General features: G+C 45.0%; 1 protein-coding gene across 2 annotated transcripts; it reads left to right on the plus strand.

Annotated features, from left to right (window-relative positions):
• Nucleotides 1-6,556: 6,556 nt before the first annotated feature.
• NCALD (neurocalcin delta) lies at nucleotides 6,557-119,278 on the plus strand. Of its 2 annotated transcripts, XR_012644369.1 has the most exons (5): nucleotides 6,557-6,760; nucleotides 85,652-86,048; nucleotides 105,012-105,117; nucleotides 114,725-115,215; nucleotides 115,730-119,278. XR_012644369.1 is itself a non-coding variant. In XM_074986833.1 (4 exons), the coding sequence occupies exons 2-4, from the start codon at nucleotides 85,671-85,673 to the stop codon at nucleotides 114,820-114,822; spliced, it is 582 nt and encodes a 193-aa protein (XP_074842934.1). In that variant the 5' UTR covers nucleotides 6,557-6,760; nucleotides 85,652-85,670; the 3' UTR covers nucleotides 114,823-119,278. The 2 variants fall into 2 exon arrangements, 1 of the variants encoding a protein (XP_074842934.1); XM_074986833.1 differs by having other exon boundaries at nucleotides 114,725-119,278.
• Nucleotides 119,279-132,329: the final 13,051 nt, after the last annotated feature.

Raw genomic sequence — 132,329 nt, forward strand, 5'->3', positions numbered from 1 at the left:
CCAGAAGCAGAGCAGATGGGGTGGCCAGTGTCCTGGAAGCCCTGTTTGTCAACAGAGGGCCCCCCCACCCACACCGAATGTCTGGACCAGATTCTGTCAACGAGACATTCTGCCTCATGAGGGAGCAGCAGCATGCTGCTAACAGAAGTGCAGTGTTCTGTCAATTTACTGTTGACAGAATGCCTTGGGAATTTGAATGCTCCGTGGGCTTTGTCAACAGAACTCTCTTGTGTAAACACAGCCTGGGTGTGCAACTGAATAGCCTTCTGTGTACATTTATCAAGATTTTGGTTACAAAATTGCTCTGGAAGGGGCATTTATTCAAATTCCCCTTCAGATTCAGGACCAGTGATCTCCTCAATAAATTCAGATGCATATAAATGACCTAAAACTTTATCCGGCATGCAGGCATTCCTACCTTCTCTTTAGGTAGCCCCAGTGTAAAAGTCTGACAGATAATATAGCTAGCAAGCCAAGGGAGGCAAAGTTATCCCAATTCTGTCAGGATTAGAAGCTTTGTGCCTGTGGAATGGATTCATTCCAAACCAATTCACACTGGTGGTTCTGCAGCACCTTCCCAGCCTTCAGAACAACTTGTCAGATTGAGTTAGCAGGCAGCTCGCCAATTCATATCATTCTTACTATTCATTTGCAAGTCCATTTTTAACTAGGGTTACCATATTTGACCTTTCAAAAAAAAGAGGACACCCCTGAGAGGGAGGGAGTGTTTTGGTATCCATATCTACCAACTCACATTGTTTTAATGTACTATGTATATTATAACAAATTAGTACAATATGAGTTGATAGATACTGATGCCCATACACCTTTTTTTCCTTATGGTAACTGCACTACTTTAACATGCCTCATCGACAAAGGTTCCTTTCTTGCTGTGCATGTACCCCATGCACACAAGGTCGGCTGCAGTGTTGGTTGGAGTCACGCCTGCCTCATAAATTTCCTCTTGCTTCCCCCACTGGAGGGCATAAGGCTGTGGCGGCCCCAACCCAGCCTAGTCCAACCATCCATCAGTTCCTTTGGTGATATAGCACCTCAGTGGAGTAGGACTCCAGAGTAGTGAGGAACAAGGGATGGCTGTGGAATTTGTGTAGCCATCACATCTCAAAGTGCCACAGTTACTGGAGGGTAAGTAGCTTTTTTTGTGTTGCAAGTTTGTCAGGGCACTCTTTACAATGAAGACACGCCCATAGTCCTACTATATTCCAAGTGTCATGAGTTGAGTTGGTATGATGCTCATGAAATCTGAAAGGCCTATAAAACCTTATCTACAATCCAGGTTTTAGGGAATTCTCTCACTCTTGTTCTAGAAGCAGTATAAATATTGGGACCACAAGTGCAGAGGGTGGTGCTGGAAAGTAGAGAGATTCCACATGAATATTGTTGTGCCCCTTTACGCAGCATCGGTGACTTTCTTGTTTTCCTCAACCAATAGCTAATAGTAGTGTTACAAGAGCTCCTCGTGCCCGAGTCATGGTCCCATTGTGCTGGATCCTGTACAAATAAGGAATAGGTTGTCATCATTCTTTGCTATTAAGAATTCACAATGTAGGCTTATGATAAGATGCAAGAAGTGACTGAAGTAGTGGTCATTGGTGAGGAGTAGGAAAAAGTAGTAGTAGTAGGCATCCTTCAGTCTGCATAGACTATGGATTGCGCCCTTTAAAGTTTCAATTGAGGACTTTGTTTTCTATAGCAGGCAGTAGTCTACTCAATGCCCATCTGATCAATGTGAGCTGACATTGGTTGAAAGGCAGCATGCAGAGGTAAGTCCTGAGGAATTTGAGGAGTGGTGGATTTGAGGAGCTTGACAGGGTGTTTACTCCTCATGTAATTGGTATCATGGAGATGCTTGTTGGAGAAGCAAGATAATCGAGGCTGGCATTGTTGACGGAGCAAATCCTAGGGTTTGGAGAAGAGTGTAAAGTATTCAACACCATGTGAACCCTAAGGGCTCCAAGAGGAAGAGAATATGTATTCACTTTATTAATAGATTTTATGTGCTTTCATTGGGTATCCAGTCCAAACTTTTTGTTGAAATCAACAATTGAAAAGGTTCATTTAACAAAATGTGCATATTTTTACTGAAGCTAGTAAAACTTCTATAATTTTGAAATGTATAAAATAAAGAAATTGATAAAATGTCACTGAAATATTTGCAAAGGAAATTTGATGTTGTTCCCAGTATTTCATGAAAAACCTTTAAAATTGCCATTTGTTAAAACTTAAAAAAATTATTTAAAAAAAAAAAAAAGAAAGAAAACGAAAGCTGGTCAATGCTACCAGTTAGTAAGTACCAGATGTTATGATGTTGGTAAGGTTTGTATCAAAACTGTAACTGCAAGATGCATGTGGTGCAAGGGAGTATTCAAAGATGCAGACCAAATACCAATAGCACAGTTTACATGTCCAGTTCTGAGACTTCATTTTTCTGGGTATGACAAGTTGCTATATGTGTGTTACATGATGCATACTATGCTTTTTCAAAACATCCTGTTCTATTTGTGCTGTTAGTGTAATTGGATTTCCAATTATAGGTATTCTGTTTGAGAAGTGTTTGATATGATACTAGGCCATTTTAATGATCTTTCATTTACGTATCTAAACTCTTCATTGCTGCTTAAGGGCTGGTGAGATCAATAGGATGGCAGGGACATATTTCCAGATGAGAGATACAGAACGTTGCTCTTAGCTTCCATGTCTGGTTTGTTTGGATCTGTGTGTCTGCCTTGGTTACTAATCACCAATACATCTTACATTTTATATGGGATTTATCATAGTAAACTAGCCCAAAGTTCCATGCAATCAAATATCCTAATTATCTGGATTTAATAGGTACTTGCATGGCATACATTTTTGTAGTATCTGAACACCTCAGACTGTTTGTATTGCTCCTCACAATACTCCCCTGAAGTAGGGAAGTATTCTTTTCTCATTGCACAAATGAGGAGCTGAGGAGACTAAATTATGAGCGTAATATCATGCAAGAAAAGAACTCGGGGAGAAAAAAATGAACTTTGGTCCCCTAAATGCCAGACAGCCCATAATATTCAATCAGCCGTTATTTCCTGGGGCTGGTAATGCCTAACAGTAGCTGCTGAAAAGGAAGGCAGTATCTCTTGGAGAAGGCACCTAGCATGTTATTCTTGGCAAGAGATTCTTCTGACCCCTTCAAGCAACAATCGTATGCCCCTGAAGCATGAAATTTGATTACTCACTATTATCTCCGCTTCAACTGCTACTGCAAATATTTCTAGCAGGGAAATTATTTGGGTGCATTTTAAATCTAACCACAGTATTTGAATGGCTGATAACCTCTTCCAGAAGAGAAATTCACATGGTCTCCAAATACTGCATAAAATTAGATTTTTTTTAAAATGTTCTAAAGATTAGTGTCCTTTAACTTCATCAAGTGTCTGGTTCTGCAGCAGAGTGAAAAGTCAGTTTTCAAGAATCCCTACGTAACTTTGTTTACTTGAGTCATCTCCCTGCTAGCTCTTCTTTTTCCCATACTAAACCTTTTGTGACCTCCCTCCCTCTGTAGATGAAAGAAAGCTTTTCCTCTAACGCTCTTTGTTATCCCTTTCTACCTCTCTTCCATTCTTGCTATAGCTTTCTTAATGTCAGGTGCCTAAAATGTACTTCAGAGCGACTTCTCTTGGTTGACTTGCTGGCAGCACTCTTGTTATGTTACATCCCAATTTTTGATCCATGTGTGCATCCTGCTTGCTTATCTTAATCTGTTCTTATGCACTGATAGTTTCTCTTTCTTCTTTTCATTGGGCATAAAAGAATTTCTCATGGCAACCCCTCTTTTTCCTTCCCACTTACCAAAGGAGAAATTCTCTCACATCCTGCCCTCCTTTGTGCAGCAGCTACATTACAAAGCTCTGGATGCGTGCCTAGGAAAGAGTTGATTTTTAGCTGCTCTACAACTGCATAAAAATTGGGGTCTTACGCCTCAGAAGAGAGCTGGGAAAAGTGGGTCAAGACTAGATCAATGTGCATAACACTTTTTTTTAAAAAAAAGTTTGCTTGCAGAGCAGCAGAAAAACATCTGCATTTCTTTTCTCTAAGCAATGGGCTTGGTATAAAAGGTTGATAACTTGCATGTGGGTGGGGGATCCCTTCATTCAGCTGTTACCAGGGAGTGGAGTTGTGGGTCCTACACTCTTATTTAAAAATAGCTTTGCTACTGTCTACACAATGCAACTGCTATTTTGAAATAATTTAGAAATAGCAATTGGCTTATTTAGAAACAGGCAAACGTCATTCCACAAGGGTTATGTCTACACTAGCCCTTACCTTTCAAAAGGGGGATGCTCATGAGACACTTTGGGATATGCTAATGAGGCATTTCCATGAATATGGGCTGTGCCTACACTAGCTCAAAACTTCGAAATGGGCATTTCAAAGTTTACTAATGAAGTTCTGAAATACATATTCAGCACCTCATTAGAATGCCAACAGCCGTGGCACTTCGAAATTGACGCAGCTCACTGCTGCATGGCTCATCCAGATGGGGCTCCTTTTCAAAAGGACCCCAGCAACTTCGAAGTCCCCTTATTCCTATCAACAGAAAGGCATAAGGGGATTTCCAAGTTCCCAGGGTCCTTTAGAAAAGGAGCCCCATCTGGACAAGCTGCACGAGAGCGAAAAGCGGCAATTTCGAAGTGCCGCAGCCAGTGGCATGCTAATGAGGCGCTGAATATGCATGTCAGTGCCTCATTAGTATTCTTCAATTTGGCCGTTAGCATGGCCATTTCGAAGTTTTCTCTAAGTGCAGATGTGACCAGTGTGTTCAATGGCTCCAAGGCTAAGGCTATACTATGTATCCTATTTTGGGGTACATTTCAGGCACAGCAGGCCTGTGTAGTGCACAGTAGTTCATTCCCACTAACCCTCATCAAAAGAGGGTCAGGGAAGCTCAAAATAAGCAATTACTTTGAAGTGTGCACCAAGTTCAAAATAAGGTGCTTCCAAGTAAGTTATACAATTTGTGCAATTCAAGTGGCATAACTTATTTTGAGCAAGGGCTACACTGTAGCCCTCACGTATGTGTGTCAGAGGCTGTATTTTGAAGTGCTATTTTGAAATTCATTTTAGCTACATCTATATGACGAAACTGGGATTTTGTAGGAAAAATCTGGGGTTCATCTACAAACAACACTAATGATTTCCACGGGCAGAGTTGTGCATCTCCATGTTCAGGTATAACACCTTTGTTGACAGTTTTCTGTCAACAAAAAAGCCATGTAGATGTTTTGAGGGTTTCTGGTTTGCTGGGCAGCCCTGTTTGCTGAGCTTCCGGTTGGACGTTCTGTCGAGATGGACAAGATTGCTCTTTCAGTCCTCTTTTGTGTGTGGACATGATCTGTTGACAGAAGTTTTGATGGAAGATCTCTTCTGACAAGTAGCAGAAGGGTAGCCATTGTAGTCTGTATCCACAAAAATGAGAAGTCCTGTGACACCTTATAGACTGACAGATATTTTGGAACATAAGCTTTCCTGGGTAAAGACCCACTTCCTCAGATGCAATGTAGTGGAGCTCCAAAATATCTGCTAGTCTATCACATGCCACAGCACTTCTCATTTTTGTCTCTTCTGACAGTGACTTCTGTCAACAGATCACTGTGCAGTAGATGCAGCTTCCTTTTGGGTATGTCCTTTTGGGGGCATGTTAATGAGGCAGTTGGGAAGATGCTAATGAGGCACTGCCATGAACATGCGGCACTCCATTAGCATAAGGGCGGCTGTGCATGATTCAAAAGCACTGCTTTCAGAATGCACACCACCCGTGTAGCTGGGGGCCTTTCAAAAGGACCCTGGACTTCAAAAGCCCCTTCTTCCTAAAACCAAATAGAAATAAGGGGCTTTCGAAGTCGGGGCTCCTTTGGAAAGGGCCCCAGCTACAGGGGCAGCACCTGTTCTGAAAGCAGCACCTTTGAATGGTGCAGGGCTGCTATTATGCTAACGAGACACTGCATATTCATATTACCTTATCAGCAAACTGCCTCATTAACATACTTCCTCCAAAAGGAGGGTGCGCGTGTAGTCCTAGCTCCGTTATTTTGACATACGCCTTTCCCCAAGGCGGCTGCTGCACAGACACGCCCAGGCCCTCTCTAGGCTGCTGGGTGCAGCCAGCCGGGCTGCGGGCATTCCCGCCCAGCCTCACACTCGCCCCGAGGCGCCGGGCTTCCCTCGCAGCTCTCTGCTGGCCAGGCTCACCCCAGCCCGCCCCGGGGGCACTGCCCAGAGCGGGTCGTTATCCCCCTCCACCCCCACCCCCCAGCACAAGCCCTGGCCGAGGCCGGGTCCCGCGCAGCGCAGCGCAGCCTGTGACTTCTCCACGTGCTGCCAGGGCGGCTGTGGGGGGCAGGGGCTTTCCGAGCGGGACTGCCCGGAGAGGCGGGCGCACACTTGGCCATGGGGCCCGGGGCCCCCCGCCTCCCGGGCGCACTCCAGCGAGCGGCGGGGGCTGGCCGGCCTGGCGCGCTGCTGCCCGGGCCCTGCTGCCGTTGCTACGACGACCAATGCTCCCTCGGCTCTCCGCGGGCCATGTGACAGTGACTTTGACGTCAGCGGGAGGCAGGGTCGGCGGCGGCGGCGGCCAGCCCGGCAGAGGCTCGGGAGAGCTGCTGGCCGCTGGACTCGCCCCCGGCTGCTGGCGGGGCATGGGCTGCTGACGCCCGGCGTTCCCACCGCGGCAGGCTCCCGGCGCGCCGCATGCTCTGAGCAGGTGAGCGGCGCGGGCGGACGGGCGGGCGACCTGCGGGGCTCCTGGGCTGCAAGTTTTGCCCCGGCGAGCCGCTCCCGACAACGGCAGAGCCGATTCGGTGTGCGGCCGGCAAAGCGCGGTTCCGCGGGGGGGGGGTCGATGGGCCAGCAGGGGAGACAGGATCCAGTGACGCTGGGAATCACTCGGAAGCAATGCGGAGGACCGGCGGCGCGGTGTTCCCTCCCGCTGGCCGCACACCAGGGGCTTTGTGGGTTCAGGCATCGCTGCAGCTCTGTGTGGTGGTGGGATTTTTAATGGCTGTCTTGTGCAAATTCAACCGAGGGCCACTTGTCTCTCCTCATTGACGTCCCCACGTGTTTAACAAGCCAGCCGTAGACCTGGATAGGAGCGTTCTGCTACCAGGCTCCAAAAGTTTGAAGTTCTCTCTTAAATCATCTGTGCTCGTGTATGCTCCGAGCACACGCTGCCATCCTCCAATGTTAAAGCCTTTTTATCAGAGCATGACAGAGATTGACCGGATCATGGTTACGGAGGGAAGGGTCAACAGCTTCCTGAAAAATAATCTGAAATATGCCCAGATACCAAGATAAGTGTATTGTGTGTTCTTGTGCCTTTTCTCCCCCACACATGCGCACAGAGAGCTTTTTTCTGTTTCTCTTTGTGGGGTGGAGGGTGATTAGATTAGCTAAAAAAAGAATTGCAGTAGGAACAATGCCGTTTCTAACAGAAAAGTAAAAAGCTACATTGGCAACATTTTCTGATTTTTTTTTTTTTAAGTTACATTTCTTGAAAGGAAGTTCAGTTGTCACCAAGAGCAGAATTCATCACTTCTTCAAGTTATAAATCTTTGGCTACATATGTGCACAGACACGCACATACACATTCTAAAAATACATCACAGATGAAAGTGTGTTTTCTTTCTTGGAAAAAAACATATTTGATAATTTTAGCATGTCTATGTACCATCATTCCTTGTTTCCTATCTAGCAATAAACCTTTATATTTTGATTTTTTTAAACCTGTGTCTCTCCTGAAGTGGGTAAGGAGCTGTGCAACAGTTTAAGATGCAATGCAGTATGAAAGAGAGCTACAGAAAACATGTATCTAACTATGATAGCATTAATAATTGATTTTAAAAGTGAACAAAGGTAGAAATCAGCTCTTAAAAGACAAGTCTAGAATAAATTTTGCTTAACCAGAACACCAGAAATAAATGCACCTAAAAGTCTTAAGACAGTTGTACTTGATGCTAAATCTGTACTTTGGAGTTTAAATCTTCTGTCAAAAAATCAGGCCTTCTGTGATTTATATTGTAAAATGTTTCTACCCACCGTGAAACGTCAGATATTATGTGCACTCTACTTTTTGACTTAGACAATTTAATGAAGATTTATAATGTTGCAACAGTTCTAAAATACTAACTGGTTAATGTATTCTTATTAACTTCATGATCATTTAAAATCTTATATGAAAGTTAGTTCCTTCTTCAAGTAAACAAGACTTACAATGCAGCGTGAATAATAGCGGTATTAGACTCTTAACCTGGGTCCACTCCACGAAAACTCATTGTCTAAAAATTGTTGTTAGTCTTTGAAATGCTACAGGACTGCTTTGTTTTGTGAAGATACAGACTAATGCAGCTACCTCTCTGTGACTGTTAACCTGCCTGTTGTATTAGACTGTGAACCAAGGAACACAGGTAAGCCATTTGGACTGTACTGTAACGACTTACCATATATCCATCATGTATCAGGAGAAATGACAAAAACTGGCTTACTGAAATCGAGGATATTTACTCATTGAGTAAAGGAACTACACAACAAGTAGTGGCAAAATGTAGCCCTAACTGTCAAAAGGCACATATGTTGCCTCATTTATAGTGACTGGGTCAGAACCTGAAAGCACTTATGTACATCAGTCAGTTACTTATTTGCATTGTGTAAAATAACAAAGTATTTGTATTCACATTTCCAGACTCTGTCTCGTGTATGTAAACCATTACCTAACAAGCTTCATTTATTGTTTAATTAGTGCCGCACAATAAATGCTGAAGCACAAGCACATAATTTATGGGATTAAAAAAATCTCTTAGATTATATTGTTTAATATCCTTAGAAATGCCTGGTAGGTGAAATGTAACTCGTACAGTGGTTGCCCAAGACCCATACATTAAAAAAAAATTAAAATCAGCTCCACCTTTAAAGATATATTTTGCTTTAGCAATAATCAAGTCGTAATAAAAGGATTCATTTGATCTGTGGGAGGAAGACACACAATCCCCCATTTGACCAAAATTGTTCTAGCAATATTATTGAAAATGGTTTGAAGAAAACAAGAGGATTCATTAACTTGAGTGAACCAAGTGTTATTATCTTTTATTGACTTCTGTGAAATTAAAAATGCTCAGTCCCTTTCCATGCTGAGCCCCACATGAGTATCAGAAGAAATCCTTGTGTTTTCCCTACTACTAAGAATCTAACAGCGAGGAAGTTGACTGTTTGATAGACAAACCTTGAGTTCAGCATGCGGAAACTGAAAATTGTCTGTGCTTCATGTGGAAAAGGTCCTTAAAGCTATGCACAGATCACAGATACTGTGTTTTATGTCTGCTTAATCCTCTGTTCTGAAGCATTTTTCAGACTAACACTTGATTTATCTCCTGAGTTTGTGAGATTTAGAAGATAATTTAGCATTTGATTTCTCAACCTTTTTATGTGATGACTCCCATGTTACCATACCCATATGAGAGAAGGCCAGGGAGGGAACATTCAGGGTTCCCCTTTAGTATTCCCTCTCTTTTTCCCCACTGGTAGAATAAATTTTATGTGAGCCCAGGTGTGTGTGGATGTGCACTACCAATTGAAACACATTCTGCTCACTGTGGGTGCTCTGCTAATCCATGGGGTAGCACCTGATTCTCTCTTGGGCAGTCATCCAAGCGTTCAGTTTACCGGGAGCACTGTTCCTCTCCTATAAAGTCTCAGAGGGTGGTTGAGAACCACAGTTTAGATCACTTCTCTATATTCTGTTCCACACAATATTTGATATTTGTAGAGATATGACTCTAAAATGTAAAGTTGTGCTTTGAAACCTACAAATCTTTCTTACAGCGAATTGCTTACGTCCTTAGGTGACATTACATCCTCATCTGGTTGTATGGGGGTTGCAACATGTAACTCACATTTATCTTAATACGAGTTACATGTGCCAATCCCTTGCATATACCAGGAGACTGTCCCTTTCTACAGTCCTGTCTCTAGATCTGTAAAGAAATGTGAACCGCTTGGTAATTACTGTAGAATCAGAGTACTTCAGCTTAGAGAGACCTGAGCTAAAAATGGAATATAAAGCTGATTGCAAAATTGGATTCAACTGGTAAACTTTTGTTTTTTAAAAAAGTCTCAATTGTTAACACATTTACTCTAGAAATAACTTTAGTGTATTGTAGTTGGAGCTCCATGAGTTGATGGACAATGACAGTCCCAATATAGGCTAGAAAGATAAAAACCACTTCTTTCCAATACACTCTATGCTATCTTTTCAATAAAAGCTTCCTTCATGTAATAGTTTGAATCTTCTTATGTGCATCTGAAAATCTTTCAAGAGTGTGAATGCCACTGGCATTTTAAGGGCCCAGTATTCTACTCTGTTACACCACCATAAAATTAATGTAACTGCATTGTCATCAGTGGAATCCATGGAAGTATGAGGAAACCAGTGGAGCATCAGGCCCTTAAATCAGTGTTTTGGTTTTTGTTTTTTTTTGGCAGAAGTTGGTTTCAACCCTAGTAAAAGTGACTAAATTGTGATAATGTGTCTCAACCACACTAGCAGCAAACAGTTGAAGTGACAACTAAGAAACAGGAGATTTAGCCTTGTATATGATACTGGGAATGCAAAGTAAATGATTACTTTGTGGTTTGTACCAAGTTCAAACACACAAGCCAAATTCTAGAGTGGTTTTGGTATTCATATTTCAAAAGGAACCATTTGCAACAAGCTGAGATCTGTGCAGACAACTACAGTCTGATAACAGTTAAAAATAGTGTGTTTTGGCTCCACTCTTACTGCTGTTAAATTTATCGTCTTAAATAGCAGGGAGTAAGAGTGGAGGTTTGAGAAACAGTAATTTTGTGATTATTTTACATGGATTGAATCGTTCTGTCATCAAATTTGCATTTCAGTCAGCATTACAGCATGAAATATAATTAGAAACTGCAGCTCAAATCCACTGAATGCAACATTTTTTTCCAAGGGGAGCACAGAAAAGAAGCTGCTTTTGTTAAAACCATAGCTAATGGTGAAATCCTATATTTGGAAAATATGAACATATAGTTGTAGACTTCCTTTCATTTCTGTTGTTGCAACTCTTCTTTTGACTTTCTACTGAACCTCATTTTTTGAATCCACAAAAACTTACTCATTTAAAGCAAAAGTGCTCCCTTCATGTTCTGTAGGATTTCAGCCTGACACTGCTGTGAGTTACTGAATATTTTTCAACCACAAAATAACACTGAGATAATGTTAAGAATCTGACTTACACCCAGAATAGCCAGGAAGTTTGTTACTTGGACTGAAATGTTGCATTTAATCTGCCTCAGTGGCAAGGCCATAAAATGACCCAATGTCTGGAGTTCCCAGCGGCATCTAGTCTGTGGGGTGAATACAAGATAGAATTTCAAGCTTAACTCAGTAGTTGTTTGCTTGTGTAAGTTTAAGATTTAGTATTATATATTTGCAGTGTTGTGAGGTTGTAATTGAGTGTCCTTGATTTCTGTCCTGAAAGTTATGTAAATTTGCTGTTGTGGTTCTTTTTAAGATCATTCCAGCATTAAATGGAAATGAAAAATGCACCTTTGAAATACTAGAGGTTCAACGTATCTTTAGATCTGGATTCATGTTGATAGATTCCCTCCTGAGTTTACTCAGCTCATCTCTATGGAGTGTGCTTCACCACTTTAGAGGTAAACAGCAGAACCACAGCAGTCTCTCTCAGGGGATGGGGTGAGTTTCCAGGAAATGAGGAATGTAGTTAGTGCACAGACACTCTGCACCTGCTACTCACCTGTGCTTCACAGAAATTCCCTGTCCTCCACCAGAGGGAGTTTTGAAAATGGGGCAGGTGTGAGACAGAAGAGAAAAGATTCCTGTGGACCTCTGACTGTGCAGGTAATGGGCATACTTGCTCCATGTACCTGTATTGAGACCTGTGACTGAGAACACTGGTGTAACTATAGAGTGTTCTGAAGAATAGGACTTTGTTCCAGTGACAGCCATGAGACACCTTTTCACCCCGCCTGGGTCCAGTCCGTATACTTCAGCTTTGCATGGGGTTAGAATTTGCATCATAGTTACTATTTAAAGCTATGCACGTTCCATAATCTGGATCTATTGCAGAGAGTAAGCCGTGCTAGTCTATACACTATCAAGACAAAAAGCAGTCAAGTAGCACTTTAAAGACTAGCAAAATAGTTTATTAGGTGAGCTTTTGTGGGACAGACCCACTTCTTCAGACCATAGCGAGGTCTGGCTATGGTCTGAAGAAGTGGGTCTGTCCCACGAAAGCTCACCTAATAAACTATTTTGCTAGTCTTTAAAGTGCTACTTGACTGCTTTTTGTTTTGGATCTATTGCATTATGCTGAAAAAGTAATCACAGCATACACCAGCCTGTGTACAGTAAACCCTCAAAATATGCAACTCTGCTGTTGTCAGCCTGCCTAGCTGCCCGCTGGTCAGTTTTCTGGTCCCGCAAGCGACGGGGAGGCGGGAACCAAGTGGCAGCCTGGTTCTCAGCTCCCCGCCACTCTGGGACCCAGGAAATTGACTAGTCCTGTTGGAATGGTCAGTTCCTTGGCTCCTGCATGCCCAGGGAAGCCAGGAACCAGGCTGCAGCCTGGTTCCTGTCTTCCCTCCAACTAGTATGAAAATTTGAGTTGCACAGGGGTTGCAGGAACACACGCCCCATGTAACTTGATGGTTTACTTAACTGGGAAGGAGTTTTCATTGCAAGTAAATGGCCCCACCTTCTGTAGAGGCTTCACGGTAGTGGTGCATAGAGGGGACTGGGAGTGCAAACACATTCATAGTTTGGCATAGAAAGGCGTGCTCATTGTGCCTGCGCTTACATGGATTTTGTTAGAGGAGGCAGCAGGAGCAGCTGTCACTATAGCAGCCCACAGCACAGAGAACTTCACTTTGCATATGCATGGAATATAGTGTTGCCAGTTTTGATTGGACATCTTCCTGGAGGATTCATCACATGACCTCTTTAAAGATTAATTTTTAATTCCTGGAAGTTTGGCAACCTTGAGCCAGAGTCAGACTCTGGTTAAAAACCTTCAACAGAGTCTTTAGGCCTACTTGGTATGTGCTTTTAAACGTTTGTATCTGCTGTTTTATTTTTTAAAATCGCAGCATAGTTATACTAGATAAAATTTTATCGGGCCTTGGGCACTTTTGAAAACTCTATCTGCTGTGTTTACTAAAGTGTTCTGTGGTCCCGCTGACCCCCTTTTAGAGAACAGAGCTGTTTGACAAATACAGTAAACCCCCGACTTACACCTAGGGTTGCGTTCCCAGGCAACCACATGTAAGTCGAATTTCGCACAAGTTGGGGGAGCCAGGAAATTGACCAGTGCTGGTCAGTTTCCTGGCTCCTGGGACTGGAGGGAAGCTGCGAACCAGGTGGCAGCCTGGCTTGTGGCTCCCCTCCTTTGGGAGCCAGGCAACTGTCCAGCCCTGCTGCTCAATTTCCCAGCTCCAGGATTGGCAGGGAGCTGCAAACCAGGCAGCAGCTTGGATCCTGGCTCTTTGGGGAGATAGGAAACTGACCAGTGTGGCTGCTCTGGTTAGTTTCCTGGCTCTCGCAAGTGGAGGGGAGCCAGGAGCAGAGGGACGCTGGGAGCCAGGCTGCCACCTGACTCCCGGCTCCGTGCCACTCACGATTTTGACTTGTGTTAATCCTAGTAAAGTGCAAGTCGAAATTGTATAAATAGGGAATTTTACTGTACACAAAAGCAAAATTCGTCTGCAGTTAGTAAAGCTTGCAACTTCTATTGTCCTCAAATTTAAAAGATAGTTTTAAAATTTTTGTCTTTTGGAAGACATATAAAATAGAAATGCTAGCAGTTTTTCTGGGGCTGAATGAGCACACAAGCAGGTGCTGCTGAAGAATCAAGATTTTGTCTGCAAGGACGTCAAGATGGCTCTCAAAAGAGTGGTGTTTGAAAGAATGCAAGATGAAGTATCTGAGAGGCTTTGTTAGACAAGCATATAAGGTAATTTAAGTGCAAGCACTTGGCTTCCAAAGAACTTTAAAGCAGCAACATTTCAAAATAAGTCTCGGCTAGGTTTTTTACTCATACTATTTACGCTATCACCAAAGGCAATAGAGTGAAGCAATTGTTCCTAGTTAATTGAGACTTCCTTTGTAAGTCTTCCAGAGCTGCTAAAACTTAGGGGGCGTGTCTAAGAGTATCTATTTTAAATGGCACACCTATAGTCATTAAAGTGGGACACAGTCCTGAAAATGTTTAATTCCAAAGGAAGTATGCTACCTGTGTTTGTTATATAAATATTCCTGATGGTGAACTCAAAAATGTTGGGGTTGGAGGAGGCAAACATGGAAGTGGAGTATTTCTACAACTCATTTATGCCTGTTATCAAAGCATTACTCTTTTGTGTCAAATGCTAGAGTAACTCTCTTTAGCTTTACCATTTTACTGAGCACAGGTCCAATTAATGCAATTATAATTAAGCAGAGATGTCTGCTGTCTTTTATATGTCTGTCCAGATTTCTCTTCACAACTGTTCTGTATGTGATTTTATATATATAAACCCACACGGACCCTGCTGATGTATTGACAGTTATGGGTTCATTTGTATCCTCACTGAGCTTTCCCATGTGTTTATGTACTATGAGGGCAGACTACGAAATTATAGCTGGCTTGGAATGAATCTTAAAACCTATGTTGAAACTCTTGGCTTGTATGTCATCAGATAGGTCTGATCTCAAGAAATGCTGAGGACTCTCAGGCTGCAGCCACACAGCAGAGTTATTTCAAAATAACTGCTAGCGTCTGCACTATGCACATGCTATTCCCAAATAAATTTGAAATTGTCAGTGCGTTACTTTAAATTTTGTAAACCTCATTGCAGGAGGAAATAGGCATTATTAAAATATGGAATAGCTCTATTTTGGAATAAGCCATAATGGTATCCAGTGGCACTATTTTGAAAGAGGTGCTGTGTGTCTGGACACTCTATTTCAAAATAGCTGAGTGATGTTGAAATGCATTTTTGTGTTTAGCCGTGTTGTTTTGAAATAAACTATTTCAGACTAGCTTCTCTGGAATGGATTATTTCCAAACAATGCTGCTGTGTAGACATAGTCTCAGTGCCCACTAACCCCAGCTGAATGCCAAGGATGTCACAGTATTATTAAAACTTGTTTGATTCTTGCATATTGGTGGGAGGGCATTTTTGTATCCTAAAATCCAGAAACATGAGGCTCAATGAGCAGTGTTCCATGGCACGGTATACGTTACAGCACCTCTAATTCTGACACCATTGAGAGGGTTGTTCAATTATTGGTTTATCCCAGAATAAGCTGAGTGGTGAATCTTTCTGAAGAATGTCCTTGCAGCAGACAGAGTCAAGAGCTGATTATCCGCCAGGAGCCTCCGAGTCTCTTTCAGAGTTGCTGCTTCCTAGGAATGAATAGTCTGTAATGCAAGCCTGGCCTACATCGTTTGCTCCTTGATGTGTAGATTTATAGTTAGCTGTATTAAAACCAGAGTGGCTGACAGACTTTGCCAGGCCCTGTGCAAGAGGTGTGTGGCTTCATGCACTTGAAGGGGCAGGGCTTTGGGTGGAAGGGCAGGGTTGAGAACGATCTTCCCTCAGCCAGCCCTTCAGCGCCACCCAGGTCTCCAGTGGAGATTTAAATGGCCTGGCGCTTTGGTCATTACCATTGCAGCAGCCCTTTGCTGTTTCAAATCTCTGGGCCCCAGGACAGCTGCCCACCACTGCCATCCCTGGGCAGCGGGCCTGATTAAAACACATCTGCTTGTATGCAGCTTACCAAATGATTTCAAATAGGTCTGTGTCAGTGACCTGTCCCCTCTACTATTTACCATTCCCACAACTCTTGTCTTCTCTAAATAAGTTTGTTTTCTGCCAGGTCATTGGATAAAAACTGTTCCATAGTGTATGGCCAAGAATTGATCCTAGAAGGAGCCCATTAGATACACACCTGCTTGAAGATGGTTCCTCCTTTATAGTTACATTTTTAGACCTGTCACCAGGCAGATGTTAACCCGCATAATGTATGCAATGTTCATTTTGGACTGTTCTAGCTTTTTTAATCAAAATACTGAGCAGTGTCAAGTCAAATGCCTTGCAGAGAGGTTTAAACATATTACATCAATGCTATTACTTTTATCAGTCACACTTGCAGTCTCGCTCTGTGTGTATGTGTGTACACACACATATACACACACACACATATATCCATCAGTTTAGTTTGACTCGATCTGTTTTCCCTTTCAGTTCTTTGAGTCCCATGTCAGGTACTCCATTATGTTGCCCAGGAATGGTGTCAGGCAGATGAGTGGGTACAGTAAACCCTCAGTTTTACGGACCCCAATTTAGCGAACTTCAGGAAGAATGGACGTCCCCCCGTTCCTGAAGGCTGCTGGGGTCTGTAAAATCATTCCTTTCCCTCCCCTCCCCCCACAAAAAATGTTAAGAGACTTACTGTTGCCACATCTTGGTGGACCCACCACCTCTTCTGCTGGAGCCGCCATGTGCTCCTCCCTACAGGGGTGGGGTGTATACATGGGCAGACTGGCACTTGCGTATGTGTCCCACCCCTGGTGGAAGGAGTGCATGGTGGCTCGGTGGCAGCCCATCCAGGCTGCGTGGTGGCCCCTCCAGCCATGTGCTGTGAGGCAGCTTCAGTGGCATGGTGAGGTACCTCCAGCTGTGCCTGGTGGGGTCCAGCTGCTCCTCCAGCAGTGGCAGTTCTGGTAAGGGGCAGGTTTAATGGTGGGGAGGAGTGGGGATGGGGGAGCTTGGCAGGGGTGGGTGGGCAGTAAACCCTCGCATTTAATGGACTTTCACGAACAGCAGACCCCCCTCTCCTCTATTAGTCCTTTAAGTTGAGGGTTTACTGTAATTTACAAGGTTGTTCCTCCTTTTATTCATTTTAAATATTTTCACAGCATTAGTTTTCTTTGAGTGTTCGAGGAGTTATTGAAAAATCAACATTAATAGTCCACTGAGCTCCTCAGCTGGCTTTTAAAAAAATCTTGGCTTCAGGTTACTCATACCTGCTGATTTCAAAAATGTCCAACTTTAGGAGCTGAAGTTTGACATCTCCTCCCCTGCTGTTGGAATGGATGGTGAGCTTGAGATCTTGTCTCCAATGCTGGGGGGAGGATGTCTTTCCTGGGTTACAACTCCTCCTATGCTAAAGGTTTTCTCCGATCGAGAAATAGGAGACACCTCACTCCTTCCACACCTGGTTTGAGGAAGATTCTTCCTTTCTCTCTCAGCCAACACCCCCAGCCTCAAGCAACTAAGAAAAGGAGCCATCTACTCCCATAACAGGCCTGAGATGGAGGATTCCGCACCTACCAACTCACAAAGTTTATTTAAACAGAGCAGGCCTGGCACCCAAATCCTTGATAATGTTCATTATTGTGTAATGCAGGAATCAGCAACCTTTCTGAAGTCAAGTGCTAACATTTGACCTTTTCACCGGTGTGTATAGTCCGAGTGTGCTGGTATTTTTAAGAGTCACTAACAGTCCTTCTTAAAAAAGCTTCATTGCTAAATAAATGAAGATGCAGAGCTTTCCCGTGTAGGGAGCAGTTGGTAGCATTAGCTGGTCTTTTGTTAATCCACAGGTGACGGCATTGTTTTGAGCAAGCTCACTGCTATATGGGGGGAGAGGGGCAGGGCTGAGCTCCTGCCTTGCATGCTAATGAAAATCGGCTCACCTGCTGCTCTTCGCACCTGTGCCAGGGTTTGCCAATCACTGTTGTAATACTCGGACAGTTCCAGAGTATGCACCCCCAAATGGGGGTGGCAGTGGAGTGGATCAGACTCGGGATGAAGAACTGTAGTACCTCAATATGTATGTTCTTCCTCTTCCAGCTTCCCTAGAGCAACTCTGCCATATGGAACTTTCTCTTTGCTTTCTTGGGCCTTTCCTTTCTGGCTGGATGGCCTGCTGTGTAGGCTGCAATAATATCCACAAGGGTCACTCTTATTTTCTTGTGGTTAAAAGTTCCCAGGGGTGTTAGAATTGGGAAGACGTTGCTACCTGCCAAAAACTTAACAGTGTGGCAAGGTTTTTGTCAACACACACACATGCAAAATGCTTGGGAATATTGATGGGAAATGCAGGTGAGAGTTCACAGAACTGCAGCATACCTGGTAAACCTGCGATGCAGGGCGGTTTTGTTGAATTTATTAATAAAATTTCAGGATGCCAGAGAACTATGTGCATTCTGTAGTTTTTGCTAAAAACTTTCCTTTGCAGTCCAGTCAAAACCAATGACTGCAAGTTGCCCTGTAGGGGTGATGTCCACTTCTCAACGTGCCCATGTAATGTATGTGAATGCTTGAGCAAACCGTGTGAATTAAAAAAAAAAAGTTATTTTTAAATGACGATGATAGAAAAATTGCTGGTGTGTGTGGATGTTCACTCGGCATTTGCCCAGCCCTTCATTAAACATTGGAGTCTTGGTGGGAAAACTCTGCTTCCCACTATTCAAAAGATCTCAGTGAAAGGCAAATTGTAGTTTGTAACTGTCAGCTTCTAATGTGCCAGGTATGTAAGGTAAAAATGCACATTGTTCTTGCTACGCTTTAGCACAATGCTCCATTGTGATTTTTGTAGTTGCAAATTGCACATTTAAGCCACATGCTGGTTGCAGTCCCTGGACAGGAGAAGGAACCACAAATTAGTAAAAAGGTACATTGTTTATATTGTAACAGGTTATGACGTTTCCCAAATTGGCATTTGTTCCTTTTGCTCATTTAGTTCTCCTGTGCTTATACAAGGCTTTAAGCCTCCAATATCATGATTCTTCATATCTTGTGTTTGATAATATGGGACTCTGCTGTTTGCCCACTTGCAAGACTACTCGACTGCTTCTAAGACAGTTCTCCCCAGAGATGAAGGCCTATCTACCAGCCAGACGGGAAGTTGCAGAAAAAACTACAGCTGCATCTACACTCCAAAATAACTTCGAAGTAAGGGGCTACTTCAAAGTAGCCTGCAGAGCGTCCACACACGCCTTTCCTTACTTCGAAGTAAGGGAGGCTAACTTCAAAGTCACTACTCCATTCCTGGCAATGGAGTAATACCCTACTTCAAAGTTTAACTTCGAAGTAGGGGTGGGTAGGCATTCTTTGCTCGCTATTTTGAAGTAAGGGGTCCGCCATGGTAGCGGCACCCCTGGAGCACCAAGACTCTGGCCAGCCTGTCTCTGCCGGCTGCCTGGCAGGAAGCCACTCCCCAGCAACCCCGTGCAGGAAGCTGAGAGCGTACCGCAAGCAGGGACATCATGAGCTCCCATTTGAACTGCTCCTGCTCATGACTCCAGATAATGCCTGTGCCCCCTGGCCATGATGGCAATATGGCAGGATCCCCTTCCCCCCGCCCCCTGGGGGCCCCGAAAGACAAGTCCAAGGGCTCACAGTGCCTGGGCAAGGGGAGTGCCAGGAGGGGATCTTTCTGCACTGAGGGGGAGCTGACGGACCCCCGCACCCTGCAGCTGCTGAAGTAGGAACTCTTGGTGTGTAGACGCTTTACTTCAAAGTAAGGCAGGAGTGCTTTTTGTGTGTAGATGCTCTGCTTCAAAGTTGCTTCCTTCAAAGTTGTACTTTGAAGGAACCAACTTTGAAGTTATTTTGTAGTGTAGACGTGGCCTACATGTCTTTCTGAAACTGCACAGTCAGGTGAGTCCAGTCCCTTCTGTTGCTACCCTGCAACAAATGTCACTTCCTCCTGCGAGGGTATAAGTAGCCAAGGCAAGCCTGGAAGAGTCACCAAAAATATACTGATGCGGATTTTAAAATGTTTATTCACTTTGATAATTAATTTAATAATTAATTAAATTAATTTGATAATTAATTTAATTTAAAAGGTTTATTCACTTTGATAATTGACTTCCCCTGCCCATCCTCAGGTATCCATTTTAATGTTTATAAATATGTGAAAAAGTGCAGACAGGTGTGCAAAACTTTTCTTTTTAATTGCTGTAGAATGAGTGTGGCCCTCATCCATATTAATCGTTTTCATTATCGATTAATAGGCTGCACTTTTTATTTCGTAGGAGTTTTTAAGACAGTGAAAGGATCGTCTTTTTGACATCGTCCTGCTCTGGTCAACCGGTCTGTACTGTGCCACATGAAAATTGGCTTAATGTCACAGAAAACAGATTGACACAATGGAGTGCGTGGACATGGCTGTGTCTTTATAATGCTTTGGAACGTTTGCATTTCAGTCTGTGGAGTTATGCCGTGAGTTAAGGTCGGGATTCTCTCTTTATGACATTGACTGAGGTAAAAGGAAAGGTTTTTGACTGCAATTTACACTCATTGCTTCTGGTTTATTGAGCTCAACCCTTTTATTTTCGGCTTTTGTGCGTAACTTAAATTGAATATGGCTCTAAGGAGAATCTTGTATGGGAAGCACTTACCTATTGATTGATGTTTCTTGGAGAAATCTGAAGACTGCTTATTTTCATGTAAAACATGGAATATAATAATGGAACCAAGAGGGGCTATTTTTCTCCTTCCCTCAAGTTTCCCAGTAAAATCAATCCTGTGTGTCGCAGCCTCTTTAATGGAGGGCGTGTCAGCAGTCGTGCAGGTCACTGGCCTAGTTTTAGGCTTTATTGCAGACTGGTAACTTGAAAAGGTTTGGTATGGTGCATGAAGAGCATGTGTGTGCAGGCGGATTTACATTCCCCTCAACAATACAGCCTCTGGCCCTGATCTACTGTAGTGCTTTGGAATAGCTCTGTGGGAACAAGGGAAACTCTGAAAACAAATTGCACTGCTGTACTGTACAATAAGACAGCCAATAAATTTGGCAATCAATGCTATTCAGCTGGCCTTTGTACTGATTGTTCTTTAGCCTTTCCATGCTAAGATTGTTCTATTAAACTGTCAATGATCTCCAAATTGCCATTGTTCAGCTGCACACAATTCATTATTACTTATTACGGTGGTTATCAGATTTTGCTGATGGGTAATTTTGTTCAAGACCTCACAGCGCTGCTAAATTTGTTCATATAAACAAATAGTAATATGCTTTTCTCTGTTACTGTGAAGATTAAATTAGGAAAAGTTTTTCCTCCCCTTTTCTGGAAGGCTTAATAGGTGCCATTTAGACAGATACTTAGAATTTCCAGAGGGGTGTATCACAAAAGGATTTAAAATGATAGAGTTGTACAACACACTTATTCCTGAATGCGTTACCTTTAAGAAGCTGTGAACATAATCTAAGAATGGCCAGTGCCAGGTGCCCCAGAGGGGGTGGATGGAAGACAATGATCAAGCTACTTGTCTCCTGACATCCATCTCCAGCCTCTGACAATCAGAGGCCAGGGACGCCATTCTTACCACCTGGCTATTAGTCTTTTATGGACCTAGCCTCCAGGAATTTATCTAGCTCTTTTTTGAACTCTGTTATAGTCCTAGCCTTCACAGCCTCCTCTGGCAGGGAGTTCCACAGGTTGACTGTGTGCTGTGTGAAAAAGAACTTTCTTTTATTAGTTTTAAACCTGCTACCCATTAATTTCACTTGGTGTCCTCTAGCTCTTATGTTATGGGATTTTTTTACCCTATCCACACCGCTTGTGATTTATCTCTATCATATCCCCCCTCAGTCTCCTCTTTTCTAAACTGAGAAGTCCCAGTCTCTTTAGCCTCTCCTCATGTGGGACCCATTCCAAACCCCTAATCATTTTAGTTGCCTTTTTCTGAACCTTTTCTTAATGCCCAAATATCTTTTTTGAGGTAAGGAGACCACATCTGTATGCAATATTCAAGTTGTGGGTGTACCATAGTTTTATAAAGCGGCAGTAGGATATTCTTTGTCTTACTTTCTATCCCATTTTTAATAATTCCTAACATCCTATTTGCTTTTTTGACTGCTGCTGTGCACTGCATGGATGTTTTCAGAGAACTATCCACTATAACCCCAAGATCTCTTTCCTGATTAGTTGTAGCTAAATTAGCCCCCATCATATTGTGTGTATACTTGACGTTACTTTTTTCCAAAGTGCATTACATTACACTTATCCATATTAAATTTCATTTACCATTTTGTTGCCCAATCACTCAGTTTGGTGAGATCTTTTTGAAGTTCTTCACAGTCTGGTTTCATCTTGACTGTTTTGAACAGTTCAATATTGTCCACAGATTTTACCACCTCACTAACCCCTTTCTCTAACTCATTTATGAATAAGTTGAATAGGATTGGTCCCAGGACTGACCCTTGGGGAACACCACTCATTACCTTTCTCCATTCAGAAAATTTATCATTTATTCCTACCATTTTTTTTTCTGTCTAACCAGTTTTCAGCCTGTGAAAGAATCCTTCTTCTTATCCCGGGACAACCTAATTTACACAAGAGCCTTTGGAGAGGGACTTTGTCAAAGGCTTTCTGAAAATCTAAGTATACTATATCTACTGGATCCCCCTTGTCTGCATGTTTGTTAACCCCTTCTAAGAATTCTAATAGATTAGTAAGACATGATTTCCCTTTACAAAAACCATGTTGACTTTTGCCTAACAACTTACATTCTTCTATGTGTCTGACAATTTTATTCTTTACTGTTGTTTCAACTAATTTGCCCACTACCTTACTGGTCTGTAATTGCCAGGGTTGCCTCTAGAGCCCTTTTTAAATATTAGCATTATGTTAGCTGTCTTCTAGCCCTTGGGTACAGAAGTGGATTTAAAAGATAGGTTACAAATCACAGTTAATAATTCTGCAATTTCCCATTTGAGTTCTTTCAGAACCCTTGGGTGAATGCCATCCGGTCCTGGTGATTTGTTACTGTTAAGTTTTTCTGTTTGTTCCAAAACCTCTTCTAATGACATTTCAATCTGGGACAGTTCCTCAGAGTCATAATCCACAAAGTACAGTGCAGGTTTGGGAATCTCTTTAACATCCTCAGCTGTGAAGACTGAAGCAAAGAAATCATCTAGTCTCTCCACAATGGCTGTATTGCCCTTGATTGCCCCTTTTGTTTCTTGATCTTCCAGGAGCCCCACTGATTTTTTAGCAGGCATTGTGCTTCTAAAGTACTTAAAAATATATTTTGCTATTACTTTTTGAGTTTTTGGCTAGCTGTTCCTCAAATTTTTTTTGGCTTTTCTTGTTACATTTTTACATTTAATTTGGCAGTGTTTATGTTCCTTCCTATTTAACTCACTAGGATTGGATTTCCACTTTTTAAGAGATGCCTTTGTATTTCTCATTGCTTCTTTTACATGGTTGTTAAGCCATGGTGACTCTTTTTCAGGTCTCTAAAGTTGGGCCTCTCTTATGGTTTCCTTGAAAAGTTTCTATGCAGCTTGCAGGGATTTTACTCTAATGACTGTACCTTTTGATTTCTGTTTAACTACCCTCCTCATTTTTGTGAATTGCCCTTTTTGAAATTAAATGCTGGAGTATTGGACTGCTGAGGTGTTCTTCCCATGACAGGAATGTTAAATGTTCTTATATTATGCTCACTATTCCCAAGCTGTCCTGTAACAGTTACCTCCTGAACCAGATCCTGCGCTCCACTCAGTACTAAATCGAGAATTGCCTCTCCCGTGGTGGCTTCCTGTACCAGCTGGTCAGTAAGTTAAGGCATTGAGAATTTATCTCTGCGTCTTGTCCTGAGGTGACATGCACCCAGTCAATATGGGGATAATTGAAATCCCCTCTTACTGAGTTTTTTATTTTGATAGCCTCTCTAATCTCTCTTAGCTTTGCAACATCAAGATCACTGTCCTGCACAGGTGGTTGATAATATAGCCCTACTGCTATATTCCTATTAGAGCATGGAATCACTGTCCATAGTGATTCTGTGGAACATTTTCATTCATTTAAGATTTTTGCTTCATTTGATTTTACATTATCTTTCACATACAGTGCCACTCTGCAACCCGCACAACATATTCTGTCCTTCTGATATATTTTATATCCTGGTATAATTGTGTCCCACTGATTGTCCTCATTCCACCGGGTTTCTGTGGTGCCTATTATGTCAATCCCCTCCTTTAATATGAGGTACTCTAGTGCACCCATCTTATTAGTTAGGCTTCTAGCATTTGTTTAGAAGCACTTCAAAAAATTTGCCACTGTTGGTCTACCCTTCCCTGATATATTAGAGTCTCTTATATGCGAGTGTTTCTTGTTTGATCTGGTGCATATTTTATCATCTCTCCTCCTCTCTTTCTGACTAAAACCTAGAGAATCTCTATCAATGAACTCTTCTTGAAGGCTATGTCTACACTTGCCCCCTTCGTCGAAGGGGTATGGTAATCAGGGTGATGGGAGATTACTAATGAAGTGGTGTGATGCATATTCAGCACTTAGAAATTGCTGTGGGGGAGAATTTGCCTAATGAAGTGCCTGCGCTACTTCTAAGTGCTTTTACTCCCCAAAACTTAACTCCCATCACCCTGATTATCATGCCCCCTTCAAGGTTGGGGACAAGTGTAGACATAGCCTAAGAGAAGTCTCCGTCCAATCCACGTGCTCCTCCACACCAATTGGCTTTCCGCCATCTCTTGGTTTAAAAGTTGTTCTACTGTGTATAATTGGATGGCTCATCATGTCTGTAAAAATATATTATTGCTTTTTTTTTTAATTCCCCATTGCAAAGAGAGAGTGTCAATATGAGAGTGATTAAAATTGGTTAAATTCATTAAAAGCTTAATGCACTGTGGGAATCTTTATTGCTTTTCATTGCACGTCAATGTATCTAATATACCAAGGTCATCACTTTACTCTGAAGTAGGCAAAAGCAAGATCTATGATACATGTTGTAACAACATAGATCTTCTCCAGAAAACATGCTTCTCTAAACTAATTGGGTTTAGGATTTCTAATGGGAACACTAGATAATTAAATTACACTTCCCCTGAGAGAAATTGGCATCAGATTACTTCATGTGAGTTTTTTGGTAACAACTCCTACTGGACAGATAAGAATCAGCACTCCTTTTTTCTGCTCTGAAGATATTCATACTATAGCCCAAATGTGTGCATTGAGTTCAGCTGATGGGTAATATACAGATCACTCTCATTTTGAAGGATTGTTTTGTTGTATGGGGCTTTGCTCCCGTATCCCAGTAAGATAGCCTCAGATCTGTTTTCATTTGAAGACTTTGGAATGTGTTCCGCTTAAAAGGAACATGGTGAGATACACAGGTAGTACTTGCTAACCTGCCATGGCATGCTTTAGTACAAATCCAGGACTCCCTCCTAGCCTTGTTCTGCCCTGCATTATTTAGACCTAGGGTGAGCCTTCAAACAGATTAACCTCTAACACAGCATTTTCCAAACTCTGTTCTGTGGAACGTGAATAAGTGTTCTGGGAAAAGAATTGTGATGCTAGCAATGTTTTTGCTTCTAAAATGTTAACTGTGACATTCTTCTTTGAGTGGTCCCCGTGGGTGCTCCACAATAGGTGTCGGGCTCGCCCGGCGCCGCAGATCGGAAATCTTCCAGCAGTTTCTCCTGGATCGCGCATGCGCCGGTGCGCGCCGCCCCCCTGCGCGCCCCCAGCCGCATGCACGATCCGGTCCCCGCCAGTTCCTTCTCAACCACCATCGGCTGCAGACGGAATCCGCTCAGGCTAAGGCCAGAGTCAGATTACTTAGTGGTTTTTTTCCACGTGTAATTTGTTGTTTTTCGGTTATTAAACAAAAAAAAAAAAAGAAGAGAGAAAGCAAAGACAAAGAGAATACCAGTAAAAAAAAAAAAAGGGAAAAAGAGAGGAGCGGAGAAGAACAGAGCGGACGTGAAAGGCCATTAGGCCTCCTGCTGCTGCAGGCCGGTGATCACTCTTTGAGGAGGAAAGGCACGGATTAAGTGCTAAGTACCCTCTTAACAATAAAGGACTCACCACAGTGGCCTCTTCAGGTTTTTACACAGCGTGAGTCATACTGTGAAGCTATGCTGGCCTCTGTGGGGCATAGCGAAGGCATCCGACGCCTGCGGGAATTGCAGGCTACCCGGCCGCGTTTCTCACTGTGCTCTGACCCCCCCCACCCAGTGCCGAAACGGAGGGAACTCTCCCTGGCTCGATCCTTGCCGTGCATCTGCAGCGAGCAGGACGAGCGGAGCACACAGCTACCAGCTGTCTTCCCTCCCTGGCTCGATCCTTGCCGTGCATCTGCAGCAAGCAGGATGAGCGGAGCACACAGCTACCGGCCGCATACTCAGGCGGTAGCACCGTCACAGGCGGCACAAACCCCCGCGGCACCAGTGGTGCAGGGGTGCCAGGCACGGAGCCTGCAGGCACCAGAGGGGGATACCCGCGCAGCACCGCAGCTGACGGTGCCGAGCGCGGTGCTAACAGCGGGGCCGAGATTCCTGGCAGGGGAGGGGACGGTGCCAGCCCCGCAGCGGAGGGGCAAGGCAACATCAAAAACCCGGCACCGTAGTCCATCTGTGGACAGGGCTGCGCTGCTGTTAGCACCAAGCCCTCCCCCTGTGATACACACGCTGCACCAAAGGCCTGTGTCTCCACCGGCCCATCAGGGGAAAAAGAAACAAACAAACAAAAAAAAAAAAAAACTGCCTTCTCCATTCCTCCAACCGATGTCACAACGGCTTGAGCCACCTTCACCATTTTCTGGGATTGGATCCCCCTGGAGTACTGTCACAAGCCAGTTTCACCTCTATCAGTGTCGCCGTGGAGGTCTCGCTCTCCCAGACATCGGGGATACACACCCTGTGAGTGGTTCAGGTCTCCATCTCCGGACCCTTGCCATGGTCATCCCTATCAGGCTGGACACAGATAAACCACAGGCCTGCACCCAGGGGCAGGTCCCCACCCCCGGCTGCTCAATACCCCCGTGGGCGCTCCCGATCGGGGACGGAAACACAGTTGTCTCAAGGGGAGTTAAATTTAGAACCCTGAGACTTTCCTTCACAATCCTCCAGTGAGCAAGTGTGTCATCGCCCGCGGGAACCTGAGGGTTCAAGGGAGGTTTACTTTAGGAGTTCCTCCTCATCCTCCCCAGAGGAGGCCATGGCCCCCAGGGATGTCTCTCCCCGGGATGACCTTAAACAGTTTCAGGAGCTGTTTTAAAGGGTGGCTTTCACGCATGACATTTAAATGGCAGAGGTGCAGGAGAAACATCACAAACTCCTGGAAAATCTGAGACCCCCAGCTTCATCCAAAATTGCTATTCTGCTGGACGAAGCCATTCTGGAGTCAGCCATTACTATATGGCAGACTCCAGCCTCTGTTCTGCCTACGAATGGGAGAGCGGGTAAGAAATACTTTGTCCCGGCAGAGGGCATGAAGTTCCTCTTCAGTCACCCACAACAAATTCTTTGGTGGTCGGGTCGTCCCAGCAGAGGTCAAAGTCTTCTCAGTACAAATCAGGGGATCAGACAAAGATGCTAAGAAGCTAGAGCTGTTTGGCAGGAAGGTATATTCCTCTCCTATCCTGCTATTGAGAGTGGCAAATTATGGGCACACCTAGCAAACCATAATTTTGATAATTACTCCGGGCTTACTCCCCTCAAGGATTCACTCCCAGAAGACAAAAAGCCGGTGTTAAAGGCGATTGTTCGAGAGGGCTACGCAGCATCGCAGACGGGAGTCCAGATTGTCCTGGACGTGGCAGACACGGCGGCATGCTCAACGGCTACAGCAGTGGTCATGCATAGAGAATCCTGGCCCTAGACGTCTGGTATCTCAAGGGACTTACAGGCGAAGATCGTGGACCTTCCCTTTGATACACAAAAGCTGTTTTGCAGACTCAACCGACTCGGTCCGTCACTCCAGTAAGGACTCGAGAGCTACACTTAGAAGCTCGGGCATTTATACTCCCCCATACAGGAGGGAAAAATTTTATCCTCAGCAAAGACGCTACGCTTACAACCAGAGCGTGCTCAATATCAATGGGGCTACGGCCACGGGCGCTATCAATAGCGGCAACAGTACAGAACCCCTAGGCGACGTTCTCAACAAAGCCGTACGCCCTCAGGTCAGGCCTCAAAGGCAACAAGTTTGATGGGTATGTCGGGGGCTGCACTATCAATACCCTCGCTCAATGCCACTCTCATCTCATGTTCCATCATCGCCTCAGACCGCTCCACTCCCAGTGGCAAAAGATCACCACAAACATATGGGCGCTGGAGATCATAGCCACAGTTACGCGATCCCCTCCCAGTCGCTTCCACCGATGAAGCCTCCCACCAGGCCTCACCTCAGGGGCACTGCCACGAGGTGAGGCTCAAGCAGAAGGTGACCCATCTTATGTTCACAAGTGCAGTGGAAAGAGTGCTGGAATAATTCCAGGGGAAGGTTTTTATTCACGCTACTTCCTATCGGAGAAGAAAACGGGACACCGGAGGCCCATCTTAGATCTTCGGGGCCTCAACCATTACTTGCACAAGCAATGGTTTCAGATGATCACAGTTGCTTTGATACTCATGGCACTGGACGATGGAGATGATCACAGTTGCCTTGATACTCTTGGCACTGGACGATGGAGACTGGGTTGCAGCACTCGACTTACGAGATGCTTACTTTCATATAACAATCCACCCGGCACACAGACGCTTCTTCCGCTTCACGGTCGGCCAGGAGCGCTTCCAGCACAGGGTTCTTCCGTTTGGCCTCTCCTTGGCCCCCAGAGTTTTACCAAAACCCTGGCAGTGGTGTCAGCCTACCTGCACAGACAGGGGGTGTTTATTTTTCCCATATCTGGGTGACTGCCTGCTAAAAGGGACCTCGAAGGCAGAGGTCTCACGCATGATGTACGTCACAGCGGACACATTTCTTCGCTGGGCCTAGTCATCAACCTCGCAAGTTGAAGTCCGAACCCACACAACATATAGAGTTCATAGGGGCACGCATAACCTCTATCACAGCAAGGGTTTACCTACCCAACGCTCACTTCCGCGCAATCAGTTCGCTGGTGCAAGTTATTACATACAGCCCCACGGTGCCAATCTTACCATGTCTACAGCTGCTGGGCCATATGGCGGCAGCGACGTTTGTGGTACAGAATGCCAGGTTGCACATGTCAAGCCCATAGCATTGGCTGGCGAGCGTTTACAAACCGGCATCCCACACTGTCCACAGGGTGGTGCCGCCCACAACAGAGGTGCGCAGATCCCTGGCGTGGTGGGAGAACCCCGAGAATCTGCTAGTGGGGGTGCCTTTTCACCAACCACAAATTTCTACTTTTCTTACTACCGACGCCTCCCACATGGGATGGGGAGCGCACATCGGCGACAAGGTAACGCAAGGGCTATGGTTCCCTGTGGAACAGACACTGCACGTATCCATACTGGAGCTCAGAGCAGCGTTCAACGCCTGCAAACATTTTCGAGATTACCTGCACGGCAAAGTAGTCGGGATTCAATACCGACAATACCTCCACTATGGTCTACATCAGTCGATAAGGAGGAGAACGATCCCGTGCCCTATGTGCGGAAGCACTCCGATTGTAGAATCGGTGCATTGCCAACAACATAACGTTGAAAGCCTCGTACTTGCCGGGCGCGCACAACGTGAATGCAGACCAGCTGAGCAGGCACTTTGCAATCACGCACGAATGGCAGATCCGCTCCGATCTGCTACAGCGCATTTTTCGTACATGGGGGTTTCCCCAGATCGTTATGTTTGCCACCCAGTACAACAACAACAACAACAAAAAAAGTGTCCCCAGCACTGCTCCAGGGCAGGAGTGGGGTGGGGGTCCCTCGGGAACGCTTTCATGTTTTTCATGGAAGGGCTTCCTACTTTACGCGTTTCCCCCGCAGTGCTTATCCGCAAGATCTTGCACAAAGTCGGAAGGGAGACAGCTCGCACGATACTCATAGTCCCGCTTGGAATCGGCAGCAATGGTTTCCCTTGCTTCTGCGCATGTCGGACTGCCCACCGCTCCCTCTACCGGTGGCGCCGGACTTACTCCTGTGGGCTCAAGGGTCCATAGTGCACCCGCACCCTTAAGGTCTGCACCTACAAGCATGGCTAATCCATGGCTCAGCTTCTTAAAGAGCACATGTACGGAGGGAGCGCAAGAAGTCCTGGAATGTAGCCAAAGGACCTCCACCAGGAGGACTTACAAGCACAAATGGACTCGTTTCACAGCCTGGTGTTCCACCAAGCAGTTAGCTCCCCTTGACGTTCCTATACCTGTAATATTAGAATACTTATTGGACCACAAGAGAGGCGGGCTTTCTCTATCTTCGCTAAGGTCCACCTCGCCACTATAGCAGCCTTTTTGGCATACAGAGGAAGGGCCCATGGTATTCGCCCATCCTATCGTTACCAGGTTCTTGAAGGGGCTGGTAAACCTGTACCCCCTCGGAAACCGCTTCCACCATCGTGGAATTTGGGCTTGGTGCTCAGCACGCTATCGGGTCCACCTTTTGAACCATTAGCCACAGTTCCCATACGTCTCCTTACGATAAAAACAACCTTCCTCCTTGCAACTATGTCAGCCAGCAGGGTGAGTGAGCTCGCGGCAGTGATGGCAATGCTGCGCTGCACAGTATTCTCAAAGGAGGCAGTAACCTTAAGGCTGCACCCAGCCTTTGTTCCAAAAAGTCTCTCCATAGTCCAATCTTAACGAGCCAATAGTTTTACTCTCGTTTTACGCGAAGCCTCACAGCTCCGGCAAGGAGGCACGCCTGCATCTCCTAAATGTGAGAAGGGCGTTGGCCTTCCACACAGACAGAACTAAGTCCTTCTGGAAAACGGACAGGCTTCTAGTCTCTCTCGCTCCTGGGTCAAAAGGAGAAGGTCTCTCTTCCCGGAGAATCTCAAAGCACATTGTGCCCTGTGTAACAATGTGCTTCGAACTTCGAAAGACTGCTTTGCTGGCCCCGCCCAGGGCTCACTCCACCAGGGCGGTGGCGGTGTCAACAGCCTTATTCAAGGGCATCGCGTTAACAGACATCTGTAGAGCGGCGACCTGGTCATCCTATGACACCTTCGCCAAGCACTATGCCCTGCCTTGGGTATTCTGAGAGGATACCCGTCTGTCGACAGCAGTCCTCTCAGGGGCAAGCTGCACATAAACCGATTACCCACCTCCTTACTTGGGTTACTGCTGGGTAGTCACCTATTGTGGAGCACCCACGGGGACCACTTGAAGAAGAAAGAGAAGTTACTCACCTGTAGTAACGATGGTTCTTCGAGGTGTGTCCCCGTGGGTGCTCCACCACCCGCCCATCCTCCCCGCTTCGGATCTCTGTCTAGTGTTTTTCAGGAGCATCCGAGGTGGTTGGTCAAGGAACTGGCAGGAACCGGATCGTGCACGCGGCCGGGGGCGCTCAGGGGGGCGGCGTGCGCCGGTGCATGCGCGATCCAGGAGAAACTGCTGGAAGATTTCCCATCTGCGGCGCTGGGCGAGCCCGACACCTATTGTGGAGCACCCACGGGGACACATCTCGAAGAACCATCGTTACTACAGGTGAGTAACTTCTCTTTATGGCTATGTCTACACTAGCCTCTGCCTTTCGAAAGCGGGATGCTAATGAGACACTTTGAGATATGCTAATAAGGCACTGCCATGAATATGCAGTGCCTCATTAGCATAGTGCCGGCTGCAGTGATTCAAAAGTGCTGCTTTCGAATTGTGCGCCGCCCATGGAATGTTCTGCTATTTACGGGGGCCTTTTGAATGGACCCCCTCAGTCTTCAAAAGCTGCTTATTTCTAAAACCAAATAGGAGTAAGGGGCTTTTGAAGACTGGGGGGGAGGGTCCTTTCGAAAGGCCCCCGTCTACACAGGTGGCAAGCGATCAAAAGCAACATTTTCGAATTGCCACAGCCAGCATTATGCTAATGAGGTGCTGCATATTCATGGCAGTGCCTCATTAGCATCAGTTGAAGCATCTCATAAGCATCCCCCTTTCGAAAGGCGGGGGCTAACGTAGACATAGCTTAGGTGTGTATCGGAAATACTGAGGCACTTGAATAGTATTTAGATTATAGGTGTATTAGTATTTATAACACATTCATAATAGTATCGTAGTTGTTATGTGACTCATGTTGAAACAATCAGAGTCGGTTTGGATTGTTTCCTCACAAGTCGTGTTTAGAGAAATCACACGATCCTGCACCTGATAGGATGGTTCAACTCCCCATCATCGTTCCTAATATCAGGTTGATTTGTGATTCAAACGTGCAAAAACACTTTTCCCATTTAAAAAAACTCTCAATTTTTATTTTTATTTATAACTTATTTTTATTTTCCAGTAGTTTTCTGTAAAAATAACAAATTTATAGAAACACAAAATTTAAAAACACTTTCCATAACTAATTTGTTTTGCATTTCTTTTTCATAAAAAATGTTTTTAAGCCTTAAGGAAGGACAGTTCTCTTTTTGAACAATATTGTCCTTTCTGTTTTTGTACAAAACAATAACATTAACCATTCTTCTTTTGGCTGTTATATTGATGTTTTGTGTTAGGTTTCTACTTAATTTTTAATATCCATGCTTACTTACAGGGTTGTTAACTCTCCTATCAGAAGGATGTTAACTGTTCATTCAGCTGATTGTCTGTCTCTTGTTTTTTGTTCTTTGTAAAATAAGACATCTAAAACTGACTTTTTAAAATCAACTTTTGAGCATTACACGTGGCATTTTTCAGTGCAAAACCTTCCACACGCACCTTGATCAACATGCGTGTGTTCCATCGGTATACTCCAAGCCCAAAAGTTTTCCATGGCCAAATTAATTTGGGTAACACTGCTCTAGTGATTTGTAAATAATCAAATGATTGCTGTAGAGCTCAGATGGATATATACACCATAGACAGCAGCCACTGCAGAAGTTAAATGATTTATAACTTTGATTATAGTTAGTGTTTGCATTATGTGAGGGAGACAGGGTGCAAGAAGGCATGTGAAAAAGTAAAATATTTCGGTGGTCTGCTGAAGTGCTACACGTGGAATGTTCTGCTATTTACACACTCCTTTTCCAATAGTATTTGGGGATCATTTTATTTCTAAATGTAAAGAAAGTGAGGATTCACTGACTGGTGATGGTAGAATCTGGCCCACAAGCAGTGAGCAGCTAGGTCTTGTAGTTAGAGCACAGACAGGAGAGTAAGAGATGTAGTAGAATCAGGTTTACAACCTGCGTTCTTACTGGGGCCTGGGGCATATCACCTATGGTGCAATTGTTCAACCTTGCCTGAAGACTGCTCTTTCGTATGTCTTTAGGCACCTTATAGGATTTTCAGTCTGTATCGTTAGGTGCTTGTCTGCCTCTATTGAGGAATGAACATCTTTGAAAAGCTGAGTCCAGATGATTTAGTAGCACAGTTTCCACTAACTTTTAAAATCAGGTGCCTTTTGAAAACCCAGTTCTTAATTTCTATGCTTCATTTTCTTCACCTCCGCAGTGGGGATAACACTTAGTAATTGAACAAAAAAGCAGTTATGGAGCACTTTAGAGAGTAACAAAGTAATTTCCAGATGGCTGAACGTAGTGTCTTGCATGGTGAACAGTTACCATTGCTAGTCTTTAAAGGGCTACAGGACTGTGTTTTGGTTTTGTGAAGACATAGACTCACACAACTACCTCTCTGTGATTTAGTAATTGCTGTAGAGTGCTTTGAGATGAAAAGCACAAAGCTGTGTAAATAAAGTATGCTTACGCCATTCCATAGTATATGTAAGCACTTTTACAAAGAGATTTTATATGGAGAATGAATTGCCCCTAGATTAATGCTCTATGTCCTGTTGCTGTCAAATGGAAAGTTAGTTAAATGATTTCACTTATTGATTTGAACAACATACTTATCAAAGCCTCTTGGTTTTCAGGTTAAATGCTGTTGGCTGTGGACTTTTTTTTTTTTTTTTCATTCAGATTACTGTTAAATCCTAAGGCCAATTAAAGTTTTGCACTAATAGTGTTGTGGCTTCTAATGCTGTCTAAAGCTTGAACTGATATAGCTTAGTGACCTCTTTTGACCTATCTAGTTCCTTTTGGGATGTGATCATCTCTTACATAATGCTCTGTTTTACACTTCCGTAGCAACGGAGTATTGATTCGGAAAGATCAAACGTTACCCACTATAGATGAAGCTTGTGATGCTATAAATAGAGTCCCTTTACATGACTGGCCACAGCATGAAGTATTAGTAATGTTCTGGGCATTGGATGCAGTAAGCACTGCCCAGTTTGGATAGCTCCTTGGCAATGTACTAGCTACTTTTGAAAATGCCACTTCATGACCCCAAAAAGGAGGAGGCCTCTGTCAAACTAACAACCCAGCCTGCATCCCCTATAGAAATTGTTGAGTTTAGATTTACACTTTGTTTTTGTTGTTTGTTAACTATACGAGCAATAATAAAAAAACATTTAGGTTCATTTAAAGGGCCACTGCCAGTGTTCAATCTATTTTTTTTCCATCCATGGACAGAATACATTCTGTTATGTACACTGAGGCATGTGTGGATGTGCACTGCCAATTGAAACATGCTGCTGACTGTGGGTGCTCTGTTAAGCAACTGGATGGCACCTGAATCTCTCCTGGCCGGCAGCTCAAGTGGTCAGCTGTTAGGGATCACTGCACTAATCTGGAGCTTGTTATAAATGGGGTCTTTTGCGTAAGGTAGTTCTGCCAAGACACATCAGGTCTGACCAGCAATGTCTCTACAACTTCAGCATAGGACGTCTCTTAAACAAAACGTGAATTGTGGAGGTATCAGTTGGGTGTTTCCTTCTGTCAAGGAGCTGTGTAAAGTTCAATTCATAATCCTATTATTCAGGGTCAGTATTTTGAGAATTTGGATATAGGTGTGAAAACTCTTTTCTGCCATGGACTATGGTGCTGAGATCTGGTTTAGTTGGAGAGCAGAAACAAAACATGGTAGTTGTCCCTTATTAGTCCTATATATTCCTAAATGTCATGGCCAAACCTCGTAGTTACAGCCAGTCTAAAGTCAAGAGTCACCTGGGCAGAAAGTCTCCTCGTCAGAATCATAGAATCATAGAGCTGGAAGGGACCTGAAGAGGTCATCAAGTCCAGCCCCCTGCCCCAAGCAGGATCAACCCCAACTAAGTCATCCCAGTCATGACTACGTCAAGCGGGGACTTAAAAACCTCTAGGGAAGGAGATTCCTCCACCTCCCTAGGCAATGTATTCCAGTGCTTCACCACCCTCCTGGTGAACTAGTTTTTCCTAATATCCAACCTAATCCTATCCTTCTGTAACTTCAGACCATTCCCCTTGTTCTGCTGTCTGTCACCACTGAGAACAAATTCTCTCCATCCCTTTTAGAGCACCCCTTCAGGAAGTTGAAGGCTGCTGTTTAATCACCCTCAGTCTTTTCTTCTGCAAACTAAATAATCCCAGATCCCTCAGCCTCTCCTCATAGGTCATGTGCTCCAGCACCTTAATCATTTACATTGTCCACCATTGAACCTGCTCCAGCACATCCACATCCGTTCTATACTGGGGGGCCCAAAACTGGGCACAATACTCCAGATGTGGCCTCACCAGTGCCAAATAGAGGGGAACAACAACCTCTAGATTTGCTCAAAATGCTCATCCTAATGCACCCCAATATGCCATTGGCCTTCCTGGCTACAAGGGCACACTGTTTACTAATATCCAGCCTTTCATCCGTTATAACCCATAGGTCTCTTTCAGCTGTACTGCTGCTTAGCCAGTTGGTCACCAGCCTATAACAATGCTTGGGATTCTTCTGTCTCAAGTGCAGGGCTCTACACTTCTCCTTGTTGAACCACATCAGATTTCTTTTGGCTCAATCCTTCAGTTTATCCAGGTCACTCTGGATCCTGTCTCTACTCTCCAACGTATCTACCTCTCCCCCTAGCTTTGTGTCTTTTGCAAACTTGCTGAGGGTGCAATCCAGTCCCTTATCCAGGTCATTAATAAAGATGTTGAACAATATTGGTCCGAGAACTGAGCCTTGGGGCGCACCACTTGAAACTGAGTGCCATCCAGGTATTGAGCCATAGGCCGCTACCCATTGGGCCCGATCATCAAGCCAGCTTTCTATCTATCTTATATTCCATGTATCCAATACATACTTCCTTAACTTATGGGCAAGAATGTTGTGGGAGACTATATCGAAAGCTTTACTAAAGTAAAGGTGTATCACAGCCACTGATTTCCGGATGTCCACAGAGCTAGTTACCTCATCATAGAAGCTAATCAAATTGGTCAGACACAACTTGTCCTTGGTGAATCCATGTTGCCTACTTCTAATCACTTTCCCCTCTTCCAAGTGCTCCAAAATGGATTCCTTGAGGATCCTTCCATTATTTTCCCAGGTGCCAAGATAAGACTGACAGGTTTATAGTTTCCTGGATTGTCTGTCTTTCCTTTTTTAAAGATGGGCACTACATTTACCTTTCTCCAGTCATCTGGGATCTCTCCCAGTCTCCAAGAGTCTTCAAAGATAATGGCAAGAGACTTGGCAAAGAAGTCTGCCAATTCCCTCAGTACCCTGAGGTGCTTGAAATCCAGACCCATGGATTTATGTACATCTAGTTTTTCTAAGTAGCTCTTAACTCATTCCTTCCCCACCGAAGGCTGCCTTCCACCTTCCCACACTGTGTTGTCTAGCACCAGTGTGTGGGAGCTGTCCTTGCCCGTGAAGACTAAGGCAAAAAAACCTTTTCTTACATCATCTGTCACTAGGTTACCTCTCTCATCCAGTAATGGCCCCACGCCTTCCCTGATAACCGTCTTATTGTTAACATGCCTGTAGAGACCCTTCTTGTTACCCTTCACATCCTTTGGCAGCTGCAGTTCCAATTGTGCCTTTGCTTTCATGATTATTGCCTGGCATTTTCCAGCCATATATTTATACCCCTCCTTAGTCATATGCCCAAGTTTCTACTTCTTATATGCACTCTTCTTGAGTTTAAGCTGACCAAGGATTTCCCTGTTAAGCCAAGCTGGTTGCCTACCATATATGCATTTCTTAATATGCAGTGGGTTTGTTTGTTACTGTGCCTTCAGCAGAAGCAAAGCACTAACTGATTCTCAACTCATTTTTCTGGTTAGCAGACTCAGGCCAGGTCAGAAGCAGGAACCAAACAGGAGGTTGGGAACCACCAATCAGATGCCAGAAAATCAAGCCAGGGAAGCAGGAGTGGGTAGAGGGTAGCAAAAGGCATACAGGGCAGAGCAGGATGAAGCCCAATGACTCTAACCTGTTCCTGCAGCTATCTTAAGTAGAACCAGCCAGCCAATCATACCTTAGGGGAGGAGCCTCACCGTCGGGCTGAGCTTCACAGGTCTTAGATGAGCTATTGTCAGCAGGTTGGGAAGTAGAGGGTTGGAGCATGACTGCTCCTATGAGCCTTGAGGTGATTGTGGGGGGGTGGTGTCTGATTTTGAGATCTGTGGGTCATAATAAAATATTTTTCTGCTGTTGCTTGTATTTCAAATATAATACAACTGCACTCCCAGCAAAAAGCGGCTTCCCTTCCTTTCCTTTATGTTGAAGACATGGAGGGATCACATGCAACTGAAAACTGATCTGTTTCTTCCAGTCCCAAACTGAGGAAGGAGGGGCTCTTGAGCCTTGGACTGTATAATCTGCGTCACATTGCAGATCCAAGCTTTAGAGACTTAGACTGAGTCAGCATATCCTCCCCTGTGCCTGGCCCCTCTGCCCTGCTCAGGCAACACATGGGCTTGGATTATGGCTGCAAACTGATACCTGAGGATTTCCTTCCTGGTGGGAGCCTTCTGTTAGCATAAACCCAGAGGAGACAGCTCCTGCACCAGCCACCCCTCCACTCCTGAGGCAAGGGGCGTGGTGGACGTTTTGGAATGGAGAGTCACACCACTCACTGACATGACGTCCCCAAAGGACTCGCCAGTCACAGAAGTTTCCTAGTCTCTGTAGCTCTGCACCACTGATATTAGGTCTGGACTGGTGCAGAGTCAGGGTTATAACCAGTTCTTCTTCGAGTGTCCCCGTGGGTGCTCCACATTAGGTGTCGGGCTCGCCCGGCGCCGCAGATCGGATCTTCCAAGCAGTTTCTGCCGGACCGCGCATGCGCCGGTGCGCGCCGCTCCCCCGCGCGCTCCCGGCCATGTGCGCGATCCGGTCCCCGCCAGTTCCTCTTAACCGCCGTCGGCTGCAGACGGAATCCAACTAGGCTAAGGCCAAGTAGTGTATTCAATGGCTTTATCTGTTTTTTCTTAAAGTTTTTTCAGGCACTTAGGCTACTATAAGCTAGCCGTTTGTTATTTTGTAAAAAAAAAAAAAAAAAAAAAAACAACAACGAACAAGCTAGGAGAGGGACAGCTCAGCCAGTCCCAGTAACAAGCGCCGGAGGCCAGGAGCTAGGGCTATCAGCCCTCCGGCTAAGGCAGACCATCGGACGGGGAAAACGGCACAAAGAAGGTGCTAAGTACCCACTTAAAAACACAAAGACTCACCAACAATGTCCTCTTCAGGCTTTAAAAAAAAAAAAAAAAAAAAAAAAATGCTGCTTCTTGACAAGGCCCTTTAGCCAGAAGCGCCGGAGCGGCCGCAGCAGGAGGGACCCTCCGGGGCCCTTAAAAGGAAAGCTGCCTCCCTCACCCCATCAGCGCAGAAACGGAGGAAAGTATCTCCAGCCCGATCCCTGCCGGCAGCAACAGCGAGCGGGACGGGAGGAGCAAGCAGCCCCCAGCCGCAGCAACAGCTGATCGGCGGCGGCACGGAGAGCCACGTGGAAGCGGCTCAGCCTCCAATACTCAGCCAGCCGCCCCGCACCGCAGGCAGGGCGGCGGCTAAGCAAACGCCGGTACTGGCGGCACCGCAGGCAGCGGCACCGACCCCCGGGGAACCGGCGGTGCAGAGCGCGCAGGCACGCAGCCTGCCGGCACCGGAGGACACCGCACATGCGGCATCGCCCTCGAGCGTGCCGAGCTCGGTGCAGACGGGGCCGGAATCCCCTGTATGCTCCCCAGCCCGATCCCTGCCGGCAGCAACAGCGAGCGGGACGGGAGGAGCGAGCAGCCCCCAGCCGCAGCAACAGCTGATCAGCGGCGGCACGGAGAGCCACGTGGAAGCAGCTCAGCCTCCGATAATCAGCCAGCCGCCCCGCACCGCAGGCAGGGCGGCGGCTAAACAAGCGCTGGTACCAGCGGCACCGCAGGCAGCGGCACCGACCCCTGGGGAACCGGCGGTGCAGAGCGCGCAGGCACGTAGCCTGCCGGCACTGGAGGACACCGCACGTGCGGCACCGCCCTTGAGCGTGCCGAGCTCGGTGGGGACGCCGGAATGCCCTGTATGCCCCCCAGCCCGATCCCTGCCGGCAGCAACAACGAGCGGGACGGGAGGAGCGAGCAGCCCCCAGCCGCAGCAACAGCTGATCGGCGGCGGCACGGAGAGCCACGTGCAAGCGGCTCACCCTTCGATAATCAGCCAGCCGCCCCGCACCGCGGGCAGGGCGGCGGCTAAACAAGCGCCGGTACCACCGACCCCCGGAAAACCGGCGGTGCAGAGCGCGCAGGCACGCAGCCTGCCGGCACCGAAGGACACCGCACATGCGGCACCGACTTCGAGTGTGCCGAGCTCGGTGCGGACGTGGCCGGGATCCCCTGTATGTCAGGGGCGGAGTTACCTCCTCAAGGGAGGGGGAAGACTGCACACAAGAGGAGGCATTGCAGCCCCTCTCCGCACAGGGCTGTGTAGTTGCTTTCTCACAGCCCTCCGCTATGTTGCAGACTCCAACTAGAAGGCAGGGGTCCCCCCCCTCCTTGGCCTACCCGGAGCCCCCTTCTCCATTTCTGCAACCAGCCTCACCCTGGCTGGGACCACCTCCACCCTTCCTGGGATTTGAACCGCTGGACTATTAGGCAAAGTCGCTCTCTCCAGGGTCTCGACGGTCTCCCTCCCCCAGACGCAAAGGGTATGCACCAAGGGAGTGGTCTAGGTCACCTTCCCAAGACCAGTGCTTATACTGCCGTGGTCGCCCCTACCACGCAGGGCATAGACACCATCGGCAATCTACTAGGGAAAGATCCCTACGAACGATCTCGTACCCCCAAGGGCAATTGTGACCGGGGACAGAGACTTAAGCATCTCAGGGGGGACTGGTTATGGAACCCCGAGATTTTTCCTCGCACACCTCTAGTGAGAGGGTGTACCATCATCAGCAGGAACCGGAAGGGTCCAGAAAGACGTACCCCAGCGGTTCCTCGCTTTCCTCCCCGGATGAGGCTACGGCCCCGGGGGGCGTCCATCCTCCGGACGATCTCAAACAGTTCCAAGAGCTGTTTTACGAGGGTGGCCTTCACGCAAGGCTTCCAGACAGCAAAGGTGCAAGAGCAACACCATAAGCTCCTCAAAAATCTGAGACCTCCGGCCTCCTCCAAAATAGCAATACCGCTGATGACGCAATCTTGGAGCCTGCCACTATGATATGGCAGACTCCTGCGACTATTCCGCCTGTCCACAAAAGAGCGAAAAAAAAAAAAAAAAAAAAAAAAATACTTCGTGCCCACGAAGGGCATGGAGTTCCTGTTCAGCCACCCACAACCAAATTCTTTGGTGGCGGAGTCGTCGCAACGTGGGGGAATAAACAAACATGCCAAAAAGCTAGAGCTGTTGGGCAGAAAGGTCTACTCCTCCTCCACGCTACTGTTGCCAATGGCAAATTACGCAGCGCATCTAGCGAACCATAATTTCAACAACCACATTAGGTTGACCTCCCTCATGGACTCGCTTCCAGAGGGCACGAAACCAGTGCTCAAGGCCATCATCCGACCATTTTATAACCAGTGGCAAAGGATCACCACAGACACATGGGTGCTGGAGATCATAGCCACGGGGTACGCCATCCCCTCCCAGTTGCTCCCACCGCCATGACCTCCACCCGGGGCCCCACCTCCAGGAGACCTCCCATGTAGCGAGGCTCAAGCAGGAGGTAGACCATCTCATGCTCGTAGGGGCAGTGGAAAGAGTGCCGGAGCAACTGCAAGGGAGAGGGTTCTACTCGAGGTACTTCCTCACGGGGAGGTCCATCTAGATTTTCGAGGCCTCACCGGTACCTGCGCAAGCAACGTTTTCGGATGATCACAAACGCCTCCATCCTTACGGCACTAGACGATGGAGATTGGTTCGCAGCCCTCGACTTACAAGGTCCTACCGTTTGGGCTCTCCTCAGCCCCCAGAGTCTTCACCAAGACCTTGGCAGTGGTGTCAGCCTACCTGCACAGACAGGGGGTATTTATATTCCAGTATCTGAATGACTGCCTACTCAAAGGGGCCTCAAAGGAGGAGGTACTACGCATAATATGTGTCACAGCAGGCACGTTCTCTTCGCTCGGCCTGCTTATCAATCTGACAAAATCAAAGACAGACCCCACACAGGACATAGAGTTCGTAGGGGCACGCATAAATTCTATTACAGCGAGGGCGTATCTACCAGAGACTCGCTTTCGGGCCATCGGCTCCCTCGCGCAAGGCTTCACCTTCAGCCCTATGGTGCCGGTTCTGACGTGCTTACAGCCGCTGGGCCACATGGCAGCAGCAACGTTTCGTACAACAGAACGCCAGGTTACACATGCGCAGCATGCAGCATTGGCTGGCGAGCGTATACAAACCGGCAGCACACACTGTTCACAGGATGGCGTCGCCCACAACGGAGGTGCGCAAATCCCTGCAATGGTGGGTAAACCCAGAGAACCTGCTAACAAGGGTACCCTTCCACCAACCACACGTATTGGTTTTTCTTACTACAGATGCCCCCCTCATAGGGTGGGGAGCACACATGGGCGAAGAGGTGACGCAAGGGCTGTGGTCCTCTATGGAGCAGTCACTGCACACAAATATACTGGAGCTCAAAGCAGTGTTCAACGCCTGCAGACACTTTCGAGACCAACTGAAAGGCAAGGTAGTCGGGATCAGTACAGACGATACCTCCACCATGTTTTATATAAATCGGCAAGGAGGAGCTCGGTCCCGTGCCTTATGTGTAGAAGCAGTCCGGTTGTGGAACTGCTGCATCGCCAACAATGTAACCTTGAAAGCCTCGTACTTACCAGGCGCTCGCAATGTGAAGGCAGACCAGCTGAGCAGGTGTTTCGCACTCACGCACGAGTGGCAGATCCGTCCCGATCTGCTGCAACCGATTTTTCCACGCATGGGGTTTTTCCCCAGATAGACCCTGTTTGCTACTCAGCACAACAAGAAGTGCCCACGATTCTGCTCCAGGGCAGGACTGGGACGGGGGTCCCTGAGGGATGCCTTCGCGATCTCATGGAGGGGCCCCCTGCTTTACGCTTTCCCTCCCACAGTGCTCATCCACAAAGTGTTGCAGAAAGCCAGGAGGGAAGGAACCTGAATGATCCCGATAGTCCCAACGTGGGATCGACAGCAATGGTTCCCCCTATTCCTGCGCATGTCGGACCGGCCACTGAGGTCCCCTCCGGTGGCGCGGGATCTGCTCACGCAAGCCCAGGGGTCCATAGTGCATCCGCACCCCCAAAGCCTGCGACTACAAACGTGGTTAATCCATGGCTCAGCTCCCTAGAGAGCACATGTACGGAGGAAGTGCAGCAAGTCCTAGAAAGTAGCAGGAGGACTTCCACCAGGAATACCTTCAAGCAGAAATGGACTCGCTTTACGGCATGGTGTTCTACCAAACAGCTAGCCCCCTTTCGGTGCCTATGGCTGTGATATTAGAGTATTTACTGGACCTCAAGAGAGGAGGACTCTCGCTATCCTCGTTTCAGGTCCACCTGGCCGCCATTTTGGTGTTCAGACACGAAGAGGAAGGGCACACGGTGTTCGCCCATCCCATGGTTACCAGGTTCTTCAAAGGGCTGGTAAGCCTATACCCCCCTCAGAAACCGCTTCCACCTCTGTGGAACTCGGACCTGGTGCTTAATGCGAAAAGGGGACCACCGTTTGAGCCTTTGGCCACGGTTTCCCTCCGCCTCCTTATGATGAAGACGACCTTTCTTCTCGCAATCACGTCAGCTCGCAGGGTGAGCGAGCTTGAGGCAGTTATGGCAACGCCGCCCTGCGCTGTTTTTCCAAGGAGGCGGTAACCATACGGCTGCATCCAGCCTTTGTTCCTAAAGTTTCTTTCTGAGTTTCATACTAACGAACCTATTGTGTACCCTTGTTTATCCAAAGCCTCATAACTCTAACAAAGAGGTGCGCCTACACCTCCTGGACGTGAGCAGGCGCTAGCTTTCTATATGGACAGGACCAAGTCCTTCCGGAGAACGGATAGGCTCCTAGTCTCTATCGCTCCCAAATCAAAAGGAGAATGTCTCTCTTCGCAGAGAATCTCTAAGCACATCGTATCTTGCATAAAAATGTGCTACAAACTCAAAAAGACTCCTTTACTGGCCACGCCCAGGGCTCATTCCACTAGGGCGGTGGCAGCATCAACAGTCTTTTTTCAAGGGCGTTGCGCTAAAAGACATTTGCAGAGTGGCGACCTGGTCATCCTGTGACACCTTCGCCAAACATTACGCCCTTCACAGGGTATTCCAAGAGGATACCCGTCTCTTGGCAGCGGTCCTCTCGGGGACAAGCTGCACATAATCCGATTACCCACCTCCTATCTTGGGTTACTGCTGGGTAGTCACCTAATGTGGAGCACCCACGGGGACACTCGAAGAAGAAAGAAAGGTTACTCACCGTAGTAACGGTGGTTCTTCGAGATGTGTCCCCGTGGGTGCTCCACTACCCGCCCATCCTCCCCGCTCCGGATCTCTGTTTAGTGTTTTGCAGGAGCATCCGAGGCGGTTGGTCAAGGAACTGGCGGGGACCGGATCGCGCACATGGCCGGGAGCGCGCGGGGGAGCGGCGCGCACCGGCGCATGCGCGGTCCGGCAGAAACTGCTTGGAAGATCCGATCTGCGGCGCCGGGCGAGCCCGACACCTAATGTGGAGCACCCACGGGGACACATCTCGAAGAACCACCGTTACTACGGTGAGTAACCTTTCTTTCTTCCCCTTGCTTGTGATGTACAAAGCTGAGGAATAGGGAAGGCTCGGGCCCAGACTTTGTGGGGATTTCACATGAAAGTGGAACTACTTCCAACTTGGTCTTTACAGTGACGTGCTTTGTATCTGGCAAAATCAAGATGCAAAAAAAATCACTCAATCGACAGAATGAGATCAGATTTTAGTCCATCACATGCATATTTAATGTGCTAGGAGAGTAAGCCACTGTACCTGCCAAATTTGCTGACCTGATCTTGAGAAGCATGAAAGCTCCAGTTAAATGAGGTTTTGTGGCACAAAATATTCTTTTCTTAATTCATAATTCTTTAACCAAAAAGTAAATTAAGACCTTCCACAGGTAGCTGTTAAGCTGTTAGAATATTTTCCTTTATGACATGGGCAAACGTAAGCAGATCTTGAAAGAGGAAGTAAATAGATCAGTGCTAAAACTTCCTTCCCCCTGCTTCTGAACATCTGTTGAAACTTTTCACAGTCCTAACGTGAAAGTAAGTACACAGTAGGGATGGAAGAAATGGTTTGAGCCAAATAAAAACCATCCCAACCTCTTAACTGGAAGTCAGAGGTTCTGAAACCTGAAATGATAAGGAGTTGTATCAACTGAGTTTAGTATAATACTACTGTTACGGAACTATAGAAAGCAGGGAGGGATTGCTCAGTAGTTTGGGCAGTGTCTTGCTAAACCCAGGGTTATGAGCTCAATCCTTGGGGGGCCATTTAGGGATCTGGGGCAAATACATTTAAAAAAATCTGTTAGGGATGGTGGTAGGTCCTGCTGTTAGTGGAGGAGACTGGACTCAAGGTCCTCTCCAGGTCTATGAGGTAGGCATGTCTCCATATTCTTTTTGTCAAGTGAGAGTTTTTGATGAATGCTGGTGACATACTGGTGACTGACATCACTGTGAAATGTGAGCATTAATACTACATGTGGAATTCTGGATATTATGCTGAAAAGCTTATGACCAAACACGGTGGGAAACCAGTTTTTTCCCTGCAGACAGGAGGGAAAGCAGCTGCTTACCCATCCCCAGTGTAAATTAAGCAGTGTGATATCAAAGCAATGGCAGCTCCATTTACATATTAATCATCAAGGTGATGGGAAGGCCATAGGAATGGGAAAACAGCAAGAAGCCTTCCTGACTCCTGAAACAGAGAAAGGGAACTTTTGGGTCATAAGACATTTAAAGTTATCCACTACTAGACATAGCCAAGAGCTCTTGTATAATGTGAGGCAAAACACGTCCTTCAGTCAAGGGAGTTGAAGTTCCTGGAAACTGAGGTTAGTTAGGTGAGAAGCCTCCTAAGGCAAAGAGTGTAACTTGCCAAAATTAAGTTGGTCTCTGAAGCATATTTTTACTTTTGCTTTGTAACCCTTCCAATCTCTATTCCGTATACTTGATATCACTTAAATCTATGACTTTTTGTTTAATAAACTTCTTTTATTTTCACTCTAAACCAGTGCAGTGCTGTGACACACATACAGCAGTGTTTGTCAAACCTCTGTTCAATTAACAAGCATCCTCTTTAAAGGAAGCTAACAGCTTCTGTGACCGTCCCAGAAGAAGGCTGGAGGTTGCAGGAAGACAACTCTGGGGAACTGGGGAGTTGGGGCTCACTGCTTTGTAGCCTGCACAGCCGGGTTTAGACTGGCAGAGTCTTGAAGAATTTATGGGCAAGATAGATGAGCTGGTGTGCTACAGTGTTGTTATGCAGCTCATCACTAACGAAACTTCATTGGCTGAAGCCAAGGGGGTAATATAATGGCCTCTCAATTCGGGGAACCTCAGCAGATTATCACATGGGCAGATGATTCTGAGAAAATTTGGAAATTGGAGGGTTCTGACCTCACCCTGCAAAAAGCATGTGGGTGGTGGAAGCCAGGGGGTGATATTGGAGTTTGAGGCCACAGAAGCATGCTAGATCGCAGGCTCTGGCTCTCCTGGGGGACTTCAGTCACTCTGACGTCTGCTGGGAGGGCTGTGCCACGGTGCACAGGGAATCCAAGAAGTTTTTGGAGAGTAAGTTCAACTTATCTGGTGCAAGTGCTGGAGGAAACAAGCATGGGCCATTCTCCTCTTGCACCTGCTGTTCACCAACAGGGAAGAAGTGGTAGAAGAAGTAGAAGTGGGTGGCATCCTAGGTAGCAGTGACATGAGAGAGTTGAGTTCAACATCCCGACAAAGGGAAGAGAAGAGAGAGCAGAGTACAGTCTCTGGACTTCAGAAAACTAGCCTTTGACTCCCTCAGGGAACTGATGAGCAGGATCCCTTGGATGCTAATAGGAGGGGAAAAGGAATCCAGGAGAGCTGGCTGTATTTTAAAGAAGCCTTATTGAGGGTGCAGAAACAAGCCATCCCACTGTGCAGAAAGAATAGCAAATATAGCAGGCAACCAGTTTGGCTTAACAGAGAAATCTTTGGTGAGCTTAAGCACAAAGAGGAAACTTACAAGAAGTGAAATGTTGGACAGATGACTAGGGAGCAGTATGTATAGCTCAGCCATGCAGGGATGTATATCAGGAAGGCTAACATGAGACTGACATTGCAGCTAGTGAGCGATGTGGAGGATAACAAAAAGGGGTTTTTACAGGTATGATAGCAACAAGGTGATTAGGGAAAGTGTGGGACCTTTGCTGAATGGAGGAGACATTGAGTACTTCAGTGATGTGGAAGCAGCTGAAGTACTCAAAGCTTTTTTTTCTTCGCAAACAAGGTCATTTCCCAGACTGCTACCGTGGGCTACACAGTTGGGGGAGGAGGTGAGCAGCCTTCAGTGGCGAAAGAACAGGTTAATGACTTTTTATAAAAGGTGGACGCACACAAGTGGATGGAGCAAGATTTAATACGTCTAAGGGTGCTGAGAGAGATGGCTGATGTGATTGCAGAGCCATGGGCCATTACCTCTGAAAACTTGTGGCAGCTGGGGGAGGCCTTAGACAGTTGGGAAAATGTAGTGTCTGTCTTTTGAAAAATGGAAGAAGGCGATTCCAGGGAACTGCAGGCCAGATAGCCTCATCTCTGTCGTGGAGAAGGTGCTCAAGGAATTAATTTTGAAATTCTGGGAAAGGAAGGTTATCGGAAACAGTCAGCATGGATTGACCAAGGGCAGGTTGTGCCTGGTCAACCTGATTGCTTTCTTTGATGGCATCACTAGTTCTGTGGATATGGAGAAAGTTCTGGACACGATGTTCCTTGACTTCAGCAAAGCTTTTGATATAGTCTTCTGCAATACTCTTGCCAGCATGTGAAAGAAGTGTGGATTGGAAAAATGGACTGTCAGGTAAATAGAAAGCTGGCTAAATGATTGGGTTAAACAGGTAACGATGAATGGCTCGATGTCTGTTTGGCAGCAGTATCAAGCAGAGTGCCCAAGGGGTCAGTCCTTGGTCCAGTTTTGTTCAACATCTTCATTAATTATTTGAATGATGGGAAGGTTTGCACCTTCGGCAACTTCAAGGATTACATGAAGCTTGAGAGAGAGGCACGTAATATGGAGGATACAGGGAGGGTCCAGAGTGACAAAGGCAAGTTGGAGGATTGAACCAAAAGAATTCTGATGAGCTTCAACAAAGGAATAGTGCAGAGTCCTGCACTTAGGATGGAAGAATTCCAAGCAATGCCACAGCCTGGTGGCCAGCTGGCTAAGTGGCAGTTGTGCAGAAAAGGACCTGGGGATTATGACTGACAAGAAGCTGAATATGAGTCAGCAATGCAACCTTGTTGCCAGGAAGGTTTACAGCACATTGGGCTGTATTAATAGGTGCACTGCCAAAAGATTGAGGGAAGTGATTATTCCCTTCTATTTGGCACTGCTGAGGCCACATCAGGAGTGTTGTCCAGTTTTGGGTGCTCCCCTACCCATTACAGAAAGGATGTAGACAAATTGGAGAGAGTCCAGCAAAGGGCAGAGACAATAAGGGGTTGGGGGCACATGACTCACAAGGAGAGGCTGAGGAAACGGGGCTTAATTAGTCTCCAGAAGAGAAGAATGAGGATTTGATTGGAGCCTTCAACTGGAGGGTTCCAAAGAGGATGGAAGTAGCGTAGTTTCCATGATGACAGATGACAGGACAAGGAGCAGTGGACTCAAGTTGCAGTGTGGAAAGTCTGGGGTGGATATTAGGAAAAAGTATTTCACTGGGAGGGTAGTGAAGCACTGGAATGGGTTGCCTAGGGAGGTGGTGGAATCTCCATCCTCTCAGGCTTTTAATGCCAGTCTTAAGAAAGCCCTGGCTGGGATAAATTAGTTGGGCCTTGTCCTGCTTGGAGCATGGGATTTGATTTGATGATCTCCTGAGGTCTCTTCCAACCATAATCTTCTATGATTCTTTGCCATTTAAAGCACACAACATTGCAGGGATGGCCCCTTAGTAGTCTGAGTTGAACCCCAAAACATCACACTCTTACTGTCTTTCCTGCCTACCCAGCCAGAAGTCTAAGCTGTTTGCATGAGCCAAAAATGGGGATAAGCCCCCCATGCTGCTCAGCTGTAGGTTGGGTTTTGACTGGGTTGCACATACAAACCACAGACCTGTGGAGGCACACTTTCAACCTTGTCTCTTGGTTCAATATATGCCTTTTTGCCAGTAATATTGGAGGGAGGTGTGTTGGTGGACTTTGACCTAAGACAAGCGTGGTACTATAACTGAGCAGGCATGGCTCCCCCATGCAGCCAGGAGCTTGCTCAAAGCCATGCCTGCCACCTGTGGATTAACAAAAGATCAGCTAGTGCTACCAACCACCATCTACAGAGTGAAGCTCTGCATCTTCATTTATTTATTAGTCATGCTGTTGTAAGTAGGACTGTTAGTGACTTTAAAAAGTATCATCGGCACTCATACCATACACAGAGGTCAAAATGTCAAATAATGGTATTCTACCCTGGAAAGGCTGCCGACCCCTGGATTGGATTGATGCATAAGCTTGGGTGATATAGCACAAGCCAAGAGGGGCAATACAGATATTGTGAAGGTGAGAGGGCCCAAGTGTGTATGTGGGGAGGAGGGGTCTGTCCACTGTTTACTACATTCTTAAAGAAGCCTAAAGGTTTCCCTATAATTTTCTCAATGGTGTCATCAAAAGAAAGGGTTTCCACCAGCAGCTTCCCTGCTGGAATAAGGATTTGTGGATCTGGATTGTGCTTCTATTTCTGGCAATGCAATTTTACGCTTATCACCTTTAATCCTCAGTTGGTGTAAATTGTATACCTCCATTGATTTAAACAAGGCTACACCAAGTTATGTCAAAGGAGGATCGGGTCACTGGATTATTATTAGTATTTTCAAAATCAGCTTTCATCAATGGTTTCCATTATATATCAGTAAGATTACAGGTTCCCATTTAGAGTAAGAAATAAATGGCAGCTGTTGAGAGAGACTGTTACAAGGTTATGGGGGGAGGCAACATTTTCTAAGCATTATATGTTTCAAAAAAGATTATGAAAGAAGGGTAAAGCCGTGATATTTTCCAGCTCTGGTAAAAAGATGAGAACTTTTTTTTTTACCTTGAATTATAACTGCAGATTTTTCCTTTTTTGCCAGGCTAGTGTGTCTGTTACCATGACTACAACCTTCAGAATATTCCAGTTATTTTACAGTCATTAATGGGAATAAGAGAGCAGGTGTATAATTACGCTGTTCTTATTCAATCCACCAAATTGCAGTTGACCCTTGTAAAACCTTTTCAATTCCAAAAAAATATTTTTACTGTTTGTTGTTTTTCTAGCAACAAATACGGGTGGATAATTCACTTAGGACAAACACATACAGAGGAATTTATACACTGTAAAAAGGGGAATGGAGGTGAGGAACGAAGACACACAAAAATGATGCACCTTTTGAGAGAAGGAATCAGAACCAGTAGCACGACCTAATAAACAGAACACTGGGACAGGCAGTCAGAGGAGTAAGTCCTAGCACTAGCCTCAGTCTCTGACTTGCTGTGTGATTTGGAGCAAATCATTCAACTTGTTGCGCTTCTGTTTTTCCTGCCGGAAGGAAGCCCTTGACCGCAGGGACTGTCTCTGTGTTTCTTTAATGCCTGGCACAATGAGGTCCCAGTCTTGATCAGGACCTGTAGAATATGTCCACCCTCTATTCAGGAAGGAGGCTCTGGCTAGAAAGAGTCATGCTAGTTGGCCTCAAGCAAGGGTGGACCCTGTGGACATGATGGACCCTCAAGTCCAGTGGGTTGGGTATAGAGTTGCCAACAGCCTCTAACTACAGGAGATGTCCCTTTTGAGTTTGCATCTCTGTACAGCAAGATTGGGAGTTGCCGACTGCCGCTGGTGAATGTAGATGAGTGTTACTTATTATTAGTATAATATTGAAAGGAGGGGTGCGGTGCAGTGTTCCCTCTAATTTTTTCCATGGTGGTATAAATGTCATGTGCACCGAGGCTTGTGTAAATGTGCACCACCAATGTAAGTACATGCTGCCCACTGTGGTTGGCTGGGGGTGCTCTTCTAATCAACTGGGTGGCATCTGAATCTCTCCTGGGCAGCCACCCAAGCACTCAGCTTGCGAGGAACACTGGTGGGCGAGGGTGCAAAGAAACAGCCTCTTATTGTTGAGATACAGTGGTAACCCCAGTTGGGTGGGGCTGGAAAGCCCAAGCTGCAGCCTTCCCAATGCTACTTTTAGCATTCACGGTTGAGCTCCGCTTGTACAAGTCTGTCATCCTGGCCTGAGCTTGTTACTTCCTTTTGCAGTGTAGGTAGACTCCTAGGTGCTACTCCAAAATGGTAAACTCTTTCATACCCGGCAGTCCTAGGGCCAGGAGGTTGCTGGATAGTCAAATGTTCTGGAGAATAGAGAGAGATACCTAGCAATGCATAACACTAAAGAAAAACAAGATTAGACATTAAGAAACAAACCAAAATGTATGCAATTACTTTACCAACAATAGTAATATTGTACACTGTAAACTTTATACTGTATTTCCTGTATTTATTTGCATTTACTTTCACTATACTGTACTTATGGAAAATGAAACTCAAATTGACTTATGGTTAAAATGACCGATACGAAAGAGTTTACTGTGTATATGTTTACATGCAGGGTGGAGGGACAGTTTTTACTATAGGCTGAACCTCGCTAGTCTGGCACCTTCGGGGCCTGAGAATGCCTCATTTAGATTATTACTACCCTCTTTTTTCTTTTGACATGTGCCCAGAACAAAATTCTTCTTTTGGGCTGATGTTTGGCCTGAGCCTGAAGGAAAAGGGTTCTGGAAAGATTAAGAAAAATTCAGCTGTTTTTTCACAGGCTGGGCCATATAATACCCTATGCATTGATACATTTAGATTAAAAGGTTTCTCTGGGAAGGGAGTGGAAGGAAAAAGATCGTTTTGGGGCAGCCTTATTTGGTTTGCATATGGTGTTCTGTTTTGCTGACAACATGGATCCTGTGAATATAGACATTTTAGCATTTTTTTCCCTAAGATGAGCAATACTTGTGAACTAACTTCTCCTGGGCATGGTGAATAGGCTTATATATTCAGCACTGTAGGAGTTTGAGCTTTGGGTTAGAAATTAGGGCCAGTTGTGTACTAGTATAATTCCTTTGACTTGATCAGAGTTACACCAAACTAACAGTGCTGTGTCTCAGACCAGAATCAGAATCCCATCTCAGGTACTGATCTACTGTGTAGTAGTGGGTTAGCCACTGAACCTGGAGTGTATTAGCCTGTTTGTGAAAAAGAGAACAGAATACTTCCTTTTTCTATAAGGGTGAGTGTGGACTGGAGCTATTTCTGCTGGGCAGTGAAAATACAGCGCAGTAATGGTGCTAATATTTAGGAACTTGCATCTGTGAAAACGAGCCATGGATATATACATCCATCTCCACAGATGTGGGTACTTGTGGATATCTGCAGATTTGCAGAGCTCTACTGATATTATAATGCAGGCAGGCCTTGAAAATTTTAGCTGCCACCTGCTAGCCTGAGGACTAAGCCTGCATAGAAATAACTGTGCATCTATGCTCCCTGTAATGCAATAATTAAATCCAATCACATGCTATATTTAATTGTAACATTGTCCATTAGCGTTCTGTGTAACTTTATAGTAGTTTTTTTTCTCTTTTCGCTTTCTGACCCAGAGCCAGCTAGCTAGGGAGAAAGTGACGGTGGGGGTAGGTTCTCTGTTAATTTACCTTTCCCTTCCATTTTTGGGCCCTCTTGAGGGAACAGCTGTGCTCACTTCCTGTGATGCTGGCAAAGGTCTCTTGGTGCTCTGCAGAGTTCATAACCAGAAGTGAAAACCGTTTTTGCTTGGCCATGGCAGCAACAGCCCTGGGCCTGTCTGCTGGCACACCTAAGAAGACAATGCTTAATTAACTCAGAACTTCGGGAAGTTCTGTGAGACATGTTGTGTTTGGTTAGACTCTAGATTGGTTTTAATTCTTCACCTGTTTTTTAGCACTTGCCACGGGGTTGGGTGGGGGAGAAAAAGATTCCTACTTGCTGTGATCAAGCTGGGCCTCACAAGCTCTGAGTGTGAATTACTGTCATTTTAAATTCTGGTTCAAGTCTTACAACCAGTTTCTATCCTTTTTTAAATCTGATGTCTGTGAGTTACTCCAGACGTATACCTGCAAAAACAAGACACACATCTTTATGCCGTAAGGGTCTGGTTCTCCGCTCACTCATGCTTGTATAAATGGAGTTTTTTCCACTGACATCAGTGGAGTTACACTGATGTAAGTGAGATCAGATTCAGGCCCCTCTCGCTCAGTAGTTTCTCCATCTGGCCCTCCCTTCTAATGACCGCTACGCTAGTCTAGTTCTCCTTGACTTTCCTCTTCCAGTAGCCCGTTGTCCCATTGGCATTGGGCTGCTGGTTGTCATGCATTAGTACATCTGCGCTTGGAGCAGGAGGGATCATTTCCAGCCCAGGTGGAAAAATGTGGGCTATATTTGATCAGCCAGTCATGATGAAAATTGAAATGTAACCACAGCATCATGGCTGGCAAGAACATGATCTAGCTGCCTCGAACAGGTTCCTGGGTGGAGTTGCAGGGCAGCTTTCCCATTCTGCTGCCCACACGTCTACAGTTATGCCTCTACTTTCGAGTGGAAATTACTGCTCCAGTTGCAAGTATCGGTGTATTCTTTGTTGATTATGGTGTACTTGTCCAGTTGGGGCCTTGTCTAGTCCTTTGGTGTTAAAATGCTGCATAATTTATGATCAGGGCTAGAGTACATTCAGTAGAGCAGATTATGGTGCTGTGATGAGTCTTCATGTATAGATCTGAGTGACCAAAGGGGTCCATGTCCCAAAAGGAATCACAAAAGGTTAGTAATTGGTGAAATATTTCAGAGTAAAGGAAATCCCTTTAGGAAGCATTACTGACAGGTTTAGTTTTTTAAAAGAAATCATTTTGCCCTCTTAAAGATTACATGACTTCTGCACGACTACTTTACAATTATTACACTGAAGCATGAATACAAAAAGTGCACACCTAGCCAAAGAAGCAGAATAGGATGTCTGCTTTATATAAAGAAGATGCACTCAAAAGGACTCTACAATAGCAGCATTCAGTGCGATAGGTGCACAGTCAACAAAAAAAAAACAGGTAATATGAGGTCATTGAGGCAGGTATGAGCTACAAAAACCAGATGGTGGTGACCCAAAGACCAAGCCAGACAAAACCCATAAATGATCAAATGAAGCAGATGGTTGTTTTGGCAGAGCAGTTACTCATAGACACAATTCATGGAGAGAGAAGGGACAAGCCAAATAGAAAAATAATCTGGAAACTCCTTATGACAAAACAGACGTGGCCCCTTGCAGATAACTGGAGTTCTTCATGTAATGAGAATTTTCATGTTACAAGCCATAATCCTGTCTCTTACGCAGGAAGCAAAACCTGAATTCTGCAACGTGATCCATTGTTTCTGCAGTGATCTGTTGCGAAATCCCTGCAGCAGATTTAAAGTCCTGCAGTATCTTCCAAGTGCCCTCAAAACGGGGTTTTACCACATTCACTATGAATATTACTGATGTTCTTATTTTTGCAGACCCATAAGTGCTCATGCATTTAGTGGAAATGAGATCTTGCAGGTTAATATCCGATTAGATCATGCAGACCCATAAGTGCTCATGCATTTAATGGAAATGAGATCTTGCAGGTTAATATCGGATATCAGATAAATGGGGGGTCGAAAGACAAAGTTACACTACAGGTTCAACCTCCATGGCCCAGCAGGCTTGGGCCCTGAACGGCGCCAGACCAGGGATTTTGACGGACCAGGGGTGGTCAGTCTCTCTCCCTCACACACACATGGAGGCTATGTCTACACTAGCCCCAAACTTCGAAATGGCCATGTAAATGGCCATTTCGAAGTTTACTAATGAAGCAATGAAATACATATTCAGCGCTTCATTAGCATGCGGGCGGCCACGGCACTTCGAAATTGACACAGCTCGCCGCCGTGCGGCTCGTCCTGACGGGGCTCCTTTTTGAAAGGACCCCGACTACTTCGAAGTCCCCTTATTCCCGTGAGCAGATGGGAATAAGGGGACTTCAAAGTAGGCGGGGTCCTTTCGAAAAGGAGCCCCGTCGGGACGAGCCGCGTCAATTTCGAAGTGCCACAGCCGCCCGCATGCTAATGAGGCGCTGAATATGTATTTCAGTGCTTCATTAGTAAACTTCGAAATGGCCATTTGCATGGCCATTTTGAAGTTTGGGGCTAGTGTAGACATGGCCACACACACACTCTTTCTCTCTCTCTCCCTCCTCCCCCGCCCACTGCAGGCTCCCCAGATGTTGGCCTTCATCCCTAGCCATCCCTCCCAAGACACCAGCTTCCCTGGGCCACAGCTTCCTGCCTGGGCCCAGGGATGAGCCACAGTGAGCAGATGCTCCTTGGCCCGGGCCTTTGTGTACAGCCCTGGCCAAGGGCTTCCCGGGGCCATGCTGCCATAAGGCACCACTCCCCAGCCAAGGGCTTTGCATGCAGCCCCAGCCGTGACTTCCCGGGGATTAGCTGCTTTGAGCCTGGGCTGCCAGGTTACCAGCCTGGACTCCCCGGTTGCTGCTGGTGCCCCTTGCCAGCAGACCAGCTGGGGCTGCCCTGCCTTGGGTTCTTGCTGCTCATCTGGCTGGCCCCTCTTCCTACCAGCCACTGACTCTCTCAATCTGCAAAAACAGCTATTGCAGGACGAGCAAATGTTGGATTTTGGAGTTTCAGCCTGTGGTAAAGTGACGTTCTTTTTTCAATAAGTAGTTCGCACTTTGTGAAGCTTCTGTTTAATTAGTATTGTTTCTTTTTCACTTCCCCACTGGTTATTTATCCTGGCATGAAATGCAGTGGGGCATGTTCTCTTCACTGAGCCCCCCGTAAATCTGAAGTAATTCCAATATTATAGCTTGCTATTATGCATTTCTGGTGGTGCCTTTTTGTGGACACACGGAAAGGCCCAGCACCTGCCCCCAAAGAGCTCCCATTACCCCTATATTTTGGATGTTTTTGAGAGGGGAGGGAGGAGCCAGGGCTTTGAATGATGAATCAGCCAGGCAGATAGCAAGTTTCATGGAGGGAGCTGGAGTGGTTAGATAGCATCTGCTTTATTTCTTCTTGTGTGGGCCTGGTCTGGCTTCTTCTTCAAGTGGCTGTGGATAATAACAGAATCAATGACATGATTATCTTTTTATTCTCCTGTTTTGTTTGATAACAGTATCTAGCTCTGTAAGTGGTAACCCATTGGTATGGCAAAGGCTTCTTTCTTATGTATCCTTTATGTGACGTAGGTGAGGTCTGCTCTCAGTACAGCACTTTGAAGTTGTATTAGTAGAACTGTTTGTGAGTTTCCCACTCTTGATTCCAGGCAGAAACATGAGGGAAGGGTCATTTTCCTGGTGGCAACAAGTTCAGCCCACAAAGCACCTGAGCATCAGGCTGTGGTGACTGAGCCACTTCAGATTATATTGATTAGATAATGCTACAGCATTGTGCCCCAAACCTGTGGTCCTTGAGCGGGCTAGGAGGGGTGGTGAGTTATGTGGAGCCCAGGAACATTCCTGTCCTGGGGCCAGAGCTGTCTCCCCACCCTGCCTGCCACCCCGGCACACTCCCCACACCCTGGTATGTCCGCAGGCCCATCTGGTGCCTCTGGCCATTTAAAATGGCCCAGGGGGCACCACCAGCAGCACAACTGGACTGCAGTGGGTCCGGACATTTGCTCTGTGCAGCTGCTGCTGTGGCCCCTGGGCAGGTAGCGGGTGTCTCTGCACACTACCCCGTCCTGAGCACCCCGGTAGCCAATGGGAAGCTTTGGGGGGCAGTGCCTGCCGGCAGCAGCACACAAAACCCCCTGCTGCCGCCCTGCCTGGGAGCTGCTGCCGTGGGGGGGGGGGCACAACTAAGCACTGCACTCCCACACTTCACCTCTTCTCAGAGCCTGCACCCCAGCCCCTTGCACCCCCTCTCCCCACACATCTCTTCTAACCCCCAAACGCCCGCCCCACTGACATTTCCTTGGAGCCCAGCCCCTCACCCCTTCTGCACCCCAACCCCCTTCCCCAACCCAGAGCCTGCACCCCTCCGCCACCCAGAGCCTTAGGCAGGGGGAGGGAAGCAGTTCGGGAGGGGGTAGGAGGTGGGTTCTGGGCACCACCACCCACTCTGCACACCTGCCGTCCCTACTGGTTGGTTGGGCTAGCACATGGTATCCCCCCACGTTTCAGTTAGTTGAAACCAAAATACAAAATACAGTAATACAAAATACAGTAATACCTTGAAATGCAACATTTCCACTGGCGCTTAACTTGCATTAACGCAAGTTAAGCGCAACTCAAAATCCTGCTTCCCCCTTGGCCTGGCTCAACCCTGCCGGCCCCTCACGACCCTGGTTCAAACTCCCTTGGCCCCAGTTCACCCCCACCCCGCGCGGCCCTGGCTCACCACCCCCTGGCCCACCTGCAGCCCACCCCAAGCTTAGCCCCCCTGCCCCCCTCCCACAGCCTCAACCCACTTAACTGCCCCCCAGCTGTCCCCCCGCAACCCCAGGATTTACCTCTTAAAAGGAGCTCCAACAGGCATTCTGCCAGGGAAAAAAGCCACCCCTCCACGTATGCAAAATTTGAGTTAAGCAAGGGGGCGTGGGAATGCAACTCCCACATAACTCGAGGGGCTACTGTACTTCATGGAAACATATGTGGTTGCTCTGTCAGTGCTCTGACAACCTGGTTTCCTGCTAGCCCTCCTGGGAGGTTGTCAGGGTCCCAGGACTGCCAGAATTGGGAGGGTGGGAGCCCGAAACCCTGGGGACTCTCAAGGTCAGGGAGGTCAATCACCAATCTCCTGGTTCAGTTTCTGAACTGGAAGAAAAGTTTTGGGTTAATTGGGAATTCTTTTTAAAACTAATTTTGGAAAAATTAATTTATTTAAAAACCCCTTATTTGAGGTTTTCATCTTTTTTAAAGGAAAATCCTAAACAGTTGCTTCGAATAAAAAAAAAAAATCCAGTGTTTTATTTTAAAAATGCCAGTGTTACAAGTTTTTCAGAATGTTTTCCCCCATGGCCAAGTCAGGTTGTTGAACTTAACATACATTCACATAATGTTTCAGTGGACCCAAATTCAGTTTTGACTGAGCTGGAAGATGCGACACCTGCAACTATACTATTTCTCTGACTTGGGCTCAGGCTAAGGGGCTGTTTAATTGCAGTGTAGATATTTGGTTTCAGGCTGCAGCCTGGGCTCTGGGGCCCTCCTGTCTCCCAGGATCTCAGAGCCCAAACCCCAGACTAAGCCTGAAGATCTGCAGGCATTAAACTGCCCGTTAGCCTGAGCCCCTACAAACCAAAGTCAGCTGGCAGAGACCAGCCACGTGTTTCTAACTGCAGTACAGGCATGCCCCCAGCATCAAATTAAGTTAAATTTTTGAATGAAACAAGTTGATTTTTCTAAACAACTTTTTTCTTTGTGAAATTTTGAAATTCTTTTTAGTTGTATATTTCAGAACAAAATGTTTTTTCAGAATTTCAGGAGTTCGCACAGAATAGAAATGCTAGCTCCTTTCCTGCTTTAGTGCCATTTTCACAGCTGAGCCAGTGCAGAGGAAGAAATACTTTGCTACTAACAAAGGCCAGTAACATATTGTCTGTCTGCATGGAACACAAAAAATGACCAGGAAATAGTTGGTCAACTCTGACATGAAGCCTCTGAGGGTTCCATGCCAGTCCCAAGCCTGGATGAAGGAGGAGGGTTGGTCAGATGAGTGATGATGAGCTGACCGTAAAACAACAATGTGAATGAGATGTGATGCCAGTAACACAAAATTCCAACAAAAGGCCTACAGGAAGTGGACGTGGCAATCGAATGACGGGAAGTCCAAGGACATGATAGATTTGATCTTGATAAGAAGATGGGTAACATCAGTACAGCAATGCCAAACTTTTCAAGAAGTGGGTATAGGCTCGGACCACAGTCTAGTGATCACAAACATCAAGCTAAAACTCAAGAGAAAGTGTAAGACATTTTAAGAAGAGATGTGGTGAGGCTAGACGAGGAAGGAATAGGGAATGAGACTTACAGAGCAGCGCTCAAAGAGAGGATTAGGAATATGGCCACAGAGAAAGACCCAGATAAGAAAGTTGAAAAGAGAGCCATGGCGATAGAAGAGGCAATTGAGCAGACTGTTCCAGGGGAAGAAAAGATCAATAAGAAGTGGATTACACAGGAGACATTGAAGTTGGTCCAAGAGAAGAGCTCACTGAAGATCAAAAGGGATGTTTCTGAGAGGGTGGAACAACAATATAGGATGAAATGCAATGAAGTAAGGAAAGAGTCCAGAAAGGATAAGGCAAAATGGTTAGAGGAACAGTGTGAAAATATAGAGAGGTATTACAGCAAATGTAAGACCGGGGACGTGTATAAGATGATTAGGAATATTAATAGGAAGTGGTAGCCAAAGCAGATGGTGATCAAAGATGAGAACGAAAAGGTGCTCTTGAACAAGGAGAAGATTGTACAGCAATGGACGAGATATTGCCCCGATCTATGTAAAGCACAGTTGTACCCAAATATCTTAGAGAGATGGATTGAAGAGCTGAAAGAGCTGTCTCCACTGAGCATTGAGAGCAAGACTGATATTTTGAAGGAGGAAGTAGAAAGAGCAGTGGTACGACTCCAGAACAACAAGAGCCCGGTAAATGATAAGATCTTGGGAGAGATGATCAAATATGGTGGAGAACATATGATTCAGGAAATACACCAACTATGTAATATAGCATGGAAAGAAGGGAAGGCACCTAAGGAATGGAAAAGATTCATGCTAGTGACAATACATAAGAAAGGAAGTACACTGGAGTGCAAGAACTACAGAATGATTGCCCTGACGAGTCATCTAGGCAAGATGCTGATGATAATACTGATGGAGGGACTAAGATCGCAAGTAGAAGGACATCTAGCGGATGAGCAAGCAGGATTCAGGAAAGATAGAAGTACTGTACAGTAGATATCAGCACTGAGATTGATAGCAGAGAAAACTTGGCGAAAGAAAAAGAACATCTACACTTTCTTTGTTGATTTTCGGAAGGCATATGACCGTATAGAGCAGAGCGTGACTTGGGCAGTGGTGGAGTTGTATGGAGTGGATAGCAGACTAATATGGTTGTTGAAAGTTAGTAATGACAATGTGGAGGCAGTGATGAGAATGTGCAGGGAGTGGGGAAGTTGGTTTAGAATGAGTAGAGGTACGAGACAAGGAGATCCAATATTGTTGGGTATCTTAGTTGCACATCTAGAGAGAGCGATAGACAAGATCAAGGAAGAGGAAGAAAGTATATCTATGCATGGGAAAAGAATTAACTTGAGGTTCGCAGATGATATAGTTATTAAGGAAGATATGGAGAAGCTATCAAAAATGGTGCAGGTGCTAAACGAGGAAGGGAAGCAGTTCAGACTGGTTATGAACATTGATAGAACAAAAACAATGGTATTTGGAGATAAGGGAACAGGAAGGAAAATCAGTGTAGATGGGATTGAACTATAGAATGTAGAGAAGTTCAGATATCTGGGCAGTAACATAACGTGATCTAGACTGTAAGACGGAAATAGTGACTAGAATAGCGAAAGCAAGAGAGAGTTTGAAGGCAACGTATAAGATCTGGAAAAGCAAAACAATTAGCTTAGGAATTCAGCTGAGCATCTTGAAAAAGTGTGTATTCAGCAGCATGTTGTGCAGATGTGAGACATGGGTTATAATGAAAGATTTGAAGAGAAGAATATTGGCATTCAAGAGGAGTTATAGAAAGATCCTATGGATGCAGATGGTCGCCAATGAGGAGTTTATATAGGAAGATACATCTGAAAGAAAACCTACTGCAGAGGCAGTCAAGTAGCAGTTTAAAGACTAGCAAAATGGTTTATTAGGTGAGCTTTCGTGGGACAGACCCACTTCTTCAGACCATAGCCAGACCAGAGCAGACTCAATATTTAAGGCACAGAGAATCAAAAACAGTAAGCAAGGAGGACAAATCAGAAAACGATAATCAAGGTGAGCAAATCAGAGGGTGGGGGGGGGAAAGTCAAGAATTAGATTGAGCCAAGTATGCAGACAAGCCCCTATAGTGACTCAGAAAGTTCCCATCACGATTTAAACCATGTGTTAATGTGCTGAATTTGAATATAAAAGCCAGCTCAGGTGTTTCTCTTTCCAAAACGGAGCGATAATTCCTTTTCTGTAACACACATACTTTGAGGTCATTGACAGAATGCCCCATTCCATTAAAATGTTGACTAACTGGTTTGTGGATCTGGAGTGTTTTGATGTCTCTTTCCTCTTTGTTACTACTGCAGAAGGTTATACAGTGCAAGTTCAGCTATTCAGGCATATTTACAGAATGAATGATGAACAAGAAGTCAAGACCCTGGTGTTCGGCATAATGGATGGTTTGAACAGGAGAGGCAGACCCCACAGAGAATGGATAGATTGGTGCGGAGCTAGTCTACAGAAACTAAGCCACTCTGCACTGGACAGGGAAAGATGGGAGGAAATAGTGAGAGAGGCATCAGACACCAATGGGTCCTGAGCCCATGGTGATTCATGATGATGATGAAATAGTTGGTCTGCTTATGGAACAGAATATGTGGCTGCGTGTTACACAGGGCATGTTGTTTAGTCACCATATAGCCATGAAAGTATAACTGAGGACATCTCTTTGCAATACAGGTTGAACCTTTCTAATCTGGAACTCTCTCGTCCGGCAAACTCTGTAATCAGGCATGATTTTAGTTAGCTGGAAAACCTCTTATCATGGATTTGGCCAACTTTCCTGTGGTCCCATAAAGTTTGTGTACAGCCACCAGTCCTGGCTCTCAGTGTTCTGTGCTGTTACAGCAAACCCTTAATTTAATGGACTAAAGTGGGGGAGAGGGTCCATTAAACCAGAAAGTTTGTTAAATTCGAGGGTTTACTACCCACCCACCCCGCCAGGCTCCCCCATACCCAGTCCCACTCCCACCCCCGCAAAAAATGGGAACTCATCAGACCACAGCCTCTGGAAGCGGAACCACCAGAACCTGCCACGTGGCTGGAGCTGCCAGACTGCAGCTGGGACCCTGCTGCGCACAGCCGGAGACAACTTGCAGTGGAGCTGCAGGAGCCTCGCTGCACATGGCTGGAGGCACCTGGTGGTGCGGCTGCAGGAGCCTTGGTGCCCGTGGCTGGAGGTGCCTCGCTACACAGCTGCAGGAGCCTCGCCGTGCGCTGCTGAAGGGACCTCACCACATGGCTGGAGGTGCCTTGCTGCACTTGGCTGCCCAGAAGCCTTGCTGACCATATCTGGAGGCACCCCGCCGCATGCAGCTGAAGGGAGCTCGCCACACAGGTGGAGGTGCCTCGCCACATGTGGCTGCAGGAGGAGACGCCCCATGGCCTGCAGCTGAAGGGAGCTCGCCACACAGCTGGAGTCGCCTCGCCACATGCGGCTGCAGGAGGAGGCGCCCCACTGCGTGCAGCTGAAGGGACCTTGCCATGCAGTTGGAGGGCCCACCTTTTGCTGCCTGGAGGAGCCACCACTGCTGCCGCTCCACTGGTGAGAGGAGCACGTGGCGGCTTCAGTGGAGGAAGAGGCCTCCAGGCCACAGCAGAGGCAAGTCTTTTAACGTTTTTAGGGGTGGGCAATTTAGGATTTTGCAGAACCTAGCAGACTTCAGGAACAACGGGGTTGTCCATTGTTCCCGAAGTCCCCTAAATCGGGGACTGTAAAATTGAGGATTTACTGTATTTAGCTGTAATTTACCCCTAAATGTCTTCTAAGAGCCTAGGAAGCAATGGAAGTGTTGGTAATGTGCTAGAAAATACTGACTTCCAGTTGTGCAGCAAATTCTCTCATCCAGCACCAGGCAGGTCCCAGTGATGCCAGATGTGAGAGGTTCAGACTGTAGCTAGGCAGGCCTACAGGTTGAAGGTCATGTCAAGGCTCAGTAAATTCTGTTCAAAGCTGCTTTGGCTGCTAACCTCAGATCTGTCTCTAGCCAGGAGATTTGCAAAGAAACCACATGGGCTTTTCCTCACACCTGCATGTAGAGCATTACTGCTTATTTTTGGCTTCTGGTCAGTAATCAGAGTTGCATTTACAGAACCTGATTCTCACTATTCAAACTCTCTTGCACTTCAGAATTTTATTCTGTTCAGGATTCTGTTTTCTTTCCTTGTGAAACTACTTTGCAATCCCCATACGCTTGATGTGGTCTGTGGATTTAGCACTAAGGTTTGAATCCCACACTTAAAATTTAGGAAGTGACTAGGACTGCCTGTGCTTTCATGTTTTGAATGTTATTGGCTTTGGGTTTTTTCCTTTATTGCTATGGAATCGGGCAGTTTTTCAGCTGTGCTTTCTTTTTCACCTATCCCTTGAGCTTTCTTAAGTTTCCAAGCGTGAGACCACAGATGGGTCTTTTTTGGAGAAGATAAATACTTATTTATCTGTACTGTTTGTTCTTTGAAGTTGTTCACCTCAGTAGATCACTGTTCATCTTCTGGGAATGTGTAACTATAAACCGCTGGCATTGGGTAGCATTCCCAACCTTACTTTGAACAGATACACTAATATATGTTCCAGGATTGTTCATTTTCAGGGCGCCTCCAGGATCTTTTCTATAACTGACAATCCCTTCAGTGCCTAGTGGTAAGACGATGCATCTGCCACTCGTTATTTTAGGCAAAAGGGAGCAGTTTTACAATGAGCTACTGAGAACCAACAACCCCAGAAAAGCCTGATTAGGGCAGTACCCTGAGAGGTCTCTATTTAAATTCCTGCTCAGGCCCAAGCAATGTGGAGATCTGAGCCTCGGTCTCCCCCATCCCTGCTGAATGCTTGACTTACTGGAATACTGGGCAAGGGGAAGAGGGAGAGAAACTACTTCTTGTTTCTGTTTTGTGTGGGAGCCTATCCAGTAGCTGTACTTTTAGTCCGTCTCAGACTGCCTACCAGGTTGGTCTCCACTGCTAAGACTGGCAGAACAGTATTTAGTTTGTAGACCACACTGGGGCTCAGTTACTGAGTAGCTTGGCAGCTCCAGACCATAGATGGCTCTGCGCAGGCCCATCAGCAGATGTTTAGGTGACGGTAACTTAGGTAATAAGGAACTTTAGGCTACGCTACGGAGTTATTTTGAAATAACATTGCTAGCACGTATGCTAAGCACACACTATTTCAAAATAGTGGGTGCGTTAGTTCTAAATCAGTAAACCTCATTGCAGGAGGACTACTGCCTATTTGAAATAAGTACTGTTAAGACACAAAATAGCATTATTTTGAAATAAGCCATAATGGTGTCCAATGGCACTATTTCAGAATAGTTGCTATTTCGAAATACATTTGGTGTGTAGCTGTGTTATTTTGGATAGCTGTTTCGAAATAACTTCGTAGTGTGGGCATAGCCTTAGGCACCTTCAGGGTTAGGAAGCAGTTGAGCTGCTGTTTTTAGAATCTAGGGTTTGGAATGAGGTAACTTAACTCCTCTGTGGATCTAGCCCTAGCATCTCGCCACATTTTGCATTAACACTTTCAATATACTTTTTTGTCATTTTGATTGGCTTTTATTTGGGACTTTTCAGCTGAGTCGGTTTTGCAAACCATTTTGGAATATATTGCAGCAGCCTAAATCACTGACTAACGAGTGTGTAAGACTTTCTGATTCAGTTCTTTCAAAGCTAGGAGAGTTCAGTTCCGGTGAGCAGGAGTGGTAATCCACTGAGGTAGATGTACGGAGAAACATAGAGCGCATATTCTTCTCTTGTATGGATTTATTTTCAAAGAAAATTTATTGCATAACACTGATATTGATTTTAGTTTGCTTTCTTTTTTTCCCTTCTTTCTTTGCTCTGGTTAAAACAGAAGATTCGATTTGGAAAAACCTGTCTGTGTAGAAGGCCTCTAGTAAAGCAAGTGATGCAGCAGGGTATTATTCAAATTTAAAACAACCTAATCTTTTTAAATCCATAGCAATAAATATATCAGTAATGCAGTGATGTGTCTAGAGGGGGAATCATAGGAAATTATAGCTGGAAAAAGGCAAAATCGGATATTTAGTTCAGCCTCTTACTAATGGAGGATGTTTCTCAACCTGGGGTCCCTGAACCCAGGGTGTGCGAGTCAGGTCTGGAGCCACCTGCCAACTGATCAGCTCCCCTACCCTCCTTCTGAGTATCTCCTACACACAGCAGAACAGGCATTCAGCAGTGTGCAGGAGGTGCAGGGAGGGAAGGGGAGGAGTGGGAAAGGGGTGTGCTTGAGGGAGAGGGCAGACAAAGAAGTAGGACTAGAGTGGGGTTGGGGCTGTGGAGGAAGGAATGAAGATTTTTAGCTGTTCAGATTTAATTATGATAAAAAGGAATAGTTCCTTGCCCAGACATATGAATTGTAATGAAATAAATAACAGTATTAGTGGTACAATAGTTTGTAAATAAAATAATAATAGGGTATTTCATCACCCCGTAATATTTTTCATCAAATGTAAATGAACTCCAGTGAGTTTGAGAGTCAACAAAAGATTTTAAATCAAAATGGAGGTCCTCAGGTTGTGAAAGTTTCAGAACAGCTGCCCAAACACCTCTACCTTTTTGAAATACCTCCAGTCTTCTGGGAAACAAATGACTTAGGTGCTCGGTCCTTCCGTGAGGGCAGGGGACTGGATTCGATGACCTTCAGGGGTCCCTTCCAGTTCTAGTGCTCCACAAGCTTTGGGGCCTCTCGCACACATGTCCAAATACCAGATGCCTTGCCCATGAGGTAAAGGAGGAATCTTTCCCTTACATATGTGTGTAGAAACTGTCTCAGATGTTTTAGCTGCTAAGCTACTGGCATTATTAAGACACAAGTTAAATCTCTCTAAACCAGAACTCTCTTGTCCAGCAAACTCCATAATCCAGCATGGTTTTAGTTGCTGGACAACCACTTATCCTGGGTGTAGCCAGGTTTCCTAGGGTCCCATAAAGTTTGTTTACATCCACCAGTCCTGGCTGTCAGTTTTCTGTGCTGTTATTTAGCTGTAACTGACCCCTAAATGTCTTCTGAGAGCCCAGTAAGCAGAAGTATTGATAGCGTGCTAGAAAATATTGATCTCCCGTCATCCAGCAAATTCTCTCATCCGTCGCAGTCAGGCCCTGAGGGTGCTGGATGAGAGAGGTTCAACCTGTACCTCCAAGTTGACTTAAACATCTGTTGTGAGATGTGAGAGTTCAGAACTATAGTAGAAGCCCTGGGTTCCTTCACAGTTCCTCCGTGAACGCATTAGACTTTATTATGACATATCAGAAAGTAGATACAGATGTTATATGTGACAATGAATTGTCCCTGTGGTGCACAATCTTTTCATTGCTAATAGAAAAGGCCTGTTTATGAATTTCTGCATATATTGAGGCTCACTTAAATATCCAACCCTCTTATGTGTTTAGGTTCTCTGCCATTTGGTGGGCATTTACACAAGTGCATTAGGTTTCTTTGGTGCACAGAACAGATTAGAGGGGATCGCAGCATTATAAGTCAGTTACTTTTAGCTGAACTTTGGCCTCAGCTGCTTCAAGCGCCATATGAGGGGAACCTATAAATAACTGACCATAATTGGCTTCTTTGCGTGTTTCTGACCAATTAATCAAGCAATTCTTGATGTCTCTGCTCTTTTCAGCACAGAGGCAGCTGTCATTGTCACTATCTTTAGGAAAGTGGGAATGCTTATTTGAAGAAGCAGCCTGTGGAAAAGGTTGCTGACAAAAGCAAGGCCTGCTGCTCCCTCCTGTGCAATACCCTCTGCACTTATAACCAAAGTTCTTTTCTCCCATCCACTCTTTATGACACTGATTTCAGGTCCTGGAGAAGTTTGCCAGCTGCTGTGTGCAGCACAGTCAACTCCAGTAATTTAGCATCCTAAGAGTGGCTTAAATATTTTCAGAAATAAGGCATTTGAGTCTCCTTTGGTTCACCTTCTGTTTTTTTTTTTGTTTTTTTTTTTTTTTGAGGCTTGAGAGGCAACATTTTCAAAACATTTTTTGCAGCCATAACAGCTAGAAATTTACTTCTTAAAAACAAAGTTCGAGATTCTCCGCTAACTATGTGATGAGAGCGGTTGTGGCTTGAGGAAGAACAGCATTTATCGCAAGTCTGGCAGTAAAATAATGGGTGCTGGCAACACTGCGAGATTCAAGAAGCATCTTCAGATGTAACAAAAAGCAAAGCCCTGCAGAGAGTGGGGAGCTGAGCTGAGAGAGGTGCGGAATGAGCTTCAGTGGTCAGCAGCTGTCAAAACACCCAGATTTGCTCCAACGGTAGTACATGCAGCCATTCTCTGCTCTCCTCCCCTTTGCCACAGACTGAATGAATCTCTTGCATCTGTGGGAGCTGACCACACTCGATTAGGTGCATCTTCCTCAATTAGTTCACTAAATCTTGAGGTTCTGAATATCTATGACTCCCACCGACGTCCTAGAAACGTTACCTCTATGAAAGCAATGTCCAGCAGTGGTTGTGGTGAGGGCGCAGCCATTTTTACCATTGTATTGAAGCAATGGTAAACATAGAGGAAGGTCGGGCGTGCTCTGCTGATACTATTGGTAGCAATAGTGCATTTGCACTGCTGGTAGCCTGTCTGGCACTAACAAATTCTCCATCTGAATGAGTCCTCAGTAGTAGCTCTGTATTATTACACAGTGTTCTTTTGTTATACCTACAGACTCCACCAAAATAAGGCATATTGTGCTGGGTGCCTTGTCCTGACTTGTGAAGAGCTTTCAGTCTAACTAGCTAGACCTAAAGAAGAGTGGAAGGGGAAAGAATTATCCACACGTTACAGCTGGGGACTTTTGACTGAGGAAGCAATGAAGTAATTTGCCCAAGATCACACAGGATTTCTGAGGCAGAGCCAAGAAAAGACTCCAGATCTCCCAAGTCCCAGTCCAGTGCTTAACCACAATGCCATCCTTTCACCTGTGTGCAGGGCCCTGCGGAAGAGAAGCCTTCATTCATACAAGGTTCTGGAAGCTGCCAGCTGTTTATAGCTCATCCATAATAAGCTTGGAAAATGTGGAGCCTTTAGTTATTTTAGCCTGCCCTGCACACAAACAAAATGCAGTAGAACATGCCTCAGTCACACTGATGTCATAGAACGGGTAATAGCTGTTGCAGCATTGCAACCAAATTAGACATGGCGGGGGAAGGGGGGGATTTAACATAAATCAGAAATAATATTGAGTGCTGTTCTGAATAAGGCACTGAGAGCATTACGATGTTTTTATAGGCAATAGGATTAATCACAATTGCAGACATCCGTTCTGATGTTTATTTTTAGTCTGTGGGTTGACTTTTTGGATAAATATTTGAAGATCTCTCGTCATATTGGACCACAAGGAGGAGAGTGCAGAAGTTTCACGTTAACTCACCTTTTTCAAGCAAGGTTTAGTGACATTTGATTTCACAAATCATTAGCGGTTAATTGAAACCACTGTTCATCTGAGCATGAATGAGTGAACTTCACATGAGTATAAATTGTGCACGTTATATAATGAGGGATGATGCAGATTGGTCCCAGTCTTTAACCTGTACAGAAATTAAATTGAATGCCCATTGGTCAGTGATTGAAAGGTGATTGTTCTCTAAACTAATATTGACGGAGCAATGCGAAAAAGTATTTCCCATTTAAAACTCGCAAAGGTAGGGGCTTTGGCATATCAGTGATGTGTAAAAGTTATATTGCTGCTTAATGTGTGGTACAATATGTGCTGTGTATTTTTCCCAGAACATCCATTCATTAAAAGCGGTTAGTCCTGGTTGTTAATGCCTTTTAATTAAGGAAAGCACATAGAAAAACCAGACAGTCTCTTTTCTTTTGTAATTGTTGTGGATCTCTCTCTCCCCCTCCCGCCCACCCCCGCTCGACTCTTTTAGCAGCCCTGTGTTTCCTGATAATTTAGGTGACTTCACATAAGTTAACAACACGTGAGGGCATAAACCATCAGATAGTTCTGTTGAACAATATGTGTCTATTTTCATATATATTCAGCAAGCCATTTATGAAGTGATGTAAATTTACATGGCGAGTTAACAAATACTGGGCCAATTCTCCAGTGTTTTATGTCAGTTTTACACTCGTGTTACTCCATTGATTTCAATAGTTGCATTTGCATAAAAATGGTGTAACCCGGTGGAGACCCATGCCTATCAATGAAGAAACATTTTCTGCCCAAGGACCTTGCAGAATAAGACACACTCGTCAGACATGGTGTGGGATGTTCAGCTAAGGGAGAAAGTACTGGTGAGAATCAGAAACGAAGCTTGGTAAACAATGAGGTATTTGAGAGGTATTTGACAGACAAGGAATGGAGATTGTTCCCAGTGTAGGGGGCTACACTGATGAGGATAGGAAGCTGAGCGTACAAGAAGACTGAGACCTGTGAAGAAGGACTGTGAGTATTACAGAGAGAGGAAACGAGATCCAGCATAGGTCAGGTTAGGATTATGTACATATGATGAATACATCTGAAGTGTTCACCAGCCTATAACTCATCAACTGAACACTGCCCTCCTCAAACAACTTACCCTCCATATTCCAGCTGTGCGAAATAAAAAGATAAGGGAGAACAGGAGAATAGGAAACTGAAATCTCAGGAAAGCTGCCCCATGGAGCACAGGAAGAAGACAAGAAGTAAACAGGCAGCGAAAATGTCAAGGAGTTAGGGTTTTTATTTATTTAGGACTGCTATGAAGTTATGAAACATGACTTCTGTTTTGTCATGTTGAGAAATTTCTGGCATTTCCAAAGCTGAACCCCGAAAAGAAGGGTCAGAACATTTTCTGGTGCTCCCACTTGAACTTTCACCAACCATAAAAATTTACTTACATGAGAAAAAATGGTTTGTTTATCTGAAAAGTTACCTGATACATTTCTGTTAATTTCCTCAGCGATCAGTAATAGTGAATGCTGAAATGTTGTTAAACTCATCCTGTGCAAATGAGTGCAGCCTGGTGGCTTTACATGGAAATAACATCCACTGAGGACTGAGCAAACATCCAAGAACATGGTTTGCAGTACTCCTGTAGTGATTGGTGGTCCTGAGGTAGGAGAGAGACAGAAGGAAAGAGAGAGATCTTTTGTTGGGCCAGAGTCTGTTGGTGGAAGGGACAAAATTTTGAGTGACCTGGAATTCTTCTTCAGGTCTGGGGAAGGAAGGAAAGTATCTGAGAGAAATACAAACTATGCTGGACTGTTCAGCAGAAGGGAGGTCTCTCACATTGTGGATGGCCGCTTGGAATAGAATGGGCAATAAAGGTCAGGCTGTTACGCACAAGTGGCTTGAAGTGGGTCCTAAAAGGTTAGCAGAAAGGGTTGTGTTACATATCCTTGTAATAATCCATGAAATCAGTGCCCCTTCTCAGTCCGCAGTTTTTAGTGTCTGGTGGTGCTATGAATTTAAGTTCCCACACATGCTTTTTGATGGAGCTGGATGGATATTGAAAGGTGATTTTAAGTGGCAACAAGCCTTGCATCTTATGATTAAGGATCCATCACAACTTGTATTTAGCTTAGACGCTCTGCTTTCCTTTCCCAAACCTGAATAAGGGCTCTGTGTAGACTGGAAACTTGTCCCTTGTGCCAACAGAAGATGGTCCAATAAAAGCTATTGTCTCACCTGTTCGTCCATTGTTGTCCCAATAAGTTAAATCTGATGTAGAAAGACATAAAGGCTGATGTTCTTCTGAAGTCTCCTATCTGTACGTGAATTCACAGTGTGAATTATGTGCTCTGTGTAAACTTTACATAAAATATATCTCAAAAGACGGAAGAGTATTTAGCCAGGATATGACAAACAGTATATTGTGTTTAAGTCAATTTCTGTTTTGTTCTATTGCTCACATTTTGTCCATCTGTTCTTTTATGTCAATGTGAGGTACCAAGATAAACACACAATTCTGAATGCCATTTGAGTATATTAATAAATTTGATAATAGTATAAAATTACATTCTATAAATATGTTTAGCTTGCACATCAGTTCACTTTTCAGCAGTTACGGTACAAACATGATAATCTGCTATAAAGACAGATAACAAGTATTCACTTTTCATAGTGGTTTGACGTTAATATTTTTGTGGAATAAAAATTATAGATAATGGTAGCTAATTGCACATTCAGTTAGGGGATTCTAATGCTTGTATGAATATCTGGACAGCTGCTCTGACTAGCATAGATTATTAGAAGCTGTAGTCTGGGTAACGAGGTATTGGAAGTATACTTTCCCACTGATTTTTCAGTAGAGTTTTAGATTTCATATGTGAGTGCCATGTCATGACCTGGTACTTGTGTATGTGCAATCCAAGTGGCTGGCTATAAACTTCCTCTAGACTACTAAGAGCTGGAGACTTGCTCGATTTGTTGACCTGAATAAGTGACACTGCAGGTCCGTTAGTCCAGAATATTGCCCTAACTCCTAATAGAAAGCATTTGGTTTTATTGAAGCACAGACTTGGTCACAGACTGAAATTTCCATTCTGCAGCAGTATTCAATATTTTCAAATTTTGAATTACAGCAAAACGTCTTCTCAAAATTTACAGGACAGAAAATCCCTCAAAATTGGATTTGGAACCATTTAATCTTTTCAATAATGTCAAACGGGTGGTTTTTTTTTTTTTTTGATAATATAAACAGTGAAATAAAATAATAGAAATAACAAAGTCAAAATGAAAACACTTGGACGTTACCAGAGTAAAATAATGAAGTTGCAATGATTCAATTCAACATTATTGGGAAAGCTTTTTGTCAAAATTTACTCATTCTGATAAAATATTTTGATTTTTTTCCATTTGGAACCTGGAGCTCTGCAAAATGTTCAAAAATTGTTGTGGATCCAGTGATACACTGTCTTCAGTGCAAATTCAAGATACTAAGACTTCTTGGAAATAGTGTTTCATTATTCATGTGTTACATGCTGAGCTTCTATAGTTTATAAACATGGCTTTATGGAAATATTCTGAAGTTCTTGTCTTAGTGAATATTTTACCTTACAGTAGTCATTGCTCTGTACAGAGGTGGTCCTTCATGTTGAGAGTTTATGTTAATGAACATTAATGAATGTTAATGTTATGTTAATGAAAATTAATGAATTTATCATTTCCAGCATCATATTAATGAATAATGCCTGTATTCCGCATGCAGGATTCTCAGCATGTCAAAACCTTGCCACTCCACGTCATATACCACTCTTCATTCTCTGCTTTTCACCAGAAAGTTTCACTAAATTTCTGCAAGACGAACCAGAGACAGTCCATTTCTCTTCCAGTTCGCCACCTCAGAATTCACACCGTTTTCATAGGAGTGTCCTTTAAAATATTTAATTTACCAGTTGGCGCCACAGTGTTTACAATATCATGCATTTAGTCAGAGCTATGGGATGAGAGAGAGCATCTATTAACAATTCTTTTAGGATAGTTTAAGCACGAGTGTTGCTCTTTTTGAGAGTCATATGCTATTTATTTAGACAGAAAAAAGATGATGAATTCATACTGGAATATTGACTTCTCATATAATTTAGGGCCAGGCAGGTTCTGGTGCACATTCTGTTTGTCTCCACAGCTGTTCAACAACTTTACTCAGGCCTCCTGACTGGGGTGGGACATAGGGGATGGAGAGCCATGCCCCCTTCCTACCTTGCCCCAGTGTCTCTTGGCGCTGCTGGGAGTTTACTGCATATGTAATGCCAATTAGCAGAACTAAACCTGGGACCTCTGGAGCATAGTGCATTAGCCTCCACCCCTGGAGCTAAAAATCGGCTTCCTCTCAACTCGGCTGTAGAGGAGATTCATTCTCTCTGTAAGTGGTCTAAGTGCCACTATGTGGGACAGTGAACCACACCCAGTAGGGATATGAGTTACACATACATGGCTAAGAAGAGGACTGAATTAGATATGGGCTGAATTAGAAGCCTGCTCAAGTTGCTCCTCCTGAGTGCATCCAATGGTCGTAATATTTTAATGCACTGTGGTGGTTTTGTCACCATCATTGAACTCCTTGTACAAAAGTGATCTACTTTGGGAGAAGGGAGGTTGTTTTAATATCCTTAGATATGTGAATATTAGAACAAAACCTAAATAATGGACATGCTACTAGGGTCAAACTTTCAAATGTGTTCAGCACCTAGTTAGGCACGAAAACAGATGATGAGATTTTCAGAGGATCAACCCAGCATGTTAGGTGCTGATTTCCCATTAAACCCTGGCCATTAATTAGGTGCCTAATTGGAGCTGAGTGTCTTTTTGTTCTGGGCACAGAGCATGTGGAAATCTGGCCCACAGAGCTTTTTGAAAAAGAGATATAGGCTCCCAAGTTACTCTCATAACAACAGCCAGGGTCACTGCAGGAATTGTCTGTCGTCATGATCTTAATATATGGCATTCTTCTGAAAGAATGCCGCTAGCTGAAGTCACCAGCTGGAACCAGTAAAGAGATTTTGCCTGCTCCCCTGCTGATCTTTTAACACCAGTGTTGATAAATACAAGGAATACACAGTTCTCATTGAATCAGTTGAATGCAACAGAAGCTGGGAAATTTTCCTTAGAAGAACAGATATCCTAATAAGCAATGATAACAAACTCTTTATTTCCATTTTGGTTAATAATTATCAGGAAACAGCAAATATTTTTATAAAATTGCTTTTTACTAAAATGTGTTTACCTCTTCCACGGGAGGTAGAAAAGCATATTTCATTCTTATAGGACTCGTCTGAAGTCTTCTGAGACAAGAAGTTAGTTACTTTAAAGACATGGATTGTTTGAATAAGTTAAGTGATTATTTTAATACAAGTATTATTAAAGCCTATGATAAAATATTGTTTTTCAACAGTGTTGTACTCAAATAGGTAAAAAGCGAAAAAATAAAAACTCTGCCATGAAGCCTCTAGGGTTCCATGCCTGTCCCAAGCCTGGATAGAGGAGGATGGTTGGTCAGATGGGTGACGATGCGCTGACCATGAAACAACAGTATGAATGAAATCTGATGCCAGTACAACTAAATGATACAAGATGCCGGCTTGGACTTTGTCAGGATAAACAAGGTCTGCGACACCAGTTGAGCGATCGGGGTTGGGTGAATATGTTGGCTTCGGAAAGGAAATTACAACTATCACATATGCTATCAGCTGCAACATGGAACGTCCAAACACTATAGGGAACTGGAAAATTAGAGCTGCTTTGGAAGGAGATATTAGAGTAATATACTTGGACTGGCGGAGATGTGTTGTATGGCATCGGGAGAGATGGGCGGTTGCAAAGTCATTTGGTTAGGGGATGAAGAGAAGCATGAGGCAGGAGTCAGAAACCCTCTTAGCAAGAGTTAGAGGAATATTATTAGGATACAAACTGGTGAGTGCAAGAATGATGGTAGCGAGATTTGAAGCAAAACCATTCAACATCTAGGTCATTCAGGCGTATGCACGTGCATTGGACAGTAAGGAGGAAGAGATTGAGCTATTCTATAAAGACTTGACAAAGACTCTGGAGGAGATACTGAAGACAGATGTGTTGATCATTGGAGGAGAATGAAATGCAAAGGTTGGAACAGATGACAAAGGTTTGGAGGGAGTCATGGGAAGGTTTGGATATGGAGAAGGAAATGACTGAGGTGAGAAACTACTGGAGTTTGGTATGAAGCATGAGATTCCAGTGAAAGGACTGTATGAAGTGGATGTGGTGATTGAATGATGGGAAGTCCAAGAACATGATGGGTATGATTTTGGTAAGAAGAATATGGGTAACATCAGTACAGCAGTGCTGCCGAACTTTCAAAGCAGAGGATATAGACTTGGACCACAGTCAAAGAATCACAAACATCAAAATAAAACTCAAGAGAAAGTATAAGACACAGTTTAAGAAGGGAAGAGATGCGGCGAGGCTAGGCAAAGAAGATGTAGGGAATGCGTACAAAGCAGTGCTTGAAGAGAAGATTAGGAATGCGGCCGCAGAGAAAGACCTAGATAAAAGAGTCAAAGAGAGAGCTATGGCAATAGAAGAGACAATTGAGCAGACTGTTCCAGAAGAAGAGAAGATCAATCAGAAGTGGATTATGCCAGAGACACTGAAGTTGGTCCACGAGAAGAGAGAATTGAAGATCAGAAGGGATTTTTCAGAGATGGCAGAACAGCAATATAGCTTGAAGTGCGGTGAGGTAAGGAAAGTGTCCAGAAAAGGTAAGGCAAAATGCTTAGAGGAGCAGAGTGAAAATATAGAGAGGTATTACAGCAAATGTGAGACTGGGGATGTGTATAAGATGATTAGGAATATTAATAGGAAGTGGCAGCCAAAGCAAATGGCAATCAAAGGTGAGAACGAAAAGGTGCTCATGAACAAGAAAATGTGTGCAGTGATGGACAAGGTATTGCACCAATCTGTACAAAGCACAGTTGGACACAAGCATCTCAGAGAGATGGATTGAAGAACTGAAAGAGACACTCTCTTGATGCTCAGTGGAGATGAGACCAATATTTTGAAGGAGAAAGTAGAAAAAGCAGTGAAACGACCAAAGGACAACAAGAGTCCTGGAAATGATAAGATCATGGAAGAGATGATCAAATACAGTGGAGAAAATATGATTCAGGAAATACACTAACTATGTAATATAACATGGAAAGAAGGGAAGGCACCTATGGAATGGACAAGATCCATGCTAGTGACAATACATAAGAAGGGAAGTTCATTGGAGTGCAAGAACTTCAGAACAATTGCCCTAACAAGTCATGTAGGCAAGGTACTGAGGATGATACTGATGGAGAGGCTAAGATTGCAGATGGAAGAACATCTAGCAAATGAGCAAGCGGGGTTCAGGAAAGATAAAAGTTCTATACAGCAGATAGTGGCACTAAGATTGATAACAGAGAAAACTCAATGAAAGAACAAGAACATCTACACTTTTTGTTGATTTTCAGAAGGCATTTGACAGTATAGATCAGAGAGTGACTTGATTGGTGTTGGAGTCATACAGAGTGGGTAGCAGACTGATAACAGTTGTTGAAGGATATCAATGACAATGAGGAGGCAGCAGTGAGAACATGCAGGGAATTGGGAGGTTGGTTTTGAATGAGTAGCATCTGAGATGATCTGATATTGCTGATTATCTTTATTACACATCTAGAGAGAGCAATGGACGAGATCAAGGAAGAGGTAGAAAGGATATCCATGCATGGAAAAAATTAACAACTTGAGGTTTGTGGATTATATAGTTATCTTTAAGAAATATGAGGAGAAGCTATTGAAAATGGTGCAGGTGCTAAACAAGGAAGGAACGCGATATGGACTGATTTTGACTATCAGTAAAATAAAAACAATGGTATTTAGAGATAAGGAAATAGGAAGGAAGATCAGCGTAGATGTGATTGAATTAGAGAATGTAGAGAAGTTCACATATCTGGGGAGCAATGTAATGTATGATCTAGACTGCGCGAAGGAAATAACGATTAGACTAGCGAAAACAAAGAGAGTTGAAGGCAATGGATAAGATCTGGAAAAGCAAAGTAATTAGCGTAGGAATGAAGCTGAACTTCTTGAAAACAAGTGTATTCAGCAGCATATTGTGTGGATGTAGGACATGAGTGATAACGAAAGATTCAAAGAGAAGAATATTGGTGTTCGAGAGGAGTTGTAGAAAGATCCTGAGAACAGATTGTATGCAGAAGGTCACCAACAAGGAATTATACAGGAAGATACAGCAGAAAGAGAACCTACTGCAGAAGGTTATACAATGGAAGTTACAGCTATTCAGGCATATTTGCAGAATGAACGATGAGTGAAAAATCAAGACTCTGGTATTTGGCATAATGAACGGTTTGAACAGAAGAGGCAGACCTCACAGAGAATGGGTAGATGATATAGTAGATTGGTGCTGAGCTGTTCTACAGAAGCTAAGCCACTCTGCACTGTACAGGGGAAGATGGAAGCAAATAGTGAGAGAGGCATCAGACACCAACGGGCCCTGAGCCCATGGTTGTTGATGATGACTATGATGAAAAAAATAGACACGTTATTTTGACTTCAGTATACGCTTGACAAAGGTGGAAAGATGATATGAAATAACATGTCCAAGTAGCAGGTTAGGTACATCAGCTGGACTCTGCTTTTCTGAATTTACTTCTGATTTTAGCATCATGGGCATTCTATGGTTTTTTTGTCTTTTCTTCTGGCTTTCATTTTATCTTACTATTTGTAACTAACAGGGGAAACTACTATGTCTGAGCTGTGCTGTGTGTCCAAAGCTCTTCCCACTCAGCATTGAGTAAATGATCTGGATAATGCTTAGCCAACATTTTTGCATAATTTTTCTTGTATGTTGGTGGAGTGAACATCACCATCCACCCTCCACCCCAAATCTTCTCTCCAAAAGACAAATGAATTGGGCTCTGTATACTGGAAAGAGAATCGGATCCACCCTTCTCATGCATGGGCAGGTCACGAGCTGAATCACCACATCTGCTATTTCAAGACCATCCCACATTTCTGTTTGTGGGAGATTGGTGTATGTAGACACTGAGTAGCCCATTCCTCAACCCATCTCATCAGCCCATTTTTCCAGGCCTGTGCAGGATGCTGCATTAGGGTCCAGATATCTGCTGCACCTCTCCTGGGCCTTATGAAGAGAAATTAGACCAAAAATATTGTAGAAGGCACTCCCAGTGTGCTCTGTACTTGCCTGCATCTCGTTCTAAATATCTAAGATTTTGCATGATGCCAGATTCTTAGGTGAGGTTAACAAACAATGGATGAATAGGTGCCAGCATCACCTGGGCAGTGTTTTTATGTTCAAGCTGTGACCTCTGAAGTACAGGGTTTTGGAATGGGCTGGATGACAGACTGCGAACCAGAGTGAAGTCTCAGTGTAACGTGCAGCTCTGCCAGGCATGAATTGACATAATAGGGACTTGCCTGCCTCCTTCCAGTGCTGTACGTGTTTGTGCTAGGTCACATTTCACCATCAGCCTTACATGAAACGCAAGGGAATGTGCAGCCTGTCATTCTGGCATCTCCGATGAAACTGAAGGCAGTGCAGTGCTGGGAATGCGAGAGGGTATTCCTGTTGCAATCCAAGTCCAGACGTATAACTGCCATGTGTCTGTCTGCAAAAGGTTCCAGAGCAGAACAAAGAGCACTGCTGCTTGTAACGTGACAGACAATCGGTGGTCATCCAGTTAACCATTACTGCTAACTACTATCCTGACGTTAGCAATTACTGACAGGAGCACGGCCTCCCTGCCCTGCCTCCCCCCACCATGCCCCCTCTCCTGCCTCCCCTGTCTTCAAGAGGGTGCAAAGGAATTATGGCAAAGAGAAACAGGGTGACAACAAACAGCAGCTGCATCCCTTTGGTGCCAGAACAAATCTAAAGGGACTATAGGACTGACTACCCTCTTGATGTTTGACATCCATAAGCGTTTCTAAGTCCCTAACACATTAACTTGGTCAGCTTAAGAAGGAGCAGAAGCTGCACAGTCTCTCTCTGCACGTTTTGGGTTTTTGTTGTTACCTTTTGTGGGCTTTATATGCCATAAAGGAGGAGCACAGTATACGATGTTAACGTAGCAGCACAGGACACCTTGTGTTTGGAAAGGATTCTTATGTAGCAGATATGATGGCAAGAAACCTCACAGCCACAAAACTGCAGGATGTTGAATAAGACTACAGGTCAGCCATGAAAGAGTGAAAGGAACCCTTCATTAAAATAGCTTTGTAAAAGGAAATTATGATAGATTCCTGAGCAGCACAACACTAAGCTTATAGTATATGAGTATTTCTGTTTAATAAATAAAATATACCTAGTTGTTAAGGCCCCTGAATGCAGGTCTCCTTCCTTTTTGTCAGTTCTTGTTGCTCTTCTTTCCTGCGCTGTATTTGTTTCCTGGTCATTGTAATATGCAGTTTAGTTTTAGCTAGCGTATTTCTGCATAACCTACCTCTTTTGTAGGGTGTATTTCTTTTGTTCTGTGACAGTTTTGTGTGCTGTAATTACTTGTACATATTCCTAAAAAGCATCTGAGCTTTATTTTAAATGAGCCCTTCCTATGAATTTTACAAGGTTTGCAGTTTGACAGCTTAAATAGATATTGTCAGTTTGGCTCGGCTCAAATCTTACTTCTATATCTCCTCCCTCTGGCTCTTTGCAAAGCCTGGGAGTTTTGAATAAACTGGCTTTTTCTTCAAACAAATGCTGCTAACAAAAACAAACAAACAAAAGAAGCCAATTGCCCAGCGCTTACAAGGACTGCTGCAGTGTAAATAGTATAAATGCAAAATACAAATGATGAACATTTACAAGATTCCAAGAGGTGATAAGATGACTCCTTAAGTTGTGGTGCTGCGGGTGAGGGGGAGGAGAGCTTGATCCAACCAGATTTTGCTCTAAATTGTACACGTGGAGGGGGGGATTCCTGTCTGAGTAATTGGGGGGGATTCCAGTGTGAGTAATTACTGAAGAAGTTAAATCCCTTGAAGTGAAAATATGATTTGATTTCCCCCAAGGCTGAGAGGCTATACTGTATTCACTTGCGATTTCAGAGGAGTAGCCATGTTAGTCTGTAGCATCACAGAAAACCCAAGCAGTCCTGTCACATCTTAAAGACCCACCTCCTCAGATTTGGAGCAAAACTAAGAATCCAGGTTTGTACAGCTGTGAGGGTGGGGGGAAGGTAGGAGGAGGAGAAGAAGAAGAGGCGGGCGGGAGAGTCACCTGTTGTCAATAGGACCTTTGGAAGAAGTAAATTAAGTGGGGTGGGTGCCATTCCTTTGAATATCAAAGGTGAGGAAATTGCTCTTGTGATGCTTCAGATCATTGAGATCTCTGTTAAGCCCCAAGTTACATGTGTCAAACTTGCAAACAAATTCCAATTTAGATGTCTCCCTCTGTAATCTTGTGGTAAAATCCTTTTGTAGGAGAATGGCCACTTTAATGTCCATTATTGAATGTCAGTTGTAGTTTGTTCTGTTTTGGTATGCCTGCATTGCAAACAAACAAACCACAACAAAACCACCTGCAGCTGGCTTTCATCAGGTGTTTCCGGCTAGCAGGCCTATAAAATTGCTGTGTAGGTGATTGGTCTTGTGCTGGAGCCTGGACTCTGAGAATTCCAGAGTTCAGGCTACATCCAAGTCCTAAAAGCTACGCTGACATTTTACAGTCCTACAGCAAGAACTCAGGGAGCCCATTAGTTGACATGTTCCAGACGTGGGTGTCTTGTGGTTTGAGCCTTTGATAGTACCACCAGCAACTGTACATCCCACAACAGAAACGCTAACCCATGGACCAGTTCCGGCAACAAGCCCCATTGCTAAGTCTGTCCAAACATCTACCCTCGTTACACCGTCACAGGACCTAACCATAGCAGCCATGAGAGGCTCATTCACCTGCACATCTACTAATGTAATATATGCCATCATGTGCCAGCAATGCCCCTCTGCTATGTACATTGGACAAACTGGACTGCCTCTATGCAGAAGAATAAATGGACACAAACCAGAAATCAAGAATGGTAACGTACACAAACAGCGGGCAGGTACTTCAGCTTCCCTGGACACACAGCTGCAAGTTGCCATTCTTAGTCAAAAATACTTAAAAACAGACGGTAGTGTGAAACTGCTGAGCTGGAATTCATTTGTAAATTTGCTGCTGTCAGAATGGGTTTGAATAGAGACATGGGATGGCTCTCTCATTACCGTAAGTAATTTCCCCTAGAGGTACACTCACCTTTTCATTAATGAATAGTAACAGAGAAAAAGCCGTGCTAGTCTATATACTATCAAAACAAAAAAGCAGTCAAGTAGCACTTTAAAGACTAACAAAATAATTTATTAGATGAGCTTTTGTGGGACAGACCCACTTCTTAGCCGTGTCTACACGTGCACACTACTTCGAAGTAGCGGCACTAACTTCGAAATAGCGCCCGTCACGGCTACACACGTCGGGCGCTATTTCGAAGTTAACTTCGACGTTAGGCGGCGAGACGTCGAAGTCGCTAACCCCATGAGGGGATAGGAATAGCGCCCTACTTCGACGTTCAACGTCGAAGTAGGTACCGTGTAGTCGTTGCGCGTCCCGCAACTTCGAAATAGCGGTATCCGCCATGGCGGCCATCAGCTGAGGAGTTGAGAGACGCTCTCTCTCCAGCCCCTGCGGGGCTCTATGGTCACTGTGGGCAGCAGCCCTTAGCCCAGGGCTTCTGGCTGCTGCTGCGGCAGCTGGGGATCCATGCTGCAGGCACAGGGTCTGCAACCAGTTGTCGGCTCTGTGTATCTTGTGTTGTTTAGTGCAACTGTGTCTGGGAGGGGCCCTTTAAGGGAGCGGCTTGCTGTTGAGTCCACCCTGTGACCCTGTCTGCAGCTGTGCCTGGCACCCCTATTTCGATGTGTGCTACTTTGGCGTGTAGACGTTCCCTCGCAGCGCCTATTTCGATGTGGTGCTGTGCAACGTCGAAGTTGAACATCGACGTTGCGAGCCCTGGAAGACGTGTAGACGTTACGCATTGAAATAGCCTATTTCGATGTTGCTACATTGAAATAAGCTATTTCGATGTAGGCTTCACGTGTAGACGTAGCCCTTATGACCCATGGTTATAGTCTGAAGAAGTGGGTTTGTCCCACAAAAGCTCACCTAATAAATTATTTTGTTAGTTTTTGAAGTGCTCCTTGACTGCTTTTTTTCTTTTCATAAATGTTGGAGGTGAACTACGTCCCTCCTGACAAAATTAGCACTGAAGTTACACTTCCATCTCTATCCTTTTCTTTCCCTTTAAGCATCTGAGGAAGTGAGTTTTATTTCACAGAAGCTTATGCCCTAATAAATGTGTTAGTCTTTAAGGTGCTACTGCACTCCCATGTTTTTGCTGAAACAGACTAACATGGCTACCTCTCTGAAACTGTTAATGCAGAAATATTATGAAAAATAATAATCAGCGCTCTTAACTTTGCATACCTTCTCAGTATTTATTTTACAATATATTAGGATTACTTTGCTCTCACAAATATCACAGGTCATTAATTCCTTGCCATATTTTATTAAGTAAAGCTAAGATTTTAAGGTCCCTACAATTAAGGGAAAAGGTTGAGAAATATCTACAACCGGTCCATGTTTTCGTTTTTGCTGCTTGTAGTAAATTCTTTTAAGGGTAGAAGTCATTGAGCTAATCTAGGTAGAGCCTGACATAGCTAGGAGGAAGAATTAGGCAACAATACAGGTTGAGCCTTCCTAGTCCAGCACCCTTCAGACCTGACCAGTGCTGAATGAGAGAACTTGTCGGACTACAGGTGGTCAATATTTTCTAGCATATTGCCAACAGTCACTGCTCACAGGGCTCTTGGAAGACATTTGGGGTAAATTACAGCTAAATAACAGCACAGAACACTGAAGAGCCAGGACTGGTGGCTGGCAACAAACCTATGGGACCATGGTGAAGCATGACCACAACCATAAGTGGTCATCTGGCTAACTAAAATCATGCTGGATTACGGATGTTGCTGAACGAGAGAGTGCCAGACTAGAGAGGTTCAGCCTGTGGATGAAGGAGTTGTATGGATTTTTAAGTGTGTTTTCTATACTCAGACTGCAGAGGGATTTGTGTTACCTGTTGATGAAACAGGGATGGTTGATGCCAATAACCCTAATTTCTGGAGGGTGGCTGATTTAGAGGAGCATTTTTGGGGCAAGAAATATATTTGTCCATGTGCAGTAAAAGCATAATCAGCTGGAACACTGTGGGCTTCATTAATTTTGTCTTTTCTCACTCCAGCGATGGATTTCTTCCCATTAGCTCTTCTGTAATAAAACTCAGGAGTGAACTCCCCCAATGGCCAGAAGAACAGGGATGGATTTACCAACTTGGGTGGCCATAGGTGCCGAGGCTCAGAGCCCTGCTCCCACCACCCATGGCAGCCAGGAGGTGCAAGGCGCTCCCACCACCTACAGCAGCTCAGAGCACCAAACTACTGTGAGGCCCCCCTCAGCCCTTCTAACTTTTAGGCTTCCCACTGCACACTGATCCATTTTCCACTGCCCAGCACCCACCGTAGTTCCACTACAACTGCCCCGTACCCCCGCAGACCCCCCCCATCCCATCTCGGCAACACACATAGACCTTCCCTGCCCCCAGTGTCCCCCTACAAATTTCCCACTGCCCAGCACCCTTACTCACTCACTGCCTAGAGCCCCCTACAAACACATTTTCCTAAGCCCTGCCACTGCCAGCTGCCCTCATCGGCCCTGGTGGGAGGTAACTCTGTCTACTGGGCTGAATCAGGATGGATCCAGCAGGACTGTATGGGGCCCCGTCAGGCTCAGTTGGCCCCACCACCTCCTGGGACCCAGGAGCAGCAAAATTGGAATTTTTAGGCACCCCTGGAATACCGTTGCCCATAGGCACATGTCTACTGTGCTTAATGGAACATCCGGCCCTTCAGAAGAAAGCTAGTCGTTCTAAACATGATGCTCAGTTGTCACTGCTGTGGCGCTGTGTGTGTGCACGTCCATGCAATTTTACGCTGTGTTTTTATTGTCTGGTGCAAGTATATGTCACAGGCCTCTTCATGTAAATTTAAAAGGTTAATGTTTGCACTTTTGTGATCCCAGAATGAGGCACAGTTGCAAAAGCCATCTGTTTAGGTCTGTCTGTACATTTATGAACATTGGATTCAATAAAGCCTTCACACTGAAAGTAATCATTCCAAGTTTCGGCCAAAGGGCTGAGAGATCAAAAATCACAAACGAGGGATTAGGATGGCTATAAATGCTAACACGTCAGTTCCTGCAGTTTTCTTGTCCAGTGTTCTCTTTGCTCATAAGAGAGTAGCACTTACATCTCCAGTTTTTTGTCCTGGAAGTAGCGGAACCTACAGACCTTTGTAACAATGGTGGGAAGTGGTATGAATCCTGCTAAACCACTGGGGGTGGGTTGTTTTATAATTAAAGCAATAGCTGCTTTAAACTGATCTATACCATTTCACTAGCTGTTTGATCCTCTTTGCTGCTACCATGTAATGGGTCATTTTTCCTGATATAAACTCCAAGAGCCCAAGCTTGAAAATGTCTGCTTGTTTTAATGTAATCCATTCTCTCTGAAAGCTCCCAGGTTGTTCATCATAGACCCAACCCAACAGCCATTGGAAGTCCCTGAGAGTGCTTCCACTAACCCCATGAATATTGGATCTGGTCCATAAATCAACAGTCTTTGCACCATCTCCAAGGAATTCAGGCTTTGGGTCCTTTTAGGGCTTTCAAATGCATCACTTGACACGGTTGAACAAGGAAAAGATGATAGAAATATTTACCATGGTGTTGTCTATCTTCTAAGGGCTTCACAGACACTTTCTCTCTTAACAGTCAGTTGTTTTTGGTTGTTCAGGTCTATAAGCCTTAGATTTTAAGGGCCCAAACCTTGAAAAATCTTTCTGACTTGCTACGAATGACTTTCCAGTGCTGTAAACGAGGTGGTTAGCAAGTTCCTTTTTCTTCCCATGAGAGATTTTGACAGGACCTTAATTAAATGGATTTATGATGATCTAATAGCTGATTTCTGGCTACAAGGAGTATCAAAGATATGTTTCCTAGTTTCGTAGGTGCTCAGGAGTGTGCATAAAATGCTCAGCTCCAATGAGGACAGGCTCTGAATTTTCATCTGCCCTTTTTTAGGAATGAAGGGAAGGAGGCAGGATATAAACTCCACCAAACTTTGTTTCCCACTGACAATTGCTGTACATTTTTAAATAGTGAAGAAATGTGTATCTTGAACCTGCAGGGATATTTTGTTAGGTGCTCAATAGCCATTACGTATAGTTTTCAGAAGTTCAGCCCAATGAAATTGTGAATGTACTGCAGCATAATAATGTCAAATGCTTTCACAGATGCTATCACAAGCAACCATGACCCATTTGTTACATTTTCCTAAATTATATTGTATGGCTTTCATTTGCATAACAAATTGGATAATTTGTTTTGTTTTGTTTGTAAATTATGGCTCCCACAATTCAGTCATGCACTGAAATTTAGTAAGAGCTGGGCACCTGACTATAAATGCACAGCAGTTAACTGGGGAAGCCCAATGAACCGTGAAAATGAGAGAGATTTCTTTTTGAGATGAGCTTTTTTAATATTCCAGTACAATGAATAATGCTGTCCTCTGGAGCAGCATGATCAGGCACTGAAACGGTATTGAAAAACCAGGCCGTTAAGCCTTCCTAGACCTATAGCACAATACAGTACATAGCAGTTGCCTTTAAGAAAACATAACGAAAGGTAATTTAATTGAGAAACTGGACATAGGATATGTATTCAGAATATTTCTTTGTGGTCGATGTAAGGGAAATGACTTTCCAGTGCTGTAAACGAGGTGGTTAGCAAGTTCCTTTTTCTTCCCATGAGAGATTTTGACAGGACCTTAATTAAATGGATTTATGATGATCTAATAGCTGATTTCTGGCTACAAGGAGTGTCAAAGATACGTTTCGTAGTGTATCCACTCCAGGGTTCCATTCAGATTCCGCCTCCTATAATTGTAATGTTAACTAAAAAAACGGATTTATGTGGATCCGTATGCAACAAAAAAGATGTCTGATAAGCTGCTATGTGCAGCCTGGCTGACGATCAGAATTTCCTTCTAGAGGGAACTAACATGAAAAGATAAATTAGAATTAAATTCGATTTCACTACAGTTGCTATGAAAAGACTTAGAAATTAGTCTATAGGTCCGGGATATAGAATGAAGAAAGCAGTACCGCCACAGGTATTGGGTAATCACAGCTCTTGTTGGCTGCAGATCACCATTCATGGCCATTGGTAGTGGTTATACTCATTCCAAACTGCGGCACTGCTTCCAGCCACACCTGTTAGCATTATAGATGTGGAGGCACAGGAAAATATAGAGGTGGGAGCCTGCCAGGGACTAACACTGCAGACCGAATCCAGTCCACAGGCCAGTATTTGCCCACCCCTCATGTAGGTCTATATGTATAATATATAGCATAGTGTATTAAATTTACTGGAAGTGAAAATAATGGCATTTTTCAAAGGGAGGATGATGATAAGTACATTTACTGCCTCGCAGTTTGATTTAGTTTACACTGGCAAAAGTTTAGAATAACTGTTCTGAAGACAACTAATGTCAGAACATTAGACTCATTGTTCTTCCCTTTCCCCTAAGTTAAAAACAAAATTAATTAATGTTTGTTTCCTCCTCAGATAAAAATTTGACACCAAGATGGGAAAACAGAACAGCAAACTACGTCCTGAGGTCATGCAAGATTTACTAGAAAGTACGGACTTTACAGAACATGAGATCCAGGAGTGGTACAAAGGCTTCTTGAGGGACTGCCCAAGTGGACATTTATCTATGGAGGAGTTTAAGAAAATATACGGGAACTTTTTTCCTTATGGGGATGCTTCTAAATTTGCGGAACACGTATTCCGCACTTTCGATGCTAACGGCGATGGAACCATAGACTTCAGAGAATTTATCATAGCCTTGAGTGTAACATCTAGAGGTAAACTGGAGCAAAAGCTGAAATGGGCATTCAGCATGTATGATCTGGATGGAAACGGATACATCAGTAAGTCAGAAATGCTGGAGATAGTGCAGGTATGTACTGATCAGGAGGGTTTTGCATTTTCTCTTTCATTCTGATTGCATTGTGGGAGCTGTATTGTGATTGTTGGTTGGGTAAAGGGTTATGGTGATAGCTTCTGCCTGGTTCTTGGTCTGCCATATATTTGCTTAAACACAAAAAGATGGAACACCAATTAAAGTAAAAATGGAGATGTTTATAGCGACTTGAAACTTTCCTGAATAGCCCTGCTGCCTCTCTCTGGGCTTCACTGTATTGGAAAATTAGCCAGAGTTCAAACACAGTAACAAGATAATAAATATTACAAAGCACTCCGTGTAAACAAGTGCTGTCACATTCAGGCCGTGTCTACACGAGCCCAAAACCTCGAAATGGCCCGGCAAATGGCCATTTCAAAGTTTACTAATGAAGCACTGAAATACATATTCAGTGGCTCATTAGAATGTGGGCGGCCGCAGCACTTTGAAATTGATGCAGCTTACCGCCGTGCGGCTTGTCCGGATGGGGCTCCTTTTCGAAAGAACCCTGGCAACTTCAAAATCCCCTTATTTAAGGAGATTTCGAAGTTGCTGGGGTCCTTTCGAAAAGGTGCCCCATCTGGACGAGCCGCGTCAATTTCGAAGTGCCGCGGCCGCCCGCATTCTAATGAGGCGCTGAATGTGTATTTCAGTCCTTCATTAGTAAACTTCGAAATGGCCATTTGCCTGGCCATTTTGAAGTTTTGGGCTAGTGTAGACCTAGCCTCAGTGCCTTTTTTGTTTAAAAAAAAACAAAAAGAGGTGCTGATACTCAGCAGGCTCCCCATCCCCTCCCCCGAGCCAGTCCCATGGCTGGGACTACGGAGGTGTTGGTACTCCAACAGCAAGTACTGGCACAAGAAGAGCACTGGTCGTATTTAACATCTGGTAATGGTCACCTGAGTGGAGCGACTTGGTTTGACCAAGACCAGCTAACACCTGTCCAAACTAGACCGGCTCTGTCTATCTAAGAGCAAAGTCCTCTCTAAAATTATTTTGGGTATGTTAAAAATAGCTAAAATGTTGTAGAACTCTCTTTTCCTACTCCAGATGTGGCCTGAGCATTTTACAGCGCGTTAGCTAATATCATTTTCCAGTGTAGACAAGCCCTCTGTTATGATCCTGTTCATGGCTTCAGGTGTATTACTTAGTGTTGCACTTATGAATTCTTCCCTGTTTTCATTTCCCTGTGATATGTCTTTCCTCCTTGAGAGCACGTCGGATCCATGGAAAGCTTTTTTCTTTTTTTTGTTACAGCAGATATATGTAGTTGTAAACCGCCTCTGCTAGAGAAGTGCCTGCCTCCTCGTCATGGGAGATATTGGAGTGCTAACTAGATACAATGCTGTTCACATTGAAAGAGCTAGTGAAAAAGGAGGGAATTGAATAAATACAAATTACAATTTATGATGTCTAGTTACATATGGTAGAATCATTGTAATGTGTGTCAGCCTGCTCCTTTTTATTAATCTGTGTTTCCCAACAGTAACCAGTGATGGCACTCATTCAATTTTATGCACATCAGACCAGATATTTAACTCAGCTAATGCCGTATTTGTGTTTCTCTCTTTTATTTATTTTTTTAATTTTTTGTACTTGTTTGAGAATTAAATACCGGTTGAACCTTTCTAGTCTGGCACCTTTGGCACCTGACTGGTGCTGAATGGGAGAATTTTCCGGACCAAGGGAGGTGAATATGTGTTGAACCTCTCTAATCTGGAACTCCCTTACCTGGCAAAATCTGTAACATGGCATGATTACCAGGGGGTTTTGGCCAAGTTTCCTGTGGTCCCATAAAGTTTGTTTGCACCCACTAGTCCTGGCTTTCAGCATTCTGTGCTGTTATTTAGTGGTAATTTACCCCAAAATGTCTTCTAAGAACCCAGTAAGGAGTGACAGAGTTAGTAATGTGCTAAACAATATTGACCTCCTGGGGTCTGGCAAATTCTCTCATCCGGTACCGGTCAGGTCCTGAGGGTGCCAGACAAGAGAGGTTCCACTTGTATAGCTTCAGAATTTTACCAGCACTTCCACTGCTTCCTGGACTCTTGGAAGATATTTAGGGGTAAATTACAGCTAAATAAGAGCACAGAACACTGAGAGCCAGGCCTGGTGGCTGGAATCAAACTTTATGAGGCCACAGGAAACTTGGCCACACCCATGATACATGGCCATCCAGTTAACTAAAGTCATGCTGGATGGCAGATGTTGCTGGACAAGAGAATGCCAGACTAGAGAGGTTCAACCTGTACTGCTTCATGTAGCTAACTGGGAAGAGCTTTCATGAATATTTTTTGCAACTGTCCGCCAAATTCAGATAGGTGTAAATGGCAGAACACCACCGCTATCAATGAAGTTGCATCTGCTTACTCGGGACATTTAGAAGTAGTATGAATAGTGGCAAGTGGACAGAAATACATCATGAGGGGGCAGAAAGAAAGGGTTGTAGCAGGAAAAGCAATTAATAGGGTGTTGTAAATATGTATGCAGGGGGGCTACTTTATCTTGCAGCTTCTTACATCTCCTCTGAGTTGTTGATTAGTTTCACTTCTCGACATCCCCTCTGTGTAACAGGCACCCATTTGTATCATTTTCACCAGCTGACCAATGTGTTACTGCTTCTGAATTTGACTCTATAGTTGCTCAGGTCATTTTGAAAGTGGACTAAGGCATTAAACGTCACTGAACCATAAAACGTGCTTTTCTTAGCCAAAGTAATCACTTTTCTTTCATTCAGAGACATACGTTTAATCTTGCCTGTGTGCCATAATAAACTACATTAAATGTTCTAGTGAGAAAGGTACTTTTCACTTTACAGATTTCCCCATGCCTTGGGTGCATCTACACTAGGAACTAGCTTGGAAGTTAACTTCGAAGTTGGGCGTTAAATCGAAGTAGACGGCAGAGAGTCTACACACATTTTTCCCTTACTTGTAAGTTAACTTTGAAGTAGGGAGCCCAACTTCAAAGTCCTTACTCCATTCCCTGGAATGGAGCAGTGCCCTACTTCAAAGCTTAACTTCAATGTAGGGAGTGTGTAGACACTCAGTTTCAAAATTGCTTACTTTAAAGTTGTACTTCAAAGTAAGCAACTTCAAACTTATTTTTGTAGTGTAAACACAGCCCTCGTGTAATATAAGTGAACTATATATTACTGGCTTTTCTCTAACTTTACCTTTTTTTCGCACCACCACCAACAAACCACAAAATGAAAATCCTAGAAGAGCAAAACCAACAGAAAAGATTCAAAACAAATAAATATAAACAAAGGAAAGTTGTCTGTTACCCAAACAGATTTTTTGTCCTTTAAAACTGAAAAGACCACGAAACACCATAAAGCACATTAGAGGTTTAACTATTTCCCAGTCTGTTTGGCAAGGAAGTTTTGCAGATACTTTGAGATGGCCAATAATATAAAACCCTTAAATAAATAAGTCTTTAAGGTGCCGCAGGCCTCCTTGTTTTTTGCTGAAGTGGTGTAACATGGCCATCCCTCTGAAACTTTTTAAAAAGTAACTGTCAAAACAGAGTAACAAAACACAAACAATACAAATAAATTTGGGTTTGAAGGTAGGCAAGATGACTCCTCGGTTTGCCAACCCTCCAGGATTGGCTTGGCGTCTCTCAGAACTGGTGTCCATTTCCCAGTGACTTCTGAAACAATCCTCGAGATTTTAATAGTATGGTTTAAGAAAATGGCATTATGGCATATTGGAAAAACATCTCATAGAATAAGTTTGGTCAGAGCTGGCAACCCTGCTAACCACATAAGAATCAGTCTGCAAGCCTAGCTTTAAAAACAGAGCAAACTGAATGTCAGACCTCTTTTGAACTATTTACAGCAAGGCTCCTTGGCAATTTCTCTTGCTCTTTTTTTCCAGACTCCTTCTAGAATGGTGACACGCAGATTTGCAATTTCACAGACCGTATTTGGCTGCAAGACATATCACATCACTGGAGGCAAAAATTAAACGCATTAAAAATAATGATCCTCCTTCTTTCCACCTGTTTTGTTTCTCTTCACATAGGCTAACAAAGCACGGGATTTTTAGGGACAAATTCCATGAATGGATGTTTTCAACAACTGTTGGCACCAGGGTCAGATGTAGGGAAGGTGACCCATGCGACTGCCTGAGGTGCTGTGGTGGGGGGATGCCGAGCTCTAGATGTTGCTTTTGTTGTTAGTGGCAAAAGGGAAAATGGAATGTTGGCAGTAACAGATTTTAGGTATTGTGTATTTGCTTATATATAGTATGATTAAATACCATTTAACAGATCCTAGCATGCAAATCTATTGTCTTGTATGACAGGGACAAATCACGCATGCAGATTATGCATCAAAGTTGTGAAATGGGCTACAAATGCAATAAAAATTAGGTATTGAAAAGTTTAACAAATGAAGGGGGTAGACACTGAAGATGCTTCTTGTCTGAAGTGCCATTTGATCTGGGACCAGCCTGGATTGAAACCCTTGCTTTGCTGCGCTCGTTCCCCTTGGCCATAGACCTTGATGGCTCCTCTTTCTACCTGTTTCCATGCTTCCAATTCTCTCCCTCTTGCTAAAATGTTGAGGGAGTTTGGAAGGTTTGAGAGCAAGAGTCTCAGTGTAAGAAACCTAGTAAGTTTTGTTCTTCTTCGAGTGGTCCCCGTGGGTGCTCCACATTAGATGTCGGTCTCGCCCCGGTGCTGCAGATCGGAGATTGCCAAGCTGTATCTCCTTTGCGTGCTTTCAGTCACGTGCGCGATCCATTCTGCGCCAGTTCCTCTCAACCGCCAGTGGCTGCAGACGGAATTCGCTTCTGCTCCAACGCCTGAGACAGATAAATACGTTATTAGTACCATTATCAGTTTTTCTTGTTAAATTCGTTCTCTTACAAACTGTTTTAAAGTTTTTCCTGTATATAGTTCCAAAAAAAAGTGGGGGGAGGGGAGAAGAGAGAGAAGGGGCAGCTGCCTCTTCAGACTTCTTATCTCTACAGACTTGAATTTTATCTGTTTTTAGTAGCTGTTAAGTACCATGTTAAAGTTACAAGTTAAGTACTTCTGAGAAGGAGATGTCTCCTCTGGGGTTTAAGAAATGCGACTTGTGCCGCAAAGCTATGCCTGCTTCCAACGGCCATAGCAAGTGTATTCGCTGTCTGGGAGAGACCCATATCCCACAGAAATGTCCTCACTTATCTAAGCTGATGGCCAGATTGAGAAAGGACAGGGAAATGAGGCTGAAAATGATTTGATTTGACAAGGCTCTTCAGCCTGAGCCATCTGAGACATCCCAACATAAGAACGGCCATACTGGGTCAAACCAAAGGTCCATCTAGCCCAGTATCCTGTCTGCCAACAGTAGCCAATGCTAGGTGCCCCAGAGGAGGTGAACAGAAGACAATGATCAAGCAATTTGTCTCCTGCCATCCATCTCCCGCCTTTGACAAAAGGCTGGTCACCATACCTTACCTTTTGCTAATAGCCATCTATGGACCTAACCTCCAAATATTTATCGAGCTCCTTTTTAAACTCTGTTGGAGTCCTGGCCTTCACAGCATCCTCTGGCAAGGAGTTCCACAGGTTGACTGTGCGCTGTGTGAAGAAAAACTTTCTTTTATTAGTTTTGAACCTGCTACCCATTAATTTCATTTGGTGTCCTCTCGTTCTTATATTATGGGAACAAGTAAATAACTTTTCTGTATTCACTTTCACCACACCATTCATGGTTTTATATATCTCTATCATATCGCCCCTCAGTCTCCTCTTTTCTAGACTGAAAAGTCCCAGTCTCTCTAGCCTCTCCTCATATGGGACCTGTTCCAAACCCTTAATCATTTTAGTTGCCATTTTCTGAACCTTTTCTAACACCTGTATATCTTTTTTGAGGTGAGGAGACCACATCTGCACGCAGTACTCAAGATGTGGGAGTACCATAGTTTCATATAGGGGCAGTAAGATATTCTTTGTCTTATTTTCTATCCCTTTTTTAATTATTCCTAACATCCTATTTGCTTTACTGACTGCCGCTGCACACTGCGTGGATGTTTTCAGAGAACTATCCACTATAATTCCAAGATCCCTTTCCTGATCTGTTGTAGCTAAATTTGCCCCCATCATATTGTATGTATAATTGGGGTTATTTTTCCCAATGTGCATTACCTTACACTTACCCACATTAAATTTCATTTGCCAAGGGGAAGGGCCCTCAGGACCACATAAATGGAAGGCAACCTCTCTGACCTCCTCGGTGCATAAGAAAAACAAAATATCTCCTACTTGATCCTTGCCGGTACTACCTGCGAGCAGAACGAGTGAGGCACTGGGCCAGGAAGCGCTTGCTGTCAAGGGCAGCACAAAGGGCACAGAACATAAGACTGGTAAAGAGCCGGCACCGAGGACTAGGCAGGCACCAGAGGCTGCGGCATCAAGACTCCTGGCACCGAGAGCACCGGAACTGGGCATGCTGCCACAGGGTCCGATGGTGCCAGAGGTCACCGTGTTTGCGGAACCGCAGGCAGAGGCACCGGGCACAGCACCGACACCCATACCAAGATCTCAGGCACAAGACGCATCGGCACTGACTAAGCAACCACACAGACTGGGCGAGGCAAGGTCTAAGACCTGGCACCGAAGTCCATCGCTGGACCTTCTCATCATGCCGCTCTCACCCTGTTCTCCTCCTGAGGTGTGCATCCAGAGTGGCTGTTAACACCGACATCCCCCTTCCTAAGGCCTCCATCTCCACTTTTATGACTGCCTTCTCCCTGGCTCAGGCACCCCTCACCGGTTGCCTCACAGGAGCTGCATAAACATCTCTATAGAACCTCTCCTCTGATGTCCACATCATCCAGGAGATGACACTCCTCTCGGCACTATAGATATAGACATCACTCACGTCTTAGATCTTAATCACCAGGTCCATGCCCTTGCTATTACAGTCACTCGTATCATCGCAATCATCATCAGCACTGGGGTCAAGGTCAAGGGATAGATCCCCGCTCCAATCTTCATCGTACAGACATTTCTCACTCCTTCCCTGAAAAAGAGCACATGTCTCTTCACCAGGGATGGGTCCAGAGTCAACCATAGATCTCTCCCTGGAATCTTTAAGGGAACGGGCACAGGAAGTGTCCAAGGAACAAGTGGAAGCATATCAGACCGATGCCTCCTCATCCTCCCCAGATGAAGTGGTTCTTCCAGGAGATATATCTCCCCCAGATGATCTTAAGCAATTTCAAGGGCTCTTTAAAAGGATAGCACAGTCCCAAGACATACAGATCACGGAGGTGCAGGAAAAGCAACATAAGCTCCTCTAAAAGCCTAAGATCTCCTACGTCATCAAAAATTGCCATCCCACTAAATGAGGCCATCATGGAGGCTGCCACAAACATCTGGCAGATCCCAGCCTCTATTCCACCTACCAACAAGTGGGTGGACAAAAAGTACTTTGTCCCATCCAGGGGGGTGGAATTCTTGTTCAACCACCCCCAACTGAACTCCCTCATGGTGGAGTCCTCTCAGCACAGATCAAAGATCCCACAATACAAATCCACAGGGTCCGACAAGAATGCAAAGAAACTGGACTTATTTGGAAGGAGAGTATATTCTTCCTCCACCCTATTGTTGCTCATGGCCAACTATGCCGCACATTTATTTAACCATAATTTCGACAATGATACAAGACTTACCTCACTCATGGACTTCCTCCCAGACGATAAGAAACCAATCTTGAAGGCGATAGTCCAGGAAGGCTATGTGGCCTCGCGTACAGGTGTCCAAATTGCCTTAGAGGTGGTGAACACACCAGCACACTCTACAGCCATCTCAGTGGTGATGTAGTGAGACTCGTGATTCCAAACACCCAGCATCCCCAAGGATCTACAAAGTAAAATCGTAGACCTCCCATTTGACAGGGAAGAGCTGTTTGCCAACTCCACAGACTCGGTCCTCCACTCCAGCAAGGACTTGAGAACTACGCTCAGAATGCTGGGAATGTACACCCATCCTTACAGGAGGAAAAGAGTCTACCCATCCCAGCGCCCACAATGCCAGCGAAGCTATGAATAAAATGGGCCAACAACAACAGCAAAGGCCACCTAGGCGGCGTTCCCAGCAAGGCCATACATTGGCGGCGCAGACTCCTAGGCAGCAAGTTTGATTGCTATGTCAGGGACTATGACACCACGAGCATCCTTCAGTGCCATTCACAACATACGTTCCACCACCACCTCAGACCATTCAACTGTCAGTGGGAAAGTGTCAATGCAGACAAATGGGTACTGGAAATTGTTGCCATGGGGTATACTATCCCATTCTGATCTATGCCCCCACCAAAACCCCCTGCCCAGTCCCTCTTCAGGGACCCTTGTCACGAGATGATGTTAAAGCAGGAGGTGGGCCACCTCATATCCATAGGGGTGGTGGAAAGAGTCCTGGATGAGTTTCAAGGGAGGGATTTTTACTCCTGGTATTTTCTCATGGAGAAGAAAATAGGAGGCTGGAGACCAATCCTGGACCTACAGGCTCTCAGTCGTTATCTCCGCAAACAGCATTTCAAGATGACCAGAATCGCTTCCATAATCATGGCACTGGACAATGGGGACTGGTTTGCAGCCCTCGCCTTACAAGATGCGTATTTTCACATAACGATCGACCCAGCACACAGGCACTTTCTCCGCTTCACCATGGGCACAGGGCACTTCCCGTACAGAGTCCTCCCCTTTGACCTTACTTCAGTGCCCAGGGTCTTTACGAAGGCACTCTCCGTAGTGTCAGCTTACCTGTATCGACAGGATGTATTCATCTTTCCGTATCTGGACGGTTGCCTACTGAAGGGAGCCTCATGGGCAGATGTTCTGCGTATGATAGACATTACCACAAAGACTTTTCTCTCACTGGGCCCAGTCATCAACTTTCAAAAATCAATGATGGAGCCCACACAAGACATAGAATTCATAGGAGCACACCTAGACTTCATTACGGCGAGGGTGTATCTGCCCAACACACGTTTTCATGCCATCCAGTCCTTGGTGCAAGTGCTGATGTGCAGCCCCACAATACGAGTTCTAACCTGCTTGCAGCTACTGGGACACCTGGCCACCACCATGTTCGTGGTGCAGAACGCCGGACTACGTATTCGATGCCTTCAGCACTGGGTAGCAACTGCGTACAGGCCAACGATGCATGCCACTCTCAGAAAGGTATTGCCCCCAGCGGAGGTGAGAGAGTCTCTGGCATAATGGACAGACCCCAAGAATTTGCTTTTGGGGGTGCCCTTTCACCAATGGCAAATCGTGGTTTTTCTCACGACAGATGCCTCCCTCTTAGGCTGGGGGGGCGTGCATAGGAAGCAAATCAACACAAGGGCGATGGTCCCTCACAGAGATGGCAATGCACATAAATGTACTGGAGCTACAGGCGGTGTTCAATGCATGCGGGCACTTCCGCCAATACCTGCGGAACAAGGTAGTTGGGGTCAATACCGACAACATTTCCACAATGTACTAGATCAATCGCCAAGGTGGAGCCAGATCCCGCGCGTTTTGTGCAGAAGCGGTCCAACTGTGGAATTGGTGCATTGCAAACAACATAATTTTAAAAGCCTCTTACTTACCTGGTGTCCACAATGCGAGGGCAGATCAGCTGAGCAGGCACTTTGCTCTCACACACACACGGGAGATCTGCTCCGATCAGCTCCACAGTATACTTGACGTATGGGGGTTCCCTCAGACTGACTTGTTTGCCACTTACACCAACAAGAAATGCCCTCAGTACTGCTCCTGAGCGGGCATTGGACAGGACTCATTGGGGGACGCCTTCCTGCTCTCATGGAGGGGTCCCTTGCTGCGTGCATTGCCTCCCACAATACTTATCCACAAGGTCCTGGAAAAGGCAAGGAGGAAGAAGACACGCCTCATTCTTATAGCCCCAACGTGAGACCAACAGCATTGGTTCCCTCTCCTGCTACACATGTCATACTGCCCACCACTTCCCCTCCCGATCGGACTGCCTCACGCAAAACCGAGGGACCATGAGACACCCTCAGCCTCGAATGCTGTGCCTGAAAGCATGGCTAATCCCTGGCTCAGTGCCCTAGAGAGAGAGTATGCTCAGAAGGAGTAAAAGAGGTCTTGGAATACAGTCGACAGGCCTCTACCAAGAAAGCTTATGCATACAAATGGAAACGCTTTACATCCTGGTGTCTGTCCAAACAATTAACCCCTCTGGAGGTCTCGGTTCCCACAATTTTGGAGTATTTACTGGCGGACGCACTTTACAAGGCGGACTCACTTTATCATCACTGAAAGTCCACCTTGCAGCTATATCAGCATTCCGCCATACGGTGTGTGGATCAACCGTATTTGCCCACCCCATTATGGCACGGTTTCTGAAGGGCCTTGTGAACTTATACCCCCCTGCGGAAACTGTTATCGCCTTCATGGAACTTAGATCTGGTCCTTGACGCACTGTCTAAACCACCGTTCGAAGCACTGGCCACCGTCTCTGTCTACTTACCTGAAAACAGCCTTTCTTCTCGCAATTACATCGCCTTGAGGGGTGAGCAAGCTGGCAGTAATAATGGCAATGCCGCCCTATACAACCTTCTTGAAGGAAGTGGTGGTTCTATGCCTACACCAGCATTCCTTCCAAAGATCTCCTCAGAGTTCCACATTAATGAGCCAATAGTTCTACCATCCTTCTGCCCGAGACCGCATACCTCAAGTAGGGAAGTATGGCTGCATTCACTCGATGTGAGGAGGGCACTAGCCTTTTACATAGACAGAACTAAACACTTCCAAAAGACAGACAGGCTCCTGGTGTCTCTTGCACCGAGATCGAAAGAGGAGGGGCTATCATCACAAAGAATTTCAAATAACATTGTATCCTGCATGAAAATGGGCTATGAGCTCCGTAAGACCCCTCTGCTAGTTCCGCCCAGGGCTCACTCCACTGGAGCGCTGGCGTCCTCGACAGCCTTCTTTAAAGGAGTCGCACTAAAGAACATCTGCAGAGCGGCGACATGGTCATCCTATGACACCTTCACCAGACACTCTGCGATTCACTGGGTGTTGGATGAGGATACACGTCTATCGACAGCAGTCCTTTCAAGGGCAAGCCGCGCATAAATCCGGTACCCACCTCCATTTTTCTGGGGTCACTGCTGGATAGTCACCTAATGTGGGGCACCCCCGGGGACCACTCGAAGAAGAAAGAAAAGTTACTCACTTGTGTAGTAATGATGGTTCTTCAAGATGTGTCCCTGTGGGTGCTCCACTACCCACCTGTTCCTCCCTGCTTCGGAGTTCTGCTTTCTATTTTTCAGGAGCACTTGGGGTGGTTGGTCAAGGTACTGGCATGGACTGGATCGCACACATGACTGAGAGCGCGCAAAGGACCTGCACGCATCGATGCATGCGCAACCCGACGAGATACAGCTGGAAATCTCTGATCTGCGACGCTGGGGTGAGCCCAATATCTAATGTGGAGCACCCACAGGGATGCATCTCGAAGAACCATCATTACTACACAAGTGAGTAACTTCTCTTTCAGCAGCTGCTCCCTTGTTGCAAACTAAAGGAACCTTCTCAAATAGAGAAGCTACTGGCTACAGGATGCAGTCGCAAGTTCTGGTGGCAGCAGGGGTGCTATTGTGGAGGGTTAAATTGGGGGGAGAAGCTCAAACCCAAGAACCCTGCCACTGCAGGGCATTGGCTCCTGCCTCCTCTCTACCCAGGAGTATGAGGAGTATGGGACACTTCCTTTATGCATCTCTGGCTCTGCTGTTTCTTTGAGGTTTCTCTCCCCACTTCCACCTGCACCACCTGTCCCCAACCACACTGATTGAAATCTAGTTCACTGTTCTCCCTCCTCCCGCTCCCCCGGGCTGGTTACGTCATTGTAAGAGCAGCAGAGCTAAAGAATGGCCACCTCCTGGGAGCTTTCCCTGCAGTCAAAATACAAACGTGCTGTCACACCATAAACGTTGCTTAAATTACACTTAAAACTTCCCTATTTTTTAGGATTCTACAGTTTTGGAGGGGAATGACAGTATCCCAGGGTGGGACATCTGTTCTTCCATTTAGTTCCCTTTGTACTCGCCTCAGAGACTCTTTCCTTCACGATGAGCTGGGTGAGGTTGCCAGGTGGGGCCCGGACCGTTACACACAAATGTTGATTCCTCAGGAGGCTAGCAAATGCACTTTTGAACTCTAAGGACTTTTTCCTAGAACACCTTTGGTTCTGGTTACTGTGCAGAAACAACAAATCCTCCCCCGAGCAGCCAAACGCTTTATAGCTGTGTGTCTCCTGTCGTAGCCTTCTCTTCCAGCTGCTCCCAAGTAACGGTTACTTTTTAATATTTCTGAGGCTAGCTGGGTGTCTCGAACTTGAGTGAGTTCTGCGAATGTCATGGAGGTGACGTTTATACTTAGAGAAACACTACGATTGGAACTGCCTTCCGGTCCTTTGTATTTATTGGTAGCTGCGGTGAAAGTAACACATTTCTTACGAGTAGTATCACGACCTACTGCCCGCCCCTGTGGGTGTACTGCTGCAACAGAACACTGCCTATACAAAATGTAAGTGTGGGGGGGGTTCGGGACACAGGGTGGGGTCAGGAGGCAGGGGCTGGCGGGTGGAGCCCTGTTCCTTCTCAGATTTTTCACCCGTGAGTGGAGTGAGGCTTGCCTTGCGCACCGGTGCGGAGGTCATGTGAGCTTGTTCAGCTGTGTGCCACCATGGCACCGCACCCGTCTGTTACTAGCAGAGGCATTGATAAAGCAGGCATGTCTGCGTGCATGTGAACGTGTACACACACACACGAGGAAGCGGGGAGCCCCAGCCCACCCACACAATCAAATCCACACACTAGGTGAGAGGAGAGCCTAGCGCCCCCCCACACCCCCCAGAGGGAAGGGGGAGCCCCAGCCCAGCCACACACACATACTGGGAAAGTGGGGAGCCCCAGTCCCAGCCACACAACCATATACATATGCACACGCACACACACACACACACACACTAGGGAAGGGGGACCTCCAGCCAGTCACACACACCCCAGAGGGAAGGGGGAGGCCCAGCCACCCCCACACACACACACACCAGAGGGAAGGGGGAGGCCCAGCCACACCCACACACACCCACCCCCACACACACACCAGCGGGAAGGGGGAGCTCAGCTACACACACACGACAGTGGGGGTCAAGAGGGGAACTTGACCCTGGGCCAGCTATTCAAAGGCAGCTGGGATCTCCTGGCCCCTTTGAACTGCCACGTGGAGCAGTTCACAGGGGCTGGAGCAGCATTGTGCCTCTCTGCCATCTTGGGAGGGGGCCTGACGGCTGACTGCCCTCAGCCCCACCTCTCCCGCCATCAGCCCTGCTGTTTCCAGGGGGTAGAGCTGGGCCTCCTCCCATCTTGCGCTGGGGCCTCTCCTGGCTGTCAGGCCTACTGCCCCCCTACGAAAGCCTGAAATGATGCCCCTGCAAATCTCCTGTCCATCCCGGTTCGTAGAAATGTAGGGCTGAGGGACCCACAGAGGTCATCTAGGCTGGCCCCTGCATGCAGGCGCAACAGAGTGACGCTGAATAGAGCAGGACATTTACTTCCCATGTCTTCCATATGATACTCCTGTTAATGTACCACAGAGTGAGATTTGCCTTTTTTGCAACAGTGCCGTATTTTGGCTCATATTGAATCTTGCAATCCACCATAACTTCTTTTCAGCGCTTCCGCTGCCCAGCCAGTTATTCCCCATGCTGTAGATCTGCATTTGATTGTGTCTTTCCAAAGTGAAGTACTTTGTACTTGTCTCTATTGACGTTCATGTTGCTGATTTTAGACCAATCTGTCACATTCCTTTTGAATTCCCATCCTGTCTTCCGAAGTGCTGGCAACCCCTCCCAGCATGGTGTCCTCTGCAGATTTTATCAGCATTCTCTCCATTCCCTTATTCTAGCCACCAGTGAAAATGCTTAAAAATAGCAGATCCTGCATAGCCCATTGCCAGACCCTACTAAGTTCATCCTCCCAGTTTGACTGTGAACCAGCGAAGCTGCTATTTGAGTACGAGCTTTCTCCCAGTCATGCACCCACCTTATAGTAATTTTACCGAGGTCACATTTCTGCACTAAAGTCGCCTAGCAAGAGTGATGTTCTGTTTGACTCTAGTACAGTTCTAAACATTCCCTAGCATTTCATGCTGTCAGCACAACCCCACCGCTGACTCTCAGAGGCTTTGTGAAATGCAGGGAGCCAGGTGCAGCCCCCAGGGAAGTGGCTGTGCCAAATTCACCAATGGAATAAAGTGGTGGCATCAGTTACTCGTGGGGGCTTCAGTTGGTCATAAACAGGGGGCAAAGTGGTGAAATTTGCACTGAATTGTCACTCAGCGAATGTGGAAAGAGGGAGAGAGTTCAGCAGGAAAATCAGCCAACAGTGGAGTAAGATAAAGCTGGTTTCCCTCCCCCCACAACCCCCCCATCTCTCACCTCCCACACGAACCATCCCCACGCTTCTGATGCTGGGATTCCTGGCTGAAGCTCTATGGGCTGTGTTATGTGGGAGGTCAGATTAGATGATCCTGGTGGCTTCTGGTTTTTAAAATGTGTGAGGCTATAAAATACACACTTGACCTACATCCCATTGACCTCTGAGAGCTGCTCCTGCTTTTTTCAGGGCTCAGCTTGGTCCCCAACATAATTTTCTTTGCTCCAAGGTTATGCCAACTTTAGCTGCCCTAACCAGTGCTGGGGAGCAGGCTGCACAGAGGTTGCAATGGCACCAGGTATCTGTGTTCCCCTTTGTGTATAGTCAGCTATCAGCGATGATTAGGACCAGTGAGGGTGCTGAATGGACAGTGCTGTGAGCCCCAGGACTCCCATTATGCGCCAGTACCCTTTGTGCTCTTGCAGGCCCATGGTAAGGTTTGAGCAGCATTTGATCCTGGGTTAGGGACTAGCCTAACACTTTCATCTGCTTCTTCTGAGAGCTTTCTCATTTAAAGTCCCAGTACTGTTGCACACTATTAATGCAGGGTAAATCCTGAGTTTCTTAATCAGTTTTCACTTGGCCATTACATAGAAAAAGTCCCATTGAACTAAGTAAGGCCATACAAGATTTGACCAGAGATACTGTTTTCACTGTAAAAGGAACATCAGCTCTGTTATTCCCATCATGCTCTGCTCTTCAAGAACATCTCATATATCTGTCTGTGTCTTCTGGGTTTGGACACACGTCCGTTTAAGGACCCTGCAAGCTGAGGACATCGTTAAACAACTTTGGCTCTAAAAATCCGCATTTTCTTATGCCGGTTACTTGGAACGTAACCATGGCTGCAAGTCCAGCAACTGTAATTCTTCCCCAGGATTTCTCCGTATGCTGAATGCTATCTGAGCAATTCTAGCAAAATTCCTACAGCTGTTGGAGACTAATCTTGGGTTCTGTGGCTGTCCTTCATGAACTGTTTTCATATGATGAAGATGACTGTCCTGATAGGATATTCTTAGATATCATTTCAGAAATACACTGTTTCACAGATTTCCCATTCAGCAGGTATTCTCCCTGGACCATTATAAATCTGATTGTTTTGGTAGACAAAATCCTAACGGGAGCACAACAGAATAGCAGTGTAATACCAACTGTAACAGTGTAGTACAAACCAGTCCCACAAAAACTAGTTCTGCTCCTATAGTTACATAGAATCTTTAAATGACCCAACTGTGCTGCATCTATTTTGTGTACACACGGGACCAAAACATGAAACAGTTGCTCCTGAGAGTGGAATACCTCAACTGTTAAGCAATAGGCAATTATGCTACTCAACAGTACATGAAGTGAAAGAACAACCTATCTAAACAGAAGATAGGTAGAATGTACTTGTTCAGAGTGCGCTTGACCAGCACTTGTAGGTAGGTCCCAAAAGTTCCTGGGAGTCTGTGAGGATGAAGCAAAGGAGGCACTTCCAGCAGCAATGCTGTCCTTAGCATTGTGCTAGAACATTAGCTCAGCATTAAATCAGGCTGAAGTATGTCACCTATTGAATTACCAACACCATTTTTTTGCAGTAGCAACCATAGTCAATCACAGTTAACTCACACAATTAACTCAATTAATTGTAATTAATTGCACTGTTAAGAATACCAGTTGAAATATCAGATATTTTGAGGGAAAGTTTTTTTTTTTTTTTTGCATTTTAAAATGTATTGATTTCGGTCTTGCACTCTGTCTGACTAGAAGTTTAGCTATTTAGTGAATGACAGGTTGTTATGGCTCAGTGCTGCTGTGATCTCTACAAACGAGTAACCAGAGCAGGGCAGGTATGAACTCTGAGCATCCTTCTTCATCTTCTTCCTTTTTCCTCTTTGCTACAACCATGTTCATTGTCTTGTGTGTTACCTCTCCATTACCTTGCATTCCATTGTGACCTCTCTGGGATAGGCACTGTGTCCTCGGTGTTTGGACATCATCCTGCAGTGACTCCAGTCCTCGCTGGGGTCACTGGGTACTTTCATGTTGCATCTTGAAGATAATGAATCAGGTGCTCATCCCTTCCCCCATTCATTTATCAGCTGTTAATATTGACTATTGGGTGGGAGGAATAGTTCAGTCGTTTGAGCATTCGCCTGCCAAACCCAGGGCTGTGAGCTCAATCTTTGTGGAGGCCATTTAGGGGTCTAGGACAAAGAGATCTGTCAGGGATGGTGCTTGGTCCTGTCCAGAGGACATGGGACTGGACTCAATGACCTCCCAAGGTCCCTTCCAGTTCTATGAGATGTGTATCTCCATATATATATTGAAATCTCCTTTTCTGATACTACAATCGTATTTTATAACTTGAGTCAAGAAACAGCGCAATTTGTTGCTTAATCTAGGACGGTGTTTTTCAACCTTCTTTTATAAAGTACCCCTTTTAAAAAAAATTTATACGTATCCCCAGAACTTTGCTCACGTACCATTAAAGATACACGTACCACCGGTTGGGAATCATGGTCCTAAGGTAATCTAAGGTTTGAAACAAGTGCCATTCAATGATGACAACTGGAGTCAGCTAGAAGTTTTGTCCCAAAACACGGTGAAATGGAGCAGTCTTGTACATGACCCATGCTCCACCCAGAGTACCAGGGTTTAAGTCAGGTAGGTCAACATTCAACCTTTCCAGATTACTGTAACCTTTTCAGGAGTCAGATTTGTTTTACATACCAGCAAATTACAGCTCACTTAAAAACTACTTACAAAAACATGCAGAAATATCACAGAAGACTACTGCTGAAACCTTGCTGACATTCTACCATCTTATTGTCAAAGAAATGAATTGGAATAGAAATATTGTATTTACATGTCAGTATAAGGCACGTGAAGCAGTAGGAACAAGTCATTGTCTGAATGAACTTGGAATAGAAATATTGTACTTACATGTCAGTGTAAGGCATATGAAGCAGTAGAAACAAGTCATTGTCTGAATGAACTTTAAGATTGTTCTCGTTTTACTAGTGTTTTCATGTAGCCTGTTTTAAAACTAGGCAGATATCTAGATGAGTGGTTGTAGACCTAAGGATACAAAAACCCTTGGTTGAGAAACATTGATCTATGGGGAAAATGACTAATTATACAGGCAATTATTTTCCTCCAGGTGTAATTCTGTATGTTATTTAGAACTGGCGAAATCGGAAAAGTCAGCAGGTGTTGTCAACGAAAGGGTGAATGCTAGGAAAGCAGGACATTCATCATTTGGAGAAGGAAGTGTCTTGTGCTGCTTAACAGTAGCCTCTGGGTGATGAAGCTGTGCTGCTCTGCTCCAGCAGCAATTCCCTTGAGTCCCCTTTGACTGATGGTGAGAACTTCCAAGGTAGAGGGTCTTCGTGAAGGGGCCAGATGCAAGCTAGAAAGTGAAATTAAATTACAAGATCTTGAGGCAACACCAAGGACCAAAACCGCTGAGGTGGGAGAGGAAAAAACCAAAGTGGTGATACCTTGAGCCGAATTTGTAACATGAGCAGCAGTAGTATCTGGAAAACATGTATTTGTGCATGTGCAAATAGGGACTTACCAATTACCTGCTCTGTGTGCAAAAATACCAGTTTGCATGTGCAGTGACAAAGTTTACGTGCACTCAGTGTGTTCACATTTTGGAGACCCAATTCAGGGAGCCATTTTAGGAAATACTCCATAAGAGTAAAATTCTCTAATCTATCTCTCCTGCTAAGGTGGAATAGGAGAAGAACATAATATATCACAAATAGAAAAAGAAATACATAATATATGTTGAAACCAGCACAATGATGGGGTGGTACCAGGCTTTCTCTTCTCATTGGAATGGCCCAGATGAGGCAGTTGTATCTCAGTCATTTTATGCCCATGTAAAACTTAGTGGGGTAAAATATCCTGTTTATAATACACTAGGCACGTCACAGGCATACAGGAAGATGGGCCCCTCAGCTCTGGAAAGGTTATGGTGTAAACAGACAAAATAACTGGCCAGAGAGTGGGGAAAAGAGGCAGAGCTGGAGCAACGTAAATCATGGGGCATGGGAATGGAATGGGAGGTCGGAGGTGGGCAAAAAACAGAGTTACCTGAGAGGTATGGTGTGCAACACATTGCATTTGGAACTGTCTGATCATTACTGAGCTAATGTATTTGGGTGATTCATGGAGATGTTGCTAAATCTATAATGCACTGTAGGTATGGTAAGTTCTGAAGCATTTTGTAATAGGGAAATACTCATCCTCAGTCCAAGGGCAGAGCTGTATTCAAAAGGAGCTGGCTAAGGAAATGAGGTTAGTGATCAGAAAGTCTCTAGTGTAGAAGAGCAAATGTGCATGTAGGTGTGTGCATTGTCTCTCCCATTGGGGATCTGTGGTGAGAATCCCGCTGAGGCATAGGTGATGCTATGTTTGCTCTTTTCACCATCTCATGATAGCCCTGTTCTGTTCAGATCCAATATCTGTTATCAGCACTTTGCTTCTGTCACCTCACTTAGGCAATCTATAAGATGGTGTCTTCGGTGATGAAGATGCCAGAAGATGAGTCAACCCCAGAGAAGAGAACAGAGAAAATCTTCCGCCAGATGGACACCAATCGAGACGGTAGGAATTTTAGGCATTTACCTTTAACAATCCCTACTCTGCAGTTGCCGCCAGCTGGCTTCCACCCAGAAGCTAGACTGGTGGAGGTAATCACTTGGATGTCAGGACAGTCAGTGAGCTCAATCTCTCCCCTAAGGATTTTAAAGCAGTGACGCTTGGGACCAGATTATGTCCTATTAGCTCTGCTGACTTCAGCGCAAAGCTGGTTTGGATTCTACCAGTGCAACTGAAAGCAGAACTTAGCCCTTTCACCTTTCTGCTGCAGTTTTTCCATTTACCAAACGCTCAGAGGTTTGGGGAGGACTTATTAGTTAGGATTTATAAAATGCTTTGAAGCTGAAAACAATGACGGGCTAGATAACAAAGGGTCTTTGGCATTGTAAGTTTAATTTCTAGGCTGCCTAGTGGACTCTAGATTAGGAGCTCAGCCTTTCCGTAGAGAAATTCGGATACGAGAGAGGGGTCTTCTGAGGGCCACAGGCTAAGCGGGAGCAGTCTAGTCTACGCAGGCGTGAAATGCAGAAGAAAGGGGCAGGTCTTAGGGCCTAGATCTGGCCCACTAGGTACCAGGCTGTCTGGCCGGCAGAAGATGTCTAGCTCTGCTTGGGATTGTGGGCATTACGGTGGTGAGAAGCTGGATGTGCACACCTGGCAGATGTGGGGTATAACCAGCTAAAGGAAGAGTGCCCAGCAAAGGGGGATCCTGCGGTATCCCAGGACTAGTACTGATACGCCTGTGCCACCACCCCTCTCTGTCATCAGCTGAGGAGTCATGACCAGAAGAACGGGGGGCGAGGGTGTTGGGACACCCTGTATATCTCTGGTGTCTATGAGCTGTGGCTGCTTTTTTTGAGCCAGTGGCGTCAGCAGTAATGTAGAAGCAGACTTCAACTCACCTAGGTCAGGGGTCGGCAACCAAAATAGCAAGAAGAGTCATTTTTTTCCAGTTTGGTAAGAAAAGAAAAAAAACTCAGTAATAATTCAAGAGCCACAGTGCCTGCAAATACGAGACAGTCCTTACTAAATATCATCAGTCCGTACTTTTTGTAACTGCTATTTTAAGAACAGTGTGCACACAATGATTTGTAATGAGATATGTGTTTACTGCAGGACATTCACAAACTTTTTACATATTCTATTTCCTCACACTTTACATATGTGTTTGTACACTGTTTGCCTGGAGGAAGCTAGAGGAAGTTATCCAACATTTTGAGATCACATATCATTTGCTATTAGATATGAGTTGTTCATTTTTGGGCTTTTAGACATTCATTGTTTATTGAAATTAATCAGGAGGTTGGTTTTTTTTTTAATTTTGTGATTAAAATGTCAGGAGAAACAAAGAAATCCTTAAAGTGACTCATGCGGCTCCAGAGCTGCAGGTTGCCAGACCCCTGCCTAGGTTTTGCTGGAGAACCAGCACAGCAAAATATGGCCTCGCTACTCAATACAAAAAGGCCACCTTTCCTGTAATTCCTCTGAAGTCCTCAGGCCTAGCTGACTATATTGGGTATGTAATTGTTAGACTGTCATATTAGTCTTGTATGGCCAATCCAGGCAGCAGTTTTATTTTCAAAGTAACTTGTGTTTCAAACATCGTTCAAAAACTGCTTAGGCACAGATTATTGATCAAAGCCTGCTGAAAGTGATGAACTGAGGCCACCCCATCTAGCAAAGTTAACAGGGTAGTTTTCTCACTGCCCTGGCTAACTTGGAGGGACATTTTCTAATGGACTAGAGAAAATTCTGTGCAGTGAATTCGGAGTTTCTTCTCTAAGAAACTTTGGGAACCATATCAAATATATAGTAATTTTGTTATGAGCATTCAGGACAATCTTTCATCTCACTTGTTTATAAGCAGTTGTTTAGAATAGTTCTTGATGAGCTTTGGGCTAGATCTGAACCAGGGCTGTATACAGTATAAAAGCAAGGAGCTCATTCTCTTGGTTCGCCACATTCTGTCTGTCCCTCTACCTCACTGGTTATATCTCTCAGTAATGAAATAAATTATAGATCCATTTCTAAACTCAGATGCACAGTGCACGTCAATCCATTTTTATGCTGTTATCACAGGTGCATCTCAAACTAGATGCGTAGTCATTTGTGCTAGCACAACGTGTGTATAAATTGCTACTAAATCAAGGATGGTAGCAGTCTGTTCCTGCTTTGCCTTGATATATAAATGTACTAGGTGAAGGAAGGTGAAGAATCAAGTTATAAAATCTCTTGGACATCTCTCTCTCTCTCTGATCAGTATACTCAGTCCCTTTGTGGTAAAATAACCTTCTGTGATGATGTTAGCAGCTAAGTTTAAAAAAAAATCACGAAGGTGGAGAAGTAATAAAAATTGGAAATCCATTGCTTATTGGAAAAGTCTGACTTCTAGACCCTGTCTACACGGCACAGAAACTAAATAAGTTGCTTATTTTGAAATCCCACTTCAAAATAACAGACTTCGAAGTTGCTCATCTAACCACACACAAAGACCCCAGCTCTTATTTCGAAATAATGTCCCAGTATTTTGAAAGGAAGCATCTGCACACCAGTAGCCCCTATTTCAACATAAGAGGCCAGGAAACGACGCAGGTGGGGGTTGCGTGGCCGACAAGCCCTTCCGGGCTCGCAGCCAGCCGCTCCCTTAAAAGGGTCCTTCCCAAAAACCCCACCCTACACATGCTCAGGGTTGCCAGGCTGCACACAGAAGGGCAGACCGTGTGCAAGGGAGCAGAGCTAGTACCCAGGGACAAGATGCCTGGCCAGCTGCTCCCCGAGGGGGGTCTTCTCTCTTCTGTGGCCGGCCTGCTGGCCATGGTGTTTGCTGCTGTCCTCCAGCAGCACGGCTGGGCCGGTTGCATGGACCCCATCTTGCAGGCTCTTGGCTGGACCCTGCGGCATCGCCCCTGGTGATCCAGTCCCAGTGACCTGCTCTACCAGCACAGAATGGTGGGACCTGCTAGTGCTGGGGACTGAGAAGATGAGCAGTGGCTGAGAAACTTCCACATGACCAGGTGGATGTTCAAGGAGCTCTGCCACTGGCTCGCCCCAGCACCACGACATGAGAATGCGGCCTGCACTCCCCGTGCAGAAGATGTTGGCAATAGCGCTGTGGAAGCTGGCCACCCCAGACAGCCACCGGTCCATCAGCCATCAGTTTGGGGTGGGCAAGGCCACCATCAGGTCAGTCCTGCTCAAGGTAAGCCTGGTTCAGACCACAGACTCACCCTGGCGAGGGGCTGCTGGGCAAGAAGGGGTGGGGAAGGAAGGCCTGCCCGAGAGGGGGGAAGGAGACCACCCAGTCTGGCATTCACGGACGTGTCTTTCTTCCACCCTGTACAGGTCGTCTGAGCAATAAATAATGTGCTCCATCGCCGTGTCGTCAGTGTCGGGGACCTGGATGTCTCCCTTGCCGGGTTTGCAGATCTGGGGTTCCCGAACAGTTTTGGCATGATGGACAGAACACACATCGCAATCCAGGCCCAAACCACAGTGGGGGCTCCTATGTGAGCAGGAAGGGGTACCACTTGGTGGTTCTCCAGGCCCTGGTTGATGCAAGGGGCTGCTTCACGGATGTCTGTGTGGGACGGTCAGGCAAGACCCATGAAGCCCGGCTATTTCAAAATTCGTGGCTGGGACACCAGATGGAGGAGGGCATCTGTGACTCCTGCGGGAGCTCCTGCCAGGGGACTTCATGACGCCTCCTGTATCGTGGCTGACGCTGCATACCAGTGGCTCATGCAGCCCTACACGAAATGCACCAGCCCATCCCAAGACCTTTTTAACAGCTGCCTGAACCACTCCAGGAGCACTGTTGAGCAAGTGTTTGGGAGGTTTTGCTGCCTCCTCCCAAGGCTGGATGTCAGCCTCCCACACGTGCCTGTGGTGGTTGCAGTGTGCTGCGCTCTTCACAATATTGTGGAGAGCAGACAGAAGCCGCCAGGCCCAAAGGGATGGGGTGAGGGTCCAAGGAGGCCCAGCATGAGGCCTTTGCCTGGGGCCCACGTTGATCCCCACGTCCCCCACCCCTCACCACACTCACCACTCCCCCCCCACCACTACCCCATTACACACTAGGAACTGGGATTAGGGCTTGAACATTGACTTTTACGGGGGGTTGTGAGAATAAACGTGTTTTCTGAACAACAAAACAATGAATGAACCTATTCACAAGGGGGAAGCTATGCACCGGAGGGATGCATGGGTCCGGGTTGGGGGACCAAACTTAGAGGAGGGGGCCAGGGTAAGGGAGGACTCAGTTGTCCATGGTGGTGGAGGGTGAAGGGGTGAGAGCTGTGAGTGCCTCTATTGCCCTGGGTCTGGGGCCCCCTGTGGGGCTGGGAGAGGGCCAGGACCATAGGAAGGTGGGGGTGCTGCAGGCTTAGCCTGCACAGGGGGGCACTGGGGTCACTGCCGATGTGCCCACACTGGCCATGAGCCAACAGCCCAGTTCCAAGTGGGTGGCTGGGGACAGGTCCATTGGGATATGGGCCACTGCACGGGGGGCGGGGGGAGCAGCCGCGGCAGGGGTTGCTGCTGTAGGATGGGCTGGTGAGGGAGCAGGAGGATGGCCGAGGTGGTTGGCCACAGCCTGGTGGAGGGTTTCCAGGCTGTCAGCCACCTGCACCCACACCTCCGGCTCCCTCGCCAGCCAGTCCCAGAGCACGGCTGTCATCTCCCCCATGATCGCCCAGTTGGCGGCTGCCTCCGTTTCCCTCCATCGTTGCCATTGTCTGGCCCAGCAGCAGCCCTGCGGGATGCAGGCTGGAGTGAGGAGGCGGATTCCTGGCCCTCCGCAGCTGTGGGCTGGTCTGTGGTCTGACACGAGGCTGGAGCGGCTCCTAGATGGCAGACCTGTGGAGACAGAAGAGGACAGGGGGACGGCCCCTGAGTCTTGTGTCCCGACCCATGGGCCAGGCCGCTGATCCTCTGGCCTCCGCCCCGCTCCTCTGCTGTCCAATTGCCTGGGGGGGGCCACATGGGATCCTGGGTGCAGAGGGGTTCCCACATGGGGAGGGTTGGACGGGGTTCATTGCTCCCCCATGTGCTTCCCTGGTCGTGTGGACTGTGGGGCTGTCGGGTGGGGGGTGTCCACGGGCTCCATGACATCCCAAATGCCCCGTACCTACCAGCTCCTACTTCCAGGACCTTGGGCGACACACGGCTGGAAGAGGCCCGGCCGGTTGTCCCGGAGGGGAGGGCGATGGCGAGGGTCCCATTGCTGGACCCTCGTCATCACCCTCAGCCTCTGTGCCCTGGTCCCTCAGCACGGGGCTGGTGGTGCCCGACAGACCCGCCTCCTCCTCTGTGTCTGCGAGGGCCGGGCAGCCAGCAGTGTCCACGAGTTGCTATAGTAGGGCCACCTCCTTCGGCCCCAGGAGCTGATGCAGCTCCCCGTAATGGGGGCCGTGGGCGGGCCATGCCCCCGCACGGCTGGCAGCGTCCCTCGCTCAGCCGCATGCCTGACACGGCCCTTCCGCCCTTGTGCGGATGTTCTCCCCGGTCTGGACGTGGCGGCCCCAGGTGGCGAGCCCCCGGCCAGCCGCTCGAGTGCGTCCGCATTCCTCTGCCGCAGCCCTGTGTGGAGTAGGATCCCCCCCAACCCCCACAGTCCAAGGAGCTCCTGCAATTCCACCTTGGTCCAGGAGGGGCCCCTCTTTTGGCACAGTTTGCCTGGCTGCTGTGAGTCCTCAGGGGACTCGCCAGTGGGCTCTGGGGGGTCACAGAGCTCCTGGCTTGCTGACAGTGCCAGCTGGGGCGTGTGACTTGCCGCCAGCGTCAAGAAGGGGCCATGCAGCAGGGAGCTTGTGGTCCCCCACTTCTGCCACACTCTCAGCTTCCTGCCTGGGGTTGCTGGGTAGCTGCTTCCTGACACGTGGCCAGTGGTAACCATATAGCCCCACCTGGGCTGGCCAGAGCATGTCTAGGCATCTGTGGGACCACCACCGTGGTGGACCTGCTATTTCAAAGTAGCGGTCGCGGAGCATCTACACACATCCTATTGCCAAGTTAAACTTCGAAATAGGGTGCTACTCCGTTCCCGGGAATGGCGTAAGGGCTTTGAAGTTGGGCCCCCCTAGTTTGAAGTTAATTTCGAAGTAATGCAAAATGTGTGTGGGTGCTCAGCACTCTACTTCAAAATTGCCCCTCACTTCAAAATTAACTTTGGAGTTCATTGCTAGTGTAGACACAGCCCTAGAGTCTTTTCTACTTAATCTATGTCATTGCCTTCTTGTAAATATAATGTTAATGTTTTCTTCCCTCTGTACAGTGCTTGTTTAGCTTTCAGGCAGTTTTGTACCATCCATCTTGCAGCAGGGAAAGAAATAAATTAGTTTCTCTCTGCTAAATATCCAGCTAATGGAGTTGTGTGAAAACTGAGGGCCTCATCTTATGTTTCACATTTCAGAACTTCGGAGTTTAAAGAAAGGAAATTAACAGAATACCACAGCTAAGGAAATGTAATCTCATTAAACTGAGGTGAAACAGTTCTAAATTTGACAAGACTCTGGAAAGGGGAGTTGATGTTGGAGAACTGGTGCTTAGAAAACTACATCAAATGCAATTGTCCTTTTAATTAAGAGGCAGAAGTTTTTACCAAAGGGAAATCATATACATAGCATTTGATGGGGAGAGGCGTGGCATAATTTAGACCAGAGGTGGATTTTAGATTTTGCTAAAATCTTTGTGTTAGATCTTAAACAGCTAAGTTTAACAAATATGAACAGTCCTGTAGCACTTTCGTGACCTAATAAATAAATTTGTTAGTCCTTAGCTTTCACGGATACATGGTTCTTTTAAAAATGCATGTCATCTTCGCAGCACTTTACAGACATTGACTATGAATCCCTGCAAAACCTTGTAAAGTTACTAAGTTAATGTAAGGTAAATATTAGCATTATTTTTCAGGTTGGTGGACTCTCTCTATTATAGGAGGTTTATATGGGTATCCATCATTGTGGAGACTGTCAGTGTGAGAGATGGATTTAGAACCCAGGAGTGCCTGGCTCCTCAGACCACTGGACCTTGCTACTCTAATAAGGGTGTTCATATCTCCCTGCCCCAAATACAGGACAGGGAAATATGTGGGGGGAGGGGCAGCGCTGCCGAGCCCCAAGGAACAAGGAAAGACGTGGCAGCCGCCGGGCCTCCCCTGGAGCTCCAGGAAAGCGACAGCCACCGGCGATGCCCTGGAGCCCCAGGGAAGCAGCAGCTGCCAGACCTCCTCTCTTGATGTTCACAACTCCACATTAGCTGATGATGATGGGCCACATTCTCCGTGACTGAACTGACCTTAACTCTGGCCCTCCCTCCTCTCGACTGGGACTCCCTCCTTTCCATGAGCCTGTAAATTAGACCTTCCTCTGGAATCCCCACCCATGCATCTGATGAAGTGGGTCTTTGCCCAGGAAAGCTTATGCTCCAAAATATCTATTAGTCTATAAGGTGCCACAGGACTTCTTGTTGTTTTTGAAGATCCAGACTAACACGGCTACGCTTCTGCTACTTTAAATGAACAGGGCATGAAACAGTTTCATTACCTTGACAAATCTTTTCTTAACTTTCCCTTTGTTCGTAGTTTACATTTAGCACAAACTGCACCATTTTTGGTTAGGTTGTTTGGTTTTTTCATCTCGTTTCCCCTGCAGCACAAATGTGTACTTCTGATTCCAAATGAAGTGTGTGGTTGACCAATGAGTGTGTAACTCGGGGGTTCAGCTGTACTGCCTGTTAAGCAGACAGATTTGGTCTTCGTTACTTATTGCAATTTGTTAGTATATTGGTCACACTTAAGCACAGCAGTCAGGATCAGAGACCCACTGTATTAAACGCTGTGCAAACGTATTGCATTAGATAGTGCCTGCCACAAAGATCTTGTGTGCTACAGGTCCAGTCTAGCAAAGGCTTGGATATATGCTTATCTGTGTGCCTCATGAGTTTGAAGTACCTAAACCTTTGTAGGTTTGTGGCTTTTCTAAGCATAAAGGGGGAAACCCAGCAACCACGCAGGGCAAGAATGTTAATGGGGCATGACAAGTCCTCCAGTAAGTGCTGTCTTGGGTCCATGCTCTTTGGTGGTAGGAAACAAGTAATACTTTAGCTGCCATGTGACAGAGAGAGAGCCATGTTCGTCTGTATTCTCTCCAAACAAAAAAGCCGTCATGTAGCACTTTAAAGACTAACAAAATAATGTATTCGGTGAGCAGAGGCCCCTCTGGTTTTCAGAGCAATGTTGGCAGTGTCCTTTGCACAAGATGCAAATTGGAGCTGAGCAGAACTCAGAATGTCTGTTCAGCATTACACCATTTGTTTTCATCCCAGATTGGAACAAGGAGTTGAAATTTTGGGAAGAAAAAAACCTGTGTGCTGGAAAGGGAGGAAGAAATACTGATGTGATTTGATTCGAAAATGTAGAAGGCTTTTTGGGTTGGTTTGGTTTGGTTTAACATTTTCAGGCCAAATGAAAATTTTTGTTGCTCCTCAAACTGAAATACTTGGTTTGAAGTCAGTTCAACTGTAAATTACATTTCCCATTGTTGCGTATTACCTTGTGGGAGTTTGGGCACAAGACAGTCCCACATATATGACTGGGAAGGTATTTCTTCAGGGAGGTCAGATAATAGGAGAGACTGGGACCTGAACTACAAATCCCATAAGGCAAAGTGTTGAACGGGAAATGCAGTTCAGTGTTTTATGGAACTAAACAAAACATTTTGGGTCAGTTCAACAGACCAAAATATCTGATTCTGGTCTGAGGAAGTGGGTCTTTGCCCATGAAAGCTTATGCTCCAAACAATCTGTTAGTCTATAAGGTGCCACAGGACTTCTTATTGTTTATATTCCATGCAAGCTTCTCAGAGTTTGCCCCCTAGTGATTAAACCCAAAAGTACAAATTTCCAGCTCAGCACCTAGATGCTACTGTAATGGAGCCTTTAAAGAAACATCGTGTACGTAGATGGTTATGCATCCTTAACTGACACATACATTTGGAAAAGGTACAGTACCGTGCATGAGGCAGATTAAGAACAAGTGGGGCCCTGGGACAACTCAGTCACAAGGGGCCCCCCCAATATATTAAAATGTTAATATAACATCATTATTTGTGCTTTAAAATCTACTCATGCTTATTATTACTCATGATGCATAATAAAATTACACTTAATTTTACAATAAGAATGACATGACACATTGCTTTTATTCCATTAAAGCGACTTGTTTAAACAAAATGGAATTATGGCGCCTGGGGGCCCCTCACAGCTGGGGACCCTGTGGCAACTTCCCCTTCCGTCCGTATGTTAATCCAACAAGGGTATCGTGTCTACTAAGAGCAAGTCCGTAGCTTTTAGAGGCCGCCTGTCTCCTCCTGCAGTTCTGAGTTCACTGCACTGGCTCAAAACATTTGTGCCAACAGCCATCAAGTTTAAATGGAGGGAGCGTTTCGCTACTTCCAGGCAGGCTGCAAGGCCTAACCGTTTTCCCATGGTTTCCTTGTTGTGATAAGTTGGAAATTTTGGTCTGTGTCCATAGTGTGAAAGCATTGGGTATGTGCAAATGTGCTGTTACTGCAGAGTGCATTTCATGATTTAAATTTTATTATTTATTTTTTCTTAGGCAAACTCTCTCTGGAGGAGTTCATCCGAGGGGCCAAGAGTGATCCGTCCATAGTCCGTCTCCTTCAGTGTGATCCTAGCAGTGCCGGGCAATTTTAAAACAGTTCTTTGGATGAATTGTGTATCTGCTTTTTTTGTTTTGTTTTGCCAAACAACATTCATGATGGTGTTGCCTCTGTATGACCAATTACGCCTTCTTTTGTGGCACCTTTTTGCTTCTTTTGTTGTGGATTAATTATAAGAATGTTGAATGCTCTTAATAGTTTGTCCAGAGCACAGACAGAATACTGTTTTAAATGGACATTGTGGTGTTAACTTGTTTAGAAGATTTTATTTTTGTTCAATTTGTCCGTTCTCAAATGTAAACAACAAGAAGGAAGAAACCTTCAGCAACACATTATTGCCAGATTTTCAAATGTTGCTTTAATACCTGAAAATTCATCCACAGGCTCTGAAGCACAATAGCAGTTGAAGTGCAAAGTGTTACAACAGGTGCAGTATTTCATTTGTACAGTCTTTTTTTTTATCCAGAAGGCACAAGTAAAACTACAAGACAGGGTGAGTAAGAAGTGTTAATACAGTAAATTAGCAAGTTGTAACCCTCTCTGGTCCCCCCTGCAAGGCCAAATTCTTTCCATGGTGTGAAAGATTTAAAGGTGCATGGAGAAGGAGAAAAATGATCCCCTGATTTCTGCCGGGTTTATGCTGGTTTATTCAACAGGGTTTAACTGGAAATCAACCACAATTCATAATACTGATCTCAAAAGAGAACAGACTAGCAAACCTGTTGCTATTTGTGATTAGTAAATGCAGTTGTGTATATTACAGATTGGGTACTGGACACAAATTTAAGGGAGATGTGTGTTTAGTGAGATATTTTCAAATTAGTGTTAAAGCTAAGAAATAGCACTGTGCAACCTTAGGCAACTGACCCTGAGGCAAGTCCACTGTTATGAATGTCCTTGTTTAGGTTGGATTTTTTTTTTCTCTCTCTCTCTACAAATAGATCATGCAGTTCCTGTGTCGTCTTCTAAAGATGGGAGAGTTACTATCACAAACTGTTCTAAAGCTAGCATTGCAGATTTCATTTTTCATTTATTTTAATAAGATTGTAAGATATGTGCTGGAACAAGGACATGGTACGCTTAGTGATATGTTTATGTATGTATATATTAAAAAAGTTTTTTTTTTTTAAATTAGATGTAAGAGAGATCTGTCAAATGTTTATCATTTCACTTGGATTCAAAAGGATTTCTGAAATTTGCTGTTGTGAAATTCTTTCCTTTGGTCAGAGTTGCTATATTCCAAGCAGTGTATATATTTGGGATGTCTTACAAGCACAACTTTTGGAAAGAGGAAAAAGAGCATAGCAACAAGGAGGTATTATGCTGCCTAAGATTAGGCTAGCTTGTCATTTCTTAAGTTTGTTTTATGATATGGTAGGTAATATATCACTGCAGTCACTGCCCAAGTCAGGAATGTGTGGGATTGCTGTAGTATAATCATTGTGTGAGGGGCAAGGTTGATATTTTGTTAAGTGACCTTGTAAATGCTAAACCTCAACTAGCCTTAATTGAAAAGAAACTGAGTAAGATAAGTTAGATCTGTTGCAAACTAGTTCAATGCTGATTAGTCACCAAGAAACAGAAGTTTTAAAAGTTTTTGCTGATCACTGGTTAAGAGAACATATATTCAGGAAGGAGAAAAGATCTTTGGCTTCATATCATTTTGCTCTCTCATGCTTAACGTATGGAGCACAATGAAAATGAATTATAGATAACATAATCAGTTCTGTCAAATTCACTGTAAGTTTCAAACCAGTCCGGAACAAAAGTTTATCAGATCCATCCATTTCTTTGTTTCAGATGACCTACAGGGCCTATCCTGAGTCAATTTCAATTTATACTGGTTACAGAAATGTCACTGATGATGTTCTTCTCCTAAACCAGCTAAAAGACTAGCCAGTTGTGTGTGTGTGTGTGTCTGTGAGAGAGAGAGAGAGAGAGAGAGGGGCACACATAGATATAGGCTTAAATACATAACCTTTTTAGCTTTTAGCATAGTCACTGGAAATACTACAGTGCATTTTTTTAGTTGGCTGAAGTGGTTTTTGCCTATTTCAATCTGTTTTACCTGCACCTCACTGGCGATACGATGCACAAAGCAGAACCTTTAAAGCATTTGTGCTCTTCCTGGTAATTCTCTGTATTTGCCAGAAATTGACCTGAGAGAGGCCCTCGCCTAGAAGAAATCTGTAGAGATTGGTTCATGCTGACTCAAAGGTCAGTTCTCTCCTTATTAATTGGGGGATGATTTTTCATTTGGACAAAGCTGGCTAGATCCTTGGAGCTCTGTGTTCACTATGCAATCTTTCGAAATAAGTCCTTCTGGAAGATCTCTTCCGAAAGAACTTCTTTCGAAAGAGTGCGTCCACACACAAAAAAGGGCTCAAAAGATCAATCGGCTCTTTCAAAAGAGAGCGTCCACAGAGCCCCCGCTCTTTCGAAAGAATGGGCTAGGGATCAAAACATCAGGCCCCATGAGGACTGCTCTTTCGGGGGGGAAGAAGGGCCCATGGAGCATCTACACACATTTTCTTTCTAAAGAAGCTTTTGAAAGGGGGAGGTCTTCCTGAAATGCCACATTCTTTCTAAATTAATTTCAAAAGACCGCTTTTTGTGTGTAGATGCTCTGCTGGATCTTTGAAAAGAGCCCCCTTCTTATGGAAAATATTTTGAAAGAAGTTGCTAGTGTAGACGCTGCCTAGTTGTTGTAAACTGCTGCATTAAGAGCAATGGGTCTATGGATCTGCTCCTTCATCAAACATAAGCAATCATTTTCACTGTATCATACCCTTCTTGGATCACTTTGTCACATCCACTACACGGGAAAATAAATTGGAACGTAAATTTTCCTAAATACACATTGGGGAAAAAAAATTCTGATCCCAGGTATTATTGTGGACAAGCTAGAAAAATTTACCTTTTTTAAAGCTGAAGTAAAATACTCAAAGTTGATAGCTCCTCCAATTAATGTTCTTAATACAACGGAAGCAATTGCATGTGACTGAAAGTATTAAAATGTTGCCTTTTTAAAGCAGCTGTGTTCCATCTCCTTTTATAGCATGAGAATCCTTTGGCCTAGGATCTAGGCCCTTGGTTTGGTGTTTGGCTGTTTGGTCGCTTGGTTGCTTTTTGTTTGGTTGTTTTTTTGATAGAATCAATTTGCGCATTAGTACTTAAACTATGTGCTTGAAAATACAACCTGTGATGTGACCGCAGGCTAGCGGAGTTGTAATTCTTTCCACTGAAAGACTAGGAATGTAACCCACAGCTGCAGAGGACATAAATAATCGGAGATATGGTTATTGTATAAACATTTACAAAATACATTAAGATTATTTTTACCTGCCTGCCTTTGACAGTTTATTTTGTTTCAAAATATTAACTGTTCCTTTCTTACTCTACAAGTAAAAATTTAGATAATTTAAAAACGTTCTATAATTGAATTTGTTAAATGAGTATCTGCAATTTATCAGTTAACAAAACAAGTATAGTATTGTGTGATGGGGTTTGGGGTCCCCAAGCACTGCACCCCATCTGCAGGCAGGAGCGATTCTCACTCAGCAGGCAGAACAGAAAGTTTATTAGTCGACAGAGGAACAGCTCAGCACAGAGGTGTCAGTACAGCAGGCAGAGACAGCCATTCCAACCCATCCTGGGGAGAGAAGCCCGAGGGGTGCCCCATCTGGGGTCTAGCTTCCCCGCTCGCCAGGCTGGCTGCCTTCCAACTATCTCTCTCTCCCCAGCTTCTAACTGCCGCCTCCGATTCAAACCCAGCCCGGCTCCTCCCTGCTCTGTGTTCAGGTCGAAGGTGTTACCTGCCAGCTTAGGTTACAGCCCCAGGGGGTCATCCTTAGCAGCTGGGAGCTGCTCTGCCTGTCACACACACATCCAGCCTGAGTCTCATATGCACACACCCCCCACACCCCACTCCATCACATACTGATATACAGAATTCCTTTATTGGCTCGCTAAATGGCATTATTCCCTTCAGCGAGATCTCAAAAAAAAGAATGACCAAGCAAAACAGTACAGCAGCTTTGCCATTTTTAAGGGCATGAATTCAAATATCTCAGTCTCAGACTGGAGACAGTGCAGGCTGCTTGATACCTCTGACTGTAACTTTGTAGATAAGTTTTTCAGTGTTACTTTAGTGAGTATTTTTGATGAGTAGCCTTGCTCTGGCTTCTGAAAATGTTCAGTGTTTTCTTTCTCACGTGTAGAACTAACACCTGTCAGAATACATAAATTCGAACTCTATTGATGTGAGTGGAATTCCTAGTGAACAGAAGTGGTGTTGGTTCTTTGGTGCAGCTGTACAGACACCGGGCCCTTGAAGGACAGGACCAGTCATCTGTGCAGACCATCTGGTGTATAAAATTGACAGCATCCAAGAGTGTAATGCCACGTAGGAGGTCCCTGTAGATCTGGGTGGGCAATATTTTTTGAATTTGGGAGGTGGTCAAGGTCTGCATTCCTCCATGATATTAGTGGAGGAGGGGCAGGGTCTGGGGCGGAGGTTGGGTGCAGAAGGGGGATTGAGATAAGAAGCTGGGGTGCAGAAGGAGGGGGTGATATGCGAGGGAGTTTGGGTGAAGGAGGGAGTGTGAGCTGGGGCAGGGACGCAGGAGGGGGTCAGGGCAAGGATTTGGGGTGTGACTGGGGATAGGAGATTGAGGTGCAAGGCTGAGAGGGAGTTGTGAGCTGGAGGAGGGAGGTAGGAGGAATGCCAGGTCTGGGTGAGCGTGTGGGTGCAGCAGCGGGAGCGCAGAAGGTTTGGGTTATATGGGGTGAAGGGTACAGGAGAGAATACAGAGATTGGAGTGCAGAGGTTTGGCGGGGAGGGAGGAGGCACTTACCTGGGTAGCTCCCAGACAGCAGCCCAGCAGGTTCTTTAGCCAGGTCCCCTGCCTTCCATGCTTCCTGCATGTGCTCAGAGCAGCTGCCACAGCCACACATGCTGCTCTGAACTGAATGCTATGAGCCCAGGGAAGGGGCACTTCATGTGCCGCCAGTCCTGCAAACAGGCAGCTCCTATTGGCTGGAAATCAGCCAATGGGAGCTGCTAGAGGTAGGGGGCAATGTGAGAAGCCTCTCTCTCTTCCCTCAGGCTCTCGGTGTTCACAGAGGCGCGCATGGCTCCACAGCCAGCTTTTCTGAACGCTGGGTGAGGCAGGGAGGGAGCTGGTGAGTCTTCCGCGCACTGGAAGCAGCTTGGCTTATTCTGTAGATTCAGAAGTCCAGCCACATAAGGCCTGACAAGGTAAAGGACGTACTAGTAGCAGAAGCCACAAGCCAGACATAATTCCTAGATGTTTCATATTGCAACCCAGTTTACTAACATTAGACCCGGGTATGATTATACCCCACATTAATAAAAGTGTGAGCTTGAGACCAGGGTCATCTTCTAATGATTCAATGTTACAGAACCATCTCTTCCGCATAACTTCATTGATTCCGTTGGTCCCTGTTGGTGGTCTTTTGGCTGCAAGATGAAGTGTCAGACCTGCTGGAGGGAATATTTTACCCACTGTTGGCTAAGTAGTGCTTCAAAGTACAGCATAGCGGCTCTAGATCTCAGAATAGCTGTCCGTAACTGTACACGCAGCAGGACAATGGAGCAGACTGCCTGGGGAGTTTGTGGAAGCTTCTTCATTGCAGGTTTTCAAAATGAGGTTGGAGAGCCACCTGCCTTGGATGGTTTAAACTCAACAGATCTTATATCTTGGCAGTGGGGCTGGACAGATGACCTTTGTGGTTTCTTCTAGCCCTATGGTTCTAAGTATCCTGGATCTTTTCTTGCTATGTGTTTCACTGTACATTTACATATTATGTAACATATTTTAGAAAGGGGAAATTGGTGTTCATAGATATTGAGCACACAATATATTTATAAACACACAAAAAAGGCTGGCAAACACTGGGCAAACAACACTCTAGGGTGGAGGGACAAAGTTAGGACAGTAGGTTGGAAACTTGGGCTATGGCTACACAGCCAAATTATTTCAAGATAACAGCTATTATTTTGAAATAACTTTGTTGTCATCTACACTAGAAACACACTACTTCAAAATAAATTTGAAATAGTGTGTACATTAAACTTAATGCACTAGGTGAACCTAATAACACCTATTTTGAAATAACTATTTCAAAGTAGGTGCTTATTTTGAAATAAGCGCTGTTCCCGGTCTTGTCAGCACCTATTTCAAAATACACTAGTAAGTCCTGGAAAATCAGGCCCTCTTCTGAAAGAACACACAGGGCACCTACACACAAAATGTGCTCTCTTGATCAGTAATCAAAAGAACGGGGCTCTTCCTCCAGAAGCCGTCTTCTGCTTCCAGATCAGGAAGAGAACTTTTTTCTGAATGATTCTTCACAAAAAAAGCATGCTTCAGGGGCCCTTCTCTTGAAAGAGCAGTCCTCATGGTGCCGATTTTTCGATCCCTTTCACATTGTTTTGAAAGCAGGGACTGTGTGGATGTTCTCTTTCGAAAGCAGATTGCTCTTTCGATTCGTGTACACGTGATCTTCCAGAAGACAATCATCTTTCAGAAAATCACTGTAGTGTACAAGCAGCCTGTGTGTGCAGACTATGTATTTTGTAATAGCCCAGTGCTATTTTGAAATACATTTTTGTGTGTAGCAGCGCTATTTTGAAACTGTATTTCCGAACAGCTTATGTCAAAATAATACATTTCCAGAAAGGTTCAGGATCACAGCAGGTATTAGTGAGAAGACAAGTGAGATACTTAGCTCTGCTTCTGTATTTTTTCTCCATAGTGCCCTGACACATTTTTGGAATATTTGTGTTTTGTTTACCAAGTGTTTTTAGACAAAGGGCTCTGCCTTGCAGATTGTGATGTCATTTATACCTGTATAAATTGGGTGTACACTTCTGCCAGATCAGAATGTATAGTTCTCCATTAGTTTTGCACATCTATGGATGGCTACTCAAAATCAAAGCTGGGGAGAATCAGGCCCCAAGTTTAGTCTTGCATTGAGATACAAGTAAGCTTGGCAGAATTTTGAATTGTTTTAAAAATAATATTGATGGATCAATGCTTATTTTTAAGAATTGTTTCCATATTTATTTCTCTCCTCAAATTTTCACACATATGGTGAAAATGTTATGGGATGGGGGGTGGGAATCAGACTGCATGGCTGTCCAAGCAATAATTATTTATTGACAGTAGATGTTGACAGTCAAAATGTTAAAGGCTGTGTCTGCACTACAAAAATAACGTTGAAGTTGCTTATTTCGAAGCTGAGCATCTACACACACCCTACATTGAAGTTAAACTTCAATTCCATTCCCAGGAATGGAGTAAGGACTTCAAAGTTGGGCTCTTCAAGTTAACTTTGAAGTAAGGGGAAAAAAAAAAAATGTGTGTAGACTCTCTGCTGGCTATTTCAACGTAGTGCCTAACTTCGAAGTTAGCTTTGAAGTAAGTTCCTAGTGTAGACGCACCCAAAGTTTTATAACAGTTAAAAACAGACTGTCAACGTCACATGTAAAAAATGAAGTACATATCCTCCAATTAATTTCTAACAAGTTCTCAAACAGCATTTTCTTACTTTGCCTACCTGTAAATTTTCCTTATTGATAGAAAAAAATATATAAAATGGAATCCTTCAAAACCTATATATTACCATGTAAAAATGGCACCTCGTAACTGAGCAGATCCCTTCCCTGTGTCTGTTCAGGGTCCAAGCTACTGACTGCAGTATCATGAATAACTTTTCAATGCTATTTTCTTCAGCGTCCATATCTGCAGGGGAGAGGGAGGTAAATCTGTGCCTTCATGTGCATCAGTAGCAGAATTGTTTACTGTGCTCCAGTTAGGTCTCCAGCCGGGTTAGCAGATGTCATTAAGGGCATAACCAGAAGAGAATGGCATTTCAGAGGCGTAACTGATGGCATAATTTGGGCTGCAGAACTTTGTTCCCCATTACGATACACAAGAAGGAGAGAACTCAGCTTGAAAGGCCAGCTTTACTTTTCAAGGCGGGCAATGTGAAAAAAACTCTTTGCTTGTAAACTGAGAATGTCTGATATCCAACTTTTGCGAGGCAATGAACGTGGAAGGCCTTGAAGCCTATTTTACAGAAACTCTTTGGAGCTATATTGCACTTAAAGTAAATAACTGTTTTTAAAAAACATAAGGGAAAAAGTGAAGCAAATCAGCATGAAATACATTCATGCACTAGAAATGAAGAACTCTGCAGTAGATGTTATGTATGTACTTGGGTCATTTTGTAAGGTGAATCTGCATCTTTCCACCACTCCCACCCTATAATACTGTATCTGACTATAGTACTAGGACTGTCTCACCTAGTATTTCTCCTTTCTGTGGGACTTTGGCTGGTGATGTTGCATTTCTAGAAATCTGATTGGTTGAGGTGGAAATGGTCTTGGAGCCAAGGCTGCCTGCCACATTATTGAGGTATAGGGTGAATAAACATGTCAGATCCTGCCCTACCCACTATGGAGCAAAGTACTGTCCATAAAGATATAATGCATCTCTTCAGCCCTGCTCCAGAACATAGCATTCTTTCATTGTCCTGTAGGGATTAAGAAATCCCTTCTAAAATGTTTAATACACAACTAGCAAGACAAATGAGAGCTCTCCTATATAAGGAACGCTATGAAAGGATCCGAAAAAAGAACAGACGTTAATTGTGCTGTTGCCCAGAGAATAAGGTTTGAATTCACATTCATTCTTAGACTAAAGGCTGTGAAGAACCTTTGCACCACTGTAGCCCCATTTCTGGTCTAGCATTTGTCCAGGGATGAATTTCACCCTGCGTGGTATATATTGAAAGACCCAGGAAAGTCAATATATACAAGGTGAGAATTCTGTGTCCCTAAATAAAATTTTGCACTGGAGAATTTTTCAGTTCAGCTTGGTTTTTTTGTTTGTTTTAAAGTAATCTGCTGTAATCTGAAGCTAATTAGTTTTTTTAGCCATTTCACTGGTTTATAGAATATTGATTTCTTTGACACGGGAGCAATGTCTTACTATATATTAGCTAGAGCTGGGCAACATTTTTCATCAGAAACTTTTTCCAGTGAGAGGTAGAGAACTGTGCTGAATTCGTGCCAAACTATTTCAGTCCAGAAACACCTACAAAGTTCTGGAAAAAAAACCCTTAATATTGTTTTGACATCTTTGAAACAAAACTTACCATTTTGAGACTACAATTTCATTCATTTTTAAAACAAAAGCCCTCCAAAGCCAAAACAAAACAGCTTGTTAGTTCCAAACCAATCTCTTTTTTCAGTTCAGGCACCAAACCAAAGAGCCGTGCTCACAACTGTTCCTTCTGAGTCTTCCAGAACGATGTAACGTTAGCACATGCTCTGATGCAAACTCACAGCTACCTATTTGTTAATTTCTTTGCTGTTCTTGCCCCATGAGAACATTGAAATGAAGTGTGGATGACATTTTGAAAAGTACTGCGTGTTGGCCTAGCAAATGCCTTTTGAAGTTGATGGCATTTTTTCTGTTGATTCCAACACAGGCAGTGTTAAATGTTGTGTACTTCAGAGAATTCTCATCCTATGCGCTAAAAGAGCTATTCCACAGTCACTTGGTTGGTTTGATGGCTGCCTTGAACACTGAAGGAGCAGGTGATGACAATTAGCTGAGAATTTTTGCTGAGAAAATCCTCTTTAATGCCACCCTGCATTTGCTGTACAGTGCAGATATTATGGCTGTATGGATTCATAAAGCTCCACACAAGCATTTCTTGGGAGATGATGGTTTTGATTTTTTTTTTCACGTATCTCCCCCAATTAAACAATTAGCATTTCCACTGCAGCCAAACCAGGTTTTGTAAAGTGTTCAAGCCAATAAAGATCTAAAGAGGTGAATTAAATATTTTTCATCTCACACTGATCTTTTTAATTCTTGAGAAGATTGTGATCTTTTTTATTTAATTTTTTATTACCATTTCATTGTGTGTTTTTATCGTAGCTATCCCGAAACAGAGTGAAATCCACTTTAATAGATCCAGTCCTGCTGTTCTTATTTTTAGTTCTTACTCCCGCAAAACTTCCATTGGTCCCAGTGATAGCTTTGCCTAAGTAACTGCAGTGGGTTGTGTGTAGTAAAAATTGAGTTTTTATTGACGTAGGGATTGTATTTAAGGGTTTTTTTTTTCTGGGAAAGGGGTTTGCTTTTTGTCTGAACAATATTTGGTGCATACAATTTTACTTATGATTGGTTTGATTTGTTTCTTATATTAACATGTTCACCTAGGCCTCTCTCGCTTTCTCTCTGTGTTTTCCATTTCTCCCTTTTATATTTTTGCAGCTTCAGTCCTACTTAACTTTGCTCAGTATTATACACTGGCAAAAACATGTAAGGTTGATTAGTTTAATAACTTGACCAGTTATGAACATACAGGTCTACAGCCCAATTGTGTATGCATGCTACATTTATACCTGCCTGTGCCCCTCCCCCCACTAAAGTCAGTAGGTTCCCACGTGTCGATTATTGCATTGTTATCCCTTAGGTTGGAAAATTCAAACACCCCTTGGATTTAACCCTGGGATTAACCCTTTCAGAGCCAATGTGTGTAAACCAAGAAAGAAACATTAAATTCTGAGAAGGGCAAATATTAAACTAGCTCAATAGTGTTCTATTACGGCTGTCTGAACTCATTGCTGTCCTATGGACGTTCACATCAGACGGTTGTGATTCACCTTTTGTTGTTGTTGTTGTTTCTGCTGACAGCTCATTTGGCCACATTGTGAGACTTTGCTTGTTTCTTAGGCTGCTAAAATTCAATACATTTGACATCAGTGGGAGCTTTGCCTGTGGAAAGACATCAGGAATTGGGCCCTGGACAATATTGATATTCACCCTGTGTGTTAGAAATGCCAAGGGTCAGTGGTTAAACCTCTGAAAAGAAATCAGGAAGTACAGAGGCACCAGTGTATATACAGTCTGTGCTTCTACGCATGATCACAGTTTACTCTTTTATAAATGTGTAGGACATTTGTGGAATGTTTAGTGTGCAGGAAGTAAACTTTTCTTATTCTGCTAACGTACCTGTGTAAGGTATTATTTCTTTATAGACGAGCCTTTCCAACATGTCGGCCAATTTGTTCTGTATATATGACATGCAGTTTTATGGAAGTCTTAACGGCATTTTTTAAGATTTTACTAATGTGTGGTAATGTGTTTGGGAAATGGCATCTTAGTTGCAAGATGTACAAAGTATTTAAACTGACTTCTTTCGTTCTTGTTCATGGAGCACTAAGCAATGCATGTTCCTGTTCACTTTTCCTTTGTGCAGCTGCAGACAGTCATTATAACGATGCAGTGGGTTGACGTAGTGTACAAAATCCGCATTCTTATTTTTAATAGTGGTTAGGTTAAAGCTGACACAGATTCTTTCCAAAAAGTCTCTTTCTGTGTCTTTTTCTCTCAGCTTCAAGTGTATTTGATCACCCGTGTTGTGCTACTCCCAGGGCTATACATGGCTGTGACCAGGTCTGCATGAGGGTAAGACTTGGAAGTCTTCCCAGAGACACATATTCACGTCCCCCCAGCCCCATCATGTAACACTTGTGATGACATAGCAGTGAGGAGTGGCCAGCTGTCTCATCTTTTCAGGCAAGATGCTGTGACTTGATCACTCCCACAAGACAGATCAGTCATGGTTGCTGTCACCTTCCCCTCATACTTTATTGGCTATGTCAAAACAAAATGAATCGGTTACAATCTGAGCCTAGCCTAATTTAGTCGTGGGTTGCTGAATTAAAAATGATGTAATTTAAATAAAAATAAGCCTGGACTGCTAATTCTGGATCTGAATCCTAATCAGGGTGTTTGGACTGAGCTGGGATTTAGGTTCAGCCCATTACCCAGTTGAGCCAAAGTATGAAGTTCAGCTCCACATTCCTTGAACGTATCGGGGGTGCCCAGATCCAGGGTTTTGGCAAGGCTAATCTCAATATTTAATACATTTTCTGAGGGGAATGTGGATCCATTATGCACAGTATGCTACTGCATCTTTCAAATGTTTTTTATGAGAAAGGAGTTCAAAATACTCCTAGCAAAATGATAGATTTACGAAATGTCACCCAAACACACACACAAAGCAGTACTGTGTGTTAGATAACATTTGTAACAGTTTGTTTTTTCAGTGCCAAACATATAAACAGTATTGTTTGAAGGGAAATAAGATTTTTTACTGCATTATTATTGTTGAACAAATATTGTTTTTTAAATGTTAGTTTTTTGAAGACTTTTGTATTGTAAACTGTTTTGTGACCTGGTGCTTTTTCATACTGGAATTACTGATTGCACCGAACTCTGAATTATGTTTTTTCTTATATAAATGCATAATCTTGAACAATCTTTATGAACATCCATGTATGGTGACTATCGAACTTCACAAAGAAATTTCCCTGTTGAAGCCCCTAAATGTTCCTGTCTACTAATAAATATTCTGCTGCAGCTAGTTTTCTGGAAAGTGCTATGGTATTGTTCCTGAGCAAGATAGCCCTAAGACATAGAGGAAAAAACCTCAATGTCCAGATCTACTATTAATTCTTCTCCTAATATTGTCTCTTGTCTTCCCTTTTCACAAGTGTCTGCCTCTTCCAGTTGGAACTTGCACTAGTTCAAAAGACCAAATGCATATTTCTGTGCCATTGGCAGCACGGTTTCTCAGGCTGTCTCTACACTTGTACTTGCTCGACAACGGGTGCTTAAGTTCCCCTTTCCCCATGAACGACAGAGTTTTGCTACAGCAAGTGCACCTGTGAATGCTTGTGCTGAAGAAGCAAAACCCCACTCACAGACGGTCGAAGTATTTTGTTGGTAAACATGCTGACAGACAGCATTAACACGTTGACTTTCAGCGACAGGCCTTGTCCATAAAGCTTTGTTGTGTAGACATACCGTCCCTCACAGCCCAGAAGGATGAAGGTAAGTTGACCTATGGTCAGTGTTAAAAATCCCCAGCCACAAAAGCTCACCCTCCACCACCAGTATGTGCTGCTTCAAACTGCTTATGCCAACTAAAATGAACTGTTAGTCATTTTATGTACAGACATATCTGCCTCTCTCACAAGACTGGCTTCACTACTATTTATTGCTATGAGTTATTGCCATCAGAAACGCCAAGCAGTGAAGCTGGGCTTAAGGAAATGGCACCTCTCTGCTTCCTTGTAAGCTTCCTTCTAGTGTACTTTGGTTGTGTCCCTTAGCATAGATCTTAGTCAGAGATATGTGACTTTGATGGCTGAGAGCTCTCTACGCACAGGAGAAGAAACAGTGAACAAGAATTTCCAGGATGTATCTGGTTTACAACATTGTTTTCCAGAGTTAAAACCTGCCTCGCTCCTGTAATCCCGCTGTGAAACTAGCACAGTACTATAAATATTCTCTCCAAAGAGGATTAAACACTATGCTGCTACATTAGGACCCAGCTGGGATGCCTGGACTTAGAAATTTCCTGGTGGGGAAAACAGAGTTTGCAATGATTAAAGAGAAATAAATAGCTTTCTTTTAAAATGGTCTTTTGCTGCACGGTTGAAATATTTCTTCAGTCTGATAACTTTCTTAAGCCTGACACATGTATGTTGAGAAATGAGATATACAGTGGCTCTTTTCAAAAGCTGTACACTACTTACTACTTAAACCCCTGTACTCCACATGTAGCATAGGTCAAATTCAAGTCTCCTCCACTCTGTCTTAGAACAAAACTTATTGCTGACTCCAGGAGTTACCCCAGTTGTTCTTAAGTCTCAGTAGACCTTCTCCACCTTGTCCAAGGTCAGCGTCTTTTTTTTCCTTGCAGGTTCCCTGTGAGACCTTGACGGACGATGTTGGATGGTGATGTTTCTGAGAGTGTGGCCTGGCTATCCCCACTTTCGTCTCTTGATTTGAACATCAAGTGGTTCTTGTCCTGCTCTGTTCCAAAGCTCCTCATTGGTGACAAGCTCTTGCCATTTGATGTGAAGGATGTACCTCAGGCATCTGTTTATCAATGGCTGTAGCTTGTGATTTGAAGAAGTTTTAGTGTGCCAAATATCGCACCCAAACATTTGTGAACTCCATATGGGTTGAAGAGTCTTGAATGCAGCTGCTGCTTTCCCTATCCTGGCATTGATATCCTTATCTGTACCTCCATCTCTTACAATAACACTCCCCAAGTAGGTGAACTGCTCCACATCTTCCAGGTCATCCCCTCCCAGCATGATGGTGTTGTTGGACTGGTTGATCCTCATTGTCTTGGTCTTTCCCTTGTTAATGCTCACTCCAGTCACTAAGGCAGTTTTGTCTAGTGTTGTGGCATTTTCTTTTATGCTTTCATGTCAGTGTGAAAGGAGGGTGACATCATTAGCAAAACCAATGTCCTCTGGCTGTTTGAAAAATGTCCACTGCATGTTCCAATTATGGCCATCTGTTGTCCTGTTCATAATCCAGTCCATTGTGATCAAGAACAGGAAAGGTGCTAATAGGCACCCTTGTCCCATTCCCAACAGTATGCTGAAAGATTCTGTCAAGACACCATTGTGAACAAGTTGGCATGTCAAGGGTTTGTACGTTGACCAGATCAGGTTAATAATTTTGGATGGGATGCCACGGTGTTGCTGCAGGTTCCACAAAGTGTCTCTATCAGTGCTGTTGAAGATTTTCTTCAAAGTCTATGTACAGCGGGGAATTCCACTCAAATGACTGTTCTGTGATCACTCAGAGTTGATATTTGGTCAGTACAGGATCTCTTGCTTCAGAAGCCTGCCTGTTCTTCTCTGAGCTGTCTATCCATTTCTGTCTTCATTCTCTCCAAGAGTTTCCTGTTGAACACTTTTCCTGGAATAGACAGTAATGGGATGTCCCTCCAGTTCTTGCATTCTTTTAGGTTACCTTTCTTTGGAAGTTTGATAAGGTAGCAATGCATCTAGTCTTGTGGGATCTCTTCAGTGCCCCAAATAGATTAGACATCATGTTGACTTCTCACTACCTGCCTTGATTGCTTCTGCAGAGATGTTGTCTGGACCAAGTGCTTTTCTGTTCTTCAGATGGGCAATGGCTTTTCTGATTTCTTCTCTAGGTCAGCTGGTGTTATTTTGCAGAGGTACGTTTGCTGGTGGTAACTCTGACGGTTCCAAGTGGGCAGGTGCAGTTCAATAGCTCTTCAGAGCTCATCACATGATCTTCCTTACCCTGTACTGCCATGATCCAGCAAGCTTCCATGTGATGTTATACAGCTCTTTCAAATTACTCTGTCCTGCAGCTTGTTCAGCTTGTTGTGCAAGGTTTCCTGCAAAGTTGTTGTTCTTCCATTTTACAGCTGTTTTAACTTCTTTCTTCACTTCCGAATAAGTCTCTGAGCTTCCTCCTAGGCTGGTCTTGTTGTGCTGTTGTTGACTGCTGCTCTTCTCTCCTTTTGTTTCTTCACCTTTCTTAGAGTTTCTGCTGTGATACATTCTTTGTGACGTCTTGTCCTCTTTCCCAGTGTTTTATTGCAGATCTCTTTCCAGGCTGTTTTGTTGTGTTCCCAAATTTGTTCCATGGTAGCATCTTTCAGGATGAGGTTTGTCAGAAGTGCGTATTTGTTGGACAGCTCCACTTGGAATCTGGCTCTTGTCTCTATATCCTTCAGCTGCTCTGTGTTGAATTTCAATCCCAGCCTTTCGAAGTAATCGCTTGGCACTGCCCTTTCCATCACAGCAGCACAAAAACAGCCTCTCCCATGGTGTTCCAGTCTGTTTCTGGCCTGATGTATGAGTTGGGGGTAGTTTTCAGACACTTACAATTAACGTAGCTGAAGTTTGGCCAAAGGAGGCCAAGCTGCAGGATGGGAACAGGTTTTCTGCCTCATGTCACTGCTGCAGCAGGCCAGGGTCTTCCACACTTTGCAGCCAGGATTAAAACTCTCCACTTGGCCATGCCATGTGCAGTATTTTTGCTGTAACAGGGCTGCACCTCTAACTTCTGTGGCCTTTTAAACAAGCAAACACATGAGCAATTAGCACTGAATGTGCTTGTTTTGGCAGAGGATTGGCAGCGCAGTAGTTGCACATTCTCTGCATTTGCTGGTGGCACATAGCATGTAAATGTAGCTAGTGGGCGGAAGGAAACCTTTAAAGTTGTGGAGGGCTTTGTTATAGAATCATAGGGCCAGCAGGGACCTCAGGAGCTCACCTAGGCCAGCCCCCTGCTTCAAGCAGGATTAACCCCAACTAAGTCATCCCAGCCAGGACCTTGTCAAGCTGGAACTTAAAAACCTTGAGGGGTGGAGAATCCACCACCTCTCTAGGCAAACCACTAAGTAATGCCAGTGCTTGGCACCCTGGTGAAGTAGTTTTTTCTAATGTCCAACCTACTCCTCTCCTTCTGTAACTTCAGACCATTGCTCCTTGTTCTACAATCTGACACCACTGAGAACAGTTTCTCTCCATCCTTGTTAGAGCTCCCCTTCAGGAAGTTGAAGGCTGCTATTAGATCACCCCTCAGTCTTCTGTAAACTAAACAAGCCCAAATCCCTCAGCCTGTCCTCACAGGTCATGTGCTCCAGCCCCTTCATCATTTTTGTTGCCCTCTGTTGAACCTGCTCCAGCACATCCACATCCTTTTTATACTGGTGGTGGGGGGGACCAAAACTGAATATAATACTCCAGATGTGGCCTTTCCAGTGCTAAATAGAGGGGAACAACCACTTATCTAGATCTGCTCAAAATGCTCCTCCTAATGTACCCTAATATTCCGTTAGCCTTCTTGGCTACAAGGGCACACTGTATCCCGCCTTTCATCCACCATAACCCCTAGGTCCCTTTCTGCTGTACTCCTGCTTAGCCAGTCAAACCCCAGCCTATAACAATGCTTGGGATTCTTCCGTCCCAAGTGCAGTATTCTACATTTCTCCTTGTTCAAACACATCAGATTTCTTTTGGCCCAGTCCTCCAATTTATCCAGGTCACTCTAGATTCGATCTCTACCCTCCAATGCATCTACCTCACCTCCAGCTTAGTGTCATCCGCAGACTTGCTGAGGGTACAATCCAGTCTCTCATCTAGGTCATTAGTAAAGATGTTGAACAACACAGGCCCCAGAACCGAGCCTTGGGGCACTCCGCTTGAAACCGACCACCATCCAGCTATTGAGCCATTGACTGCTACCCATTGGGCCCAACCAGCAAGCCAGCTTTCTATCCATCTTATAGTCCATGTATCCAATCCGTACTTTCCTAACTTATGGGCAAGAATGTTGTGGAAGATTGTATCAAAAGCTTTGCTGAAGTCAAGGTATATCACATCCACTGACTTCCCCATGTCCACAGAACCTGTTACCTCGTCTTAGGAGCTAATGAGATTGGTCAGGCAGGACTTGCCCATGGTGAATCCATGTTGGCTTCTTTTGATCACTTTCCCCTCTTCCAAGTGCTCCAAAATGGATTCCGTGAGGATCCCCTCCATTATTTTCCCAGGGATTGAGGTAAGGCTATTTTGTTTTGTTTTGTTTTGTTTTTGATATATTTTTATTAAATAGAGTAACCTTAGCTTAACTGAACAAAGCA

Source organism: Carettochelys insculpta, chromosome 2 (genome assembly GCF_033958435.1).
Source record: "Carettochelys insculpta isolate YL-2023 chromosome 2, ASM3395843v1, whole genome shotgun sequence".
NCBI lineage: Eukaryota > Metazoa > Chordata > Testudines > Carettochelyidae > Carettochelys > Carettochelys insculpta.

Coding starts and splice junctions, on each gene's coding strand:
- NCALD (XM_074986833.1), top strand. CDS start 85,671: ATGGGAAAACAGAACAGCAAACTACGTCCTGAGGTCATGCAAGATTTA. Junction 86,049..105,011: donor AAATGCTGGAGATAGTGCAG/GTATGTACTGAT, acceptor CACCTCACTTAG/GCAATCTATAAGATGGTGTC. Junction 105,118..114,724: donor GATGGACACCAATCGAGACG/GTAGGAATTTTA, acceptor ATTTTTTCTTAG/GCAAACTCTCTCTGGAGGAG.